The sequence below is a fragment of the Hylobates moloch genome, unplaced genomic scaffold, assembly GCF_009828535.3.
Source record: "Hylobates moloch isolate HMO894 unplaced genomic scaffold, HMol_V3 SCAFFOLD_5, whole genome shotgun sequence".
Classification (NCBI taxonomy): domain Eukaryota; kingdom Metazoa; phylum Chordata; class Mammalia; order Primates; family Hylobatidae; genus Hylobates; species Hylobates moloch.
The window spans coordinates 110735295-110879473 of NW_026652280.1; the positions used below are offsets into that span (position 1 = coordinate 110735295).

The following is a 144179-nucleotide window of genomic DNA, read 5'->3' on the forward strand; positions in this document are numbered from 1 at the left end:
CATCAGGTGTGGCTGGCCATTGGCAAACTTGCTTGCAATTCTTTCCTTCCTCCTCTGACACCACTCTCTCCAGGATTTTTCCTTACCCCTTTGGAAGTTCTTTCTCAGTCTGCTTCTCACTGGTTTCTCTTCTCCAGGCCACTTGAAATTATAATCTTCTCCAAGGTTCTGTCTTCAGCCCTTCTTTTCTCACCCTGCTGCATCTCATTCCCCATCTCTATATTGACAATCTCAAACAGATCTCCAACCCCAAGTTCTCCCTTAAGCTCCAGACCATCTAGCTGGTGTTGAGTATCTCCACTTGAAGGTTCCTCAGGAAACTCAAACTTGAGTCTAAAGCTGAAATCATTGTTTTCTGTTTTCACTGGTACTGTCCATCATGGCTGAATGCACCAGTATCAACCCAGGCCCATGGCTGGCCTCCATGCTTCACATCCAGTTATGAAATCCTATTGGTTCTCCTTAATATCTTTTTTGAATTAATTCTACCCGTTACCATCACAACTGAGAGCCTTGAGTTTTCATCTGGACTAACGCAGTCCCTTTGGTCTTCCAGCTTTGTCTCTCCCTGCTACTCGGCTGACAGAGTGATCTAAAATACAAACACAGCCATTAACTTTCCAAATTTTTCTTTCAGCGGCTCCAAAACATTTCTAGAGGATCAGGTCCAAACTTCTTGACATGATCTCTGTGAGGTGACCCTGGGGAACACTCTCACCACCCTATCCTTTAACTTTCAACCTTCAGGAATACAGAATCACTTATATTTCTCTGAATGTACCTTACCATTGTTTCTTTCTTTTGCAAATGCTATCCCCTTTGCTTAGAATCTTGTCCCATTACTACCTCATAAACGCCTATTCATTTAAAAATTTTAAAATTTGGGTTTGCATCTCTTATGTGAAAACTTTCTTAACATTTTGGATAGAAATCCAAAGAAAGCTTTGTGCTATGTCAGTGAATTTCTATAAGTTTACTTACTATATAGTAATAAAATGAATTATTTATACACCTCCCTATCTTGTAAGACCATGAATTTCATAAAGGAAGGAGCTAGTTCTTACTCATATTTCTATGTATGCAACAAATACTTAAATGCCTGGCATATTCAGGCACTGAGACTGGTGTAATGATTTAGAACATGCATAGACTGCGGAGTCAGAAAGATCTGGGTTCAAATCTTGAGCAAATCACTTGACTTCTTTATGTCTCAATTTCCTCATTCATAAAAATGGTAACAATAACAGTAGAAACTTTCTTATCTGACACAATTTGGGCTGTTAGTTGATCAATTAAGAGAACATGTCAGGTAAACATGGGAATCATAAAAAGACTTCCGTGGATCTTAGACATTTTATTTCTACCTCAACATATAAATGCACATTCATTCACCAATCTCTTGACACGGGCCCAAGCCTTCCTGTTGAATATGGGTCTGCTGCCTGGAGTCTCTTGCCACTTTCTTGCATAAACCAAACCTATAATGTCTTCTCTACAAATTTCAGGTTTGATTTTTTTAAAATGGAGTAAGAACTTAAGCATTTGTGAAGCCAATGGAGTGTAGAGTCCTCCCATGTTTCTGTTATCCTCCCCATCCCGCTCAATCTTTTACAGTTATTTTGCCCATACCTAAACTGATAGCATTTTTTTTAAAAAAAGCAATTTGCTTTTATTTTTTCCAGAGAATTCATGTTTTTATTGATGCCTCTTACTTTTTAAAATTGTGGTAAAAAGCATAACATTAAACTTACCATCTTAACCATTTTAAATGTACAGTTTAGAAAGTATATTCACATTGTTGGGCAATAGATCTCCAAAACTTTTTCATCTTGCAACTCTATACCCAGTATACACTAATTTCTCCTCCCCCCAGCTCTTGGCAACCTTACTTTTCTGCCTTCTGTGATACTTTATATGAGTGGAATCATACATATTTGTCCTTGTGACTGGCTTATTTCACTTATGTCCTCCAGGTTCATCCACACTGTAATGTATGACAGGATTTCCTTGTTAAAGGCTGCATGATATTCCATTGTAAGTACATACCACATTTTCTTTATCTATTCATCTGTTGCCATCAACAAAAGGTCAGTTACCTCTACCTCTTGGATACTGAGAATACTGTTGTGATGAATATGGGTATGCAGATACCTCTTTGAGATATTGCTTTGAATTCTTTTGGATATATACCCAGAAGTGGAACTGCTGGATCATTTGGTAATTCTATTTAGTTTTTTGAGGAACCTCCATGCTCTTCTCCTTTGCAGCAGCACCATCTTACCTCTCCACCAACAGAGCACAACAGTTCTAATTTCTCCACATTCTCAGTAACACTTGTTATTTCCTATTATTTTGATAGTGGTTACCCTAATGCACATCAATTGATATCTCCTTGTGGTTTTGATCAGTGCTTCTCCTATGATTAGCGATGCTGACCATCTTTTCATGTTTGCTTTCCATTTGTATATCTTCTTTGGAGAGTTGTTTATTCAAGTCCTTTGCCCATTTTGTTTTAAATTTTTACAGGTTTGTGGGGAACCGGTAGTGTTTGGTTACATGAATAGTTCTCTACTGGTGATTTCTGAGATTTTGGTGCACCCATCACCTTAGCAGTGGACACTGTACCCAGTGTGCAGTCTTTTATACCTCACCCCACTCCTACCCTTTCCCCAGAGTCCCCAAAGTCCATTGTATCCTTCTTACGTTTTTGTGTCCTCGTAGCTTAGCTCCCACTTATGAGTGAGAACATACGATGTTTGGTTTTCCATTCCTGAGTCACTTCACTCAGAATAATGGTCTCCAATTCCATCCAGGTTGTTGCAAATGCCATTATTTCATTCCTTTTTATGCTTTGCCCATTTTAAAATCAGGTTACTTTTTATTGTACAACTAAGTTACTTATATATTCTGGATATTAGCCCCTTATCAGATACATGATTTTTAAATATTTTCTTCCATTTTGAAGGTTGTCTTTTCACTCTGTTAGTTTTCTCCTTTGACATGCAGAAATTAAGTTTGTGTAGTCCCATTTGTCTATTTTTTTTTTTTTTATTTTGTTGCTTGAGCTTTTGGTGTCACACCCAAGATATTATTGCCAAATCCAAAGTATTACAGTTTTCCTCCTATGTTTTCTTCTAGGAGTTTAGTTTTAAGTCTTATGTTTAGGTCTTTAATTCATTTTGAGTTAATTTCTGTAGACGGTGTAAGGTAAGGGTCCAGCTTCATTCTTTTGTATGTGGACATCCAGTTTTACCAACAGCACTTTTGAACACCCCTTTGGCATTCATATTTCATTGGTTTACATACTATTCAACAAACTTATTATAATCATAGTAACCAGTACTGTTGGCACAAGTAGGTTGGAGAATGCACAGAACAGGGTGGGCTCAGGTGAGCATCACCTCTCTGGGTGGAGCTGAGCCACCCAGCTGTCTACAAGACTCAGTAGTCTACAAGCCCTAAGCAATGAGTGTGTGCGTTAATCACCCCTTTTTATTTTGTTTATTGATTTTTTAACATCTGGGTCTTGCTAATCCTGGAGAGACTGCCCCTGCCAGGGCTAGCCAATTCCTAGAGCTAGTTAAGGACTCTCCTGAGAGAAGCCTTTCATATGCAAATCAACCAATCCAGAGCCTACACTGCACAACCTCCTCCGCTGAATTCTTGCACTAAGGACCACTACTCCCTTTCCCTAATCACCCAGGATTAGGTACCAGATAACTAGGGACAACCTCTATGCCCTAGAGCTTGCTGAAATTATTCAACCTAGCCAATCCTAAGCCTGCCTACTCTGCCTCACCTATTCCTTCCTGCAAAAACCACAATAAAGCCCTGTGCCTATGTTTCCTCTGTGCCTTGACCCTGGTGCTTCCCTGCACAGCCTCCCATGGTGTGGTATGTCCCTCCTCTTGGGCTCTATGAATGTAACAAACTATCTTTTCTATGGCAATTGTCTCCTGATCTGTTGGCCCTGCCAAACCTAAATAATACTAAAGCTTTTATTTTAGAAGTGTGTCATGCACACTGGTCTGTGGGTTAGAGGAAATGAGTGGTATTTTTTGAATGATCCAGTTTTGTGAAGAACAGGCAAGAGTGCTTCTGCTGTAAATCCCTTCGGGTCACTTAAGATTGCAATCACATCTATGAGGTACTTGTCTTAGTGCATGGCACATTGTAGGAGTCCAATTCACAATTTGGTACTGAAGCCACAGCAACGAATGGTTCCTATCCTCCCATCATTTTCAGACTATCAGACCATCTGTCAAGGGACCTTCATTTTGCCTAGAGAAGGAGAAGATGACCCCTGGGTTCTGAAAGAGAAGTACAAGTTAGGAGGAAGAAGGCTGGATAGAAATAAGTTTCTAGGCAAGCAGACACTATGTGCCAAGGCCTACAGATAACTCAGCAGCAGTTGTGCTTAGCACAATGCCTGGGCACACAATAAGTATGCAGGTAAGTTCCTGTTTTGTTTTTAATTTAATTTAATGTTATTAATTTAAATTTAAAACTTAAATTTTAGGCAGGAATGGGTTCAGAAATAGGTGGAGGATTGCTAATGACCAGCTCTGACTGTGTCACCATTGTGACATGAGTGGAACCCTCCCGGTTTGCTAAGAAGCATGCAACGATGGCTCATTTCCTAGAGCAGAGCATTAACTGTGCATTTACAAAGTGCAAGTGCCTTCTACATGCCTGGAAGAGTGCCAGTCATTGGGTAATGTTAGTGACTGGGACACAGACCCAGCCCTTGAATAACTCCACAACATGAAGTTGGTCCCTGGGAAGGACACGAAAGACACAGAGAACACAAATGAGGCCAACAGGAGAGTGAATGGCGGAGGCCAGCCAAGGGCACACAGCTGTTCCAGGGGCCCGCAGGGAGCTGGGTTCTCGGTATTCACTCCTGCCCAGGCCTGCTGACGCCGGCGGCCTAGGGAAGAGGATTGTTTTTCTATTACAGGGGCTGCTACCTTCTGGACCGATTTGGCCCCAGACTGCATCATGAGTCAGAAAAACCACTCCGTTCCAGTCACGATATGGTCACAGAACTTTGGTGTTTCCTCAACTGCAGAGAGGAACAATATCTAACTTCTCTCTTTCCTGAGAGGAGTCCTGTAAGGTCATGGGAATTCCCTGAAAGAGCAGGAGGCCTTCCGTAAACAATAGGATCCTAGCCCTCACCTTTCCACCTGGTGGGAACTTCAACATTGATCCCATCAAATCCACTTCTTCTCTTATCATCAGTGAAAATCTGCAATGCTTTTACAGGATTCAAAGAGATCAGAAGGTGCTAAAGTTGCTGCTGGAATCCAGTCACAATCCCTCACACTGAAGATATGAAAGGATAACAGAGGCCAATATCAAGCTCCTCACGCAACTCCAATTTAAATTAAACTTCCTTTAATGAAATAAAAAACAAATGGTGCATTGCATAATATTTGTGGTCACAGTATAAAACAATACAATTAGTTCATATAACATTGGATATGGACAAAAATACACAAGATCCTTTCTTTGTCTACGGAAAATTCTGCAGATCCTTATGTGCCACACTTAAAAAGAAAGTCAACTTTTTTTCTTCTAGGGATCTGCACACATATTTATCACTGAGAATTTGGTCAAACAGTGGAGGAGAACTTACCCAAATCCCAGTTCCCTTCTTCCTCTGTTGTCATCGGTGAAGCTAAAAAAAAGTTTTCTGAAAGTAGCAAGTTGTGTAGTATTGCTTATTATTCCTGCCAAAAAGGCTCAGTCTTTGGCTCACAGATGTCAGTGACAAAATCATGGCTGCAGGCAGTCTGCAAAGCAAGAAGCAAGGGCCACTGGGGAAACAGACGAGGGTCTGGGCAGGAGGGGCCTCCTCTACCAAGATCTCAGGGAGCCCCTCAGATGGTGAGGGTGAGGGGGGGAAAGACACTCAAATAAATACACTTTTAAATTAAAATTTAGCCCAGTTGGTGAGTCAGAGTTCTACTGTCCCATGAAAAATCTAAACAGTTGTTAAAAAGTTGATTTGCATTTTTTTTCAAAGTGAAACGTGTATGTAAACATCATAAAGTAAACAATTTACAGGAATTTCGAGGCTTCTATCTGAACATAGCTTAGGCTCTTTCTGGGGCTATTTTTATGATTAGGAAAAAAAAAACCAAACTTTTATAAAGTTCCTTTTTGTTAAGAAGTGCAATTCCACCTGTGTGAGACGTGGCTGGGTCCCTCTTTCATTCACACCAGTGCTGCTGGTAGGAATCTCTTCTAGAAGAGCACTTGTCGCAGGGGTGGGGGGAGCCCTATTTGGTACAACGAAAGAGTGCATCTCACTACATTAAAAATACACATTCCTGGAAATTTATATCCCTAGAAGGAATTAGGTCCTTGGTACAATGCCTTGGGATTTCTCGCCCCTTCCTCCCAGCCCCCAGGTGACATGCAGCTTGGACAGCCCAATGGACATGGGGCAGGTGGGTGGAGGTCAATGCCTTAACAACTCCAGCCCTGAACTGCAGCATCAGTATGAAAGGAAAAGGTACAGTGTGTAAGCACCCATCACATTTACCACCATCGAGTGTCTGCTGTGACTCAGTCCATGGTTTTACACACACCCGGTCATATCCAAAGCTAAGCACCCTTTCTTCCTACTAAGAAGGGCCTGTGCCAAGAAAATCCTGAATCTCTTTTTAATAGATGCAAGGGCTGAAAGGGCACTGGCTGTTACTAATACAGCACCTGTTTAGATATTTGTTCTCTCTTTAATTCTCACTTGTACAATCACCTACAAGCTGCCTCTTCTGAAATAGCAGTTAGGATATGACATGCAGAAAATACCCAAATCTAATGCCAACAAGGCCTCGTCCTCTTCCTCTAGTCACTCAGGCCCTGGTGGGGTATACCTGTTGCCCGTCTTCCCACCACAGGCCCGGACCAAGGAAAGGCTACTGTTAATGCAGAATCTAATGTTTCTATCATGTGCATGGTCCCCTTGGTGGGGAAAACTCAATGGGAATCTGCCTCCAGGGGCGACTCGGTGATAAGTGCCGAACCGGCTGTGGGGGAGCAGGGAGAAATGGTGAGCCAGGAGGAGCACAACTCATCCGGCCCATGGTGACAAAGAGCTGCACATGAATGGCCATCATTTTGTATTAGTTTATTGCTGAAAACAAATGAATCTTTTTTTCCCTTTGGAAGAGAGAGCAGTGTTAGATCCTTCAAAGCCAAGATAAAAGCAGAGGATTGCAATTAGGGCATGAGTCACCAGCGAGCCTCAGAAAACCCTACTGGGATGCTTCTGAAAGGCCAGTGCTGTGCAGGGGGCGAGACACTTCAGGGAGCGGGAGGTTCCGAGGAGAGAGCTTTTAAAGCAGCAGCAGAAGCCCGGGATGTGGAAGATCTCTTTCTGTCTACTCTCCTATTCCTGACGGGAGCAGTCGGGCAAAGCAGACCATTCTTGACTCTGCTCTACAAGCCATTCGCATGACAACAAATTGCTGGGTTTCCTTCATGTCCCTATTAGGAAAGCAAAATAGACCACAAAGTATACCCTTTCTCACTAACCCCCTGCAGTGGACCTTAAAAAGACATGAAGGACTGAAAAGGTCATAGAAAAAACATGGTGCTTCTAGGTAATTTCTGATTCCTTGAAGTCAGTCAGTCTTGCAAGTAGCAATTTGCCTTCAGGTTAAGGAGCCCAAGCAGCGTGTGAAGGACATGGCCTATCTGTGGGTCCCCCTGCAAGACTCTTGGTGACCAATGCCTTTGCCCCCCACAAGGGGCAAGAGAGAGGAATAGTGGTGGCTTCTTTAGCCTAACTTGCACCTACCACTCTGACCCTCCCGGCTCCAGATGCATAAAAATAACTTTGCGGGATCCCTCTTCTGCTCTTCCTGGAGTCCCCTGAGGCACAGTGGCCTCACAACTACTGGAGCAGGTATCTGGTCCTTTCCTTGTCCCCAACCTCCCCTTCCTTGCAGCCCTTCTTACTGCCCTGGACAGAGGTGGCTGTGTATTTTTCTTCATATTCATTCTTAAGGCTAAGGTGGCAAGATAAGGTGCTCAGTGGAGAGCCAAATCCTAGATTCCAGGGCCGCCATTTCAGCACTCTCACAGAAAACAAATACAAAAGAAATGGAAAAGGGGCAGAGAAGCAAAAAAAAGCATTTGGGCTCAATAAGAAGTTATATACTCCAAGTTTGGATTTCAAATGTAGTCTAAACCCCTGAAAATAGGGGGTGGGGTAGGGTCATAAAAGCCACAAATTAGCCTTCGGCACAGGTCTGTGTTGTCTGTCAGCCAGGTAGAGGGTGGCGCTCAGCAGCTCTCTGAACACATGCCTCCAACGCGGAAGCTGGCTCTCAGGCGGGCAGGCACATTCTCACTGAAGATAAAGAACTCCGCATGCCATCACCCCTTCCTCACCACAACCCCGCGAAACAAAAGCTATAAACACACACAAGTCAGAGGATCTATAAACCAGTGGGAGAAAAAAAATTAGATGAAGGTTAACCATTAAAAAGCTGCAGTTGGGAAAACACACACTCGATTGTTACATCAGAAAGTGCCGTGGGAAGAAGAGCCGTGTGCTGGTAAACATGTCCGCGCTCAGAACTTGACATGCAGAAAAGAGAGAGCGCCAAGTCCCACCTGAGATTAGAGAGGACTGGTTTTTAGTGTAACGCACTTTGTTTTAAAATATCACTGTCCTCTTCTTGCCCCAATTGCTCCTAGAACGTCCCTCTGTCACTCCCCTCCCGGGCCAGCCTAGTCCATCTCCATCGACATGAGCCTGCGGCGCTCCCGCCGTGTCTCCTGAACCTCCTTCTTACAACACCAGTGGGAGCTGCAGTACCCGATGAGACAGGACAGGAGCCCGATGACCGTGGACAGACCGACGCCGATCAGCAAGGGATACTTGAAGGCGTTCAGCACTGGGAGGGAGAGATCAAAGGGGAAGCCGGTCAGTGCTGCGAGGGAGGCCGCTTTGGGGGCACCCTCGCCTCCCTTCCCCACTGGAGCAGGATCTCCCGAGAGATAATGTCTCATTCCTCCTGCATCTAGCACCTAGCACACCACTGGAGACAGAGAAGCTCAGCCTTATCAGTCACAAAAATGAGCAAATGTCTTCCCACCCAGCTCTGCGGGGAGAATAAAAACCACAAAGAAGATTTCACTCGATGCCTTTGAATGTCAACTTGCTTTTTAGGATTTTGGCAAAAGATTGATTTTTAAAAGTCAGTATAAGGGCACCACACATTCAGTAGCAGATGCATCCTTAAAAAAACCATGCATAAATCAATCCTATGCATCAAATAACTGAAGTGTACTAAGAGAGCTATTTTAAGTAACACTATAGTAAATTATCTAGCAACGTGAATCATCACTCCCCTGTTTGTTAAATCTGGGTTTTTATACGGAGTTACTTCAAGCAAGGAATTCCTAAGATGCAAAATATGGTACAGATGATTTAAGTGTCAGAAATGCACAAACACCATTTAGACTCCACCCTTGAAATCCCCCCTTCCCTTCCCCATAAGTACCCATGCTCCTCGGGTGGACGCTGCCACTGGGCTAGGGTTTAATTTTCAAAATAGCCCCATAGAAGACTATTATCCCATTTTACGAGAGAAAATGGATCAGAAAGGCTAAGTAGTCTGTGGAAGAGCTAGGCCTCCAATTTCCATCTGACCGATCACTAGGGAAACACTCAAAAGGCTTCTACTCATCCTCGGAGGCTCCTGGACTTTAATTCTCTTTATGGAGTTATTTCAACTAACATGCACTTTCTGAAATTTTCCACAAAGGTGACATGTTTTTTGTAAACCAAGGAACAACTGTCCCCACTCTGGGATGCTCAAGGAACAAAGCTCTGACTGTCTAGTTAGGTTGACCCTGGTGTTCATCGTGGGCCAATGAGGCTGGGAGTTCATCCTCCCATCTTGGGACTCTGTGAAGTACCCACTCTGTGCCAGTGACTCCAGGAGGAGTCTTTTTTTTTTTTTTTTTTTTTTTTTTGAGATGGAGTATCCCACTGTTGCCTGGACTGGAGTGCAATGGTGCGATCTCGGCTCACTGCAACCTCCACCTCCTGGGTTCAAGCAATTCTCCTGCTTCAGCCTCCGAGTAGCTGGGATTACAGGCACCCACCACCATGCCTGGCTAATTTTTTTTTCTTTTTTTGTATTTTTAGTAGAGACGGGGTTTCACTATGTTGGCCAGGCTGGTCTCGAACTCCTGACCTCATGATCCGCCCGCCTCAGCCTCCCAAAGTGCTGGGGTTACAGGCGTGAGCCACTGTGCCCGGCCATGAGTCTCTCTTCTTTAAGAAGCAAAAACCAGTGGTGGTGAGAGTAGCAGGTCCCTAAGCTATAGCCTCCCCTATTGACCTGAGCCCTCTCTCTCAAGGCTGCTCTCTGCCTGTGCCTAGCAGAATCCATGCCAACCCTCGGACACAGTAAAGCGAGTTTCTATAAATTTATGGAAGAGGCAAAGCCTTGAAAATTTTTCTAGTAAGTCTTGAAAATCATTTATCAATGGTGACACCAGCACATAATAGCAAAGCTGGGGAAACTGCAAGGGCTGCTGGTGCTCCTTCTGGGTGCAGGCTCAGGCCAGGTCTAGAAAGAAAGCAGGACGTGCTATGGCACATTCCTCAAAGTGTGGCCACCTGGGTTCTGTCAGCTACAGCCTGGCACAGAAAGAAGACATTCCCAAACACTGAGAAATTTGGGTGACATTCTTACCATCCATCTTCACAGTTATAAAAACGGGCTTGGAGTGGATCTCTGCCTCCTTCTGCCAGGAACCTGTTGGTGACTTCACCCATGGAGTCACGGAACAGTAGTAGTTGCCAAAGTCCTGGTCCTCGGAGCCATGCACTTGCAGCAAGAATTCCAGCACACTCACGCGCTCCAGGCTGAGGTCACTCTTCCAGTCCCTCTGGGAGGTGGTCACGATGCCCTTCCGATCCAGGGAAGACAGGAGCACAGGAGCCTTGTCCAGGCCAAAGGAGTGCACCGCAAACCAGGACACATCAAAGGCCATGTCATCTATGGATTACCAAGCCAAAACCCTGGGGTCAGTGCAATGGGCAGAAGTCATATGTATGGCCACTATCCATGTATGCAGCCCTTACTACATGCGGCAAGCACAGCACTACATGCCTTCGGTCTCACTGGATCCTCACAACAGCCCTATGATGAAGGCACTATCATACTTTTATTCTGCCATTATTGCCAGACTATATACCTGCTCAAGGTCATGTAGCCAGCAGGTAGCAGAGTGTGCAGCTTAACCCAGGGAGTACAGCTCCAGAGCCCAGCCTCTTAACCACTGCACTGCTGCCACCCAGACTAAGGGGCTACAGGAAGAAGAGTCAGGGCCAAAAACTGTCTCCCACAGAGAACACTGATCCGAAAGCTGGTATGCCAGGACACTGCAGGCTCTGTCTCCCAAAGAAAGCCAGCTCCTTTTGACATTTCAGGCAGAAGAACCCAAGACTGGAAGGACACTAAAGTCGTATGGAACAAAATGTACATAAAATGAATTGCACCAAATTTAGAGTTGTAAACAGTTTAGATTTTATTGTACACTATGGTTTTTCTTTCCTTGCAGAAGTGCTTAAGTTCAAAACAAGAGGAAAAAAACCGTCAAGCTGAGAAAATGGAACACAGTTTAACAGTCCCAGAGAGTAATGCTGAATCGTAAAGTACTCTGCAAAATTAAGGTTCTAACAGCCTCAAATAAATTAATATGGGCATAAGAGAAAGAAGACTTTGGCACAAGTGGTAATTCTCATGTAATGTGAAAACAGAGCACACATCATAAGCCCTTGACCTCTTCCCCTGACTGGTACCAACCATTATCAGCTGTGTCGGCTCTGAGATTCATACAGCAACAAAAGACAATAGCCACAACACTGTTTTGTCTTAAATCCACTTGAGAAAGCGTTTTATATAAATGTCAAATAACACAATTTTTTGCCGAACAAGAGATAACATTTATTCATTTAGTAAAAATACACTAATAGCCTCAAAAAGCACATAAGGCAAATAAATTATTTTCAGATGCTTACATATTAAAAAAGTAAGCAGAACTAAAAGCAAGAATTTCTATGAAATTATCCAAATGATAATTCTTTCTTAGCTCACTCTAAACATGTAATATCTTCTCTTTTTCTCCCATTGACCCACTGTGGCACTTAAGCATAATTTTTTTTTTTTTTTCGCTCCCAGTGTCTCTCCAAGGAAACCAGCTCCCTGGGGGCAGAGGGAGTGCCATAAACAGCCTCATGCTCTCACAGTGCCAAGGGCAGAGTGGACACCCGCATCACTCTTGTCTTCAGTGAAAACTCTTAACTCAGTGCTGCTGTCACCTGCAGGTGTTGGGTGGTTGCTGAAGGCAAAAAGCCTGACCGGGTTCCCAGACTCTAAGCCCTGATCCGCACTGTGCCTTATGATGTGGGAGCCGGGCTCCAGGGCCAGGCTGCCTGGGCTAGCATCCCAGCACCAGCACTAATGAACCATGTGACCTGGGTGAGTTCCCCAAGTTCACTGAGACTTAGTTTCCTCATCTGCAAAATGAAAATGATAGCACCCAGGGTTAAATTTACCACATTTATTAAAATGCTTAGAACAGCACCTGGAACACAGTAAGTGCTCAATAAAAGTTGGTCACCATGAACAACATTATCTCCACAGCTCAACACACATGCTGCTACACACAGACCTGCTAAGGGGAAGGGCATTACCAGCTGCAGCAAATGCAGCTGGTGGCCGGTCCGCCCCAGCTGGTGGGCTGAGCCTCTGGTCACTGCAGGTGCTGGCTGTTAAAACTCACACACCTGTACCCTCCCCCTCTCCAGAGGCCGGGCTTAGGCTGATGGAAGCCACCACCTGGAGGTTATGAACTGCTCTCGCTCCTTCGCCATTCAGCCTGTGGACAATGACTGACTAGTGAAGGGACAGAAAAGCCCAGTCCCCTTCCCTCCAGTGGGCCTACTCTGCAGTACACTCATGCTCCAGAACTCCCCGTGGGGAGGTGGACTTGCTCTGAATTCGCACCTTGACTTGCCTTCTTCTCCAGCTCTATCTCAAGTCCCTCCCTCCCTCAGTGTTCTCCTGAGAACACTCCCTCAATCCATCACTCGCATGCTTGTCTGTCTTTGCTTGCGGAGAACCTGACCTAAGATACTGCCTCAGAAGGGCCAAAGTCTGCTGTCCCCACCCCTGCTCAGCACATAGGATCTTGGTCCACAAATCACTTACGCAACGTGTCCTTCACAAAAGAGCATTCCCTCACAGCCCACAGCATGTGTGAGGAAAAACTAAATTACAATTTGTGTTTAATAATTCAGTATCTTCCATCCACACAGTCCAAGAGTGCAAAGTTCTGGAAAATTGTGATCTGAAAGATAACAGCTACCTATAGCTTTTGCAATTAATTACACTGGAGGAAAAGACTTTTATATTAAAGGCACAACTGGTGACCTATTAATTTACTGAGAAAGAGCATTTAAAGGATTTATTTTTGTGTGTATCATAAATGAACTTTAAGGGCAAACATGGTATCACATTTTTCCAACTTTTGAAAAGGATTTTCCTCCCTTTTCCCCAGTAGTCTCTTCTACTTTTACCATCACTTTCTCTTCGGAATCCTGCTTTCTGTCCTCAATCTTGCCCATCTCAGGTACAGGAGTGGCTTCTCATTCCTTTTCCCCTGTGAATGGAGCTAACCAACTCCATGGATGTGGGTGGGATTGTTTCTTTTCCTTTTCTAACATCTCCCACAAACTCTCCTTCTGTTTCCTACCTCTAAAGATCAGCCATGTTCAGCTTCCCTACTGGAGCCAATTTTGGTTCAATCAACTAGTCCAGGGGTCAGTAAACTACAGCCTGTAGGCCAAGTCCAGCCCACCACCTGTTTTTGTAAATAAAGTTTCACTGAACATAGCTATGCCCATTTGCTTACATTATTATCTACGGCTTCTTTCACACTACAATGGCAGTGCTGAATAGTTGCCACAAAGGCCACCTGGCCCACAGGGCCAAAATATTTCCCACCCAGGACCTTTACAGAAAATATTTGCTGACCTGAACATTCAACTGGGAGTCCTTCAGGAGACAGACATCCACCTGGATGGTGGCGGCACCCAGGCCTCTGCTTCCAGATGCTAGTGTTACCCAGTCCCCTGCTCAGGGGCTCACTGGATTCACTGCAGGTCACCGCCCTTTGCTTAGAGCTTGCCCCTTCATACAGAATGGAAAGCTGCTTTTAGTTTCTTTCCCAGGGACACACTTCTAGCAGTCTCCACATAGAAACTTGTGACCTCTGTACAATTTGGCCTTTTCAAGGTGCAGATTTCTGCCAGCAGCCATGGCTCTGCTTTGGGTAGTACACAGTGTCGAGGTCACTACCCCACAGATGGGGTGGGGTAGTACACAGTGTCGAGGTCAAAGCATGCAGGAGAAAAGGGAAGCCCATAGGGAATTAGGATCTTCATGAGTTCTTTAGGAAAAGGCAGAGGTGGGTACAGTCCTGCTCAGTAACAGAGATCACCTGAGTGCATTTAATGTTCTTTCAAGTCTTAAGGGTCAAACAGTGAGAGAGGGACATCAACTGGTCACTAAATGGGGCTAAGCAGAAAAGGAGTAAGACTGACGGGTCCCACAACTCTTAGGCATCCTGTTGGCAATGTAAATGCAAAGAAAAAATTTATAATGATTTCCTAAGAATTCTAACTACAATAGCACCCTCTGGTCACCAGCTACTCCTTTGCTCTGTATGTCTTCATAGCATTAATTGCTGTGATATTATAGAGCACTTTATTTCTTGCCCATGTCCTCATCTAGGTTGCCAAGCTCCATGAGGACAGACTTTGGGCATTTTTTTTTTATTATTATTATACTTTAAGTTCTAGGGTACATGTGCACAACGTGCAGGTTTGTTTCATATGTATACATGTGCCATGTTGGTGTGCTGCACCCATTAACTCGTCATTACATTTGGTATATCTCCTAATTCTATCCCTCCCCTCTCCCCCAACCCCACAACAGGCCCCGGTGTGTGATGTTCCCATTCCTGTGTCCAAGCGTTCTCATTGTTCAATTCCCACCTGTGAGTGAGAACATGCGGTGTTTGGTTTTTTGTCCTTGTAATAGTTTGCTGAGAATGATGGTTTCCAGCTTCATCCATGTCCCTACAAAGGACATGAAGTCATCCTTTTTTATGGCTGCATAGTATTCCATGGTATGTATGTGCCACATTTTCTTAATCCAGTCTATCACTGATGGACATTTGGGTTGGTTCCAACTCTTTGCTATTGTGAATAGTGCTGCAATAAATATACATGTGCATGTGTCTTTATAGCAGCATGATTTATAATCCTTTGACCCAGTAATGAGATGGCTGGGTCAAACGGTATTTCTAGTTCTAGATCCTTGAGGAATCGCCACACTGTCTTCCACAATGGTTGAACTAGTTTATAGTCCCACCAGCAGTGTAAAAGTGCTCCTATTTCTCCACATCCTCTCCAGCACCTGTTGTTTCCTGACTTTTTAATGATGGCCATTCTAACTGGTGTGAGATGGTGTCGCATTGTGGTTTTGATTTGCATTTCTCTGACGACCAGTGATGATGAACATTTTTTCATGTGTCTGTTGGCTGCATAACTTCTTTTGAGAAGTGTCTGTTCATATCCTTTGCCCACTTTTCGATGGGGTTATTTTTTTCTTATAAATTTGTTTGAGTTCTTTGTAGAGTCTGGATATTAGCCCTTTGTCAGATGAGTAGACTGCAAAAATTTTCTCCCATTCTGTAGGTTGCCTGTTCACTCTGATGGTAGTTTCTTTTGCTGTGCACAAGCTCTTGAGTTTAATTAGATCCCATTTGTCAATTTTGGCTTTTGTTGCCATTGCTTTTGGTGTTTTAAACATGAGGTCCTAGCCCATGCCTATGTCCTGAACGGTATTGCCTAGGTTTTCTTCTAGGGATTTTATGGTTTTAGGCCTAACATTTAAGTCTTTAATCCATCTTGAATTAATTTTTATAAGGTGTAAGGAAGGGATCCAGTTTCAGCTTTCTACATATGGCTAGCCAGTTTCCCCAGCACCATTTATTAAATAGGGAATCCTTTCCCCATTTCTTGTTTTTGTCAGGTTTGTCAAAGAACAGATAGTTGTAGACGTGTGGTGTTATTTCTGAGGGCTCTGTTCTGTTCCATTGGTCTATATCTCTGTTTTGGTACCAGTACCATGCTGTTTTGGTTACTGTAGCCTTGTAGTATAGTTTGAAGTCAGGCAGCGTGATGCCTCCAGCTTTGTTTTTTGGGCTTAGGATTGACTTGGCAATGCGGGCTCTTTTTTGGTTCCATATGAACTTTAAAGTAATTTTTTCCAATTCTGTGAAGAAAGTCATTGGTAGCTTGATGGGGATGGTATTGAATCTATAAATTACCTTGGGCAGTATGGCCATTTTCATGATATTGATTCTTCTTATCCATGAGCATGGAATGTTCTTCCATTTGTTTGTGTCCTCTTTTATTTTGTTGAGCAGTGGTTTGCAGTTCTCCTTGAAGAGGTCCTTCACATCCCTTGTAAGTTGGATTCCTAGGTATTTTATTCTCTTTGAAGCAATTGTGAATGGGAGTTCACTCATGATTTGGCTCTCTGTTTGTCTGTTATTGGTGTATAAGAATGCTTGTGATTTTTGCACATTGATTTTGTATCCTGAGACTTTGCTGAAGTTGCTTATCAGCTTAAGATTTTGGGCTGAGATGATGGGGTTTTCTAAATATACAATCATGTCATCTGCAAACAGGGACAATTTGACTTCCTCTTTTCCTAATTGAATACCCTTTATTTCTTTCTCCTACCTGATTGCCCTGGCCAGAACTTCCAACACTATGTTGAATAGGAGTGGTGAGAGAGGGCATCCCTGTCTTGTGCCAGTTTTCAAAGGGAACGCTTCCAGTTTTTGCCCATTCAGTATGATATTGGCTGTGGGTTTGTCATAAAAAGCTCTTATTATTTTGAGATACGTCCCATCAATACCCAATTTATTGAGAGTTTTTAGCATGAAGGACTGTTGAATTTTGTCAAGGCCTTTTCTGCATCTATTGAGATAATCATGTGGTTTTTGTCTTTGGTTCTGTTTATATGCTGGATTACATTTATTGATTTGCGTATGTTGAACCAGCCTTGCATCCCAGGGATGAAGCCCATTTGATCATGGTGGATAAGCTTTTTGATGTGCTGCTGAATTCGGTTTGCCAGTATTTTATTGAGGATTTTTGCATCGATGTTCAGCAGGGATATTGGTCTAAAATTCTCTTTTTTCGTTGTGTCTCTGCCAGGCTTTGGTATCAGGATGATGCTGGCCTCATAAAATGAGTTAGGGAGGAGTCCCTCCTTTTCTATTGACTGGAATAGTTTCAGAAGGAATGGTACCAGCTCCTCCTTGTAACTTGGTAGAATTCGGCTGTGAATCCGTCTGGTCCTGGACTTTTTTTGGTTGGTAGGCTATTAATTATTGCCTCAACTTCAGAGCCGTTATTGGTCTATTCAGGGATTCCACTTCTTCCTGGTTTAGTCTTGGGAGGGTGTATGTGTCCAGGAATTTATCCATTTCTTCTAGATTTTCTAGTTTATTTGCATAGAGGTATTTATAGTATTCTCTGATGGTAGTTTGTATTTCTGTGGGATCAGTGGTGATATCCCCTTTATCATTTTTTATTGTGTCTATTTGATTATTCTCTCTTTTCTTCTTTGTTAGTCTTGCTAGCGGTCTATCTATTTTGTTGATCTTTTCAAAAAACCAGCTCCTGGATTCACTGATTTTTTTGAAGGTTTTTTTGTGTCTCTATCTCCTTCAGTTCTGCTCTGATCTTAGCTATTTCTTGCCTTCTGCTAGCTTTTGAATTTATTTGCTCTTGCTTCCTAGTTCTTTTAATTGTGACATTAGGGTGTCAATTTTAGATCTTTCCTGCTTTCTCTTGTGGGCATTTAGTGCTATAAATTTCCCTCTACACACTGCTTTAAATGTGTCCCAGAGATTCTGGTATGTTGTGTCTTTGTTCTCCTTGGTTTCAAAGAACATCTTTATTTCTGCCTTCATTTCGTTATGTACCCAGTAGTCATTCAGGAGCAGGTTGTTCAGTTTCCATGTAGTTGAACGATTTTGAGTGAGTTTCTTAACCTAAGTTCTAGTTTGATTGCACTGTGGTCTGAGACAGTTTGTTATAATTTCTGTTCTTTTACACTTGCTGAGGAGTGCTTTACTTCCAACTATTTTGGAAGTAAATTTTGGAATAAGTGTGATGTGGTTACTTCCAACTATTTTGGAAGTAAATAGTTGGATGTAGTTACTTCCAACTATTTTGGAAGTAAATTTTGGAATAAGTGCGATGTGGTGCTGAGAAGAATGTATATTCTGTTGATTTGGGGTGGAGAGTTCTGTAGATGTCTATTAGGTCCACTTGGTGCAGAGCTGAGTTCAATTCCTGGATATCCTTGTTAACTTTCTGTCTCATGGATTTGTCTAATGTTGACAGTGGGGTGTTAAAGTCTCCCATTATTATTGTGTGGCGTCTAAGTCTCTTTGTAGGTCTCTAAGGACTTGTTTTATGAATCTGGGTGCTCCTGCATTGGGCGCATATATATTTAGGATAGTTAGTTCTTCTTGTTGAATTGATCCCTTTACCATTATGTAATGGCCTTCTTTGTCTCTTCTGATCTTTGTTGGTTTAAAGTCTGTTTTATCAGAGACTAGGATTGCAACCCCTGCCTTTTTTTGTTTTCCATTTCCTTGGTAGAACTTCCTCCATGCCTTTATTTTGAGCCGATGTGTGTCTCTGCACGCGAGATGGGTCTCCTGAATGTAGCACACTGATGGGTCTTGAGTCTTTATCCAATTTGCCAGTCTGTGTCTTTTAATTGGAGCATTTGGCCCATTTACATTTAAAGTTAATATTGTTATGTGGGAATTTGATCCTGTCATTATGATGTTAGCTGGTTATTTTGCTTGTTAGTTGATGCAGTTTCTTCCTAGCATCGATGGTCTTTACAATTTGGCATGTTTTTGCAGTGGCTGGTACCGGCTGTTCCTTTCCATGTTTAGTGCTTCCTTCAGGAGCTCTTGTAGGGCAGGCCTGGTGGTGACACAATCTCTCAGCATTTGCTTGTCTGTAAAGGATTTTATTTCTCCTTCACTTATGAAGCTTAGTTTGGCTGGATATGAAATTCTGGGTTGAAAATTCTCTTCTTTAAGAATGTTGAATATTGGCTTCAACTCTCCTCTGGCTTGTAGAGTTTCTGCCGAGAGATCCGCTGTTAGTCTGATGGGCTTCCCTTTGTGGGTAACCCAACCTTTCTCTCTGGCTGCCCTTAACATTTTTTCCTTCATTTCAACTTTGGTGAATCTGACAATTTTGTGTCCTGGAGTTGCTCTTCTCAAGGAGTATCTTTGTGGCATTCTCTGTATTTCTTCAGTTTGAATGTTGGCCTGCCTTGCTAGATTGGGGAAGTTCTCCTGGATAATATCCTGCAGAGTGTTTTCCAACTTGGTTCCATTCTCCCCATCACTTTCAGGTACACCAATCAGACACAGATTTAGTCTTTTCACATAGTCCCATATTTCTTGGAGGCTTTGTTCGTTTCTTTTTACTCTTTTTTCTCTAAACTTCTCTTCTCGCTTCATTTCATTCATTTGATCTTCAATCACTGATACCCTTTCTTCCAGTTGACCGAATCAGCTACTGAAGCTTGTGCATTTGTCAAGTAGTTCTCGTGCCATGGTTTTCAGCTCCATCAGGTCATTTAAGGACTTCTCTACACTGGTTATTCTAGTTAGCCATTCATCTAATCTTTTTTCAAGGTTTTTAGCTTCTTTGCAATGGGTTTGAACTTCCTCCTTTAGCTATCTGAAGCCTTCTTCTCACAACTCGTCAAAGTCATTCTCCGTCCAGCTTTGTTCCATTGCTGGTGAAGAGCTGTGTTCCTCTGTAGGGGGAGAGGCGCTCTGATTTTTAGAATTTTCAGCTTTTCTGCTCTGGTTTCTCCCCATCTTTGTGGTTGTATCTACCTTTGGTCTTTGATGGTGGTGACGCACAGATGGGGTTTTAGTGTGGATGTCCTTTCTGTTCGTTAGTTTTCCTTCTAACAGTCAGGACCCTCAGCTGCAGGTCTGCTGGAGTTTGCTGGAGGTCCACTCCAGACCCTGTTTGCCTGGGTATCAGCAGTGGAGGCTGCAGAACAGCGAATATTGCTGAGCAGCAAATGTTTCTGCCGATCGTTCCTCTGGAAGCTTCATCTCAGAGGGGTACCCGGCCATGTGAGGTGTCAGTCTGCCCCTACTGGGGGATGCCTCCCAGTTAGGCTATTCGGGGGTCAGGGACCCATTTGGGGAGGCAGTCTGTCCGTTTTCAGATCTCAAACTCCATGCTGGGAGAACCACTACTCTCTTCAAAGCTGCCAGACAAGGACATTTAAGTCTGCAGAGGTTTCTGCTGCCTTTTGTTCGGCTATGCCCTGCCCCCAGAGATGGAGCCTACAGAGGCAGGCAGGCCTCCTTGAGCTGCAGTGGGCTCCACCCAGTTGGAGCTTCCCTGCCGCTTTGTTTACCTACTTAAGCCTCAGCAATGGCGGGTGCCCCTCCCCCAGCCTCGCTGCCACCTGGCAGTTTGATACCAGACTGCTGTGCTAGCAATGAGCGAGGCTCTGTGGGTGTGGGACCCTCCGAGCCAGGTGCGGGATATAATCTCCTGGTGTGCCGTTTGCTAAGACCATAGGGAAAGCGCAGTATTAGGGTGGGAGTGACCCAATTTTCCAGGTGCCGTCTGTCACAGCTTCCCTTGGCTAGGGAAGGAAATTCCCTAACCCCTTGCGCTTCCCTGGTGAGGCAATGCCTCGCCCTGCTTCGGCTCACGCTCGGTGGGCTGCACCCACTGTCCTGCACCCACTGCCCGACAAGCCCCAGTGAGATGAACCTGGTACCTCAGTTGGAAATGCAGAAATCACCCGTCTTCTGCATCGCTCACGCTGGGAGCTGTAGACTGGAGCTGTTCCTATTCGGCCATCTTGGAACCGCCCCCTGACTTTGGGCATTTTGTTCACTCCTCTATTCCCAGTATCTAGAGCAGCACTTGTATACCAAAGGAACTCAATAAATATCTGAATGAATAAATGAATGAAAGACACAAGAGAAGGAGCTAGACTCTGCCAGTGGGTTTCATATCAGCCTGAAATAGGCCTGGAAGTGACCCCATTGACTGTCTTGACAGCCCAGATTCAAATGTCTGGATGTATTTCCAAACCATCTAGCAGATAGATGCATCCACTCAACATGTATTTATTAAACACTTAATGAGCACAAAGTACTGGGCTAGGCAGTTAGGGGGTAAATAGATAATCCTATTCCTAACCCACATCTGTGTAACACAGTGCGGATGATATGAGAAACAATTACAGAAAGCAACATGGTGAAGGGGTGAGGATGGAGTGAGGTACCTGGATCCAGTGCTGCTCCCTCGACAGTGATGATACAGAACAATTTGATCAGATCTCCCCGAATGACTGATGGTGTGTCTGAATGCACAGAAGCATTAAATATAGGACCTGGAAAAAAAGTAATGCCAGCCTCATTATTCTCTTTCATGCTTTTGTCAAATTCCATTCTTTGCACTCTAAGGGGCATCAAAATGTGGTTCTCTTCCCGGGAACTGGTCTAGAAACTCACAAAATAGGTGTTCCAAGGTTGCCTCTCTTCTATTCAGAGAGACATGGGCATTAGGCACATCCAAGTGAGCTTCATCTTAAGATTACAACCAAAATAGAACTCTTCTGAAAGAATTACTTTTGCTCTGGCTTTTCTTTCTGATGGCCACAGTGACCTCATTCGAAAGCTACCCTCCACCCTGGAACAGCCTGGGCTGGTTCTAGTTCAACATGGTTCACTTCTAGGCCAGGGTGGCTTAGGGATCAGAGGAACAGGGACTGAAGCAAGAATGCTTTTGATCCCAGTGGAGTGAGTAGTCTCACTGCACTGTGCTGGGTGCTGGGGAAAGGGGCCCTGTTACCAAGAGGCTGAAATCTGGTAAGGAGACAGACATGTCAACAATGATGTTTCTATGAGGTGTGGTGGGAGCACTCAAGGCACAGCTGCAGCATGCCAGGGAAAATGGAGGCAGCCTAGATATGCCTTTTTCCTTTTTTTTTTTTTTTTTTTTTTTGAGATAGAGTCTTGCTCTATCACCCAGGCTGGAGTGCAGTAGTGGGATCTCAGCTCACTGCAACCTCCACTTCCTGGGTTCAAGTGATTCTCCTGCTTCAGCCTCCTGGGTAGCTGGGATTACAGGCACATGCCACTACGCCCCGCAAATTTTTGTATTTTTAGTAGAGACAGGGTTTCACCATGTTGGCCAGCCTGGTCTCGAACCCCTGACCTCAAGTGATCTGCCCGCCTCCCAAAGTGCTGAGATTACAGGTGGATATGCCTTTAAAAGACTACTCAGGTTGGGGAGGCTGTATGTTGTGGGAGAGCTGGGAGTATATGGAAACTTTCAGTACTTTTTGCTCAAAAGCTGGGAACCTAAAACTGCTCTAAAAAATAAAGCCTGGGCTGGATGCAGTAACTCATGCCTGTAATCCCAGCTCTTTGGGAGGCCGAGGCAGGTAGGTCACTTGAGCCCAGGTGTTCAAGACTAACCTGGGGAACACGGCAAAATCCCGAAAATACAAAAATTAGCTGAGCACGGTGGTGCACACCTGCAGTCCCAGCTACTCAAGTGACTGAGGTAGGAGGAGGATTGCTTGAGCCTGGGAAGTTGGGGCTACAGTGAGTCAAGATCGTGCCACTGCACTTCAGCCTGGGTGATAGAGCAAAATCCTGTCTCAATAAATAAATAAATAAATAAAATTAAAATAAAGTCTGGTTAAAAAACAAAACAAAAAAACTCTACCCAAACTAGGTTTGTCTTACATGCCTCCCTGAGAACGCTGCAGGCAGAATTATTATTTTTAACTCACTTATGAATTCCTCTTAGGTGAGAACATTCCATAGCTTTCAGCTTAGCTAATCCTAAGAGTTCAATGTTTACTTTATCCCAACTCCTAAAATCTAGGAAAAGGCAAACCTAAAAGAAATTCACAGAACATCAATGCTATGGGACTCCCCTTGGGTTTCCTGGGAAGCAACGATTGAAGGCCCTAGGTGCTGACTGTAAAACTCATTAGAAGTTAAGAATATAGGTATTACTACTTCTTGTTCAGATTGCCAGAAAGAAACAAGTATCCTAAAGTACCTTATTTAAACTTGCAGAAGAAATGGCCATGACAGAGGGAGTAACATGATGAAAGGGCTATATTTTCATTTCGACATGATGACTAATAAGATGAATTCATCAGATTGCTTTCCTAACCAAGTATATAAATATTTTGTGTTTTCCTGGGAGAAAGGTGAAGGATGGTTATAGAATATTGAACCCTAGGGGGGTTAGGCAGCTCTGGGTGGGAACTGCTGACAGTTCTGATTATTCAGGGAACGGCAGGGGCGTACATAACTCTAGGGGGATAAAGAACTGACAGAATGGCTGTTCCAGGAAGCGGGGAAAGGGATGAAAGCAAAGACAAGGAAGCCTGACCTACTTCTGGACATCATCCCCTTCAATTAACTCAGCTCTCAGCCCTGGCTCCCTCAGGCCTTATACCCTGGACTTGCTCTGCCTGGAGCGGTGAGGTGGGGCAGGATTAGGCCAAACTGCCTGGAGTTGGCTCTGTGTGGTGACTGGGGACACTTATGCCATAGGCGGCCATCTGTCAGTGAGTACAGGTTAGCAGCAACCATGGTGAGCAAGGGCGGGCAGCGGGGGTCACATTTTTCTCAGATTAGAAATTTCATGGTAATACACAAAACTACACTGAGGGGCTTTTCTAGTGCTCAGGCCCCTTCTAAGAGAACATAAAATGACAAAACATTAAGAAATTCTCATGGATTTATCTCATGGATTATCTATTTAATTTGAAGCAGCAAAGAAGACTTACTTAATTCGAACAAATTTCACTTTTTCTTTATGTTCCCAAAGAAAACCCAAATACCTCCTAGGTCACGTTACAGTTCTCACTTCCCCTACTGGACGTGGGAATCAACGGAGCATTTGTGCTGCAGCTCACAAGGCAGACAAGGACTGGGGAAAAGGCCTGCATTGTGGTGAGCTATTCACAGGAGTGGATTTCCTCCTAACGAAATCAGCAGCTCACTGTTAATATGGGTCATTATCCCAGGCTTAGAAATATTTTCATTATGGTCAATTTCTGTGGTAATTCTGTTTTTGTGAGGGGATTTGTCTGGTTAACTTCACAGATGACAGGGTATGGTACAGAGAGTTTAAATGAACAACCAGAGTCACTAGGGGTCCCCCAATTCCTAGTCTGCAGAGAGTATAGGAACTACTTAACTTTTAAATACAAACATTGACATAAACCATGTTCCAACCTTGGCCTCTAAAAAAAGCTGTTAGTGGCAGTTTTTTTAATGAAAGCAAAAGTTACAGACCATCTGCATGTCCATCAGTAAGGTAATGGCTAAGCAAATTCAAGTACGTAAAGTCATTAAAAGTGGTATTAATGTTTACCTAGAATTGGTTACAATATGGAAAGTGCTGATCTTATAACACTAAAGGGAGAAAAGCAGGTCTTAAAATTGTATGTACAGCTTGATCTCAAAGTCATGAAGAAAACATACAAGAAAAACATTCTAGGAAGATGAACAACACAAATTAACAGTCTCTGGTAGGATGATGGATAAGTCTCTTTCCCTTCTTTCTACGTTACTATATTTTCAAATTTTCTATATAGTACGAAGAAAAAAATTTATTATTCTTCTTTTAAAAGGCCAAAGTCTACACTATCATATTTAAATACCATTTTCCTGTTGACACTTTGAATCAGTAAAACCCAGTACTCAGTAGGGTCCCTTGGTTTTCAATATCAAAAAGCAGGTGCCCTGAAATCAGGGGACAGGAAGGTGAACACTGGAAGAACCCCTTTGTTGCGTGTCTTAAGGTATGTCACTGATTTTTAGAAAGCAAAGGCTATTCAGTTTCAAATCAATGTTTGCTGGTGGCTATTCAGGGCTATAGTATTGTTCTGGGTGCTGAATTTGATGGCAGCTTCCCCTAATTAAAATGTGAACTGGCCATGACAACTCTGTGGATTTAATAAAATAAAACCTTAGGCAATCTATTCAACCTGGAAGCTACAGTGGTTTTATCTGTTATGCTGAGATTTAAAGAATTGAGGAATAGATTCAACATCCATTCCTCACCCAGAAATAGATACAAAATACTCTGTGTCTCCCCTTTTCCACATAGGAGTTTAAAAGAAAGATCAAATAACAAATGTAAAACAAGATGGAACAGATTCCTACAGACAACAAAACAAATACACAAATAAAGGACAAAAACCACATAATAATCTCAACAGACAGAGAAAAAGCGTCTGACCACATTCAACACCTTTCCATGACAAAAATACTCAACAAACTAGGAATGTAAAAAAAAAACTAAGAATGGAAGGAAACACACTAGGAGTGGAAGGAAACTTCCTCAATCTGATAAAGGGCATCTATGAAAATCCCACAGTGAACATGATACTTAAAGGTGAATGAGACTGAACACTTTCTTTCCCCCTATGATCCGAAACAAGACAAGAATGTCCACTTGTGCTACTTCTATTCAACATTGTATTGGAGGTTCTGGCTGGGCAATTACTCGAGAAAAAGAAATAGAAGATATTCAGCTTGGAAGGGAGAAGTAAAACTAGTTCTATTCACAGATGACATAATCTTGTATTTTAAAAATTGTAACGAGTCCCCCAAATTTAGAATTAATTAGAATTAATAAACAAGTTCAGCAAGGTCACAAGATACAAGATCAATATACAGAAGCCAGTTGTACTTCTATGAAACTGCAATGAATAAACAAGCCGAAAAGTAAATTCAGAAAGCAATTCTATTTACAATAGCATCAAAAATAATAAAATACTTAGGATAAATTTAACAAAAGAAACAAGATCTGTATACTGAAAACTACGAAACACCATGGAAAAAATGTAAATACCTAAACAAATGGAAAGATAGCCAATGTTTATGAACTGAAAAACAATATTGTTAAATGGCAATGCTTTCCAAATTGATCTACAGAGTTAACACAATCCCCATCAAAGTCCCAGATGCCTGGACTGTAGAAATTAACAGGCAGATCCTAAAAGTCACATGGAAGTGCAAGGTATCCAAAATAGCCAAAACAATCTTGAAAAAGAACAAAATTGGAAGTCTCCAACTTCTTGATTTCAAAACTAACTACAAAGCTACAGTAATCAAACCATGTGATACTGGTATAAGAACAGAAATCTAGGCCACTGAAATAGAATTGACAGTCTAGAAATAAACCTTACATTTATGATTAAATTATTTTTGACAGGGGTGCCAAAACAAGTCAATGGAGAAATAATACACTTTTCAATAAATGGTGCTAGGACAACTGGCTATCTCCATGCAAAATAATAAAGTTGGATCCCTTCTTCTTAACCACACACAAAAATTAACATGAATCATAGCCTAAAATGTAAGAGCTAAAACTATAAAACTCTTGGAAGAAAACATAGGTGTAAATCCTCACAGCCTTAGATTAGGCAGTGATTTCTTAGACATAGCAAAAACACAAGCAACGAAAGGAAAAAAAAAAAAAAACAGACAAACTGGACTTCATAAAAATTTAAAAATTTGACGTTTTGAGAGACATCATTAAGAAAGTGAAAGACAATACACAGAATGGGAGAAGATACTTTCAAATAATAATGTTTATGGCAGCACTATTCATAATAGCCAAAAAGTAAAAATAGTCTAAACGTCCATCAACAGATGAACAGATAAACAAATGTGGCATATCCATATAATGAAATATTATTCAGCCATAAAAAGGAATGAAGTACTGATACCTGCTACAACATGAATGGACCTTGAAAACATTACACTAAGTGAAAAAAAGCAAGTCACAAAAGTCCACATATAATATGATTCAATTCATATGAAACACCCAGAAGAGGCAAATCTACAGAGACAGAAAGTAAATTAGTGGTTGCCAGGGGCAAGGGCATGGGGGCATGGGAATGATTACTAATGAGAGTGGAGTTTCTTCTTGAGGTGATTAAAATGTTCTGGAATTAGATAGGAGTGATGGTTGCACAACTCTGTGAATATACTAGAAACCATTAAATTGTACACTCTATATAGTGAATTTTATAGTATGTGAGTTATATCTCAATAAAGCTGCTATTAAAAACAAACGGATACACAATAAAGGAGGCCTATGCTTTCTCCAAATCTAAGGGCTTAAATCAATATTTACCCTTTAATTTAAAGGTCAAGAGATGTTAGAAGATTATTTCACTATATACCATAAAAGGCTGTAATAGAAAATAATATTAATAGAAAACAAATGTTATTAGAGTCTAGCTTACCTTTAATATAAATGCTAATCATTTAATTCAACAAATATCTTACATTCATAATACTGATTCAATTGATACCTGAATTTTTACAGATGAGTATTAATTTATACATTCACAAATTTCTAACTAAAACCCAGGAACCCAGGGCAGAGTTAGTGAAAACATTTAGTATTAAACTCATAAATGATAATCCTTTGCATTGATATTCTAAATAAGATTGGGGTTTAAATACCTTTAAATCATCTTCCTACTGAAACACACACATACACAGACAGAGGATGTTAAAAATCTTCCACTTTTGGCAAGTCATTTAACACCTTGGGAGGCTCAATTCCCTCCTCTCTTTCTTTATACTCCACCATGTTCCCTAAAGTATCTGAAGTAGCTGAGCTTCAGCTCATTTTCTTAAAATGAAAGCAGAAATGAAAACATACATTCATCAAAAACTTGTACATGAATGTCCACAGCAGCATTATTTATAACAGTCAAGAACTGGAAACACCCAAATGTCCATCAATTGATGAATGGATAAACACAATGTGGCATATCCATACAATGGAATCTTATTCAGTCATAAAAATGAACAAAGCACTGATACATGCTACGATATGGATGACCCTTGAAAACATTTTGCTCCAAAAAAGAAGCCAGATACAAAGGCCACATATTATATTCCATTTATGTGAAATGTCCATAATAGGCAAAATGTATAGAGACAGAAAGTAGATCATGGTTGCTGCAGAATGGGAGGTGGGGAATGGAGTGTGAATGGAGGGTATTGGCTAAGGGGTCCAGGTTTCTTTTGGGGTCATGAAAATGTTCTAAAACTGGTTGTGGTGATGATCACACAACTTTGTGAATATATGAAAAGCCACTGAATTACACACTTTAAACAGGTACATTGTATGGCATACGAATTGCATCTTAACAAAGCTGTTTTAAAAAATGAGGGTATCCAATCAAAATCCTAGGGTCTCTTCTAGCTCCATCTATGATTCAACAGGGCTGACTGCTCACCTGAGGTTTGGAAGTCTATCTCAATAGGATTGGAGAGACTGGTTGCTGCTTCTCGCCAAAGGCTGCCCCTGACAGGAGACCAGGCTGTCACCATGCAGCGGTACAGCCCTGCGTCTGAGACCTGAGTCTGGTACATTCGATAGCGGAACTCATCCTCCTGCACTTTTTCTAAAACAACGCCATCCACCCGTGATGCATCCGTCCAATTCTCCAGCTTCACCACAGAATCCTGGTCCAGAGAGATGATGTACTTCGTTTCATTGGGACTGGAGAGGTCGCCGACAGGCTTCTCAGCCGTGATGAGAACCGAGTAGCGTGGCGACTTAATATTCTTGGAAGATACTTTGCAAGTCATCTCAAATGTATTTCCTGCAGCAAAGAAAGGCTTTGGCTGCCTCGCCTTCACCACAAGCACGGAATCTGGAATGAAGGACCAGAAGGATGTGATTTCCAACAAGATCAGTTAAAATAAAAATGCAACTAAAAGCAAAATAACCAAGAAATAGAAATTTGTTAGCAAATTGCCACACAAAAGCACCTATGAAAATCTGGAAACTCAGAAAGAAAATCATGTGTATTTATAAGCGGGCTAAAACCATCCCATTGGAAGTAATAGTCTGAAATGAATCAATGGGTGTCAGGAGAGAGGAAATTATGGTGAGAACTGGTTTTAAGGATTTTTAAGTCCTTAAGAAGTTTCACCAGGAAGAATTTGGGAACCTGCTATTGGTGCTCCAAAAGATGCAAGGCAGAGGGCACTCCTAGCAAGGTGGGAAAGACATGGTTGAACACAACACCATGACCTCCAAGCCAGGCTCCTGGCCATACCATTTGCTTCTCCTCCCCAGGGGTCTGCTAAATGCAGGGAAAGTGCCCCTAGCTAAGCCAGCCTGCAGGGAGAAATACAGCAAGGGAGAAATGAATTCTCCCTGTTTAATCATCTGATAGTGACATTACAGAACAGATATATTGCTAAAATGACTGTAGCGTATGTATTTGCAGATCTAATAATTTCCACTTGGTTTATACTTTAATTTCAGAAATGCTGTTTAAACATTTTGAGAGGTGTCTATGGCTACGCTAACTTTAGGTTTAAGTGGATTACTCCTTGCGTCTCTGTCAAAACAACAATGCCTACGCATGTACACATTAGAATTCATCTATTATAGTAGCACAACGTCAGGCACTTGGAAGGTGCTTAAATATTTGTTGAGTGGATGAATAAGTGAATTAGATATATTCTTTTTATCCTTTAATAAGATGATTAATCCTATAATCCATCCAGTTACAAGATGAGATTTTTATGTTAGATTTTTTGGAACACTTGTTCCACCAAACCGATTAGCAGAACATATAAATTATGAACTCTCTCCAGAACCACTGACTGCTGAGCTTCTACTGAGCCACCACATTCTTTCTTGATTTTCCTGTGAGTTCGGTCATTCATTCATCAATTTAAACATGTATTCGTTGACAGCCTTCCATACTGCAGGTACTGGAAACGTAACGGTGAATAAATAAATACAAAAATCCCTCCCTTTATATGCTAGTGAAGGAAGACAAATGAAATCAACAAGTAAAATATATGGTATGGTTATATGGTGATAAATGTTTAAGAGATAATAAGCAGCCAAGGAAGAGAAAAAGCATGGATTTGTATTTGGAAGGAAGGTGTGTGTGCCACAACTGTAAATAGAGTGATCAGGGACATCCTCACTGAGGAGGCAACATTTTAAAAAGAACCTGAGCTGGGAGTAGTGGCTCACGCCTGTAATCTCACTGATTAGAGAGGCTGAGGCGAGAGGATTGCATGAGGCCAGGAGTTTGGGATCAACCTGGACAATGCAGCAAGACTCCATGCCTCTAAAAATAAAATTAAATAATTAGCCAGGCACAGAGCATGTGCCTATAGTCCCAGCTACTTGGGAGGCTTGAGTCCAGGAGTTTGAGGCGACAATGAGTTATGATGGTGCCACTGCACTCCAGCCTGGGTGAGAGAGCCTGGGTGAGAGAACAAGACTGTGATTCTAAAAAAATAACATTAAAATTAAAAATTAAATAAAATAAATAGAAAGGACCTGAAGGAGGTGAGGGAGCAAGTCCTATCCATCTTGGGAAGAGCATTCTAGGCTGATGGAACAGCAGGCAGAAAGCTACAAGGCAGGAGCACACTTGGTGTATTTGAGGAGCCTGGAAGGGCAGAGTGGCTGTATGGAGTGGGTGCTGGGGAGGGTGCTACGTGAGGCCAGAAGATAACGGGACCAGTTGGTACAGAACATCTAAGACCACTTAGAGGACTCTGGGTTTTGCTCCGAGTGAGATGGGGAGGCTTTGAAGGTTTAGAGTGGAGGAGTTTCAGGACCTGACTTATGTTTAACAGGATTGTTCCAGCTGCCGTGTGCTAGGGCAGAGCAAGGAGACGATCTGGGAGGCCAGGGATGTAATCCAGGCAAGGGTGGTGCCATAAATGGCAGAGTGTGAAAAGTAGCCAGATTCTAAGTCAATTTGAAGAACAAGGAGTCAAGGATGAAGGTTTTGGGCTTAGCCACTAGAACAATGGTGCTGAAGAAGGCTGGGAGAAGAGAGCTGGCAGATGTGATGGGAAGCGTCCTTTTGAACAGAAGTTTGAGATGCCTGTTAGTCAAGTAGTGTCAAGGAGGCAATATAATATTGAGTCTGGAGTTCTGGAAAGAGGTCCGGGGTAAACACGTAAATCTGGAGTCACTGGTGTCTAGATGGTATTTAAATTCATGAGATTACAGACATCACCAAGAAGGTGAGGTTAAATAGAAAAGAAGTCCAAGTCCACGGACTATATCCAAAGACTATGTCCTGAGGTAGTCTAATGTTCCAGGGTCCAAAAAATGAACAGAAGCCAGCAAAGGAGGCTGAGAAATAGCTAATAAAGTTGGAAGAAAGCCCTGAGAAGGCAGTGTCCCACAAGCCAAGGGAAAAACCAAAGCATTCCTAGGTGGAGGGAATCACCTGTATTAAATTCTGCTAAGTCAAATAAAATAACTGACGATAGGATTTTCCAATATGATGATTACTGGCCATCTTACCACAAGCAGCTGAGGGGAAGGCCTGATTCGAGTAGGTACCAGAGAGAATGGAAGGAGAAAAACCAGACACACTGAGTATATATACATAAAATATTGTTATTATAAAAGGAAAAAGTAATAAGTAGACAAATGGGTGTGGGACACAGAAAGATGGATGAAGAAGCAAGATCAAGATTAGCATAAAAAAAAGGGTGGGGGGGCCTGGCATGGTGGCTCATGCCTGTAATCCTAGCAGTTTGGGCAGCCAAGGCAGGAGGATCGTTTGAGGTCAGGAGTTCAAGACCAGCCTGGACAACACAGTGAGACCCTGTCTCCACCAAAAAAAAAAATAGCCAGGCATGATGATAGAGGCCTATAGTGCCTCTAGTTCCAACTACTCGGGAGGCTGAGGTGGGAGGATAACTTTAACCTACCTAGGAGGCTGAAACTACATTAAGCCATGAACATGCCACTGCATGTCAGCCTGGTTAACAGAGCAAGACCCCATCTCAAAAAAAAAAAAAAAAATTAGCTGTATGTGGTGGTGAGCACCCTTAGTCCCAACCGCTTGGGAGGCTAAGGTGGGAGGATCACTGGAGCCCAGGAGGTCAAGGCTGCAGTGAGCTACCATCACACCACTGCACTCCAGCCTGGGCAACAGAGTGAGACCCTGTCTCTAAAAACAAAACAAAACTAAAACAACAACAAAAAATACCACAACCCTCACTCCCCACCCCCTCTAAAAAAACCCAAGGAAACCTGGATCTAACAGCACATTGACAGACCAATGGGAAAGGTCCAGAAGGGAGAGAATTACCAATGACATAACAGAGAGCAGCCATGGTCTAAGTAGTGAGAGGGGCTGGCCTCTGCCAGGACATAACGCCGCGTGACCTGGTCTCAGCCCTGGGGCAGCGTGAATGAGAATTCTCCTGATTATTTCTACTTTTAGGAGAATAGGAAGCAGGGCCAACAGCTGAGAGAGAAGCTGTGGGAGGAGGTTTGCAGAGACAGAAGGTGGTATGCAGTAATCACTTAGGAGAGTGGGGAAATAAACAGACTAAGGACATGCAGAATAATTCCCAGGCAGTGCCGAGAGCCCACTTGTCACAAGTGACCACTACTTTAAAGGGAGACCAGTCAACATGTTTGAATGTTTCTCTCCAACCACATTAGCTCTGTGTGCACAGGTAGGGAAGCTGCAGAAAGCTGCCTTTGAACTGGGTTGTAGTTTGGCCACAGTCTAATGCAAACCAAGAGGGGAAGGGAGCTAGGGGTGTATGCAAGGGAGTGATTAAAACTGACTGGGAATTTAGGCTAGGTAACAGTAGGTGACCACATAACTTACCCCTACCTCCCAGCCTTAGCTCTGAGAATGAAAGAAGGTGCTATCATAATGTACACCAGTCCAGGTGTACACTGGACTACAAATGGGCACCCTAGTGAGAGAGACGTGAAGACACAATGGGAGTGAAGGACGATGTCTGGTGGTAGGATTAACAGATTGTTGGCCCCAGTAGGGTTGGGGGATTGTTGCTGGAGTACTAGACGGAGTGGTATAGAAAGACAGGAGATATGTTTAGAGAACAGGATGCTTGAAATTGAGACTGTGGAGGGGTTTCAGTTATCAGAAGGGAGACGGTCTAATGTAACATACAAGCATGTGAGTGTAGGACCAAAATAGGATAGAGGACATGACGACTACAGAGAGGAGGACGAGCAACTGAGAATGACAGGATTAACTGTATTAGAGTTCGCCACCATGGCTGCACGTGAAAATCACTGTGGGAGCATTTAAAAATTCCAGTGCCCAGAATGCGTATATTTCAGACCAACTAAAATAGAATTTCTGGTGGGACCCGCCCGATCTCGTCTGATCTTGGAAGCTAAGCAGGGTCAGGCCTGGTTAGTATCTGGATGGGAGAATTTCTGGTGGGACAAAGCACCAGCATTTTTTTTAAGTTCCTAGGGTGCTTCCAATTGTGACCCAGTGCTCTACACAGATACTGAAGTTAGCAAGATGGGAGCAGTGTCAGACAGAATGGCCATGAAACAAACGCTAACATCTTCAAAGAATGAACGGAGGACCTAGGAGGCAACAGGCAATAGTAATGAGAAGAGGTGGTATGGTGTGATGATGACACGAGATTCGAAGCTAGATATTTTTAGGAGTGAGCGAAAACGGCCTGGAAGCTGCAGGGAGGATCAAGGAGGGCACCTGCCCCACTTCTAGGCCCAGTTATGAGAAGTGTGGGAAGAAAATGGGCACCACTTAGGTGGGCTCTGGGGGAAACTGTCCTCAGAGAGGTAACTGTTTCTCCAGGGGAAAGAGTGTCCTCAGAGTCATCATGTTTAACGTAAGAAAGAGAAATGGAACATTCAGAGCTAAAGTTCAGGAAACAAGAGACTTGGCTGATTGACAGTGAGTTGGAGAGGGACCTCTCTGGGGCTTGGGGACACAGGAGGGATGACAGTGAGTCCAAAGAGCACGTGCAATGGGTTGCATGGCGATCAATGTCCAGGACACACATTCCTAGTGTAAGGGATAACCTGCAGAGGGTGACTGTGCATCAACACACAGTGGCACGACTCAAGCAAAGACAAAACAAAAATGAATAACAAGAAAAAAGTTCCTACCTTCTAATGCCCAAAATATGTTAACAGGCTTGGAGAAGACATCCTTGCTTTTCACCCAGCTGTTGTTCCGCTGTTTGGTCCAGGCAGACACAACACAGTAATAATTGCCTCTGTCTTCCTCCGTAGTCCTTTGGATCCGGAAATTGAACGTGTCTGTATGTTCCTTAGAAAAAATAAAGTCTCCATCCTGGGCCCGCTGCTTGCTCCTCTCTCCATATTTTAGCGTCCAGTCCCCGTCCATAACTGCAAGCAGCTCGCTGGTCACCACATTGTCGCTGCGCCGGTTCATCCTGTAGTACCATGAAACCGTGAATCGGACATTCACCTCCCCACTCTTCGTGTCCACCACCCGGCATGCCAGCTCTGTGGGGTCATCCGCAAACCCGGGGACCTTGGAAGCATTCAGGTACACCTGGTACTCTGGTTCTGAACAAGAGAGACAGAAAGGCCAGGATAGGAAAATAATTAGAGTAACATGGCAAGAATTAGCAAAAGGAATGAGACAAGGACTGCTCTTGTTTTAACAATTAAATGCTTCTCCTGCTGGAGTAGAGAGACAGAAATCAGTCATTGCATTGGATAGGATCCTAGAAGAGTGTTTTTGCAAAACTTGTAAAACACTGCCTCTCACACCTCCCACCCCAAGAAAACCTCCCAAGGACAGAAGCCCAATGTCCTCGGCCAGAGTCTTGATCTTTCCATGGCACTGGGGTCTGCTGTCAGTTTCCCCAAGAGGTTAAGGTCTTCTGAGAAGAATCTCTTAAGACGCTCAGTGTCCACCCCCTACCAAGATTGCTCTGGAATGCCGAGCAAGCCCACAGACCTCCAACACCCCCACTGGAACAGTATTGGAAAACCCCACCCAACAGTGAATTCCAGAACTCGAGGCCCATCAGTGGCACAGTGGCTCAGTTTCCTGTCATCCTTGGCCACGCCCTAAATGCAAGGCCCTCAGGTGATCATTCCCCCTACATATTTCTGTCCTCACTTTACCGTTCCTCTTTTTCTGCGGAATCTGTGTTCAGTGGTCAATAAGCACTCCCATCCTCAAACTCTCCCACAGACATTCTCGCTACTGCCACATGTAACTCACCTGTGTCACTGTGAATCTGGCCCTAGTGAGCACCCCATGTCCCTGCAGAGAAGGGTGGGAGGGAAGCTAGCATTCTCCTAGCATCCCCTTGCCTCTGCCACAGTCCTGTTTTCACTGGGAGAAAAACCCCTCCTTCCTCTGGGGTTCACTGCATCAATTTAATCCATTTCTGCACCTCCATGGTTCTGTCCTCCTCAGCCCCAAGGCTTCCTCCATACCTGCCAAGGAGTTGATGTTGGAACCCTCTTGTGGCTTCCTCTCCTTTCCCCCAGCTCCTCTACACCTGATTACTCGAGGTTCTCCAGTCTCCACGGTGTCACGCCACTGTGATGATGTGAGATGCACTACAGACTTCCACTTATTCTTCAATGTCACCTGGTCCTGGGTCCCCAGAAGGGATACACTCCGTGCTCCCATAAGCCATCTATGCACTTTTGTATGCCAGTTAGCCCACTCCACAATGACTCTTTGCTTACAGTCTCATCCTCAAGCTCCAAATACACTGTCTTTTATGCAGTAGGCACTCAGTAAATGTTTACTGCCTTAATGTTCAGGCTTTTAGAAAAGGCTACATTTTTCTTCTTCTTCTTTTTTTTTTTTGGACAGTCTTACTGTGTCTCCCAAGTGGAGTGCAGTGGTGAGATCTCAGTTCACTGAAACTGCCTCCCAGGTTCAAGCGTTTCCCATGCCTCAGTCAACCAAATAGCTGGGAATTCAGGAACACACCACCACACCCAGCCCATTTTTGCATTTTTTTGGTAGAGACAGGGTTTTGCCATGTTGGACAGGCTGGTCTCAAACTCCTGACCTCAAGTGATCCGCCCACCTCAGCCTCCCAAAGTGCTGGGATTACAGGAACGAGCCGCCGTGCCCAGCCTATAAAGGGCTACGTTTTTCTTCCACAGCACTTTGCCTTCTGGGAGAAAAATACTACTACCTAAACAGAACTTTCCATTTATCAACACTATCTTTATCTGCATCACCTTGATCAAAGTTTAGTTTTATTTAACATTGTTTTCATTTATGACATACAGATTACAAACTGCTGAGGTCAAGGAACTTTTCTTGTGATTTACACTTCTAATGGAATTTATAACATTACGATTTCTCCAAGAATGATTCAGTGGGCCAGGAAATGGAAGAACTCAAAATCCTAATTCCTCAAATGTCATCTTCACAAGTATTTAATTGCTTGTGCCCATCCTGGGAGTACATCGTACTGTGATGTGGACACCGTAGAGAAATCCACAGGCTGTGGGACTGCCAGGGCTAGAGAGGAATCCACTGGCCATCCTGACTGCTCATTTTACAGGCTCATGTGCTGTCACACTGCTAGGGGATGTCCTGAACCTGGGCATGGTGCTAATACACCACACCACACATCACCCTAGCAAAAAGTGACTGAAGGACACACAGCACCCAACTGTGTTTACACCATCATATGCAAAAGATAAGGAATGCTCAAATTACTCCACATCTAAACTTTCATGTCGAATTCAGGATGCAGCAATGTGGGTGCAGAGCAGGACAACTAAGTCCATCTCATGTGGAAAGGGCAGATTTGCACCAGCTGTGCATAGAGCAAGACTGCCCCAGAACACTGAGCATCAACTATCTGTAGGCAGCAGCCAGCAGTGGCTGTTACATGGAGCCTCAAGTCCATTTCAAGCACAACACATAAGACCCTTCCTGTGTGGCATGAGACTGTGTGGGGACTGAAGAACCAGAACCCTGAACAGCGAACTGTGAGGCAGCAGAGAACAGTGGTGAGGAGCTGAGGTCTGGAGCCAGACTGTGTTCAATTCCTGGTTCTGCCATTTACTTGCTATTGACCTTGGGTAGATGACTCAGATCTCTGATGCCTCACCCATACATATGGGGATGACAGCAACTAGCGAATAATGTTATTGTGAGGGTTAAGGGTTAAAATATACTGTATTTAAAATGCCTAGACTGGAGTCTGGTGTGTGTGTGTATGCAGGTACACACGTATTCATATACACATACACGTGTATATATTTGTGATTACTATTCACAGTTCCCATTTCTGAGGGGGGAGAGCTTTAAATAAGTTAGTGACTTGGCCACACAGTTCAAAAGTGGCAGATGGGAATGGAGCCCTGTCTTCTACCACCTTTCAAGTGCATCCTTAGCTCACAGATGAACCAAACCTACTGTCTTCTAAACTTCGTATTTTCTAAGTTCCACTGACTGACATATGATTTTTAGGAACGCTGAGTGCAGTGCTGCCATGACACTAAGTTACTGCCACAGGGAATCTGACCCAGAAGACAGCTCCCTGCAGGCCCTCGCCTCAGCCTGACTGACCAGTGTGATCCAAAACACCATGAAGTTGCCTGTGGGGACTCCTCTTCTGTCTCCTCACAGGTGACAGACCCTTTGATCCTTAATAGTTTACTTCCACCCCCGTGCAGATTCTTTCAGAGTGGCACCTTTTCAAAGGCTGTCAAAATTATGATGAAAGACGGTAGATGTTCATTGCAGCATTATTCACAAGGGCCAAGATATGGAATCAACCCGTGTCCATCAACAGATGAATGTATTAAAACAATGTGCTATATATACACAATAGACTACTATTCAGCCATAAAAAAAAAAAAAAAGAACAAAATCCTGCCATTTGCAACAACATGGATGAACCTGGAGGACAGTGTTAAGTGAAACAAGCCAGGCACAGAAATGTCACTCGTATGTGGGAGTGTCAAGCCAGGCACATAATGTCACTCGTATGTGGGAGCTCAAAAAGCTGAGCTCATAGAAACAGAGAGTAAAGTGGTGATTACCAGAGGCTGGGGGATGGAGAGGGGAGAATGCTAGGCAAAGGACGCAAAATTTCAGTTAGACTGGAGGAGTAAGTTCCAGAAATCTATTGTACAACATTGTGACTATAGTTAATAACCATGTATTGTATACTTGGAAACTGCTAAGAGAACAGATCTTCAACATTCTCAGCACAAAAAATTCTAAGTATGTGAGGTAATGGATATGTTAATTAGCTTGATTTAGCCATTCAACAATGTATACATATTTCAAAACACCATGTGGTACACCATAAACATATATAATTTTAATCTGTCAATTAAAAAAAAACATGTTCGAGTGACTTGACTCACCTATTAGTGGTCAGATCACAGAACACACAGAAAAGGTGGTCAAAACTATCACCTGGGCAGCTCTCTCCTCCCACTCCCTGGCCTGCTCACACCCCAAAGCTCACTCCCCCAGACATGAAAACCCAGCTCTTCCTTAGCCTCCAGACCCAAACACTGGCCTGAGCTGAGGTCTGGGCATTCTGAATGGGCATCCATGGCATCTCTACTGCAGCACACTCACAGCCGAATTCACCTCACTCCACATCTGCCTCTGCAAACACACAAACACACACACACACACACACACACACACACAAACAGCCAGCAAGTGAGAGAGAGAGAGAGAGAAAGAGAGAGAGAGAGAGAGCGAGCTAAAACCTTGCTCCAAACACAGCCAGCCCCACCTCCAAACTTTTCAACAACCATTCCTGGTCACTCAGTGTCAAAGGTGTGCCATCTTCAACGCTCTCCCTTCCTTCCCTTCCACCTCTCCACTCTGAGGGTTCCTAAGTCTCGCACATTCTACCTCCTCAGTGTCTCTTCCATTTCTTTGTTCCCAGGCCTGATGCAGAGTAGACACTTTATGAATATTTGCAAGTAGAAGTGAAAACCTCATGAAGAACACCTTCACCCTGGCCCTCACTCCCTCTAGCCAAGACTATAATAACGACCTCCCAATGCCACCTGACATAACTGACATGACTGCTTGGGCATCTGCTCCATAAAACTCCCATGGCTTCTTCCTTCACCTACTGAGTTAAAAAAAATGCTCCCCAGCCTGGCATTCAAGGACCTCCACTGAGTGCACCCAGCCGCAGCACCCACTGCCTTCTCAACTCCACTCAGACGGCACCTCTCACCATTCCCTAGCTACTCCTATGCTTCCAGTTTCTCTGCCCTCCTTCCTGCTGTTCTGTCTGCCTCAGCACCTGGGCCACCTGCTCGGTAAGTAGTTTAAATAATGACTGAAGAGATTCTTTCATTCTACTCCATTCTCCACCCTGAAATGAAAATGTTTGAATCCTACGTACCCAAACACAGTGGAATGAGAGTACAGGGGACTTGCACAATGTGTGCATCTAGCTATAGGAATCCCGGCTTCGAAGGAAAGAAAAATCTCTTCATTGACCTCAACAGTTGGTCCCTTCATTCTCTCTTAAAACTAACCTTAGGCCTCAGAAAAGGAGGCCTCAGTTTTAATGCAAAGGCAAACAAAAACAAGTGGATTCTTGGCTTGTGAACTTATGGGGGGCAGGTTCATTTGAACTATCCACCAGCCTTGTAGCTCAACTTTAGACTTACACTCCTGGAGAAGATACGATTCCACCATGTCAGAATGGTAGGAGTAGGAGTGGGTTCTGATTTCTTTTTTGTTTTGGTGCATGGACAGGGATTGTCCTTTAACATTGTTTTACAATTTTAAAAATGGTTTGCAGAGATTGTGCCCTTCTTCAAGGCCTGTCTTGCACACACCTCTTCTGTATATCCTCTCCTACTCAACGGAGAATGCCTCCTTTGAACTCGCATGCCACACTCCTACTTTGTATTCAACAAATCCCACCACCTGCCAAGCTCCCTGCTCTCTAAGGGTTTTATGTGAATCCTGCCTTGAACTTTGGTTATTTGTATGTATGTCTTATGGGCTTTCCACAGGACTCTTCCCAGGGTCAGGGACTGCCACCTTGATTCTCTGTACGTGCTGTGCATGCAGTGCCTTGTACATAAAAAATACTAACATACTGGCTGAATTGAACTAAATTTAATATTTTGCATTAAAATGCTCATTTTGGGCACAGGCATTTCACCACTGATTACTGCTACATTCTGCTTGATCTCATCAAGAAATCAGCTAAGAATGCAATGGTGGTTATGTTTAAAAACTGCTTATCATTAAAGATGCATACTAAAGTGTTTAACAGTGAAATGACATGATGTCTGGGATATACTTTATACTCTTCTAGAAGAAAAAAGTGTGTGTTTGTGTGTGTGTGTGTCTGTGTATGTGTCTGGTGTCTGGAATAGGGAAGAGAGATAAAATAAGATCAGCAAAATATTGATTATTGTTGAAGTTGCTGGTTATTTCTTCAACTGTGAATATTTGTAAATTTCTATTTTTAAAAGTTAAAAACAAACAACAACACACACTGTAAGCCCTCTCACAGAATACTGAGGCCAGTCCAAGTGCGGCATCACTAACGTTCTGAGAAGCAGGGATCTGCTCCCTAATCTGGATGCCAGGAAGGTGTCTGCTCATGTCCACACCATCTCCCAAGCTACACACAGACTCCAAAAGAGTGGCCCTCCCCCAAAGAAAGGCTTTAAAAATAATGGCTCATTAGACTCCTTCGTCACAACTTTCAAAACAATGAAAAGCTTTCAGCATCACTGGCTAATTTGTAAAAACAAGTATTGTGGGCCTACTACGTGCAGGAGCCTGATCTAGAGATTTTCATACAAAATACCTCCTTTTACTCTCATGACAATTTTGTAAGGAAGGTATTATTATCCCCATTTTACAATAATAATGCTAAACAATGAGCATTTATCAAGGGCTTTCTATATGCCAGGCACCACGCTATGTACTTTCCTTGCATTTTCAGTTAATCTCCATAACAACCTTATAAGATTGGTACTATTTTCATGTACATTTCCAAATGAAAAACAAACAAAAAGCAAAAGTTAGAGGAGCTAAGTTAGAAGACTAAGGCATTGCAGAGTGTGTGAGAGTAGAATTATAGGACAGGCTTTGGCTCCGTGGCCTGGCTCCTACTATGATCAAATTGTGCAACCTCCTTACACACCCAATTTATTAATCTTTCTCAAAGCCTGCCACGTCCCGGAAGACAAGAGTGATGACAACAGCTGAAGCACTAATCCTGAACTGTGTACAACAGGACCATGTTCTAATACCCCCTCTGAAACTTAGTTAACTTGGCACAGCTAATTACATGAATGGCTGCATGCACCAGTTAGAAGAAACAGAAGGAGTACTCAGCCTCTGCTGATGACAGGGTTTTATTACTTTGAATTGGGTAGGTACTTTAGAGGCAGCTGAGCATATTGACCAATTGTCAAAATGACACCATGATCATCATTTGTATAACAATTAAATATTCGCCAACATTTAATGAGTGAAGACTACAAATAAGGAGCTATTGTTGTTGGGAGCGGGTGGCAGGGGAGACTCGTTACCTTACTTGGCAAAACCATTATGAGGATGGATGGAGCAGTAGCCATTTCAGAGCAATAAAAATAACATCATTTGAATGCAACATCTATGCCCTGCACCCAAAGAATACTCATGAAGGGTCAGGCACGGTGGCTCACACCTGTAATCCCAGCACTTTGGGAGGCCAAGATGGGCAGATCACCTGAAGTCAGGAATTTGAGACCAGCCTGGCCAACATGGCGAAACCCCATCTCTACTAAAAATACAAAAAAAAATCAGCCGGGCATGGTGGCAGGTGCCCTGTAGTCCCAGCTACTTGGGAGGCTAGGGCAGGAGAATCGCTTGAACCTGGGAGGTGGAGGTTGCAGTGAGCCAAGATCGCACCACTGCACTCCAGCCTGGGCGACAGAGCAAGACTCCATCTCAAAAAAAAAAAAAAAAAAGAAATACTCATGAAGTTTTTCTGTCTTCATCCTCATTTGCTCCTCCCAGAGAAGGAAAAGTGAATTACTAGCCTTGAGGGGGAGGAAAAGGGCTGGGTGTGGTCAGCTCAACCCCTTTCTCTAGCTCCTCTTAGGAGCAGCTGCTTTTAGGACATGCATGTTCCTAATTCCTCTACGCTGGGCTCCTCCATGCCCTAAGACAAACTCTTAGGTCTTAACTGGTTAAGAACTTGGGGGGGAAGACCCTCAAACACTAACAAATCATCATTGCCACCACCAAGAAAATGCAGTGAGCATTTAAGAGCCAGGCACTGTACTAAGCACTTTATATGTATTATCATATTAAACCAGGAAACCAAAACTTACTTGGAAATGTTCATCGACACACCTGAGGCAACATACCTAGAAGGAGGACTAACACATGTCTCCTGACTCCAACACTTGGCCACGTGCACTTCTGCCTTCCAGAATAATCTTGGACAGACAGCTGATAAAAGTTATCCTTAAAAAACCTACAGGTCTAAATCTTATCGCCTATAAATGGCCCAGAACTCTAAAGTTTCTACCAAGTACTTAGCAGATTAACAGCTCCTTTTAAAGAAAATAATTACCTTCCTTGCTGGCACACTGCTGAAGAGGGGCCAGTCCTTTAGTGGGGAGGAATGCAAATCAGGTTCTCAAGACTGAACAGCAGAACTCAACTCTGCCTCCTCCAGCTCTTATATCCAAAGCCTGTGGAACCCCTTCCAATTAACACCACAGAAGTCTGGTACTTCGGGCAGAGAGCTCAACCATGAACTGATTAGTATCCAACTCTTGCCAAAGGCTCATTTAAGACATCTGATAGCAGAAGGAGATGGCTTAATGTGCAGATTAACTAGCCATTCTGCTAGGTTCTCTGTTTTAGACATATACTAAATTGGATCAACACAAAGCATCATTTGTCCCCCATAGTAATTCAGCTTCTTACAGAAACCCTTCACACACTTAAGATTTATGTCCGCAGCTTTTATAGAGGGTGGATATAAGAAACATCCATTTAAACAATCATTTAGGGCCTTTTGTAAAAGAACAGTTGAAAGCCCTGTCCATTATGTTTTCCAATGCCCCAAAATGAAAAAGCACATGATAAATTCAGTGCCAAGAGAAAGTTTGTCTCGCTGAAAGAGTTTATGTTTTCCTTCCTCAGAGGAGAACTGTATAATTACATCTTTTTTTTGTCTCAACTCTTCAGAACTTCAGAGGCAAATTCAGTGCTCAAATATAATAACTAATTCATACCAATCACCTTGCAATATCTATTCTTCTTTTACCCTTTTGATCTTGATTTTATTTTTATGTCTCCTGCTTTAAATTGTACCTCATTTTGCAAGCCAACTTAAATCTTTTTTTTCTTTCCCTTCAAAGTAGGACATACATTCTAAGTAAAAGAGGTTTTTTCTCAACATCTAAAAAATTATCGTGATCCTCTCAACGGCTGCAAGTGCTCTGGACTTCCCATTCACGTCATCGCCCTGTCTTCCTGCTTAGCACAGTGGAACTCTAGAAGACCCCCATCAGCTTCAATCCCCTCACCTAGCTCAGTACACAAGCCCCAAGCAAATGAAGACAAGAACTACCCAGCTCTTAGGACTATGCTCTGGAGTTTCAGGAGTGAAGCTGAGTCCCCAGGCCAAAAATATTTTCACATTGAACATTTAATGCATATAAGGTCCTTAGTCCAGTGCCTGGCACACAGTAGATGCTCAATAAATGGTAATTGTTCATTTTAATCTGTCAAGTGGCAAAACTGAGTTTTGCATTTTACCTGTGTAGCAAACCAACTCTCTCGAAAACTTTTCTGTGGCAACATTCCAGTTACATGACCTAAGACCACCTATATAAACAGAGTGCTTGGCAGGTTGTCTGTCTATCTTTTTTGGTCACTTCTCGGTTACCTTATATTGGTCCCATGTTGTATGTGGTACGGTATCCATGAGCATATACATGCACGTTACATATCTAGAGACAACCATGGAGTGTCAGGCCAGGCTCACTGGCTTCTGGACAGAGTCCAGCGGGGAAGTCTTTGAGAAGGGTCTGCTGCTATGCTTATGCCCTACCCGCTCCTGACAAGTGTCCAAGCAGCTGTAATGGTCTGAGTCATAGGCACAGGGAAGGAGGAGAAGATTTAAGAGGAAGAAAAGAAAAGAATGCAATTGTTTTTCATACTACTCACTCTTTTGTTAGGTTTACTCAGGGGCAAATATCTCTGAATATCCTAGGAGTTGAACATTACTGCTTTCTTAGTAATTCTAGTTTTCCTACGCTCACATTTTAACAAAATCCATGTGTGGATACCGGTTTATTTACCCATTCAGCTAATATTTATTGAGTGCTTATTACGTGCAAAGCACCAGGGAAGGTGCAGGTTCTATATCTGTTAGCATCAGTCAGGAAAAGCATGCTGATGACTTTCACAATGGTAGTAGCACTCCAAAGGAAAACAAATGGCGGGATCCTTTGGATAATAACTGAGCCTTTTCCACAATTTAGTCTCTTTATTTCTTTTCACTCCCTGGAGAACACAGCTACCAACAAATCCCTTCCAGTTAAAGGAGCCCATTCCTCCTAGAGCTCCGCTCCTGTTGTCTGACAGTCCCTGCATCTCCCCCCGGGTATGCCGGGATCAATGCACAAGTACTTCAAAGAAGCCTCAAATTGGAGTGCAAGCAGCACTTTCAATAAAAAAAAAAAAGTCCTCGAGCTGGAATTCAGAAGTTGAAGGGGGAGCGGGTACGGAGAGCCAGTGTTGGGATTTGACAGCACCATACAATACACCAAGGATCAGAGCTGTGAGACAAATTCAGCTCCAGAGATGAAAAATCTTCTTTTGGTGCTGACAACATCTGTTTTATTTTGAAGGTTGCTAAGGAGAGTTCTAGCTGGGCCAACATTGTTCCAGTTCAGTACTTCATAGTGACTCTCTTGCACGGGGTTCAGACGGCAGGAATAAAAAGCTTGCCAGATAAACCCCGCTTCTTTTACTTTTCAGGTATCAAAGGATTACTTTGCTAACAGGGCTGACGAACACCCTGCCTCGTCTCCATCGGAATCGGATTGTCCCTTCTGTTTACTCTCATTGCTCTTCTTCTCCCCGCCCCCTCTGTCTCCACCGGCCAACTGCCTGTCTTTGCCAAATAAAGGCTTATTGGGGGGAAAAAAAAAAGAGAGTGAATATGCCACTAACCCAAGAGAAGATTTCCATGCAGAGATAAGGAATAGATAAGTATGAGTTAGAGGTCATCGCAGAAGAATCAGACAAAGGAGGAAATGGTTTCCTAGCCTTTAAAGATCTGTTTTGCCTGCTAATAATCAGAGCAATGCCAAATGCCTTCATCAGGGCTCAGGCACTCATGGACAGTAGAGAGATGAAAACAGGGGAGAATGTGATGGAAGGCCTGTCCCATCTCTGTAATAATGGAGGTGGGGAGCGAAGCTTTCCACACCCAGCTTGACCCCATCCCTCCTTTGATTACTTGCAATTACAAGACATAACAAAAATTAGGAAAAGTTAGTGTACATTTTGCCCAGAGGGCAAACATTTAGGGAAAAAAGAGGTAGGGGAAGAGGAGCTTAGTATAACATAAGAGGACATGCCAAAGATCTTCACATATACAGCAGGTTGTTATAAAACGGGTGGCAAGGTGGTCAACATTTGAGAGCTACTCTGCTCTTCCACTGCGGAAAGAGCAACCACAAAACAAGCCTATAGAAGCAGGCAGGCCCTTTAGTTGTAACTGGTATATACAGATATATTGTGGGATTCCAGGGTGTGATGTGAAAAAAAAAAAAAAAAAAACGCTTTCCAATAACTGGAGGAATTATCTTTCTGCATTGGGCTTTGGAAAAGCACCAGCTCCTGCCAGGGAGCACCTAGGAGTCTAAGAGAAACAAACGAAGAATGGCAGTGTTCTCCCTCCAACAAAGATTCATTTCAAAGAGCCATTCAGCAGTGCCCTGACCCTGCAAATGTCGACAACAAAAGGAAACTATATACTCTCAAACGAGGGTATTGAGACAACTGAGGCCACATTATCTAAACATTTCCCTTGCCTGCCAGATTCTATTTCATCCCCAGCTTGGGATCTATCTGGGCCAAAGTATGCATGAACCAATAGAAATAATGTCAAAGTAATGCAAAGCGCAGAGCCTCCTGAGATAACTCCTTCAGATAACTCCGAGGAGGGGTTAAGCTGGAGAGGTTATGAGTCATTCTCCAAACCACTCACCTAGCCAGGTCACACCCACACCAGCTGGGGAAGACACGGCCTCTGCCACTTTGTGCCAGCTCCTGTTGTGTCCGGGTGCCCACAGGGACACGTGGCAGAAATAGTAGCCAGAGTTTTCTTTGCTAACATCCCGAACCAGTAAATGGTAGGAGCGTGCATCCACATGACTCAAAGCAACATGAGGCGAGCTGTGCACCAGGGAATCACGGTCAAGCCGCGCCAACATGCGGGAGCCAGGTAGGGTGCTGTCAGGCATCCTGCTGAAGGACCATGTCACCTCGGGCCGGACATCATCCGCTCGGTCTGTTGTGATGTTACAGGTCAGGTCCAGTTCCTTTCCTTCAGCCACAGACACATTCTTGGGCACAGCTGCTCGCAGAACTTGAAAATTAAAAACAAATACATCTAGGTAATCTGATTATGTTTGCCCCTTCTATTCTCCACCCTCTTTAAAGCATCTCCTTTCAAGTTCTTATTTACAGCATTAAAGTTAGAAGGCTTTGTACAGTTGTAAGTGCTTGAGAAATATTTAATGAATAAATTAACAGAACATACCACATTTCTTTTTATTTTATAAAAACAACAATAGCCGCAAACATTTACATATACCTGCTATATATGCCAGGCAGTGTTCTGAGTGCTTTACATATAATAATCCTCAAAACAACCCTAAGAGGTAGGTACTACTATTAGCCTAATTTTACTGATGAGGAAATTGAAGCACAGAGAAGTTAAGTAACTTGCCCAAGGTCACACAGCTGATAGGTGGCAGAGATGGAATCCAAATCCAGGCTATCTGCCTTTAGAAACTCTGCTCTTCACTGTTATGCTATCTTTTAATAAGCAGTCTACTGAAGACTGTAAAACTAAAATTACACATTCTCCATGTGCATGATGAAACTTGGGTGATTTTACAGAAAAGGAAGGCTTGGTTCTGACTGGTACATATTGTTAGCTGGGGGCTAGGGAATAGGGCAGCAGAAGTGAGGGTGAAACTGTCTGAGGGATAAAAGGGAAAAATCCTAAACAGAAGGGCCAGGAGAGTGAAACCAGACAATTTTCCTTGAGTCAAGTCTTCAAAATGTAATGTACTGAGAGTATAATTTCTTTCTTAGACATTCCCACATAAAAGCCAATCATAAAACATATTCTAAAACTAAAACACGATGATTTTTGGATTATCTGCACTACTGTCCTTTCTCACTAGTGTGGATAATTAAAAGTAGACTATATTTAGATGAAGCACTGAAGTATTTGGTGTCACAGACTCAAGGCAGATCTAGTTCCAGCATTCATTCCCCTGTCAAAGCTTTCACGTGGAAACATTTTATTCTATTCAGAAGATTTTAAAAGAGCATCTGTAATCTGAGTAGAAAAACATCAACTTGTGAAATGTCCGGGAACAATTACTTAGATGACAAGTACCAAGCACTTCCCAGGGGATTCAAGCAGAGGCACAGCCCTAGCCTTCTAGCAAGTCGCTGGCATCAACAGCATGGCGCTGGCCCCAGTAAGCTCAGGGACCCAGTTCAGAAAAGACCAACTCCAAAGCCCGTGCTCCTTCGTGTAAATTACTTTCATATGAATATGTCCAAAGCCTGACAATATTTCAAGCAAATATTTCAAGTCAAGTTCAAGATCCAGCTAGACAGAAGACAGAAAATAAGGTGGGCACAGTATTAGAAAAGGGAATTTAAAAGTTTGATTTCTCCTTCCACCTAGTCTCCTAATTCTTTCTCTCCCTCACCTCTTTAAAAGGGCCAAAAGTAGCCTGAGGGTATCATCTGAGAGGACTAAGTATGGAAACTGCTGCCCTGAGCCAGGCTCTGCAGTTTGAACCATTCTACAGTCAAAGCTTGTGGCCAGAAACCCTGGAATCCTGCTGGAGTCACCTCTGCCAGGACTTCAGCTACTGGAAGTAAAAGACGACTCAGGAGGGAGTCGGGTCAGTGAAGAAGTACTTAACAAGCAGCTGTGGACTGTATGGATGGAGAAAACAGAGTCTCAGGTTCAGAAAATATTGGCAGGGATGTCTCTTCAGCTGTGTAGTTCACTTTGTAATTTTCTCTGTGCAAGTGGCTCAATATCTTGTCACATCACTAACCAGAGGTCCCACACATTCTGGATTTGGGAGTTTACTGCTGAGACAGGATGGAGTAGGCGAAAGGGAAAAAAAGGACCAGTTCTAAGTATTTGTAATGAAAGAAGGCACCTCAGACAAAGCCTGTGGTGGGGCAGGTTCTCTGCCCCTGAATATAACTAAATCCATAAATCAGACACAAAGTTTGCAGCAACCAGACCACTCCCGTGACAGGGAGGAGGGGCTGGGGAGGAGGCTCCCTGCCACATGGGTAGCACAGCTTCACTCTGTGCCATTTATCATAACAATGTGGTAAGAATATATAAGCAGCCAGCTATGGATAGTGCAGGTGTGGACAAGAAAAGAAGGACCATCAGCCTAGTGTGGCGGTTCTTAGCCTGGGGTCCACGAAGAGAATTTAGAGAGTCTGTGAACTTGGATGGGAAAAAAACTCCATCTTTATTTTTATTAATCTGTACCTGAAATATAGCATCTCCTCCCACTGTGAAAGTAAGCAACAAACCAGTGTAGTATTACCTGTGTCTGGGACTACCCCAAATAGAAATCACAGATACTTTCCTATCACATTACAGGTGCTGCAGATATCCTGAAATATCATGTATACTCATTACTATTCAGAAAGCATAGTTGTTAAGCCTGCCACTATCTTATTATCAATGCATTAATAAAGCAGCATAATATTACTACAAAACCAATTTGCTTTACAAGTATTTTGATAACGATTTCTATATAATTATTTTCCTTTGTCATCTTGCATACTGTATTTTAGGAATTAAAACATGTTAATTCTGAGAAAAGGTCTGTAGGTTTCAAAAGGCTGTCGAAAAGTCTCATGGCACAAAAAGATTATGAACCCTGCTCATCTGAGAGCCAGATATTACCTGCATAGTAAGTTCAGTGTTCAAGTCTCTTAGCTAGATATTATAGGTCTCATGGTGTGTTTGAAACAAAAAATGTCTTTACAATTCAAATTCTTCCATAAAAGTGTAACTTTCTACAAAGCTGTAACTCTTAAGAATTGTTTGATGCAAGTTTAATATCTAGAGGTTTCTTACGGCAGATTGCAGAGCGATCACTTCTGATCAGGAAGGTAACCTAAGTCCATCTGGAAAGCAATTTCTGCAGCCAGTGGAGCCCACACTGACTGGCAATGAGCAGCTCCTCTCCTCGATGGCCACAATCACTCAAGCACCTCAGACCTGCTTTTCCACCACCCACTTTTCCAAATCCAGGTTCTGTGCTGTGGTGTAAGCGCAGAGTAAAGAGCTCAGTACAATGCAGCTTCAGAGACAAAATATCCCCCCTGCGTGTTGTTTCCTGCTTTCCTTCCCATCTGAGCAACAGAGCCACCACATATTCACATTCATGCTCAGGAAATGAGTCCAACAACCAAGGTCTTCCCAGTTTAAAAAACAGAAGGCAGCAGCAACAGCAGCAAAGTACCCTGAGATCTGAAGATGTCAGACTCACAGAAAACCAAGGACATCCACTCATCCTGAGCAATGACACTGCCCTTCCTTGGTCTCTTTACACTGTCTCTGTGAAGCCTAAAGCTCCACAGGGCCTGAGAACAAGCCTCAAATACCTCTGACCCAAGGGCTCAGAACAGAGATGAGCACACAGTAGGTTCTCCATTGATGCTGGCTGGACAATGAGTCAACAAGAGCAGGTTTTCGTTTTATTTTTACGTGTTTTCTAAAATGCATTTTGTATTTTCTTAATTACCTCTATAATTGCAGTAGAGGGTTTGAAAAAAAAAAAAAAGCTGATTCACAGACGACAGGACAAAGGGCTTCTTGCATAGACCCCAGGACTGGATGCCCCTGTGGTCTGTATGATACAGGAAAGCAAGAAGCCGCCCTGCCCTAGAGAGCTCCTCCCCCTACCAGGAAAAGCACATCTGAGGGGACCGGAAGGCAGGCCTAGAGGATGCAAGTTAGATGAAAGGTTTTGGGATGAGCCAGGCACACACTCCAACAGCTGCAGAGAAAGGCAGTTCCAAGGACTCAGGAAACATCAAACCCGATAAAGTTTAGGGGGCAGGGTGTGGCACTTTCACCCCAAAGACCCACTGAACACCAAGCCCTACCTAATCTGGCTGAAGGACTACGGCACCTAAACTCTGAGTGAAAGACCTGCCTTTGTGTTATGTGCAGGCTGTGGCTTTCCATGGACATGAATTTAGATAAAAGCAGCTGCGAAGCAAAACGACGGGCATCCTCAGCCCAAAACAAATGTAACCCCGCCCACCTCCAACCTCTCAACACCCTACTCCCTTCACCCCTAAAAATAAGGCCTCACATGGGAAGCAGAAACAGTTCTTGTCAGAAGGCCATGGAGGTCCGTGGCCCAGTTCTTTATACCACTATCATTAGTCACAAAATAACATCACCTATAATGCATCGTTTCCAGCTCACCTGTCGGCTGGATCACCACGGTGGCAACTTCCACGGCCTTTTCTTGGATTTCCTGCCAGTTGCCCTGCTCGGCGATCCACTCGCTGACGATACACCTGTAGGAGCCCTGGTCGGCGGACAGAGCCCGGGACACTGAGAGGCGGTAGGCGTCGCTGCCCACGGTGTCTAGGCGCACGTCCCCACTGTGGTAGCGCTGCTCGTACCCCAGGCCCGGGTGGAACCTGCCCTCGTGGGTCAGGGCGAGGACGCTCCGCCTGGCCGGGCCGCGGTGCACCTCCCACAGCAGCGCCAGGTGCGTGTGCAGCGGCGAGGCGGAGGCGGCGGTGCAGCGCAGCTCGAAGGGCTCCCCCTCCCGCAGGCTCAGGCTCGGCGGGGGCCGCGCGCTGGGGCCCACGTGCAGGGAGTCGGCCAGCACTGCGGAGAGAGAAAGCTAGGTCAGCAGCCCTCCCACACCGACCCCAGCCGGCAAGGGCCAGTCCACCGCTGCAACCACAGACAATTTCCTCCTCCCTTCCCCATTCCAAAACCCGGATGGGCACGTTTTCCCATTTGGATTCATCTGTAATCTCAATTGACTTTCTGACTTGAAAAAGAAAAATAAAGGTACCAAAAAAACCCCATGCTAAAAGTGGGTGGTAAAAACTCCCTGTGGGAGTCGTGCCTTGGAGATGTGATGTGCTTCTGCTACCCTTAAGGCAAGTGACTTTACCCCCCTGTGCCTCAGTTTCCTAAAAGGGGGATGACAACTGGACCTTCGTCATAGAGTTGACATGAGAGTTAAGTTAAACAGGGCAAGTTCCCAGGACCGTGCCTGGCACTCAGCAGTCATGATAAATCACTGGGTATGACTGTCAAACATTTCTTTGGTTAGGACCAGGGCTAGGCTAGGGAGCCCACAGAATCTGCAGATAAGGTGACCTTCTAGACTTAAAGTAGCAAGATCCACAGGGGAGAAAGGATGGCATGAGCTGCCTGTGGCTTGCAGCCTGGGGAATGCCCAAGAATGTCTAGGGTGAACACAGCATATCCACATGATAGGAACCGGTCCAGGCACTTCTACAGAGTCTAGAAAAAGGGGGGCAGCGATCAAGGAAGTATGGGGTGGTGTATTCAGGAAAAAAGCAGTAAGTGATGGTTACTGCTATTCTGGTAACCAGAAAGGGGGCCACTACCAAGCAGCAGGGAAAAATCTATCAGGCTTGTCGATGAGCTGGCTAAGAGGACCCTCCAACACCACTATTCATCATCTCTTTGTTTTTTTTCCCCCAATTCCATATTCAGAAACTAATTCAGTGTCCTTGAGAAGGGGCTATTCTAGATAACATTTAAAAGCTGCTACATTTTTAGGAGGACACATCCCGAAGACCCATCTCTACTGCAAAATGAATATAATGACCTTCTAGTATATATATCAGTCTGTGAGTCTGGCTAATATGGCTCAGTTCTCAAGGCCAGCTCATCTCTCAGAGCACAGATGAATAGTTTCAAGACCCATGAAGCTGAAGGCCGGGCAGATCCTGGACCCCACACATGGCAACCATCAGAGGCTCCACCTGGGCAGCAGTCAGTCTCTCTCATGGTCATCCATTGCTTTCCTCACCTAAGAAAGGCCTCCTCTTGTGTCTCCTGCCTTCCAAAGACAGCAGAAGAGGCTGAAAGACACTGGAGGAAGCAAGGTGGGGGTGGGGGAATTCTCCCCTTACCCTCCCTCCCACTCAAGAGGAGACTCCAAGGGGATACAAGGGTGTGTCTGGCTTAATGAAAAGGTGGCATGTGGCATTATTTAGCTCCAATACAAGAGTGTCTTTTTCTAAAAAACATGTTCAGGATTTTCTATAGGAATAAAGAGGTAGATGGGGTGTTTCATTACATCCTTAATGGACACGGCAGTTTTATCCCCTGATGAGTCTAGTGAGGGAACAGTCTCTGAGCTATGGTAGGGTTCTACAAGTCATGAGGGAATGAATGCCTCAATCAACCCTCGCTTTTTATATCATCATGTGCATTTTCTACTTTCTGATAATTACATACATTCTGACCCAGACATAAATCCTTTTGGGAACAAGGCAGGGTACAAATAAATGCATAATTAAGTAACAATAATAACAATTATAATGTTTCTATTTTCTTAGCCCTAAATTAAAATGGTTTGTTCTTGCTCGTTTACTAATTAGCTGTGTGATTTTAGGCAAGTAATTAACCTATGCTCTTCCATTTCCTCATGTATGAATTAGGGAAATATTCTGCCCTATTTTGATCGGGTTCAGAGAATTGAATGTGTGAGTAAATCTAAAAGGACTTGGAAAATGAAACAAACAAACAAAACCCCCAAAACAAATTCCAAAACATTCCAGGTACATAAGGTGTAATATTTGCAAAGCTAGGTCAACAAGCTAGCAGAGACCACATTACGTATAACACATAAAACGTCTGGTACAAACAAGTACTTAAATCATGAAAGCCACAGAGAAAGACATGAACTTTGAAGTGCCTGTGATTCCCATAAACCTGAGCATCATTAACATGACCATCCCCTTCTTGTCACTAACCACTGAATGCTTACATGGCACTGCTCTAAGGCTTTACACCTGGTAACTCACCTGTCCTCACAACCTTTAAGGTTACAGAGGAGGAAGCTGAGGCATGTAACATGCCCACAGCCATGCAGCTGACAAGTAGTAGAGCCAGCAACTGGACTAAACAATCACAGGCAACCTGGCTCCAGAGCCAGCTCTCCACCACCGCATCATGCTGCCTCCACCTCACTGGGCATAGCGTGGCTCAGAACCATACTGGAGTGAAGAGAAAGGGCCCTCTGAGGTCATCTGGCCCATCCTCTGCCTTTAATCAGGTAAGACATGATTATTCCCCTGGACAGAGGAGGGAGCACAGCCTCAGAGAAATTAAGTCTCTTGACAAAGTCAACCACAGCCCAGGGGCAGAGAAAGGTCTGGCCCCTGGCATAACAAGCCCATGTGAGGACTGTACCTTTAACCTGCACTGTGTCCTCATAGTTTCCCTGGACAGTGGCATCTGTGCTGGGGGTTGAACATTTGTAGTGGCCTTGGTCTGAAGGCTGGACGTTCTTTATATGGAGCTCCACGGCGTCGTTGGCAGTCCGCCTTAACAGGATCTCGCCCCTCTGCAGCCGCTCCTGGTACAGCTGGGCTGGGAACCCCACCTCCCAGGTGCTTGCAAGCTCCACAAAGCTGCTCCCCAAAGATGAGAAGCTCCAGTCAAAGTTTTGCTCGCTGGGGCCATCATAGTCACTGACGTTGCAGGGGATGACCAGCTCAGTGCCCACCACTCGAACCAGGGTCCCTGTGGGGACTCTCACCACACGCCCTCGACAAAGAGCTGCAATGATAAAAGATGAAAGGCAGGTCTTTAATCACAGAAAGTCTTCCCAGGACAAATGTGGCAAACCTGTGGATGCTCCTGCTCACAGGCATGGCAGAAACGTGACAGCCAAACTACTAGGGAAAATGTGTCTATGCAGAAGGTTAAGCCTAACCCTTAAATAATGAGCCAGGAATGCAACCTCAAAATGAGCACCTCTCACACAACCAGTTTCCCAGGACTAACAGGGAGGAAGATAAGCATTAAAAGCAGGCTAACTGTAAACCTCAATAGCTTCTTCCCTCCAGTTACTATTTAACACACCCTAACCACTCAATGTGATGTAAAAATATTTTAGGTTTTGTGTGAAATAAAAGGGCACAGCAAGTCAAGTGTTTACATTTCTGCCCAGCCTATATCAGCCCTCATCCCTAGAGACCATTCCCTGGGGCTCCTGAGAACTGATTTACAATGACGGATGCCAATTTTTAAATCCTAGAGCAGCCTGCTGATAAAATGATTTAACTCCTGTTATCTGACATTGCCTATAAATTAATTTTAAAATATGATGATTTTACCAAGTATTAATTTTCTATTTTCTGGCTCATTTCCTTCTCTACTCTTTGTTCTGATCTAAATTCAGAATGAGGATGGGGAAGCACAAAGGGAGAGAGGCAGGTTGGTTGCTGGGTGTTCTTAGGAATGCAGCAGCTGGTTGCCGGGGATAAGCCCAGTGGACACAGGCAAGACTTCACTGGCTTTCCCTTCCCTAAGAGTGTGCAATTCCCAGCCCTCTCTGGTAGGGACCCTACAACTGGCACCTGTGAGTCCTTTAAGATGTCTTCATTGCAATGAACTTCAGCATGATTTTGCAGTGTATTTACTACCTGTTTAGCATTTCAGTTGCACCAGATAAACACATATGGCTCCTTCTTGATGTTGTTGCAATAACATATAAAAGAGAAAGCATGTCTGAAATCAAGGAGACCTAAGTTTCAATCTGAGAGACCTCTCTTACCTTTGACTTCTGCCACTGTGAATTGGGACAAGGCGGCTTCACTGAGTTAATGAAATAAAATGTCTAGGTGAGAGTCTACCATGTAATAAGGGCTCCAGGAAATGGGAAACTTTTATTAATTTTGTATTTTTATCATTTGTTATAGGTTGAATTATGTCCCCATCCAAAATTCCTATGTGGAAGTTCTAGCCCCCAGTACCCCAGAATGTGACCATATTTGGCAACAGGGTTGTCACAGATATAATCAGTTGTGATGAGGTCATACTGGAACAGGGTGAGCCCCTAATCCAATATGACTGTATCCTCAAAAAGTGGGTAATTTGGACACACACATACCCACAGGGAGAAAGCCACATGAAGATAAGGCAGAGATTAAGTGGATATGTCTACAAGCCAAGGACCTCCACAAATTGCCAGCAAGCCACCAGAAGCTAAGGGAGAAGCACGGAACAGATTCTCCCTCTCAGCCCTCTGCAGGAACCACTCCCCGACACCTTGATCTTAGACTTCTGGCCTCTGGCATTGTGAGGCAATAAATGTCTGTTTAAGCAACCTGGTTCATGGTACTTTGTTGCAGCAGCTCTAGCAAACTAATATACTACTACCACTGTTATTTCACTGGTTTACTTCATGTTTTCAAATTCTGGGTTCCCAGGAAAATGTGGGAAAGTTTGGAACTTCCTAGAGACTTGTGGAATGGCTTTGACCAAAAGCCTGATAACGATAAGGTCCCAGCTGAGGTGGTCTCAGATGGAGATGAGGAACTTGTTGGGAACTGGAGCAAAGGTGACTCTTGTTATGTTTTAGCAAAGAGAATGGCGGCATTTTGCCCCTGCCCTAGAGACCTGTGGAACTTTGAACTTGAGAGAGATGATTTAGGGTATCTGGTGGAAGAAATTTCTAAGCAGCAAAACATTCAAGAGATGACTTGGGTGCTTTTAAAGGCATTCAGTTTTATAAGGGAAGCAGAGCATAAAGGTTTGGAAAATTTGCCTGACAATGTAATAGAAAAGAAAAACCCATTTTCTGAGAAGAAATTCAAGCCGGCTGCAGAAATCTGCAATAAGTAACGAGGAACCTAATGTTAATCCCCAAGACAATGGGGAAAATGTCTCCAGGGCATGTCAGAGGTTTTCATGGCAGCCCCTCCCATTACAAGCCCGGGAGTGGAAAAAGTGGTTTCATGGGCCAGGTCCAGGGTCCCTTGTGCTGTGTGCAGCCTAGGGACTTGGTGCTGCTCCAGCCATGGCTGAAAGGGGCCAATGCAGAGCTTGGGCCATGGCTTCAGAGGGTGCAAGCCCCAAGCCTTGGCAGCTGCCACATGGTGTCAACCCTGTGAGTGCACAGAAGTCAAGAATTAGGGTTTGGGAACCTCCTCCTCAATTTCAGATGTATGGAAACACCTGGATGAAAGGCAGAAGTTTGCTGCAGGGGCGGGGCTCTCATGGAGAACCCCCGCTAGGGCAGTGAGGAAAAGGAAATGTGGGGTCAGGGCCCCCACGAAGAGCTCCTACTGGGGCATGGCCTAGTGGAGCTGTGAGAAGAGGGCCACCATCCTCCAGACCCCAGAACGGTAGATTCACCAACAGCTTGCACCATTCACCTGGAAAAGCCACTGACACTCGATGCCAGCCTGTGAAAGCAGCCGGGAGGTAGGCAGTACCCTGCAAAGCCTCAGGGGCGGAGCTGCCCAAGACCATGGGAACCCACCTCTTGCATTAGCGTGACCTGGATGTGAGACATGGAGTCAACGGAGATCATTCTGGAGCTTTAAGATTTGACTGCCCTGCTGGATTTTAGAGTTGCATGGGGCCTGTAGCCCCTTTGTTTTGGCCAAATTCTCCCATTTGGAATAGCTGTATTCACCGAATGCCTGTACCCACATTGTATCTAGGAAGTAACTAACCTACTTTTTATTTTACAGGCCCACAGGCAGAAAGAACTTGCCTTGTCTCAAATGAGACTTTGAACTGTGGACTTGTAAGTTAATGCTGAAATGAGTTAAGACTTTGGGGGACTGTTGGGAAGGCATGATTGGTTTTGAAAGTGAGGACATGAGATTTGGGAGGAGCCAGGGGCAGAATGATATGGTCTGGCTCTGTCCCCACTGAAATCTCATCTTTAATTCCCACATATTGTGGGAGGGAGCTGGTGGGAGGTAACTGAATTATGGGGGCAGGTCTTTCCCATGCTGTTCTCATGATAATGAGTAAGTCTCGTGAGATCTGATGGTTATAAAAAGGGGAGGTTCCCTGCACAAGTGCTCTTCTCTTTGCCTGCCGCCATCCACATAAGATGTCACTTGCCCCTCCTCGCCTTCCGCCATGATTGTGAGGTTTCCTCAGCCATGGGGAACAGTAAGTCCAATTAAACCTCTTTCTTTTGTAAATTGCCCAGTATCGGGTATGTCTTTATCAGCAGCATGAAAACGGACTAATATTCCTTGGCCTCCCAGAGTGCTGGGATTATAGCATTATAGCCACCATGCCCAGCCTACTTATGTTTCTTAAGGTAAAGGTAATTTCTGTCACTGGCAACTCAAAGAACGTTAAAATAATATATCATTACCCAGCAGTGACTAATTCTCTGAAGCCATCATTACCACAGTTCACAAAGAAATGAGGTGATCACTTTTTTACATTTAATTTTTGAGACAACCAGACAATTCTGAATCTTGCAAAGAGATCTTCTAGAAGAAAGCATTATGGTGGAGACTCTTTAGAGGCAAAACAGCCTTGTGCTTAACCCTCTTCTGCCTCAGTTTCCTCATGTGTGAAATAGAGACCATGGTTACCACACTCCCTGAGGGCTGTGGCAAGGATTAAATGAGGAAATGTACTTACAGCATTCACGATCCCTGGCCTATGGCAAGGGGCTGCGGTTATGTGCTGGGCAGGCCACCTCTAGGATAAACCTGATCATAATCATTCACCTTGCTTCCTTGGCTAGGTTTACAGAGGAATTTCCTAATGTGTTAATCTTTTCCATTCCTATCCCTTGTCAAGAAGCTGGCCAGGGTGGACAACCTACCCACAAGCATGAGACTGCATCCTTGTAAGGTCTCTATCTTTATCCTTAGTGATGAGAGCTTTTCCTTGTCTGAACTCTCCAATCCTTCCACAGGGCTGCCAAAATCATATTTTCCACATACAAATCAGATGTCACTTCACTGATCAAGTCTTTAACGGCTCCTTATCACCTATAGGGCAAAATCAACCCATCAGCCACCCCCAGTGCTGTCACCCCGGCCCAGGCCAGCACCCCTCTCATCTGCATTACTGCAATGTCCCTTACTGGTCTCCTGGCTTCCATTCTTGTTCTCTATTCTCAACAGAGCAAAGTGATCTTTGAAAAATTTAAGTTGGGTTATATCTTACTCTGTTCAAAGGTCTCCAATCACTTCCCATCTCATTCAGATGAAAGCTGAAATCCTTATAGAGGCAATCCTTACAGGACCTGGCCGTTTTTGTTTCTTGGACTTCCTGTCTGTTCCTCTTCCTCCACTATACTCCAGCCATGCTCTGCTCCCAAGGTTTCACCTACTGCAACCTCAGGGCCCTTGCACATTTCCTCAGCCCAGGACACTCTCAGACATTCATCCCACTGGTTCCTTCACCAGCTTCAGATCCGTATTCTAATGTCACCTTCTCAATGAGGCCTTTCCTGACCACCCTAAAGTGGCACATCCCCATTCTTGCTCCTGCCAAATTTTCTCCTTATCAATTATTACTAAAATACTTTATGAACACTTATGTTTTTACTATTATTTGTTTTCTTTTTCTTTTTTCCCCAGTAGAATGTAAGTTCCACATGAATAGTGATTTTTGTTTTGTCCATTGCTGAATGACAGTGCCTAGAACAGGACCTGGTAAAATAGTAGTTGTTCAATAAATATTTGTTAAATGAATGAATGAATGAATAAAAGACATACAAGACCATTCATGATCTGGCTCATGGCTACCACTTTAGCTTCATCTCCAATTGTTCCCCCACTCTCTGATGCTTCTATCCCACAAAACAAACATCTCTTCACTTTCTGGAAATGCCATGCTCTCTAGTGCTTCATGGCCTCTGCTTTCATGCCTTCATCACCTGGAATACCCTCTCATCCATCTCTTCACCCTCTTGTAAGAGGCAGCTGCAGCACCACCTCCTCTGTGAAGCCTTCCCCAACTCCCCTAGGATCACTTAGGTACTCCTTCCTTCATGATCCAAGTCAACCTGCAAAAGTACCTTCAACATCAGCTATATGATAGCGCCACTGGGAAAAGTAAAGCAGATATGAACAGATGCTTGAAAGATCAAATTCTAATCTGAAAAGATATAAACCTGAGCACTGTCTTGTATGTAGAACTAGGATGTCCCCTCATCCATGCAAATCAAGATTTTAAATTTTGGTAACAGAATTTCAAATTGCCACCAAGCAATCTGGTATGTAGCACAGATTTCTTGTAATATTGTTAAATAACAGCTAATGATATTTAAAAATAAATATAACTTAGAAAAAATAGAGCATATGGCTCTTTTCAAATCAAAAAGAATATCTACATAGCCACATGTTGCCAATTTTTGTCAAAACCTTCTGTAACAGTTGATAACTGAGGGAAAAAGAGGAAAAGAAAGTTTTCCTCTATTTTTCCAAGTTCTACCAGTGTTTCAAACTGAAGGTCCCAAACACCTGAACTGTATTAGTTTAGTTCCCCATAAAAATGTCATTACTAAGTAACAATCCTGAATTATGGCTTCGTTGGTTTTCAGTAGTCAATATAAGAAACCTTCATACGAAAAACATTTATCAGCCTTAAAAGTCCTATTGAGGACACTACTGGGTTGTTCAATGACACAAAAATCCACATAATAAAATTCCATTAAAATTTAATACCAGAGGCCGGGCACGGTGGCTCACACTTGTAATCCCAGCACTTTGGGAGGCCGAGGCGGGCGGATCACGAGGTCAGGAGATCGAGACCACGATGAAACCCCGTCTCTACTAAAAATACAAAAAATTAGCTGGGCGTGGTAGCGGGCGCCTGTAGTCCCAGCTACTCGGAGAGGCTGAGGCAGGAGAATGGCGTGAACCCGGGAGGCGGAGCTTGCAGTGAGCCAAGATTGCGCCACTGCACTCCAGCCTGGGTGACAGAGCGAAGACTCCGTCTCAAAAAAAATAAAAAAATAAAAAAAATAAAAAATAAAATTTAATACCAGAAAAAAAAAATACCTGTTGATGGATCATTGTACATTCTTTCCCAAAAAACAAGAACTACAGAGGTTTCTCTTACCTCTTGGGGCAGTTACCACAGCCTCAGAGTACCTTTGATACCCAAGACAAAATAAGAGCACTTTAACTATCACCTTCATGCAGTGTTTATGTATATGTATGTGTATTTCATTGGAAGTTGACTCAAATATTTGGGGGTGGTAAGCAGAGTTTAAATTTCAAAAGACCAATAATTGAGATTTCTACTTTTAGATTTTTCCTTTTTGCTATGATAGAGTAGCTAATATCAGATCACTCCCCATCCCCTGCCCCCACCCTCACTCCCACTACAGAAACTGTAAAAGACAGACAAAAGCTAACTGAATGCAGTGGTGAGCAATCAAGGCAGCCAGGCTCAAGGGTCCAAGATCACAGAAAGATACTGCGGTGGACTCAACAATACCCACTGCCTCTTCTCTTCAGATATTTGCTATTTTTAAGTGGTGCAGGCTAGAAAGCAAGTAGAAGTAAGTAACTCAGAGCTTCCAGCACCTTGTGGGGCCAAGAAGACAACTGAAGTTCAGGGATACTAAGAAGGTCAGAGTTTGAGGAGCAAGATCCTAGGAAAAAAAGGCAACAACAGAGAAGTGAGCTTGACATACTACATTGCTTTACCCTCAAGGTAACTGACATTATGAAAGACACATTGAAGGGTATGGGGAGGTGGTAAGTGGCTGAGAAGCTAAGCAGAAAATAAATACTAGGGGGCTAAAAGGTTAAGAAAAATTTTTGACCATTTCACAATATGGGGAAACAAAAACTAGAATTCTGAGTCTACAAAGGAAGGTGGTAAACACTCAGATTTTCAGTTACAACCCTGGAAGGGCTATGCTCTTGGAATAAGAGCAAAGCAGAAAAAGCAACTAGCTCTCATCAAGACTGAAAGACAGTCTCAAAGCATCTCAATTCCTCATTGGATAAAGATGAGCTTCTCTTACTCTACTGGCCTGTTAGGAAAAAAGTAAATCTTCTCAGATAGAAGATGACATCATACAGAGCCACTACAATTTTTCAGTGTTCAATCAAAACTTACCAGGTATTCCAGAAGACAGAACCAAATAAACAAAAACAAAAGAGAAACAACAGACAATAGAAACAGACCTGCAGGGATCCAGATATTGGTTTTATCAAACATAGATTGTAAACTAACTATAATTAACTTACTAAAGAAATAGAAAACAGGATTTCACCCAAACTGAAATATATTGAAACAATCAAATTGAAATTTTAGAACTAAAAAAAAATATACAATATCTGAAATGAAGAGGTCAATAAACAGGTTGGGCAGCAGATTAGATGCAGCACAAAAGAAGTCAACAGCCAGGCACAGTGGTTCTCGCTTATAATCCCAGCACACTGGGAGGCTGAGACAGGAGGACTGCTTGAGCCCAGGGGTTCAAGATCAGCCTGGGCAACATAGTGAGACCCTGTCTCTAACAACAACAAAAAAAATTAGCCAAGTGTGGTGGCACAGATCTGTAGTTCCAGCTACTCAGGAGGCTGAGGTGGGAGGACTGCTTGAGTCCAGGAAATGGAGGCTGCAGTGAGCCATGACTGTGCCACCACACTCCTGCCTGGGCAACAGAGTAAGACCCTGTCTCAAAAACACAAAACAATCACAAAAACAAAACAAAACAAAAGTCAATAAAGATTATCCAAACTGAAGCCCAGGGTATAAAAAAGAACTAAAAAAGCCAGACAAGAATCTATGAGACATGGTAAAAAGGCCAAACATACGTGTCATAGAGGCCCAGAAGGACAGGGAGAGACTGTAGTAGAATTAGGCGTAATTTTTGAAGAGATAATGGCTAAGATTTTTCTTAAACCAACAAAAGACATCATGCCACAGATTCAAGATAAGATATGTATCATAAACAGAATAAATACAAAGAAAACCACACCTAGGTAAATCATAGCAAAACTACTGAAAGGCAGAGAAAGGAACAGGAATACAACTGATGGCTAACTTTCAACAGAAATGATGCTCATGAGAAGACCACAGAATGACATCTTTCAAGTGATGAAAGGAAGTAACTGCCAACCTAGGATTCTATACAGAGAAAAAAAAATCCTCAAATAGGAAGGCAACATAAGCATGCTTTCAACCAATTCTCAACAAGGGAAAAAGAATTAATTGCACCAAAAATAAATACTAAAGGGGGTTCTTCAAATAGAGGGAACATAATCCCACTTGAAATCATGGAAATGTGAGAAGGCAAAATGAGCAACAGCAAGAATAACTATGTGGGTAAACCTACTGAATAGTGACTATAAATACAATATTAATAATGTCTTCTGGAATTCAAAATATATACATAATTAAAACATATGACATCAATAGCAGAAAAAGTGAGGGGTGGAATACATTGGAGCTTAAATGTTGTAAGGTCTTTCATTATCCTGGAAGTGGTAAAAGGATCACTAGTAAACACTAACAGATCACTGATGCGTGTTCTAATCTCTAGCGTAACCACATAAATGAAAGACTGAATAACAAGCTAATTGGTGGGGGAGGGGGGAAGGTAGAATAAAAAATACTTGATTAATCAAAGACCCCATAATTTCAGCTAAAATCATATAAGCATTTCTCATAGTATTTATTTCATGATGTATTCAGTTTGATTTACTATCAAGTCTCCCAGTCTCTCTCCACAACAATATTAGAATCGAGTAAGAGGAAGAATAATAATGTACAGTGTTTCTTACATGACATGCACTGACTGACTGAGCCAGGCACTATCCACAAATTGTCTTAATCCACAGAAGACAACCATAAGGTAGCTATTACCGCCCCTATCATAGATATGAGGAAATTGAGAATCAAAGAAGTTGAATAACCCCCGAAGGTCATAACAGCTATAACGTGAGGGACTCAAACCCAAACTTGATAGTGCAGCATAAGCCAAAGATAGGTTGGATTTGGTTTGCCTTCAAATGCATTATACATTATTACCCTCTGTTGATTTTTTGTCTTTAATCTGAGTAGGAAGAAGAAACAGCTTAAAATTCCCTATATTTCATATTCTCCATGGGCAATGGAACCAAGATAGGCAGCAAAGTAACACAGAAATGAGTCATTGAAAGAAGAAATATTGCCGGGCGCGGTGGCTCAAGCCTGTAATCCCAGCACTTTGGGGAGGCCGAGGTGGGCGGATCACGAGGTCAGGAGATCGAGACCATCCTGGCTAACATGGTGAAACCCCGTCTCTACTAAAAATACAAAAAATTAGCCGGGCGTGTTGGCGGGCGCCTGTAGTCCCAGCTACTCGGGAGGCTGAGGCAGGAGAATGGCATGAACCCGGGAGGCGGAGCTTGCAGTGAGCCAAGATTACGCCACTGCACTCCAGCCTGGGGGACAGAGCAAGACTCCGTCTCAAAAAAAAAAAAAAGAAAAGAAAGAAGAAATATTATATATTTTCAATATGAAGTAGACAGATGAGAGAAATGAGAAACTGGATTGTTAAAAATTTCTTCAAAAATTTTTCTGATGTACTACCTTTGTTATTTTAAGTGATACCAACTTTAACATCACACATATTTATACTCAAAAATGGTGCAGAGAACTTTATTCCAAAATCATACAAGAGGGACTTTTTGAAGCCCTCTGCTCTGACTTCTCAGCAGTAGAAAATTAACAACCAAGAGTTAATTGTTTCCAGATTACCATTTCTCTACCTCTGGAATACTCAAGAAAGTAATTAAATGCCTTTGACTTTCTTCTATCAGGTGGAATCAATGGGGACAGGCAGAAAAAGGCAAGTCATTCAAGGTAAACAACTACTCCTGCAATGTTTATTTAAATAAGTGCTATTGGCAAACCATGAGGAATCATTAAGAAAGACAAGGCAATGAAGACTACACTTCATTTATCTATGCTTTTCCACCTCCTCCTGATATCCATGGGAAATGGATTTTATTTCTCAGGTTATTATCAACATTATTCTAAATCAAGACCTGCAGAGTGTAGCATATTTGCTAAAAATTCTTGCAATTGTTTCTATTTCTGCTCAAATTTTATTATTTCACTGAGCTGCCTAGAAGCAAACAATCTGACTTTCCAATCTGAACCATTTGTAAGATAAGTATCAGCAGTTATTGAATCCAGTGGTACAGGTGAGTTGAAATGCTGAAACTAAAGAGGTTATGGTTTTCAGCATGCCTTGTAAATGGGTACCTAATTCCCACTTCCCGAGTCCTTACAAGGCTTTTAGGAGAGACTCGGGGCCTATGGATTGCCACATGGAGTTCCCAGTCCACATGTGAGCTAGAAATGAATGCACAGAAAGTCAAACTTATAAAACCTTATAGTGCCTTTATTGGAGTACCTGACTCAACAAATGAAAAACCTTTGTCTCCTCAAGTCTGCCACTGAGAGGTCTGACAGGAAAGGATCATGCCAACTTTCATATAGACAGTCCCTAAGTCATGAAAATGCAGCAAGGCACATTAAATAAGCTATAGCCAGCAGAGAATGTGTAATAAAGTCACATATGGCAGAACTTCAAAACCCCATCCAGAAGCAAATAAGGTTCTACTAGAACAGTGCTTATAATCATTAAAAAAAAAAAAAAAAAGAAAAAGTTCAGCTAAGACCTCACTGAGATACACTAGACAAATGTAAGATAAGATAACTCATTCAACATACAGCTATTGAGCAAGAAGTCCCTGTGCTAGGTGATAAGTGAGAGTGAAAGGTTAGTCAGCTTGTGGATCTTCTTTTAAGGCACATATGGTATGCTAAGAGTCAGGAGGTGTGTAACAGTGCAAACTGTCATACAGACTGTATATCCTTTATTCAAAATGTTTGGGACCAGAAGTGTTTGGGATTTCAGATTTTCAAATATTTGCATTCTTACCAGTTAAGGATTCCCAATCTGAAAATCCAAAATCCAAAGTGCTCCAACGAGCATTTCCTTTGAGCATGACCTCTGAGCAACGTTATCAGTGCTCAAAAAGTTTCAGATTCTGGAGCATTTCCAATTTTGGATTTTTGAATTAAGGATGCTCAACCTGTATAAGGAAGGATATAAATAATCAAAGAGAGGCACTAACAGGTGCCTCACGGGTCAAAAGAGAATGAGGACATTTCCATCCAAAGGGATTCATAAAAAGCTTCATGCAGTGTCAATATTCGAATTGGGCCTTTGAAAAATGGTTGGATGAGGGGGAGGTTTAACAGAAGACATGAAGGAGGAAAGTGACCAGAGATAAGGGGTGTAGCATAAGCAAAGACCTAAAGGGGCCACGGGGCACACAGGCAGGTAGTGGTGAAGATAGGGTGACTAAAACAGTGTATCAAGAGCAGACTGGAGAGGAGACATGGAGGCCCAGAGATCATTCAGGGGCCCTCTACCAATGGTGGGGAGAGGTAATAAGAATGAAAACAAGGGCAATGACGGGAATCAAAAGGCAGCAGCTCTGAGAGCCACAACAGAGGAAGGGTCAACTGGCAGACCTGTGAGGGGAGACAGAAGCCAAAGGGAAGCTAATCACTGGTGAAATCTGTTTTCTTATAGTAAGATTTTGACCAGTAGAAATGTCCACCGGGCAGTTGGAATGGAAACCCCTAGAAGATATTTGAGCCTAACATCAATGTGGAGTCACAAGCATGGAGGGAGGGGGAGTAAAAAGGAAATCTGCCCAGCAGTGAAGATGTGGGAGTCGATGACACCACCAGGAGACAGATTACTGTACAGAAAAGAGGGAATGGGACAAAACCACACCAAAGTCCTATGTTTCAGGCACGAGCAGAAGAAAAAGAGTCAGCACAGAAAAAAGAAATAGTAGCCAGTTAGGAAGAAAACCAGGAAAGGCTTTGCCCTAGCAGCCAAGGGATGCAAGAATTTCAAGAAAGGGTTTGAAGTAATACTTACTGTTTCTTTATGAACATACTCATCTACTTGCTCCTGGCAGACTGCAAGCTCCTTTAAAGCAGGAGCTGTTTCCTACCCATATCTGCATCCTGCACAATATCTACAGCAGACTCCTACTATACGCCTTTGTTCGAAAAAAATGAACAACAGTGTCAAACATGCAGAAAAGTCAAGGAAGGTGGGTGTTGAGAAAAGAGAAATGAACTGATGGCTAAGTAATCACTGGCAACCTCCAGGAGAGTGCATTTTCAATGACAGGTATGGGATCTGGAAAGTAACAGCCAGGAGAGAAGTAACAAAGATGTACGGAAGAGAAGGCACAACCATGAAAAAGGCACTGAAGCAGCAAGCAGGGGGTTCATCCTGCAAAGTAGCCAGTCAGTCCCCCAAAGCACCTTCTAGGCACTGGGGACACATGGCCACCAGTCCCTGCCTGCAAGAAAACTGTGTTCTAGGAAAGAGACAGTGATGAAGTAGACCCACTGACAAATGCTATTCAGTTAAAATATGGCAATATGAGGTGTGGTCAGGAAAGGCCTCTCTGAGAGGGTCATGTCTGAGTTTAGACCAGAATGACAAAGAGACAGTGATTGAAGCTCTGGGGCAAAACTCTCCAGACACAGAACAGCAAATATAAAAGCACTGTGACGGAGCAAGCTTGGGTGTTCAAAGTACAGAAAAAAAAGATCACTGTGACCGATTCAATGAATGAGGGGGCAGGGGCCCTGGATTCTGGTTGAAATGGGAAGCACATAAACGAGAAAATGATAGAGCCTACTTTCTTTGTAGAAATTTCAGTCTGGCTGCTGTGGGAAAGATAGATTATATGGGGCCAATTTGGAAGCAAGGACACCAGCATGGGGGAAGTTTCTGTAGACCAAGCAAAAGCTGATGAACACCGGCCTTGGTTGACAGTGGTGGTGACTCTCAGGAGTAGTCAGATTCAGGACTTAACTTGTATATAAATGAAAAGACAAACTGACTTTTTGAATGTGGGGAATGAAGAACAGAGCAATCAAGAATGATCTAGGCTTCTGGCTTGAGCATCTGGCATACAGGGTGATGCCACTTACTGAGACAGCAAAGTAATTAGAGAGAATCAAATCTGTACCAAAGAAAGCAAGAGATATCTTCTGGTCATTTTAAATGTGAGGTCCCTATCAGACACCAAGTGGAAGTGCAGTGGAGTAGGCAGCTGGATGTTTAAGTCTGGAGCTCAGTGGGGAGGTCCAAGCTGGAGATACTCACTAGAGAGTCATCAGCACATAGAGTATTTAAAGCCACAGGTTGCCTGGGGTCACTTAGGGAAAGAATACACACAGAGAGGAAAAAGAGCCAAAGATAGAGCCCTTACTTTTTTTCAGGTTAGACAGAGAAAAGGATGAGTAAAATTATTAAAAAGTTTTGGGGCAAAAGCTTGAGGTTTCTTTGCTTGGTCTCTATTGTCTCAGTAAAATAGTAGAAAGGAGTTCAGATGCTAAAGATCCTGACAAAGGTTTAGAATAAGCATCAGAAGAAATATAATAGGAAACCATCACAAAAGGAACACAAAGGAGAGCTGAGCTGCGGTAAAGATGCCAGGACTTTGTTGGAATCTCAGATGGGCAGGCTTTGAGATTTTCCCCAGCAAGATCATAATGTTCAGGCTTACAAACTACGATTGGTGTGAATTACTGAAATATAATACAATGTGAGGTCTGGCAAAGAAATATGACGGAGGGTCCCAGGTTGTTAACAAGCTCACTGCTGAAATGCTGACCGCCAGAGTCTACCCTGGATTCGGAGCCAAGTAAAGTGAGAATGGCCTGATGGACTGAAAACGAAGAATGTTCAAGATCAGGGAATCACAATTAGATGAAGAATAGGTGCAACAGATAGGAGGGAATCTGAAAGGAGTAAAGCAAGGAGGTTGTGGTCACAGAGGGAAATATCAGAGTTGACAATCAAAAAGGTGAAAGAATACTAAGTGATGACAAGGCCCAGGTGTGGCCATTAAATCTCACAAAGTCTGTTATTTTTTCCAGGGGCTAAAATTATCATAGCAGGCACTCTCTGAGTCCTTGTTAGCCTGTGCCTGGCTACAGAAACATGAGGAAGGGGCAGTGTGACCAACAGGCCACAGGGGGTAAGAAGGGTGGTCCAGAGACTTAAATCTTGTTTCTAATTGACATTTACATGACAGTTCTGGCTCTAATGTTATCTATCCTGCCATTTATATCTGGAAACCTTCTTTCAGCCTTCATACACATGTTCTCCAAATCAAACAAGATTAGAAAGGAGGCGACAAAGACTTTGCATTTCATCAGTACTGACAGGCTCTTCACAGTCAATGCAACTTTTCTTAGTTTTTGCTGCCAAGACAACCATTACCTCCTGCATCACACCTGTAATGCCAGCACTTTGGAAGGCTGAGGTGGGAAGATGGCTTGAAGCCAATAGTGAGAGACCAGCCTGGGCAACATAGTCAGATCTCGTCTCTATATAAAAAAAAAAAAAAAAAAAAAAAAAATTAAATTAGCTGGGCATGGTGGCATGTGCCTATGGTCCTAGCTATTTGGGAGGCTGAGGCAGGAAGATGGCTTGAGCCTGGGAAGCAAAGGTTACAGTGAGTCATGACTGCACCACTGCACTCCAGCCTGGGCAACAGGGAATAGGGCGAGACCCTGTCTCAAAAAAAAAAAAAAAAAAAAAAAAGAATGGTAAACAAGGCAGAAAGACATACAGTGCTACCAACAAGTGAGGAACAAAAATGCACGGTACTTCTTCAAGACTGGATCATTAACTGAATTCCTTCTTACTAGTGAAGCACTAGATCATATAACTATGACATTGCTTCCAGTTTTGTGGCCTTTGAGAGATCCTGGGAGGCCAGAACCATGTCAAACCTTTAATTCTACATTATGAAATTGTGAGGTTTTGTCACCTGGCTAAGCTTGAACTACATATCCCAGAATCCTCTTATCTGTGTAGTTCTGGGTTAGGGTTGGACAAAATAGAACTTCATGTGAGATTTGGGAGATGGAAGTCAAGCGGCAGCCATTACACTTTGGTATATGGCTCGTGGTTAAAGGCGGTGTGGGACAGATGTGAAGGTGCTAGTGGGCACCCATTTGTCCTTACTCTTTCTGCTCCTGTTTTCTTCCCAAATGCTATTCTTATGGACCAACATGACCCCAAGACCACTAGATGCTTGGCTGCAATCTCAGAGCCAAGTGATTACCCTTCTTCAGAACCCTAAACCAGCCCACTCTGCCTGGCTTCCAGATTCCTCTTCATGCTTCAACTTGTCCACCTGCCAGTGCTTCAAGACAGCTGACTAGTAACTTTTCCCTGATACTTTAACTCTCCTTTTTAGGCCTTCACTTCTCCAACTCCTTCCATAATTGTGTAAGGTCTAATTCCTCTGATAAATGTGTTATTCCACAATATTTATAAGGGTTCTGCTTCCCTAATGGAATCCTAACACAGTAAACCAAATATTGAGTAGAAAATTTGCCCTTAAAGACTCCGTAATTGGCAAAAAAAAAAAAAAAAAGACACCTTACATGCACAGAATTGCTTTATAGTTTGCAAATCCTGTTCATATGATTTAATATTCAACCTTGAGAGTATTAAATAAGGAAACTGAGGTTCCGAGAAGATATGTGACCAAGCGATAATAAAAAAAAAAGATGCAAAAACCACTTAGAGGCAATCTGTACTGATGATTAACCAAAATAACTCAATAAACATGATATGATTTAAACAATTCTCTGTCCAAGGACCAGAGATAGAAAAGGCTGAGGCAAGATCTATCCACAAGGTTTATTTTAGCGCATTCTATAAAATTAACAGCTGCTAGAGGCCCAAGCACCGCTCAGCATCCCTCCCTGCTCAGCCATTTTCAATCCTCTCCATGTTCAAACTGGCCAACATCATCTGCCAAGTTCTGTGTGAACACCTGGTCCTCTTTTTAGCCTCTAGTTTAAGAGAATGGGAGATTCATATTGTGTTTAAACTTGCATATGCGCATAAAAGGCACCTGAGATAACTGGGGAAACTCCCCACCAACCCGACTCCCTTCCTTGGGCAGCTCTGTCCTCTCTCCCCTTATTTGACTGTTCCCTAGATCCATTGTCTGCTCCTCCTTTGCCTCATCCATCCCTCCTCCCCAACGACATTTTAAGCCTGCCCTTCTCATTTGTAGACACAGTGCCAGAAGCCATGGGTGATGAGGGGTTTATGCCGAGCTTCCCTGATGAGGCTCAGTAAGGAGTACAGTGTTATTTAACAGTTTGGCTTGCAGGGAATTAAATTAAAAAAGACTCTGGGTTCACATGCCCTCTAAGGAACACTTTAACTACAATCTGATACTTCATTCCTTCATTCAGTATTTTTTTGCTGCACGCCTACTGTGTGCAGAACCACATCATCACGTAAAGTTGATGAGCTAACACCTGGCCAAGCGTCAGAGTCGACAAAGATGGAACAGTATGTTGACTTACAGAAAAGTTGGAAGGAGATGAGTCCCCAGTAAGATGAGGACCTTTTAAAATATCAAGTAAATGAAGGAAAGGAGGGACCTCCAGCTTTTTAGGGAAGGCAGAATCAGGAAAAAACAGACAAATTCATCTATGATGTTAGGCTTAAGCTCCTTCAGGTGACACACAGGCTCTTTACACTCAGGACTTTCTCTCCAGTCTCAATCCTTTCCCTCTAAATGACCCTACAACTCAACCCTCCACACTAGCTGCAAAAAGTTTTCCTCATTTATTAAAAACCAATATCCTCTTATGAATGGTTTTATCTTTTTTTTTCTTTTTTTTTTTGAGAGGGAGTCTCTCTCTGTCACCCAGGCTGGAGTGCAGTGGCACAATCTCAGCTCACTGCAACCTCTGCCTCCTGGGTTCAAGCAATTCTCATGCCTCAACCTCCATGTAGCTAGGAGTAAAGGTATGTGCCACCATGCCCGGCTAATTTTTGTATTTTTAATGAAGGCAGGGTTTCACCATGTTGGCTGGGGTGGTCTCAAGCTCCCGGCCTCAAGCGATCCGCCCGCCTCAGCCTCCCAAAGTGCTGGAATTACAGGTGTGAGCCACTGCGCCAGCCGGTTTATCGCTTTCTCTGTGCTCTTCCCTCTGCCTAAAGTAAACTACCCACCCCTTCTCTGCCAGACAAAAACCTACTGATCATCAAGACTTAACGAGTTCAAATGAGTCCAGCTTGCTGAAGGCTTTCCTGATCCTTCCCTGATCCTTCCCCACCTCAGCCCCCAGCTCAGGCAGAGTTTAGAAGGTGCCCGCTGAGGGTCTGCTTGCCACCACGATCACCTGGCGCCGACTGCCTGTCAGCCTCCCTGTGAGGCTCTGGAGGGACTGCTCATCACCACACCCCCAGCCCAGCAGCATGCCTGCTGATGCAGTGACCGTGATCACTCCCATCTCAATGAGCTTCTGGAATGTTACGGCCAGAATTGATCTTTGGATCATCATCCAGGGGCTTAACAAAAAGTACATAATCTCATTAATTTCACAAACAGCCCTTCATCGATGAATTTTCAAAAACATCCCTTCACCAGGCTCATTACAGAAAGCACAGAGCATGTGGCTGGGGCAAGTGTGACACACAGCGTCAATCAAGGGACCAGTTCTCAGCATCTTGGGAAGTGACACAATCTCAGGATTCTAAACCCCAAAACTCACCACATCAATTTTATTTACACTCTCCTTTGAGGATAGTAAAAACCAACTATCTGGGTGCTTTGGATCCTTACAAAAGTCCTCAATCCAGACATGGCACTAATGCCTTTAAAACTACATGCAGGTCGGGTGTGGTGGCTCATGCCTGTAATCCCAGCCCTTTGGGAGGCTGAGGCAGGTAGATCACGAGGTCAGGAGTTCAAGACCAGCCTGGCCAAGACGGTGAAACCCCATCTCTACTAGAAATACAAAAATTAGCCAGGCGTGGTGGCAGCCGCCTGTAATCCCAGCTACTCAGGAGGCTGAGGCAGAGAACTGCTAGAACCTGGGAGGCAGAGGTTGCAGTGAGCCGAGCTTGTGCCATTGCACTCCAGTCTAGGCAACAGAGTGAGACTCTGTCTCAAAAAAAAAATACATGCACAGGTAGAGATGAGACATAGGTAGTGATATAAACAGGTACAGAGGATCATACTTACCTTTTCTGCAAAAGCACCTCTGCCTAAAGTACTCCCAGAATGCTCTCCCTTTTCTTTAATGTTCAGTTTCCCCTTTGTTTAACAATCCTTGGATGACACTTCGTCTATGCCGCCTCTCTTCCTGTGTGTGTGTCATGCCTCCACATTTAGACTGGTTGCTGGAGGAGTCAAAGGACTGTGTCGATCTATGTTTTTAGGTGCCCCCAGATACAGAATAATGCTTGACATGGGGCAGATAATAAATAGTGGTTATTAACTAGGCAGTGAGACCAGGCCCGCGCTACAGGCGGCAGTACTACCCTTTGCTCAGATGTGGCTCAGTGTGGGCTGCTCCCTAGAACAGTGATGACAAGCAGACGGTCCATGGTTTGAATGAACCCAGCCACAAAGCACTTGACGCATACACTGGGACTGAAGAAGTCTGCTTCTCTAGACTATGACCAACCAGGATGAAGCCCAAGAAGGGAGCCTATGCCATTCTGGGGTGGAAAAGGTTGTATCAACCCTGCAAAGGGAAGGGGTGGAGGCAGTGGAGAGACAATAATGAGAACTCATGAGTCATCTGTCTTCCACCCAAGCTGCCAAGGAAAAAAACAAGAAAATCCACAGGAGGAAGAATGGAGACTTTTCTCACCCCTTCTTTTTCATGTATAGATTTCATTTTCTCCTACTCTACCACAAAAACCTGTCTTAGAAATGAAGTCACACGCAATTCTTTCCAAACAAAAGAAGATAAATAAGCACACATAAGAAAGATAGTAAAAAGGACACATAGATAACTTCTGCCCCCGTTATAACTTAACGTCCACAATTTTAAATATATATAATATATACATCTTATAGGCATTTTTCTAAGCGCATACATTAATTCGATTATTCAAAGATTCAAGTTCCTACATGCTGGGGTAAGCAAAAACAGACACGATCCCGCTTTCGAGCTGCTTACGGTTGGGTGAGACACACAAACGCTCATCCTAATAAATAGATCATCACAAACCGATGGCTGCACTCTGAAGTAAGGTGGCTGAGTGACAGCCCATCACCAAGAGCTGGCGCAGGCTGGCCCATGCTGTAGGCGGCACCACTCCTGGGTCCAAACATGTCCTCATTTCTCTGAGGAAATGAAGCTTTACTTGAAATCCAAAGAATCAAATAACTGGAAATAATTCCAAGACAAATATATAAACCAAACAAGGTGTTGTGTGCATCTATCTTCCAGTCGTTTCTAAGGACTGGAGGGAGGGGTACTTTGGAAAACCTCAAGAGGGGTCACCAACACTTGATTATGTGTTCAGTTTCCACGCTTCTTTGTCCTGAGGCCCAAATGCCTTAAATGAACATACTGGACAGAAAGCAGAGCTTGCCTCATCACTGCTGTTTTCTAATGACCCAAACTCACATCCTACTGCATGATAACTACCTTTCAGCCTGTGGTGCAAGCTAACTCGGTGCTGGAATGTGGGGTCCCTGAGGGTACCACTGGGCAGCATATGCCACCTTGCTACCTCTGTGGCCCTCCCTAGATGGGCTAACAAAGGTACCTTCTCCAATTATTTATGAGCCATGTACGACACTAGGCTTCCTGGGATTCATACTACTGTTTCCACTGAAACTTGTTTGTGGGATAAATGGTAATGAAAGTGGGACTCCGATGAATAGATCACATGATTGCATAAACCTTGTTTCCATAGAAAACCAACTAAAATTCCCCAACATTGCTCTAAAACTTATGTGTCTCTTATCAGGTCATAGTCCTTTGAAGAAATGCTCTGATAAACTGTCTGGAGGGAACATCAGTAATTGTTTTGTGAGTTGTTTTCCTCATAAGAAACAACCAAAAATAGGATTATGGCCTGACTTATCACCTTAATTTAGCAGGCTAGCTTCCTGTAAGCTCCAGCAGACCTCTCCAGCCTCACACATGCCGGCTCTTAGCTGTTCTGTGGGCGCTGGTGATGCTGCCAACATCTTTCAGGGTGACTTTGTTCACATTCTTCTTCTCCACCAACCTCCCTTCCCCAGAGTTTAATATCCACATCCCCTAAGGTCTCTATTACTTTTCCAGCTGAAGTTAGCTAATCCCCAAATGGGACACCAACCTGTACACATTTATCTACTCCCACCTCTGAGAAACTGTACTGCCCACTTTCATACCTGAAATGCATTTCCTGCTCCTGGCTCCTGACTCTCCAGCCCCACCTGCTCCATGGAACTTTTCAATAACAGCCCCTGGCCTCAGTTTCATCTCTATAATTCTGACAGCCCCATGTGCACAGTGATCTAATAACTCATTCACCCACGCCTTTAAAAAACACCTATGATCCATTCTGCCATTCACTTATAACTGGTTCCATTCCATTTTGGACTTTGTAATCTTGCACAATGTCAGAAACACAGTCAATATTCCCTTAATGCTGCTGAAGTACTAAAAAAAAAAAAAAAGATTACAAAGAAAAGCAACAATGTCCTGTATTGAAGAGTAAAGTTGGACACAAATAATTTACTCCTTCAAGGGTCATAACTGTTTTTACTTTGACTAATGTGACTCAGTATCCTGTGCTGTGCCATGCCGTGAGTTACACACTATGGTCTTAACTTGGAACTTACTGTAAGGATTTCTCAATCAAAGATGATGGACTGTAATGTCTTCTAATAAATAAGAAAACATTTCAATGTGCCAGCTTTCAGAAAACGGGAAACCGAATAGTTGTGCCAAAAATGTGTGTGTTTTTTTTAACTCCTCACTGCAACAGAAGCAAAGTAGTGTACACTGGACAGACACCAAATCAGCTAATATTCTCTTCTCAGTACATCCTAAAGGGATAAGCCTCAAAAATATCTGCATCCAAAACCACTGAGATGAAATCACTGGGCTTAGCAGCAGCATCAACAGTAGCACCTCAAAGTAGCCAGGGAGGGCCAGGCAGCAGCCAAGATGCAGTAAGGACTGAGCTCATACACATAAGTTTCTTCTATAACATGTAGACTTTCTAGAATGTATCATTTTAGTAGGTGGTATTTATCCAGCATCATTTTGAACCTTTCTTGTTCAGACCAAAGCAATGAAAAGGAAGAAATTCCCCGAATACTAGGGGCACATTTTTTAGCCAGCTGAGTCTATTGGTTGGAGATGTCAGAATTTCAACTCTTCGGCTGGGCGTGGTAGCTCACACCTGTAATCCCAGCACTTTGGGAGGCTGAGGCAGGCGGATCACTTGAGGCCAGGAGTTCGAGACCAGCCTAGCCAACGTGGCGAAGCCCCGTCTCTACTAAAAATACAAAAATTAGCCCAGTGTAGTGGCACATCTCTGTAATTTCAGCTACTTGGGTGGCCGAGGCATGAGAATTGCTTGAACCCGGGAGGCAGTGGTTACAATGAGCCAAGATTGTACCACTGCACTCCAGCCTGGGCAACAGAGCAAGACCCTGCTTCAAAAAAACAAAAATATTTCAACTCTCCTACCTTTCAGGAAGGGTGTAAAATCCAAAGTAGTAGCAATATTTATACACATCTCAAGATGTCTGTGTCTCTTCTCACTGTGGTCTGGGGCATACTGGGAAAAGGGCAACCTGTGGAACATCTTCCAGGCTCTTCCCTAGGCTGAAGGGAGAAGACACAAGTCACATTTGTGAGGGCTGAGGCTTGATTAGTCAGCCCCAGCTTACTCATGGCTGATATCCTCAATCAAAACTTGCACACATTAAAAAAAAATCGGTAATGGTAAGAAACAGTCTGTCATCTAGAAATGGCTTATTGGTTTTACTGTTTCTGTGACTTCCCCCAGGGGTCTGCCTGAAAGCCCAGTTAGCCTGGTGGTGGGGACACCTCTGTACCCTAGAGAACCACAGGGAAAGATCCTTAGTGTGCAGAAAATGGGCTGGAATTAGGCAGCAGTCACCTACACAAGGACTGAACAATTTCCAGAGCCCTCAGAGGCACCAACCCACTGTTGTGAAGAGGCACCAGGCAGGTGAGAGACAACAGGCACAGGCTGCAGAATCATAAAGAGTACTGGGAAGATGGGCAGGAAGCCAGGGCTGGGCCAAGAGGCCACATGGCCAACAGCAGGGGTCAGCGTGAACTCAAAGAATTCTGGAGATGGAAGGGGAGACCTTTGGGATCAGCTAGCCCAACCCTTATTTTACAGGGGCTGAGAGCTATTCAGCAACTTGTCCAAGGTCACAAAACTAGTGAGTAGAAGGACGAGGGCCAAAATCCAAGCCTCCTGTCTTGAAAGACAAGGAAACAAATGTTATCACAATTTAGCTAATTATATCAATTCCTTTCAGTGTTTTCAAAGATATATTTTGACTAACATGGAAAGACAGACTAGTGTACTGTGGTTATGAATCCACACTCTGGAGCCAGACTACCTGGTTTGAATCCCAGGTCTGCCACTTACACTGTGACCCTGAGCAAGTGACTTTACCTCTTTGACTCAGTTTGCTCATCTATTAAATAAGGGTAACAACCGTGCCTACTCTCATGGGACTACGAAGCCTCCTAAATAAGTTCATCTATGGAAAGTGCACTAGCTGGTTCCAGCTGCTGGGGAGGCTGAGGTGGGAGGATTACTTGAGCCTGGGAGGTTGAGGCTGCAGTGGGCTATGACTGCAACATTACACTCCAGTCTGGGTGACAGAGACCCCATCTCTTTAAAAAAAAGAAAAGAAACAAAGCGTAGTGCCTGGCACAAAATAAATGCTACAAAAAAGGTAGACAGGAATTTATTGTAAAGGAAAGAACCCTCATATTGGTTTCTCTTGCATCACACCTGGTCCCCAACCCCCAATTCATCTTAGTCACAGGTTACTGCCTTTTCCCCACAACGCCTGGGGCTAATGCTTCTAAGTCACACCCCTCTCTCCTAATCCATTCAGGCCCAACCCAGTCAGATATTAGCTCAACCAGCCAAAATGGTGAAGAGGCAAAAACTCTGAATAAACGCTTATGTCACTACTAGCCATCCAGCCTATCTCCCTTTAGATCTCTGCTGCCAAAACCCTGAACTCAGAAGTTACCTCTCTTGATCCTCATCTCCTACTTTCCTAGACTACCCACTCCCTTGCACCTCAGAATCTGCTTTTATGCCGTCATCATGCCCTCCAGGCCCTCAAACCTTCTGCAGGTGCGTCAGGCCTGGAAGCCCCACTTACCTGCCTATCCCACGTGTACTCCTTGGTTAATCTTTCCTGTGATGTTCTCATCAGTTCCCTCAGTTCCTTTATCCCTCATCCTTCCACCTTCATTCCATGGAGAGACCACATGATGCTGTCCCTCCTAGGCTGCCAAACTTGGTGGGATAAAGCCACGAAACTGGGCCCACTGCCTCTACTACAGACCTATGCTGTCCTCCATCCTTCATTGCTAACTGAATGACTGTCACATTCCCATGGGGTCCAGCCCCAGCCCACTCTCCTCCAGCTCAGACTCTGACCATGGCTTTGCCTCAGTCCCACTGAGAAAGCCCAGACTACCAAGTAATTTGTGTGCCAAACCTCCTCCAGACATGCTTCTCAAACTATTCCCTGTGCTAGAGATTCTGCCTAACAGCCAAAGACCTAAAAGCTATCAGAGAGTAAGTTAATTCCACCAATCAACACAGAAGAAGACATCCAGAGGGACACAGATTAAACTTTATATGTGTGCAGATAAAGAAACGGAACATACAGGCTGGGCGCAGTGGCTCACAATATTTTGGGAGGCTGAGGCAGGAGCATCACTTGAGGCCAGGAGTTTGAGACCAGTCCGAGAAACATAGCAAGACCCTGCCTCTAGAAAAAAGATAAAAAATTAGCCAGGCCTGGTTGTGCAGTCCTAGCTACTCAGGAGGCTGAGGTGGGAGGATTGCTTGAGCTCAAGAGTTCCATGCTGCAATGAGCCGTGATCGCACCACTGTAATCCAGCCAGGGTGATAGCGTGAGACCCTGTCCTAAAAAGAAAGAGACAGGGAACAAGGGAACATATAGAAAACCTCTAACTAGCATGTCTGGGGAAGCTTTGGGGCTACTCTTAGGGCTGAAAAGTCTGAGATCACTGCAGAGACTGCATGCCATACCACACTGCTCTCTCCATGCTCTCCTCTCCCTCTCCCTTCCCTCCGCTCTGGCTCTGCGAGGCTAGGGCTTCTATTTGCACCCTAACCCCCCTGTGCCACCTTCTCTGGAGTCCACACCCAATAGTCATGCCTGCTCACTGCTCTTCAGCCTGTCCTTTGCCACCAGAGTCTCCCAGCTGGCCTGTGGGCCCACTTAGAGATGCTTGGATCCTGTTTAAGTTGATCTGGTTCTGCTGTGCCCTGAGCCACTACCCTCACAGTGGTCTTCTGCTCCACACCACTTGAAAAGGTGGGCGATCGTTTCTGACTCAGAGTTCCTTCCCCGCCCCACCCACTTCTCAAGTTCTGTGATTTCCCTTCCTCCTTCACTGTTTGGGCAGACTTCACAGTGCCCATATCCAAGGGCTTCTCTGTCTTTATCCTTCCAGTTCTGTAGCAGCATGTGACCAATCCCTCTTTAACAACTCCACTCACACCCATCTCTGCTTGGCTTCCGCAAGCGTGCTCTCCCAGTACTTCTCCCGTTCCCTGACTACTCCTAGAACTCTCCCTTTCATTTCCTGTCTCCTCACTGCAGGCATTTCCAAGAACCTGCCCTTGACCCTCATCTCAATCATCCACTTTCTGACATCTAGTGCATTTTGTCCAACCCTTTGAGGGCAGATCTGAGTCTGCTCTGCTCATACAGCAATCCTCAGAACAATGCCCGGAGTGTAATAGTAGGCGCTTGCTCAATATTTGCTGAATAAATGAGCTGCTAGCCTGTTACTGAGCTTCTCACCTTGCATCTTCAAACAGCTCATTCCAAAGCTAGGGCTAAAGGGCTGTAGTTCACCAAGTGAAGGAGAGAACTGTCGTCTTTCGTCACATCATAGCACACAGAGGAAATGACAATATCTGTATAGGTCTCTGGGTAAGCAGGCCTTTGGATTTAGAGGCAGCCCCTGCCCTGTGGGTATCAGTATCATGACAACCCACCTGAAATCCATGTGGGTCCCTTACTGCGGCCCATAAGCTGGGGATTTCTGTCTAGTCCAGCTCTAAAGAAGAGCAAGGAAGAGCCATTATCAGAATATTCTTGGCTTGGAGTCACTTTTAAGCTCCAAGAAGTTAACTCATCTGTCTGCCCACTATCTCTATTTCATTAGAATTCCAAGGTAGCACCCACTCTGAAATGTGCCCAGAACCCTTAGGCACAATTCCACTCTTCACTATTCTAAGCCAAATTCATCCTAGACAGATCAACAGTAGCCATGGGTTCTTCTCCACTGCTATGAAATACCCCAAGTGATGTAAATATTTTCACATTCCAACTGCTTGTAAAGGTGTGAAACAGGATGCAATTAAGGTCCCAGAACATTTTACTTAAACTTGAATCATGCTGCTTAGTGACTCCATAATCCACCACAAACACTTATGGAGTATTATGGAGAAATCAGCCTTCAAAGAACACAAGCGAATGCACAGAGCCATGATCTCCAGCCTACTGGAAACACATATTGCTGGGACACGACAGTGTTAACTACGGGGTCTAATTCTGTTGCTTCCCAAAGACTACAGTTGGTGTGGGGAGAAATAGTCCAAGATCGAAAAAACCACTGACTGTGCCAACTGCAGCACTTCGCCTTTTCCAGAAGATAAATTATGAAGAATTTTTGCCAGTTCAAGTTATTTTCCCAAAGCAGAGTCAAATGACCCTTGCGACCCTGCCTTTAAGAAAGCAATGCAATTAAACAAAACAGCTATGAACTGCCTGGACAGCATCCTTCCAACTTCATTTGATAAAGTGAGATGCAGACACACATCGACAGACAAGCACACACCTTATTTAACTGCCAAACGCAGTGCCAATATGAAACTGTACATTCAATCTATGGGGGGAAGATCAGCTCAGCAGCTCATCGCTAAAACAAAATAGCCACATAAATGCCGACTAGCCTGCTGCCTTGTAAGGAATGATCACTGACAACTAGAGTTCCTATTCAGCAGGCTAATAAGAATAATTATAGCCAGGGCAGGCATTAGTCAGCTTGGCAGATACAGGAATTCTGTTAACAAGGCTAAAATGAGTGCCAAGGAATCTCTGAAGGCCACAGCACTTCAAAGACTGTTAAAGCTGGATAGATTCACTAGGGTTCCTCTCACTGGCCTTCCTCCTCCTTCAGTGCTTTCCAGAGGCAGTTGCATTTCGGCCCGTCCTCAGAGCCGGCATGGCCACCTGCTAGGGTTGCAGAGATGCCACACCTCTGAGGTGCATGCTGGCACTGCCCTTCCCTTCAGGAAGTGTGCCTGGGCTGCACTAATCCTGGATCCTCCTATTTTTAAATGCACCTTCACTTTCAAACCACTATCATCCTTCTTCGCCTAAGCTAATCTCAAGCAATACGCAGCATAAGGTTTAGTGAACATTAGTCAACTTTTCCTTAGCAGAGACAGAATGGGGTCCTGAGATCAGATCCTAGGTCTGCTAAGAAGTATCTGTATGACTCTAGACAAGTTAACTAACTTTTCTGGGAATCAGTTTCCTTATCTGTAATAAAGACAAAATAATAGTGACTTTCTCAAAGTATTGCTGTGAGGAATAAATACCAGAATGTATGTCAGAGCTTGACACTTGATATGCAATCTAGAAATAGTAGCTATTATTAGTCTATGCCTATTAGGTGCAGAGCCTTGTACAGAAGCTATGAGGAAAAAAAACAAACAAAATACTCAGTATGCAGAGACACACACACGTTAGACAGGAGTGGCTGTGCCTGGGCAGGAGGGTGGACACATTTTTTTCCTTTTTTTTTTTTTTTGAGACAGGGTCTCACTTTGTTGCCCAAGCTGGAGTGCAGTGGTGCGATCACGGTCCCCTACAGCCTTGACCTCCCAGACTCAAGTGATCCTCCCCACTCAGCCTCCCAAGTAGCTGGAACCACAGGCACATGCCACCATACCCGGCTAACTTTTTTTATTTTTTAGTAGAGATGGGGGTCTCACTATGTTGCACAGGCTGGTCTCGACCTCCTGATCTCAAGCAATCCTCCCGCCTTGGCCTCCCAAAGTGCTGGGATTGCAGGCATGAGCTGACGTGTTTAGCCCAGATTTTTCTTTTGACCTTATATCCTTTATAAGTAACACAGAGACTGTTAGCTGTTCCCTCAAAATCTGTCTTTCCCTTCTTCCATAGTAACTGGCACATGGCTTCCCAGCTTTCCTTACAGCTAGTGTGGCATGGGCCCAAAGTCTCTCCAATAGAACGTGTGCAGAAATGATGTGTGCTACTTTCAAGTCTGACCCACAAAGACTCCAAATATTCTACTCCACGTTCTTTCCTCCTTTGTAGGGGCTGGAATGGTGATGACAACTACCAAAGAAACTGTGAGTTGAAGAGAGCAGAACTGCCACCAGCCGGGGAGCCAGAATGAACCCTTTCCTCTGAAGCATCTCCCTCACATTGTTATATAAGACACATCTATTGTCTGAACCACTATGCTTTGAGTTTGTTAGAGCAGTTTAGCCTACCTGATTAATACAAAGTCCTTTTATAGTATTTGAATTTTAAAATACAGATGTAATGCTTCTGACACTTAAAAAAGTATCTCAATAGATTTGCAAAAATAAAGACGTAAATAAAGAGAATGTGTTAATCCCACCCTTCAATCTCCATGCCTTCTACTCTCCAATTTATGTTGCACTAGTTGAGGGTTTATCCTCCGCAACACATTACCCTGTCCTGCTAATCTCGCCCTACAAACTTTTAATGGCTACCCATTCCCACAGATAAAATGACACATATATTTATAAGTATTCAGTCAGCCAATATGTATCAAACAACCAGTATGAGTTATACATCCTATTAGTAATAGGGACATTCTAGTGAACAAAACCAACGTGGCCCCTGCCCCCAGGGGAAACAATCAGAGTAGAGGACAGACAATTACATACAATGAAGGAAATATATGCTCTGATGACAGGGCACAGACTGCCTGGCAGCACCCAGAGCACCAACAAATCTACCCCTCCCAGTCCAGACTCCTCAGCACAGCATGCAAAACCTACAGGATCTATCCCAAACCCACCTTTCCTCCCCCATTATTTCCTCCTCCCCCAAATAATTGCACCCCCATTATTTCCTCCTCCTCCCAGCTCCAGCTACATGGAACTTACGTGCCATTTCTGAATGAGCCGTGTACTCTCACTCATCCACACTTCAGGCTTTTCCCCAGAGCCCAGAATGCTCTTCCATCCTTTCTTTCAAAATTCTAATTATCCTCAAGGCTCAACTCAAATGTCACCTCTTCAGCAAAACCAGCCCCAACCCCCAAGTCAAAATTAATCATCCCCTTCCTTGTTTCCCACAATTGGTTTCCACGTCAGGTATTTCATTCAGTCCTGTGGTTAGCTATTTTATTCTCTGTCTACTCACACCCACCAGACGCTCAGGGAGATGCTGTGTCTTGGTCATTTGTCTGGGACTCCCAGTATTGAACACACGGTTGCACACAGAGTGGCCACTCAAGAAATGCCACATTGAGTGGACGGGCAAGACAGGTCAGACACAGGCAATGGATGTGAAACCTGCTCTATGCGGCTGGGTGGGTTCTGGTGTGATCATGATAAGTAGGCTTAGGAAGGCTTCATGGAGAAAGTGAGTTTTAAGGGAAAAAGGAAATATTAATACACAGGCAAGAGGTGAGAAGTAGAAGGGGCCAGAAGGTTTAATATAGTCTACATAAAGGAGAGCAAACAGGTTAGCTGGAACGAAGTGTCTGAGCCAGAGAAGACCAGAGGGGAGGGACACAAGGGGCAACATCTCCTTGGAGGAAAGTCATAAGGACCCAGTGAGAAGAGGTGGGAGCCCCAAAAATGATCGTTTAGGAAAAGGATGAGCTTAAAAGGGAGGCTGGAGGAAATAATCAACCAGGAAGACACCAACTGTGTGGGAAACAATCGGGACCTGGGCTAAGATAGCAGCCTTGTAGAAACAGGAAGGAAAGAAAGAAGCTGGAGTCTGTGGTACAGGGAGAGCCACGAATTGAGAGACTATGTGAATGTGAAGGTCAAAAAGAGCAGCGATGCCAAGATTATACCCAGGTTACACCCCAGGAGGAAAGATGATCTTGCTTATCAACATATTACATTTCAGGGATCAGTACAGTGCCAGAGCAGTGTAACACAGCGAGACCTTCCCAGAGGTCAGGCTGAAGCCACACAGAGCGAGATTCTGTGGCAGCAGAGTTATCAGGAGGATCATCAATGGTTCAGAGAACTGTTAGGTGAAAAGGCACTGGCTGGTGACACCACAGAAATTCCCTGTGTAATTCATAGGAGGCAACCAACCAGGACAGGATATGCTGGGGTACAATCAAGATTTCCCCAAGCTGTGCTTTCCCCACTTCTATTTTGCTTTTGTCAGTCTCTCTTTGCCCCCTCCCCTCTTCCCCCTTCATTATGATTACTCAAGGGCATTGTTTTCAAAGTTCTACCTCATCCCACCCTCATAACTGGTACCCAGGTTTTTCAGAGAACTGCACAACTCTAGGGGGAGTCATTCACACAGACTACAAAGTGAACAGCAGCTCCCGAAGTTGCACAGTGCACAATCTGTGCAAACCTAGGCCATGGCCCTGCTTGACCCAGACACATAAAGTCAATTAATGTGTGTGGACTATAACAGCAGTGCACCACTAACATACAACTTCCAAGGGTCCCAGAGTGAAAAGTAAAGATTAAAAGCACTACCACCGGGTGTGGTGGAGCATGCCTGTAATCCCAGCACTTCAGGAGGCTGAGGTGGAAGAATCACTTGAGCCCAGGAGTTTGAGGCTTCAGTGAGCTATGGCTGTGCCACTGCACTCCAGACTGGGTGAAAGACTGAGGCTTTGTTTCAAAAATAAAAATAAAGCACTAGGATCAGGGACTACAGAAAAGATGCCATAAAACTAAGTGGAAGATCTGGAAGCTTTCTGCACACGGGCTGAAGTTGAAGCAATGTGGCGGGACGAGCTCTCTGAGGGAGTCAGTTCAGAAAATCCCTTCAAGGTGAAGGAAGAAAACACAACAGCCAGCAAGGCTGGTTCACCAGCAGCAGGAATCACGGAGGTTAGAGCAGTGTGGGCCTCGGTGTCCCCAGCAGGGGAGTGGCTGTAGAAGGCCTCCTCTGGAACCCTCTGACCATAAGTGCAGAGTAGTCATTTGCCCTGTGTGCAGCTGGGACCTGGATGGCACGGACACCGCACACCATGCGCTCTGTGAAAGACTCAGAGCTGCCTTCTCTAGGGGCTTGGAAGAGAACCCCAAGCCAGGTCACAGGAATCATCTTGTCCTGATTGACACTGATCACAAGGATCCAAGAATATCAAAGCATTTAAGAGTAGGCCCAGGGGTACCATGGTGGGCACTTAATAAACATATTTCCGTGGCTGGATAGGATTACCATGTGGATCTACGTGAAGATGGTGTCTGTGTATGGAGTGAATGGAAAATGGAGAGGGAAAAAACCCACAAAAGATTCCTTGGGTGGGGGGAGGGCGCTAGGCCAAAACCTCACGGGGCACCCAGGGTTTCCGGAGGGTGGAAGACGAGGGCATAGTAAGGGACAAAAAGTAACAGGTAGAAAAAGTTGGAGAAGCCAGGCTCTTAGGTCTTTGTGTATAAATACGCAGCTAGGCAGCTTCAAGAAAAGCCAAAAGAAAAGACTGAGGCAGAAGATCTAGCCACGACGAAAATGACGGCAGGACTCGCCCGCCGATTTCCATTGTAACGCTCCGGGCCACCCTGTGACCTTCGTGGAAGGAAGTTGGAGGATTCTCTCGCTTCCCTGGAAAGGCAACTCCGCGCGGGTTGGGTGAAGAGCGACCCGGCCGGCGGCGGCTATGGCGGGGCATATCAAAGGCTCACATTTCCGCTCTCGAGCCGAGGACCCGGGCCGGGACCGCAGCACCTTCCGGGCCGGGAGTTCAAGGTGAGCCGGGCTCCCGGCAGCCAACAGGTAGGGAGACCTGGGGAAAGCCGGCCCCGGGCCACTCCCCCCGGCACATGTGCGGGGCGAGGCTCGGCCTGGCGGAGCGGCCACTTGCACCCCGCGCGCCGGGCCCGGGCGGATTCGCGCCAGGCTCCGGGCGGCCCGCGGCCGCTCCCCGCCGGGCCGAGCAGCCCGCGCACCCCGGCCGGGTTTCCCGGGAGCAGCCCGGGCACCCTCGGCGCCTCAGGCCGCGCGCTGCAGCCGCGCCCCGCCGAGCCCTCCAGGGCCCCGCCAGTCCCCCTGTGCCCCGCTGAGCCCCGCGCACACTCACCCAACGACAGGAGCGCCAGCAGCAGCGGCCTCGAGGCCAGGCGCCCCATGCTCGCCCGGCGGGAGCGACTCTCCCCCTCCTCCTCCTCCTTCCCCGCCGCCTCTCCTCCTCCTCCTCCTCCAGCTCCGGCTGCTCCAGAGTCGGCGCTCCTCCGCCTGGGCCGCGCGCCTGCTCCACTCTCCTCGCGAGCCGATAAATCCCAGCGCTGGGGCGTACGTGCGCCCCTGGCTCCGCTCGCTCCCTCCCGCCTCCTTGCCTCCCTCCTCCAGCCGGCCGGGCCCGGGAGCCGGCCCCGCCGATCCGAGTGTGCAGCCCCGACCGCTTCCCGAAAGCAGAAGGGAAGAACCGCAGCGCCCGCCCGCCCGCGCCTCCCATCCGGCGCTTTGCCAGCAACAAACACAAACTTTCCCAAGCCCCTCCCCGCTCCAGGTAACGGAGGAGAGCCGGGGCCACCCGCTTAAAGGCGAGGAGGCGTCGGAGCCCACCCTGCCTTCCCCTCTGGGCCCCCACCCCACGAGAAACTTTCCTCCGACCTTTAAAAGTTGGCCTGGGAAAGACTCGTCTGGAAATCCCATCGCTTTAGCCCTATCCCGGGACACCCCGCGTTCTGTCACGCTGGAGTCACCCACGCGTGTCTAGTCTATCCTTAGCCAACTCCCCGCTCGTTCGGCCTGTCGTCCTGAGCTAAACACCCCACCAACCAGCCGCTTGGCCTATGCCAAAAATTATGCAGATAGGAGAGAAGGAGCTGAAAGGACTTTTAAAGGCCACGGATTCCAACCTCTACCATACAGAGGCCTTAAGTGTTTCGGTGAGGTGCCCAAGGATTCACACGCAAGGGGCAAAATCAGAACCCCGCTCTCCTGACTCTGCCCACTCCCCGGTGGCTAGGGTGGGCCTGCCTCCTCCTTACCTAGCTCCCTCCCTCTCCTCGGCGCCTGTGGCACTGATTAGAACAGCACCCCACAAAGACATCCATTTAAAAAACAAACAAAACCCAAGTGTATTAATAGCTATAGTACTTCATATAGAATGTACTCTTAAGACTTCATATTTATTGCTCTAAGTGGACACCACTGGTTGCCAATAAAGACTCATTTTTCCCCCTACAATAGAGTTTTGTGCTTTTGATTTGAATACAAAAGGCCCGACGGGTATCGGGAGAAATGGAGCATTCCTTGCTTGAAACTTAGCAAGCATGATTCAAACACGCAAGGAGCAGCACTGGTGCCCACTGCCCGTCACTGGGCTTTCATTCACATGCGAAACGGATCGCAGATGCTTATGCGGAAACTGCCCACACTGGGGAAGAACACTGCTTTTACTCTCATGCATCTGTCTTTCAACCAACAAATATTTCTTATTTCCCCACTATCAAATGTGTGATTAGCCAGGTGTCTTTGGAAAGAGACTTAAAAATTCATTCCTGGTAGTGCAACGTTATTGTACTTAATGCCACTGAATGGTACACTTAGAAATGTTTAAAATTGCCAGGCCTGGTAACTGGTACCTGTAATGCTAGCTACTCAGAAGGCTGAGGTTGGGGAGGCAGGGGGAGGCGGGGGCGGGGTTGGTGTTGCTTGAGGCCAGGAGTTTTTATTTGTTTTGTCTTCTTTCTTTCTTTCATTTTTGAGACAGGGTCTCAAAATGAGGTTCTGTCACCTAGGCTGGAGTGCAGTGGTGCGATCAGGGATCACTGCTGCCTTGACCTCCCAGGCTCAAGCAATCCTTCCACCTCCACCTCTCAAGTAGCTGGGGTCACAGATGTGTGCCACCACACTCTAGCTAATTGTTTTTATTTTTTGTAGACACTGGAGTCTCCCTATGTTGGCCAGGCAGGTCTTGAACTCCTGGGCTCAAGCGATTCTCCCGCCTCAGCCTCCCAAAAGACTGGGATTACAGGTCTGAGCCACTGGGCCGGCACTTTGTCTTCTTTTTCTTTTTTTTTTTTTTTTTTTCTTTTTATTTGAGGCTAGAAGTTTGAGACCACTTGGGCAACACTGTGAGACACCGTCCCTAAAAAAAAAAAAAATTTTAAGGTTAAAATGGTAAATTTTGTGTTATGTACATTTTACACAATAATTTTTTTTAATTTATTTCTGCCACCAAGCCTTTCCTGGTTCTGTTCATACACACTGTAATTCCTTTCTCTTCCCCATCCCAATTCTTCCCTAGAATTTCGCAGGGAAGTTTTCCAATTTCATTCAATCAACCTTGAATGCAAGCCTAATGTTAGGCCTTGGAAGATAGTGGAGCTTCAGAGAAATGTGAGGCCTGGCACCTTCAGAAGCTCAGATTTCAGCTCATCCTCCATCTTTCCTTTACTTAACCACCCAGAACGCTTAATGTTTGAACCACACATTGTGGCACTTGGTCACATTCAGTTTAGCAAAACGTATACACTACCCCCATCTCTGTCTAATAATGCATGGGCCTAAGAGGCTGTCACATTTTCACCTTGTATCCCACCTTATGGTAGAGTAGATGTTTTAAAAATTCTTTTGTTTAATAAACAATGTGTGTCAGGGACTGTGCCTAGCACATGGTAGGTCCCAATGTATATTTATAGAGTGAATTAATGGCAGACATTGGGCTAGATCCTGGGGGTACAGGGATGAAGCAGACAGTTCCTGCCCTTGAGGAGTCGACATTTTGTGCATTGTGATTGCATATGCAAGGTAGAGTTGTGACACCACAAGGGAGCGGCCAGTCCAGGAGGAGGCTGTCAGAGAAAGCTTCACAGAGGGGATGACTATGCAATGAGTCTTGAAAAATTGGTAGGTCTTGAGCTGTGGAGCGTAAGGATAAGCTTACAGTAGATGTTGTGTATTTAATATGATAGAGATTCTTCTCACCTCACCCACCCCCAGGTGTTATTAAATTAATGGTGTATCTTACAATCATGGAAATAACAGTGGTTAACCGTTAAAATGATGAGAATAAATAAAATTGTCTAGGTAAGGCAGGTAGAATGAGGACAGAAGTGGGTAGCCTGCTGGTGGCTGGCAGTTAACTGTCATGGGAGTTAACCAAAGAGCCACTTTTGTAGCAAAAAATAAGCATAAATTAGTAACTCTAGACTGTTGGTTATAACCACCACACCCTTTGCACCTTCCTGACTACCAATGGATAAAGGAAGAAACACTCACAGCAGACTGGCACAATTTATTAATTCATGACTCTGGAATCTGATGATGCTTTTACTATGAAAGATATTTACTTACCAGAGTGAGTAACCTTCTATACAGGTAAGGCTTTTGCCCCAACCAGTTGTTCTCCTATCTTAGTCTACAGGCTTGCCTGGGGCAGGAAGACTCACTCTCCAGCAATTCTAATTGATTCACGCCCACCCCCAAGGAGAGTGCCGACATGGGTTTCTTTTCTCCAATCATAGTGCCCCCAAGGGGCACTGGTCACAGCAGTCAGACATTATGGTCTTTTGGTTACACATGTCTTTCTGCAGGTGGTACCCCTAAAACCTCACAAGAGTCGTCATACTAGGTTACGCCAAACAAGTTTTCCCTGCTGAGATTAGGCAAAAACATCATCATATTATTTAACTTTGTGAATGAAAATGTTAAAAGGTTCCCAGTGAATGAAATTGCTGATTGTTCTAAGATTCATCTAGACTTGGGGTTGTTGGCCCTGCCACGTCTGGCAGCCTGTACACGCACACAGTCTCAAAATGACCCTGACCCCTACCTACTTCAGCAGGGGCTCAGGGGAAGGAGTATGTTCCATGGCAACATTTCATTCCACTAATCATTTTCACTCACAGTCTTCCTTGTTCTGTGTCCAGATGTATATTTTCCCCAGTTAAAGTTAAACAGAGATTACTAAGCAAAAAGAAATTTAGGATTATATTATAGAATTAGAAAATGAAATTAAAAGTTAAAAAGGGAGGGGTGGGGAGAGGAGTCCTTTATTTCCCCACAAGTGAGAGTCCTGAAATACCGGTGAGATTAGTGGGGAAGCTGTAGAATGCTCATGTGACAAGTTTGAAAACAGAAAGGGACCTCATCTGTTTGGTGTGGGCTAAGCAGGGTCCTCCCTGAGGGCTGGTCCTGCTCGTCACCACCCAACTATCAATCCTCCCCATCTTTTCTTCAGCCCTAAAAGACTGAAGTGGGACATGGTGGAGAAAGTGTCCTTAAATGACTTAGAACTGTTCCAGATTCCACCTCCACCAGGCCAAAAGTGTCTCCCTGGGAACCTACCCCACATAGCATCACGCCTGCAGGAACACTGGGGTGGAGAAGTGTGAGGAGAAAATAAGGAATTGGATGGAGGTGAGGCTTTGGCAATAAAAGCTCTCCCCAAGACTGAGGCTATTTCCTGTGTTACGAGCAGACAGGGCCCTTGCCCTGGAGGGGCTTATCATCTAATTTAATGCATGAAAAACCTGGAATACAGTGAAGGGCGGGGAGGAGATGGAAACCACAAGAGCAAAGGAATTGAAAGAAAGGTAAATGGATAAGAGAGGCACAAGCCATTATGTGTTGTATTCTGCAAATATGCTATCATCTGGGCTGAAAGTGTCTCTTCAAATGAATGGGGACAGCAGTCCCTTGTGCAAAAGAGGGGCTAACACATTAGAAATAGCTGCAGGCGCTATGGATGTTGGAGTAAGTTCTTTACCTAAGGCCAGGGCTGCCAAGTAGGATGGTGCCCAAGGGTGCCCCATGAGCCAACATTGTGCCCTGTCTCTGACCTGCTATGCCCAGGAGAGGCCTTTATCCCCTCACAGGAAGGGAGTTTATCCCAGTCTTCACACATAAATTGGGAGGGGGAGGGAGGGAGAGGAGGAGGAAGATGTCCTCTTCCTTTCACCATTTCCCCACTTGCCTTTCTCACCCCACGTGAGCTGCACTTCTGTGTTCAACTAGAATATTATCTTAAGTTCTAGGCATTATATTTTAAAAACAACATTTACAAACTAAAATGCATCCAGAGTAGAGAGGGTTGCTAGCCAAAATACAAAATGCCCAGTAAAATTGGAATTTCAGATAAATAAGAAATATATTTTTAGTATAAGTATGTCCCAAATATTACACAGAGCATACTTAACACTAAAAATATATTCATTGTTTATCTGAAACTCAAATTCAACCGGGCATTCTATATTTTTATCTGTGAAATCAGACAACCCTCATCAGGAGAAGAGTTACCTTATATGGAAAGAGGTTCTTCTGGAAGACTTGGAGAAGATAACAGGGAGCTCTGAGGAGTTGTCTTCAGTTGTTTTTGAAGTGTTGCACTTTAAGGGAGGAGTAGACTTTGATTTAAAGTCTTACTCTGAGTCACTGTGTAAAAATTGCTAAGAGACAAAATTGGCCTAGTTTGTGATAACCACTTAGCTCAATGATGAGGGGAGTTACGTTATACAGTGGTATCCTCTTCTCTCTAAAAAGCATCCAGCCCGAGGTTAAATGTTTACCTCCAAGGCATTAAGGCCCCTCTAAGGGGACATTAGGTGGAGCCATGGACAAACTGACCTTGGAGGAAATCCTTTCCAATCTCAAGATTTCGAGATTTACCTAAATCCAGCCAATTCTCTTTTCTAGTCCATCTTCTAAATTTCAGTCTTTGTCCTTGCTGCACTTCTCTTTCTCTAACTTAGGGCTGAGCCGTAGGTGTGCTCTGCAGCACTAGAGAACAGACAAACTCATAGACAGATGACATGGTTTTATTATGAAAAACTGGGATTACAACTCCTGTTCCCTATGTACTTTCCACTGGAGAGGACTCACTGATCGATTATTCTAAAACGGAGCCATCATTTTGGTAGACATGGCTCCATTTTTTATCTACTTTATAACTCATAATCCCCTTCAGCCAGTCACTTGTTGCCCGGACACACTTTGCAACATTTTGCAACTTTGTCTATCTTGGAAGGTGTACATGGAATGGCATTTTGCACAGTCAGCCATGTCATGGGTACTTTAATGAATGGTTGTTCATCCACCTGTAGCAGAAGCAGGTTTGTTGCACCTGCTTTAATATTTTTTCCAGCTTAAAATTATTGTATCCATGCTTTATGATATAAACTTTATGAGGTTTCGATCACCCATTGACCTCTGGGTTGGAAGGCAAAGTTACTTTCTAAGGAGAATCTTGGGCGCCCTCCCCATGAAAACACTGAAGGTCCACTTCTGAGTCACAGCTGGCTGTCCTGATGTGGCCCCACCTAGAACAGTCATCATCTAGATGAGGATTTCAAACATACTGCCCCTCAATATTTTTTAAATGCTCAGCTGGGAAAAAAACAGTATTTATGGAAGATTATTGAAGTAAATGCAGTCTGTACATTTTTCTAGACACCCAAAGATCTACCCCTAAATTATGAATTAAGTAGAACATCAGTAAGCTTAGTACCTGGATATACCATATTGGCACCCTCATAAAGTTGCTTTTACTGAATTGCATTTTGTCATGATACCATCAGCCTATATTGAGGGATGTCCTAAGAAACAGCTTTGTGCACTTTGTCATTTTGTTTCCCAGAAGGACAGGTTTACAGATGCTCTTCATTAAATCAGGCAGCAGCCTCTCTGCTTAGGATGCAACGAGGAATTTTACTCTCATCTCAGTACCACAAATAGTTGTGCTTTTCCTTAGTGACTAGTTCTTTTTTTCCTATGGAGTCTGTAAATATTGTAACTGATAGTATTTTCCTTTTCATGGTAGTGATTGGGAAGGTTATGTTCAATTCTGTGACCTCCCTCTAGCAAACGAATAAAACTTTTTTTTTTTTCGAGACAGAGTCTTGTACTGTCACCCAAGCTGGACTGGAGTACAGTAGTATGATCACAGCTCACTGCAGCCTCGACCTCCTGGGCTCAAGCAATCTTCCCACCTTAGCCTCCCAAGTAGCTAAGACTACAGACATGCACCACCACGCTCAGTTAATTAAAAAAATTTTTTTTTTTGTAGAGACAGGGTCTCCCTGTATCGCCCAGGCTGGTCTTGAACTCGGGCTTCAAGCAATTCTTCTGCCTCAGCCTCCCAAAGTGTTGTGATTACAGGCATGAGCCACAGTGCCAAGCCTTGAAGAGGACTTATAGCATGAGTTTTGCATAACCTCTAGCATAACCTTCTAGCTCCTAGTTTTGCATAACTCTAGTTTTGCATAACCTTCTAGCTCCTCCTTACCTTGCCCTCATTATTTTCCCTTTCCCTTATTTACTATTTTTTCATTTTCATTTCTTTTATTATGTTCATGCAGTTGCACAATGCAGCAACTCCTTCCTACTGTAAAATTCTAGTCCACACCTCCTGCCCTTCAACAGACATTTTAAATTCTAACTCCTCATTTGCCGATTAAATGCAATGAGGTAATAATCACAATGAGCTCTGCTTCCAGGGAAAGACTGGAATGTGATGAGGCTGTGTCAGCCGCCCTAGAACTTAAGGCAGAGTGTGATGAGAAAGGGCACTGCCATCCACTAGAGTCACAGGAGCTCCTGAAAGGATGTTGTTTCCAAGAGCAGCAGACAGTTGACTCTCCTAACCCTAGAAAACTGCACTGCTCATCTGTCTACACTGGGTTAGCAAATATTAGGGTTCGTTTGCTTTCTCTAAGTACACAGTGGTTGAGGGCTGGAGTGGCCTGCGTGTCCAGGGCAGATGAATGGGAGTGTGCCCGATTCTATGCAGTCAACAGCTCAGGTGGTATGGTCCAGCCAGCACCAAGCCGCTTATGGCTCCTGTGTACTCTGCCATCTCCTGCTGTCCCCTCCCTCAGAAATGCCTTTCACATGTCACATGGCTACTCCTGTAGGTTAGGTTCCCTTGAAAGCAAAGCATGAGACACTGATTTGGCTGTGAGTTCTTTATCTGGGAAGTGATCTCTAAAAGCAGTGTTGAGGGAATGGGAGAGCAAGTCAAGGAACAAGAGAAAGTCAATAAATATGTGTTATTGAGGTAAGCACAGCTGTGACCAAACTGTGTAGAATGTGCCTTTGAACTGTCCCTCAGGGGACAAGAGGCTCAGGTATTTACTCCTCCTGATTCTCCTGCCTCAACAGCCGAGCTTGGCCCCTATGGCATTCACTCCTCCTTGTCTCCCGTCTGTACCTGTCTGAGTCTAGAGCCCTGAAGCAGACAAGTGGAGAGACAGATGTGTGTGAGGTGGGCCACCCCAGCATACTCTGAACTGTCCACATGGCTGCATGGAAACCCCAAGAGGGGCCAAGGGATACAGCTACTCATTACTCCCCAAGCGTTCTCCCTGTTTCCCTAGCTGCTGTCTCCACCATGTCCATGTCACCAGTTCTGCATCTGATGCTTGTTTCCGGGTTGTGTATCTGTCCTAGTTTATGTGTCTGTCTCCTCTACTAGAATGAAAGTAGAGGCTGTGTTCCCCTCAGCTTTGTTTCCCAGGCACCTAGCACAATGTTCGAAACATAGTAGGTCTGCTTAATAAATGCTTCAGCTATACTTAGAATACTTCTGCTTTGATCTCTTTTATATATTGGAGTGCCACATAAAATTTTGTTTGAGGAAAAAGTCATCCAAAACCACTGATCTAGCCCAACCCCCTCATTTTACGGATGAGGCATCTGAGGCTCAGAGAACCTAAGTAACTTCTCCAATATTACACAGTATATTAAAGTGATTATGGAATATTAAAATGATTTCACAAAGTACATCAAATGCAGACAAGGGAGCCTACTGGAGTTACAATGTGAATTATTAGCACTTCAAATGGAGGGTATGACCACCTCTGTGCTAGATTTTCACCAGGAAATTGCTTAAAATAAAATAGCCTGGAAAGCTCCTGAGCTCTGATTAAAGAAGTGAATGGCTTGAGTGAGGCTTTCTCTTCTAGGGGAAGATATTCACCCGCTGTAAACACATTTTCAGGTAATGTACCAAGAACTTTGAATCAGAATGGACTCATTTTGCATTCTCTTCCTCCAACCTGTTCATCTAAGATGGCGGCTATAGGGATAGTAGCATTTTCATTTGTAATTTAAAAATGAAGTCTGGCATGTACTACCATCTCAATAAATTGTGTTAGGTTGGTTGCCATTATTTTTAATGGCAAAAACCACACTTACTTTTGCTCTGACCTAACAAAAGTCCTCTCCCAGACCTGCCCCTTTCCTGTGCTGCCTTCCTGCCCCTAGCCCGTCCTCGTGCTGCAGCGTTTGGCTCATGTGTGGCATACAGAATGCCAGGGACAGCCAAAGCTTATGATGAAAACCGAGAAAAACAGAAGTGTACCACTTCTCACTGTGTGATAGTATTAAAAAAAAAAAGGTGAAATTTTTGATATTGGGGTGGGGGGTGGTGTCCTGTGAGTCGTGGGAACTAGTCATTCCTTCCCAGTGAGAAAGTTAGGATTTATTTGAACAGACATACTCATACGAAGCCTTTCTTATTTGCCCAGACATGGGTCAACATTGCTCCAGAAAAGAGGGGCTGGTGTAATGTTTCCATGATCCTTGATGCCGTGATGAAAAAGCACTTGGTGAGTGTGAGGCAGACACCTGTTCCTCATCTGTGTGGCCCATTCTCAAAGTGTTCCTTCTGACATTCACCTGAGCCAAATGATGAAGAGCGACGCGGTGAAGTTTTTCATCAAGCAATGTAGAATAAAGGTTGAGAGAAGCAGATGTGGCATCACAGACTCTGGGGGAACATCCCGGCTCTGCCAGTTACAAAAGCTGCTGACCTTGGGCAAGTTATTTAACCTTTCTGTGTGCAGTTTCCCCATCTATAAAATGGAAACAATAATAATGTTTATGGCAAAGGATTGTTCTGGGGATAACTGAGAAAGGATTTTAAAAAGTATTTATGTAGGCCAGGCACGGCGGCACATACTTGTAATCCCAGCACTTTGGGAGGCTGAGGCACGCAGATTATTTAAGCCCAGGAGTTCAAGACCAGCCTGGGCAACATGGCAAAACCCAGTCTCTACTAAATATACAAAAAATTAGCCAGGTATGGTGGCATGTGCCTATAGTCCCAGCTACATGGGGGCTGAGGCAGGAGAATTGCTTGAGCCTGGGAGGAGACTACAGTGAGCTCTGATCATGCCACCTCACTGTCGCCTGGGCGACAGAGTGAAATCCTGTCTCAAAATAAAATAAAATAAGTATTTATGTAATAGAAGCTGTTGGGTTGTCTCTCAAAATTGCTTCCACCTCTACCTCCATCTTGGCAGACAACCAACTGTCTACCAGAATACCAATGTGTCCCATTCCACAGTGTGGTGATATCAAAGGAATCGGCTCTCCTGCTAGGGGCTATATTTCCAGCTCCCTTTCCATCTAGATGTGGCTGCATGGTTGGTTCTTGACAGTGATTGTGAGGAGAAATTATATGTGTACTTGGATAGCAGGCAGGTTGAGAAGTAGTTGTGTGGCTTCTCCATACTTTCTTTCTTGGCCTGCTAGTTAGAAGCAGAGGCCTAAGACAACCGAGCCACAAGATGGAAGAGAAATAAGAGTCCCTGAATCTCCACATGGAAGAAAGCTGCCCCCAAACAGGAACATCTGCATTGTTCTGTTACGGCAGGGAGAGGTGAGTTTTGATGCTGTTAAGGCACTGAAATGTGGGGGCTTACTTGTTACATCTGCTACAGCTACCCTAAGTAATACACTTCCCTTCCTCTTTTCTTTGAATTTTTTCCTTTTTTTTTTCTTTTTTTTTTTAGAGAGACAGGATCTTGCTATGTTGCACTGGCTGGTCTTCAACTCCTGGACTCAAGTGATCCTCCCACCTTAGCGTCCCAATGTGCCGGGATTATATGCCTGAACCACTGTACCTGACCACCTCTCCTGTTTCCTAACAGAACCTCAATGTTATTGAGGGGTCCACCCAACCTCTGTTGAGCTATCTGCCTCAGGGGTGACTGGCTGAATCCCTAGTCTGAGTGGGTGATTCCTGAGTGCCCTATGCCTGAGCACTATAGGGTTCTAAACTTCAATTCTTCCAAATTTTATTCCTTGTCAGTGATCAGCTTACGCATGAATATATGGGGAAATTCTGGCTAATGAGATGTGAGGAAAAGTCTTCTGGGAAGGATTTGTAGAAAGGTCTTCTTTTTCTCTTTCCTTTTTTTTTTCTTTTCTTTTCCTTTCCTTTCTTTTCTTTTCTTTTCCTTTCTTTTCTTTTCTTTTGAGACAGAGTCTAGCTCTGTCGCCCAGGCTGGAGTGCAGTGGCGTGATCTCAGTTCACTGCAACCTCCACCTCCCAGGTTCAAGAGATTCTCCTGCCTCAGCCTCCTGGGTAGCTGGGATTACAGGTGCCCACCACCACATCCAGCTAATTTTTGTATTTTTAGTAGAGACGGGATTTCACTGTGTTGGCCAGGCTGGTCTTGAATTCCTGATCTTGTGATCTGCCCGCCTTAGCCTCCCAAAGTGCTGGAATGCAAGCATGAGCCACCGCACCCGGCCAGGTCTTCTTTTTCTTATATTAATATAGCTACTCTAGCTTTCTTATGATTATCACTTTTTAAAAAATTGTTTTTGTTTTTTATTTTTAGCTTTATTTAGGTATAATTTACATATGATAAAATTTACCAATTTAAGCATACCGTTTGATGAGTTTTGACAAATGTAGACCGTCATATAACCACCACCACAATTACAATAAGGAATATTTCTATTTCCCCAAAAGTTCTCTGTGCTATTCTGTAGTCAATTTCCTCCCTCCATACCCAGTCCCTGGCAACATCTGATCTGCTTATGATAATTTTGCCTCTTCTAAAATTTCATATGAAATGGATCCTCCAGATATATGGCTTTTTTCACACAGCATAATGCTCTTGAGATTCACCTGCATGGTTGCCTGTGTCAGTGAATTGTTCCTTTCTGGTGCTGAATAGTATTCCATTGTGTAGTTATAACACATTTGTTTATCCACTCACCAGTTGAGGCATGTTTGTGTTATTTCCAGTTTAGCCTATTATAAATAAATGTATTATGAACACTTATGAGCAAGTTTTTGTGCAGACATATATTTTCATTTCTCTTAGGAGTAAACCTGGGAGTGGAATTGTTGAATCATAGGTCAGGTTTATGTATAAGTTTCCAAGAAACCACCCAACTATTTTCTAATAGTTTGGACTATATTGTTTGGCATTTCCACTACAAACATATGAGAGTTTCAGTTCTTCTGCAACCTTGTCAATACTTGGTATTGTCAGACATTTTAAATTTAAGCTATCCTATTGAGTGTATAATTACGGTTTTTATTTGCGTTTCCCTAGTGACTAATTATGTGGAACATCTTTTCATGTGTCTTTTTGCCATCTATATATCTTCTTTGGTGAAATATCTATTAATATATATTGCCTATTTTTAAATTGGATTGCTCTTATTAATGAGTTATATGAATTCATTATATATTTTAAATATAAATCTCATCATATACATGTTTTGCAGATTTTTTTCAGATTCGTGTCTGTATAGTATTTTTTTTTTATTCTTTTACCTTTACCTATCTGTGACTTTATCTTTAAAATGCAGTTTTAGTAGACAATAGACAATATATAGTTGGGTTTTGCTTTCTTTTTTTTTTTTTGAGACATAGTCTCGTTCTGTTGCCCAGGCTGGAGTGCAGTGGCCCCATCTCGACTCACTGCAAGCTCTGTCTCCCGGGTTCACACCATTCTCCTGCCTCAGCCTCCCAAGTAGCTGGGACTACAGGCGCCTACCACCATGCTCGGCTAATTTTTTGTAGAGACGGGGTTTCACCGTGTTAGCCAGGATGGTCTGGATCTCCTGACCTCGTGATCCGCCCACCTCGGCCTCCCAAAGTGCTGGGATTACAGGCATGAGCCACCACGCCTGGCTGGGTTTTGCTTTCTTACCCTTCCTGACAATCTCTGACTTACAGTTGAGGCATTTGAAACAGTTACATTTAATGTAATTTCTTTTCTTTCTTTCTTTCTTTTTTGTTTTTTGTTTTTTGTTTTTTTTTTTTGTAGAGACGGATTTTTGCCATGATGACCAGGTTGGTCTCAAACTCCTGGCCTCAAGTGATCTGCCTGCCTCAGCCTCTCAAAGTTCTGGGATTACGAGCATGAGCCATCGCATTCAGCCTAATGTAATTTCAATATGGTTGAGTGTTTAGGTCTATGATACTAATTTTTTTTTTTTTTTTTTTTTGAGATGGAGTCTCCCTCTGTAGCCCAGGCTGGAGTGCAGTGGTGCGATCTTGACTCACTGCAACCTCCACCTCCCAGGTTCAAGTGATTCTCCTGCCTCAGCCTCCCAAGTAGCTGGGAATACAGGTATGAGCCACAATGCCCAGCTAATTTTTTTTTGTATTTTTACCAGTAACGGGTTTTCACCATGGTGGCCAGGCTGGTCTCGAACTCCTGACCTCAAGGGATCCACCCACCTCGACCTCCCAAAGTGCTAGGATTACAGGCATGAGCCACTGCACCCAGCCGATACTGATATTTTTAAAGTTTATTTTAATTTTATTTACTTTATTTTTATTTGTTTTTACAGACAAGGTCTTGCCCTGTCACCAAGGCTGGAGTGCAGTGGTGCAATCATAGATCACTGTGGCCTGGAATTCCTGGTCTCAAATGATCTTCCCACCTCAGCCTCCTGAATAGCTGGGACTACAGGCACACACCACTGTACCCAGCTAATTTTTAAATTTTTTGTAGAGGCAAGGTTTTGCCGTGTTTCCCAAGCTGATCTCAAACTCCTGGGCTCAAGCAATGCTCCTGCCTCAGCCTCCTAAAGTTGTGGAATGAGCCACTATGTCCAGCTGATCCTACTATTTGTCTTATTTCTTTTTTCTTTTTCTGCCTTTTTTTGGATTGTGTTGTTTTGTTTTTTAGTGTTTCATTTTATCTCTTATTTTAGCTTTTAGCTATATTTCTTTGCTATTCTTTCTAAAAATGGGTTCTAGGCCAGGCACGGTGGCTCATATCTGTAATCCCAGTACTCTGAGATGCTGAGGCAGGCAGATCACTTGAGACCAGGAGTTCGAGACCATCCTGGCCAACATGGCAAAACCCCATCTCAACTAAAAATACAAAAAATTAACCGGGCATGTTGGCACATGCCTGTTATCCAAGATACTTGGGTGGCTGAGGCAGGAGAATCACTTGAACCCAGGAGGCAGAGGTTGCAGTGAGCTGAGATCATGCCACTGAACTCCAATCTGGGTAACAGAGCAAGACTCTGTCTCAAAAAAAAAAAAAAAAAAAAGTGGGTTCTATGCTTACAATCTGCATCTTTAACTCTTTAACTTGTGGTCTACCTGCACATCATATTATACCAGGTCATGTATAATGTGAGAGCCTTTCTTTTTTTTTTTTTTTTTGAGATGGAGTCTCACTCTGTCGCTCAGGCTGGAGTGCAGTGGTGCAATCTCGGCTCAATGCAACCTCTGCCTCCCAGGTTCAAGCGATTCTCCTGCCTTAGCTTCCTGAGTATCTGGGACTATAGGTATGCACCACCACACCCGGCTAATATTTGTATTTTTAAATTAGAGACAGGGTTTCACTATATTGGCCAGGCTAATCTCGAACTCCTGACCTCGTGATCAGCCTGACTTGGCCTCCCAAAGTGCTGGGATTACAGGCGTAAGCCACCATGCCTCGCAAACATTCTACTTTCATTTCTTCTTCCCCTCCTTTGTTGCTGTTGTTTTCATTCATTTTTCTTCTACAGATGTTGTAAATATCAGAATACATTAGTGTTATTTTTGTTTTAAATAGTCATTTCTCTTTTTTAAAAATTTCAAAATAAGAAAATAATGTCTGTTATATAAATCCACATGCTTACATTTTGAGAGCCCTTTATTTCTTTGTATAGTTCCCAAATTTCACCTGGTGCTGTTTTCCTTCCACCTGAAGGACTTCCTGAACATTTCTTGTAGTGCATTTGCTGGTGATAAATTCTCTCAGCTATTATTTACCTGAACATATCTTTATTTTGTCTTTATTTTTGAAGGATACATTTCCCCTGGATATATAATTCTAGTTTATAAGGTTTACTTTTCTTCCAGCACTTTGTAGATGTCATTTCCATTGTCTTCTGGCTTACAGTGTTTTTGACAGGAAGTCAGCCATCGCTACTATCTTTGTTCTCCTCTATACAAGGTGTCCCTTTCTCTAGGTACTTTAAAGATTTCCTCCTTATTGCTGGTTTTCAGCAATTTTATTATGATGCATTTGGCTGTGATTTTATTTGTGTGTATCCTGTCTGGGGTTTATTAAAAACTCAAGAACTGTGGTATGAAATTTTCATCAAATTTTGAAAAAATTGGCAATTACTTCTTCAAAAAAAAATTTTTTTGCCTCCACTATCCCTTTTTCTTCCTGAGACATCAATTATATGTATGTAAGTCACTTGATATTATCCCATAGGTTACTGTGGTTCTGTTCATTGTTTTTCAGACTGTTTTCTGTTTGTGCTTCACTTTGGATAGGTGTTATTTCTATGTCTTTGAGTTCATTGATCTTTTATTCTGCAGTGTTGATTATGCTATTAAGTCCATCAGTGAATTTTTCATTTCAGATATTGTATTGTCAGAACTAGAGGTTCCATTTCATTATTTTTACAGTTTCCATTTATGTCTCTCTCATCCTTATATTTTAACTTGAACTCTTAAACATATTTATAATAGCTGTTTAAATTATTTTTTAGAAAATTCCATCATGACTGTCACTTTTAAGTCTGTTTCCATTGATTTTTCTTCTCATATGGGTCACATTTTTTCTGCTTCTTTACATATTTTGGTATCTATTGTATGCTAGGCATTATGACTGTTATACTATTGAGTATCTAGATTTTGCTGTCTTCCATTAAAGAGTGATGAGCTTTGCATGGATAGTTACCTTCATATCAGCTTAATTATTTTGAGGGTTGTTTTTAAGCTTTGTTAAGGGAGATAGCCTTTACTCTAGGGCTGGTATAATCTTACTACTAAGGCATGATCTTTCTGGGGACTCTACCGAATGCCCAGGTGTTCAGTGATAACTCTCTACCTTAGCTGACTGGAATACTAAGTTATCATTCCGGTGTGAACACTGGGAATTGTTCAGTTTACAGATCTTCAATGATTATTTTATTGCCAGTCCTTGTGCAGTTTTAATCCGAGTCTATGCAACTTAGTATTCATCTTTATGCATATTTCCGGGGGTTCTTTCCCTGTGTAGCTTTCTCCTTTCCAGTATCCTCCCCACAACATTCCAACCTCTACCTCCCTGAACTCAGATCTCAATCTCCCAAACTCAGAGAGCCTGCCATTCTCTGCTTGGGATGCCCTAGTGCTCTGTGGTCCAGAAAGTACCTCCAGGAAGGGAGTTGGGCAAATATAGGGCTCATCTAATCTGTTTCCCTTCTCTCAGGGATTACCCTGTAATGCCTGTTTACGATGTTGGAAAACAGTTGTTTCATAAGTTTTTTCCAGTTTTCTAGTTGCTTTGGCAGGAAGGCAAGTTTGATACCAGCTACTCTTTCATGGTCAGAAATGGATGAGTCTTTTTTTTTTGAAATGGAGTTTTGCTCTTATTGCCCAAGCTGGAGTGCAGTGGTGTGATCTCGGCTCACCGCAACCTCCGCCTCCCGGGTTCAAGCGATTCTCCTGCCTCAGCCTCCCAAGTAGCTGGGATAGTTCAATCCCAGGCTCCCCCTGACTTCAAAATTACACTGTTATTTAGTCTTCCTAATGTAGATGGTCTGTGGATTTAATCTAGATTATAGGTTTTTTTTACTTAAAAGAACCCATTGATCAATGAAAAAAGTACCTTATAGGACACCTGAATGTTTGCCCAGACTTAGGGAAAAAAAAGTTATAATCTGAATCCTGCATCGTAACTTTCTGCCTGCCTATTTCCAAGAAGAAAGATGTGTGTGCTGCCTGCTAGGGTAGCTAGCTTAATCATAATAAAGAATACCTGAACGGGAAAGCTAAGCAAGCAACTGAGAGTTAGAGTTAGGTCTCCAGAAATATCAGAAGTGCAGCAAGGTCAAAATATACAGCCTGGGAGTGTCACCGGGGCCACCTGAGCTGAAGGAAGTTTTCAAGTCAGCGTCAGTGACACAGGAGATGAGAAACAACAGTGGCTGAGGAGAAGCCCCCAAGGCCCATGTCATGATCCTATTATGGTCAAGAACCTGAAGGTTGTTAGTTTAGAGATGCTAGAAAGAGCCCATGGTCTCTAAATCTTACCCTGTCTCTACTAGGAATGCCAAGACAAGAGCAAAACTCTGTCTCAAAAAAAAAAAAAGGAATGCCAAAGTCAGGTTTTTTTTGAGACAGAGTCTGTCTGTGTCACCCAGACTGGAATGCAGTGGCACAATCTCAGCTCACTGCAACTTCTGCCTCCTGGGTTCAAGTGATTCTCCCACCTCAGCCTCCTTAGTAGTTGGGATTACAGGTGCCCGCCACCACATCCAGCTAATTTTTATATTTTTAGTAGAGACGGGATTTCACCGTGTAGGCCAGGCTGGTCTCGAACTCCTGACCTCATCCACACACCTCGGCCTCCCAAAGTGCTGGGATTACAGGTGTGAGCCACCACGCCTGGCCCAAAGTTATAGTTTTAAGACTTGGGAAGATATAAAAAATGGAACACATTGTGGTGGCATACAAATACAATAAATCTCCTAGTAAATTCTTACTCTAGCCACTTAGTGTAAGTGAAGTTTCTGAGGGCTATTATCAGTGGGGAGGAAAGGAGAGAGGGAACTCGGGAGCAGGGAAAGAAGACGGGGACTGCTGAGGTGAGCAAAATGCCCAGCGCTGGAGCTCTATGAGGCAAACATCACCACTGCATCCTTTTGCAATGTTCAACTCTAGAGAAGGCATAAGGCTAAAAGGGCACGTTTCTATTCCTAACTGGCACCTTTCCCATAGAAGTTAGACAATAACTGGAGTGAGTGATAAGTGAAAATATTACCAACCAAGAAGAGGGCACCTGGAGGGTGTGTGTGTGTGTGTGTGTGTGTGTGTGTGTGTGTTGAAGGGGTGGTGAGAAGGTAGGAGACTCACCCTTCTCTCCTTCAATCCCAGAAACCTGAAAATGACAATAAATTGGGTAGAACCACCTTCAGAAGTAGGAGTAGACAAGAGAAATCTAGGCATGACTGATGCGTAAAAAGAGCAACAAAAAGTGCATTAGCCATAAATGACAACATGGAAAAATGGAAACAGTGAATTTGTGTGGGGGGAAGGGGAGAGGATTATAGATGATTTTTTAAAAGTCTGTTATTTCAATAAATAGCTTTAAAAAAAAAGACATCCTGTGTTTGAAAGTCAGGATTCTGTCTGGATATTCCTGAGTCTCCCATTCCAGGAATGTAACTCCCTGCCCTACAGGATGGCAGCACTTTAAATTAATCCTAAGAACAAAGAAGGGAGACTTTGCCACATTTTAATGGCCTCCAGCTGCAGACCAGCCCCTCCCCAGCCTTGGCCTTAGCCGCACCCTCTGAGTGTTCTGCTTTGGTGCTCCCCGAGGTTTGGCTGCCTCTGAGATCAACCCCCTGGAAAATGTTACGGCCTGTGTCACCATTTGCAGAAACCATCCAGCCTCTGGTATGAGGAGTCTTGCTGGCTTTCCTCTTCCCAGGTTCTCCTATGATGAGAAACCCACGCAGCTTTGATTCAGGGACATCTCTCTTCTCAGCAGCTGCAGGGTCAGCAGAGAGACTTTGCTGAGAGAGACTCTGCTAAGTTATGACCTGGGCTGGTTGGTCCAGAAATCTGAAGGCCTGACAGTCCCATCCACTGGCCCATCCAGCACAGATGAAATGATGCAACATACAGCTCCCTCCAGCTTCACTTTCACAACATCTCACAGGGAAGGTGCAGCCAGCAGAACCCATTTCATAAATCACCAGATTCAAAGGTCACTCTCATGTTCTCCCAGCAAGGAGAATCTAGATTCTTACATTATTTCCTGTATTACAAATGATTAAGTTTTTAAATTTAAAAAATTAAATGAAATGGTATGGTGGTTCTTCAAAAAATTAAAATAAAATTACCCTATTATCTAGTAATTCCATTCTGTTTTATTTACATCATATTTACATTGTATAATTCCACTTCTGGATCTATACCTGAAAGATTTGAAATTGAAAGCAGGTACTTATACAGATATTTGTATTCCCATGTCACAGCATTACAATAGTTAAAAGATGAGAACAACTCAAGTATCCATCAATGGATGAATAAACAAAATGTGATATATATACACACACACACAATGGAATATTATTCAGCCTTAAAAGGGAATGAAATTCTGACACATGCTACAACATGGATGAACCTTAAAGACATGCTACATGAAATAAACCAAACACAAAAGGACAAATACTGTATGATTTTACTTCTATGAGGTACCTAGAACAGTTGAATGTATAGGGACAGAAAGTAAATAGTGGCTACCAGGGGCTGGGGAGAGCAGGAGGATCAGGGAGTTAGAGTGTCAGTTTAGGATGATGAAAAAGTTCAGCCGGGTACAGTGGCTCAAGCCTGTAATCCCAGCACTTTGGGAGGCCGAGGCGGGCAGATCATGAGGTCAGGAGATTGAGACCATCCTGGCTAACACGGTGAAAGCCCGTCTCTACTAAAAATATAAAAAATTAGCCAGGTGTGGTGGCGGGCGCCTGTAGTTCCAGCTACTCGGGAGGCTGAGGCAGGAGAACGGCGTGAACCCAGGAGGTGGAGCTTGCAGTGAGCCGAGATCGCACCACTGCACTCCAGCCTGGGCGGCAGAGCAAGACTCCATCTCAAAAAAAAAAAAAGTTCTAGCAATAGGTATGGTGTTGGTTGCACAACTGCATGAATGTACTGAATGTCACTAAGTTGTCCACTTAAAAATTGTTAAAATGGTAAGTTTATGTTATGCATATTTTACCATAATAAAAAATGAAATGTAATAAGTAACTAACTCATTCTGTCTGCAAGTATTTATGGAGAATTTATTCGCCAGCACTGAACTAGACAGAACACAAAAGAGAGTAAACAATCTGACTGCCCCAGGGAGGTTGCCATCCAAGGTGCTAAATATACAATCTTGCCAAACTGCCCTCATTTCTTCCTAGACCCTGTCAAGAGAATCCATGGATAAAAAATCCATTGATTTCTGCAAGATTTATTTTTAGCCTTGGTCCCCTCTACTCAGTCCCTTTTCCCATGCTTACACACATCTATATGTACCCATATGAACACTTGCAACACTGTGATATAGTCACTGGCCCGTATATTCATCTCCTCTTCTTGACTCTGTTCTTCCTAATTCACCTGTCCCTAGACTCTAACACCGTAAATGCTGTGCTCCTGAGTCAGGTGGAGAATGCGGGATGGAGCTTGCCACTCGAAGTGTGGTTTGAGGACCAGCAGCAGCAGCGTCCCTCGGGAGCTTATTAGCAATGCTGACTTTGACCCACTCCAGACTTATTTAATCAAGGTCTGCACGCTAAATGGATCCCCAGCTGACCTGTATGCACATTCTGATTTCAAAGCCTTGGGTTAGAGGCTAATACAGGTAGATGGTGAGCTTGTGTTTGGGCGTGTGAGTTCACACATGCTTTTTATGGAATCTGACCTCCCCAAGAGGAGGCCCTAAATGGTATCCTCTGAAAACATCCTCTCTTATCACTCACTCTGGCTCTAGGCTCGCCCACAGCTTTCTTCCAAAACGGTGGCTAAACTGGGCTTATGTAAGAAGTAGAGGAAAATGAGCCACAGTAAAGAGAGGATCCCAGCCTGCCTGGGTGGGGCAATGGAACCGTTGCTACTTCCTCAGATCGAATCTTATTACCACAGCAATATTTTCATGGCAAAATCCCTTGCAGAGTAGATTTCTAAATTCCAGCTTACTTCTTCTTTCAAAAAATAACGTCAAAGATTCATATGATTTTGAAGGCACGCAGTTAACAAACATTTGTTAAGCTTCTACTTTAATTCCTTTCACAGAAAAGCAAGCCAAAGGCCGAGTGAGGTTGGAGATGCCTGCTGCGATTTGCCCTCTAGGATCAGGGCTAGACCAAAACTGTGAGCATCCTGGAAGGCTAACAAGTTGGTGCCCCTTAAAATGGATTTTTTTTTTTTTTGTGAGACACAGTCTCCCTCTGTCGCCCAGGCTGGAGTGCAGTGGGGTGATCTCAGCTCACAGCAACCTCTGCGTTCTTTGTTCAAGCAATCCTCCTGCCTCAGCCTCCCGAGTAGCTGGGACTATAGGCATATGCCATGATTCTCAGCTAATTTTCATATTTTTAGTAGAAATGGGGTCTCTCTATGTTGGCCAGGATGATCTTGAACTCCTGAGATCAAGTGATCCACCCGCCTTGGCCTCCCAAAGTGCTGAGATTAGAGGCGTGAGCCACTGCGCTCAGCCTCAAATGGATATTTTTGAAATATTTGTTCAACATGTATTTAGTGACTTCAGAAATAAACTGATTTTCTATTAATAAAAGTTCTATGTTGAAACAGATTATTAATTTATTCCCAGCAGCCAAAACAGAGTCCGGGTACTGATGAAACTTGGCAAAATATTTTTCCCTTTTCTGATGTTCTTATTCTTGCTTCAGCTTTCCTTTGCAATTTTCTAAACAAGGCAACTTCATGATAGGAGTACGAAAGGACTTAAAATGTAAGTAAAAATAATTAGATTACTTGATCTCAGTAAGTAGCACTATTAGGGTTCAAAACCCTATTAGGTTTCAAAACTTATGCAATTGTGATTTCCAGTTTCAGGGTATGGTTGCATCAAGCCACTCACACATGGACATGGTACATCTGCATGTATTCCACAGGAATAGATCAACTCTGGAAGAGTGTTTTTAAATTGACCACTTACAGGTGCTGTGTTCTGGGAGAGAAACCAATGTTCACATGACTGGGGGGAATTAAGTGGAGTCATTCAGATTTATATCCATGGTGTTCTGGCACCCTGGGCAGTTGTTTGTCTGGATCCTCTTAATCCAGCTTGGACTGAAATTCAGATGCATCAAGGTATATCTGGAGAATTAAAGGGGCAGGCCACCAGAGACTATTTACATGGAGGGCCAAGAAGAGTTGCAGAGAAGGCTATTGGAAAAGGAGTCATCCTAAAGAAAGAGTCAGACACAGAAACTTGTCTCAGTACCTCCTGTACTCTAATGAAAGTTCTTCCTGCCCTAGGACAACAGTAGGGGCTGCTGGAACATTTCCTGACCCCCTCCCCTTCCCCTTATCCCTGCAGAACATTTGAGTTGACCCAAAATGGTGGCTGTGGCACTGAGCACTAGTTCCATCTTCCTGGTTGCAGGCACCAGCAGTAAGTCATCATGGGACTGATGGAAACCAGAGAAGGAGCGGTGGGGAAAGGAGGACCACAGGGCAGCTGAAAGGGCTTGTTCATGAGCATGCACAAATCTTCCTCAGGTCTTAAAAATAAGTAGGAGAGATTGAGGCTGACTTGGGCGCCAGCAACAGTGGTCTGAGGGTGATTCTGTTTATACTCTAAAGCTTGTTTGTTCTGATAGAATAAGCAATAAACTAGGAGTCATGACCTCTGCTCTTTCCTAGTTGGGTGACTGTTGGCAAGCCAGTGACCTCTGAGCATTTGTTTCTTCATTTATAAAACGGAGCATTAATAACTGCCTAACCTCCCTGTATTCAGCCATTCTTGCATCGCTATAAAGAAATACCTGAGACTGGATAACTTTTAAAGAAAAGAGGTTTAATGGCTCATGTCACGGTTCTGCAGCCTGTACAGAAAGCCCTGGGGCATCTGCTTCTGGGGAGGCCTCAGGTAGCTTTTACTCATGGCAGAAGGAAGCTAGTGTGACTTGTAGCCAAAGCAGGAGCAAGAGAGAGAGTTGAGGGGAGGTGCCACACACTCTCTAACAGCCAGATTTCACGTGAACTGAGTGAGAGCTCATTTGTCACCAAGCGGATGGCCGAAACCATTCATGAGAAATCCACCCCCATGACCCACTTTCCACCAGGCCCCACCTCCAACATTGGGGATTACATTTCAACATGGGATTTGAGTGGGGACAAATATCCAAATTACATCATGAGAGTATTGAGTTTCATGTGATATAAAGTATTTGAAAGTGTTTTGTTAACTGTAAGTGAAAGTAAGGTGTTATTATTTTAGCCTGAAGAAATGTCAACTCCCAAGGTCAGAGCCTAGGCGAAAGGGGCTGTAGACCAAGATGAGAGTGACAACTAGGAAGCTCCTATTAGAGATTTTACATTTGTTCCAAGAGAGCTAATAAACAATGTGGGACAGCCGGCAACAGGTGATTTGCACAGCAGCATGAGTGAACGGTGCCCCCCTGGAGCTGTGAAACATGGCAGCTCAGGTTCTTTGGACCCCAAGTTTCTTCATATTGTACTAAAACTTGATTGTGTGTTTGAATCACCTATACTAGACCACACTGTGTGGGACTATCAGTGGGGGTATCTGTTGTGGAGAAAGAATCTAAGGAAGGCTTAGAAATGATGGGCATAGTCTGTGAGTAGATACATCCACCTCCATATTACCCTGAGTGGTGGCAGAAAAAAATTTAACCTAAGCTCTCCCAGACCATCATCATGTCATACCCTGTCTAGAAGGGGGCTTTCCCAGGCAGGGAGGAAACCCACTCAGCATTCTGAAGTTTATTGCCATGATGTCATAGTCTTGGGATTTTCAATAATAGACAAGCAACTCACCAAGAAACACAGGTTATGGCATGCAGTGCTCCAACAGGTTCTGGCCACGCAAACCAAAGTGGAACCTTGGGTGTCAGAAAGTCCTCTGTGGGAAATTAAAATGGCCTTGGTTATGTTAGAAACTGCTGTTAGCCTCACCCTGGTGGATCCTATCACAGTGGAAATTTGGGATGTTTTCCCAGCCTAAATGTGGTGTGCTTTCCTTGGAAAGGAATACTACAGAATGCTGTGCTAATCACATTTAGACAAAAAGCATTGCAGATATTTCCTTGTTCCATACAGAAAGCCTTAGCAGTTAAATCTGAAAATGCAGTCTTGGCAGGCACTGCTGGGGTTCCTGGAAAGCCATTCAGTGCAGACACCTGGGACCAGATCCTAGGAGTAGCAGCGAGGTATTCCCTTCTTCTGCTGGCCAGTGACAGCTGCTTTGTGGTTCATCCCCCAGGGTCCTAAATGGTTCAGTTTTAATCAAACAATCCTCAGTCATCAAAGTTCCTTTAAGCCCTACATTTCTGAGTCTGTCATCAAATATTCATTGAGCAACTAAGTAATCAAGGCACAATCCTTAGTACTGTAGAATGGATATGATTCCTTCTTCCCATCCCCCTGTCATCCCCAGAGCTTATCTGTTTGAAAGGTCAGTGAAAAACCTAGGTAACTATATTCTCATTTATTTACCATCTTCTGTTAACACATTGCAAGCACACTATTTTTCCAGTTAACTGAAGTTTATTCCATGAAGTGCCAAGATTTTATTTGAAACTGTTTTGATGGAAATATTTTCAAAATGTACGAAACAGCTGTTTTCTTCCAGTGATGGTACAGAACATTGTTACCTTGAATGTTCTAGGGTTACTATTTATTTGCAACAATTTATTCAAAAAGTATTTGTTGAGTGACTGTTATTGGTTGGGCACTCCTAACTACTAGGAATACAGTGGTGAAGATTATATAAATCCTGCCTTCCAGGAGCTTCCAGGTAATGAAGGAGACAGAGAAATTAGCAGGCAATTGCCCTATGGCGAACCACTGCCATGATAGGGTAAACAGAGAGGAACATTTTCTATAAAACCTCCAGGTCAGAAAATGACTCCAAAGGGATGCCCTGCAGGATGAGGACTGGAGTACCAGTAAAAATTAGTTGAAAGGGGAATGAGGAAGTTGAAGGGAATACTCTGGAAAGAGGGAATTGTAAAAGCAGACATCAGCAGGCAACATGGAGCTTGAGGGAAAATGCAGAGAAGACTAGGGCAGGGTACAGGGTCGGGGGTGTCCTGTGGCGGTTTGTGCAGGGCAGTTGGTGCAGACACGGCTTGGGGAAGGTGACATTAACAGAGCATGGACATGAAGAGCCTTCTGTGCCATTGGATACAAATTGGATCTTCATCTTCTTTTCCACCTGTGTACAGTGCAATTTAATTAATCAATGAACAAATATTAATTGGCCACCTACCAAATGCCACATGATAATAATTGCTAACATTGAGGGCTTACTATATGCTAGGCATTATACTAGGCACTTGCATGGATAAATTTATGTAATCCTTGTGAAGTAGGGATTAATCTTCTCCCTATTCTATGAAAGAGGAAATTGAGGCTCCAAGAACTTAGGCAGCTTGCCCACAGTCACACAGCTCACCTGGGGCATATTATGCTATGTGGCACAGGTGATGAGTATGTGAGTGAGATCCTTGTAGAAGTACATGGCATTTTTATGGCCTAGCCTCAGAAATCACAAACCATAATTTCTGCCATACTCTATTGGTCAAAGAAATCACAAAGACCCACTCAAGTTTACAAGGAGAGGTCATTTGACCTCACCACTCCACAGGAGAAGTGTCAATGTCACATTGTCAGAAGAGCTTGAGGGATGGGAGATATTGTGGCTGCCATCTTTGGAAAATGCAATCTGCCTTAGGACACCTTAAGAAAAGTCCCTGGATTGAGAGCCACTGTGCCATGTACAAACTGCAGAAACATGCAGCACCCTTGCTACCAGCAGTTTGGCTTTGGGAAATCCCTGGCTGAGTAAATTATAGAGATAGAGGGTGTTTTCTGGATCCTCATACTGTACTTCCTGGAATCATTTTTCCTTTGTATTGCTAAGGTCTTAGCACCAACACTGGTGTGGCAGGGTACACAGTATTAATTCCAATGATGTTGATGCTCTTTAGTCTACCAAGCAGTGGGGATAGCTGCCAGTGGGGGTGGCAGTAGTTGTAATGTTTGTTCATGAAAGTTGAAAACATCTGGCCAGGCATGGTGGCTCATGCCTGTAATCCTAGCACTTTGGGAGGCCAAGGTGGGCAGATCACCTGAGGTCAGGAGTTCGACACCAGCCTGGCCAATATGGTGAAATCCCATCTCTACTAAAAATACAAAAATTAGCCAGGCGTGGTGGCGGGCACCTGTAATCCCAGCTACTGGGGAGGCTGAGGCAGGAGAATCACTTGAACCTGGGAGGCAAAGGTTGCAGTGAGCTGAGATTGCACCATTGTACTCCAGCCTTGGTGACAAGAGCGAAACTCCATCTCAAAAAATAAAGAAAGAAAGAAAGTTGAATAAATCTGAGCCACCACTTCTCTCTGGCAAACAGCAGTAGGTTGTTTCACTGAGAATTATGAACAAGATATTTATCCCTGGAGAGCTTATCTAGGAAGGGGTATCCTGGACAGGGCTGAAATTTCTGCTAGTAAAATGATTGTAGGCTCAATGTATCCAAGAGACTTCATTAGCTCTCCTTATTTGCTAGTATTCCACCAGACAAGATACAGAGAGAGGAAGCTTAAAAAAAAACCAGGAATTACTGGATGACCAGATCCATTTTATTACAGTGGGTAGTATAGGGATGAAATAGCAGGAGGGGAGGTTGAATAAGCAAGTTGCAGAGGGCCCAGAACATCAGGCTAAGGAGTTTCTTTTTGTTTTGTTTTTTGAGACAGGGTCTCACTCTGTCACCCACGCTGGAGTGCAGTGGTGCAATTATGGTTCACTGCAGCCTTGACTTCCCAGGCTTGAGTGATCCTCCTGCTTTAGCCTCCTGAGTAGCTGAGACCACAGATGTGTGCCACAATATCCGGCTAATTTTTAAATTTTTTATAGAGACTGGGTCCCACTGTGTATAGAGACTGGGTCCCATTGTGTTGCCCAGGCTAGTCTTGAACTCCTGGCCTCAAGCAATCCTCCCACTTCAGCCCCACAAAGTGCTGGAATTATAGATGTGAGCCATGGCGCCCAGTTAGGAGTTTCTTGCTTAGTGACTTCCAAGTTTTTTTTTTTTGAGATGGATTCCCTCTGTTGCCCAAGCTGGAGTGCAGTGGTGTGATCTTGGCTCACTGCAACCTCCGCCTCTTGGGTTCAAGTGATCCTCATGCCTCAGCCTCCCGAGTAGCTGGGATTACAGGCTCATGCCACCAGAGCAGACTAATTTTTGTATTTTTAGTAGAGATGAGGTTTCGCCATGTTGGCTGGCTGGTCTTAAAGTCCTGACTTCAGGTATCCACCTGCCTCCGCCTCCCAGAGTGCTAGGATTACAGGAAGGAGGAACCACGCCTGGCCTTCTTCCAAGCATCTTTGATCATGTGACCCATTAGTATGAATTTTTTTTAGCATTTTCTGTCAAAATGAATACTTATCACTGCTGTACTAATATATGATGTACATCCTAAAACCTATTCAAGAATAGAAATTTAGCCAGATGAAGACAAATAATTATTAAATATAATTCTTCTTTTTGGTACCCCAATAGATTTGTGTGCACACACCTGTGTTGGCAGCCACTGACTCAGACAACAGAAAAGGAGAGCTGTGGTCTCAGAATAGGTGTGCTTAAGGTGGCATAGAAGGAACTCTAAGCCGGCAGAGTTTCAATGGAGTTCTTGATAGCTCTAGATCTGGGCAAGCACTGGCTCTCTCTGTGGTTTTATTACCAAGAGAATCTATTATTCAAGTGTGAACTCACCTGGCTCCCTCCTCATTTTTCACATCTTTCTCCTTTCCCAGCTGTTCAGGGTTGGAATACTCATTGCATTGTTCCATATACTGAACAAATTGCACTGAGATCCGTAGACCTGCAACACTTCAAATAAAGGAAAATCATGTCTCATTCTGTCAAAGCTTTTTCTTGATCCAGCCTGAAAAGATATCCAGTTTGTCTTCTTCTTTTACCATGTGCTACAGTTTCTCTCTCATCACCAAAATCTTGATAGCTCCCTCTCTCTGGTGGCTTGTGTTGGAACCTCATGAATCACCCGATGGGCCAATACTGCTGCTCTGCGTAGGAGAACGTCTGAGAATATTGTGTAATACGCATTCAGCAGTGTGAATACGCACAGCTGTTGAACGTTAATTCTCTCGGCAGGCTTAAAAACACAAGTGCCAGCGCGTATTGAAGTTATGGTTCTGGCTGTCTGGTCCTTTTCTTTGTCCACAGTTGGTTGGAGAACATGGGCTTCCACTTTCCACCTGGTCCTGTGAAGGTTATCAGCCTATGCCCTTCTACTACTGCTACCTTAGTGGATGTGGCCCATTTCTTCACCTGCCAAGGTCAAGGACCTAGATTCAACTAGTTATTCTAAGCCTAACAGGGGCAGGGGGTTGATAAGGACAGCAATGACTAAGCCAGAGCTTTGCTGCGACATTAGGGCAAGGCCAGCAGGGTGAGCAAGTGAGATGCTCAGGGCCCAAAACGTAAGGAGGCCCTCATTCTCAGGGTCACACAAGTGCAGGGCCGGCACCTGCAAGTGATGCCTCCTTCAATTTTGCCCACTAGGCACCTCACTTTTCTCTCCCTAGTCCTGGCTTTGTTTAAACCCCTTTGCCTGTCTGGACTGACTTAGCACCCAAGATTGAGCTTTCAGGATACAGGGAGAATGATAATTATTACCAGGGTTTAAGCTAAATCTCATCTAGTCTAAGCATACCCTAGATACTGAGGTTTTCTCATTAGTTTGGAAGAGCTGAGTCCAGATGGAGTTTGGAATGCAGTCAGTGGTGATTCAGAGTTTTAGAAGTCTCGGCCAGGTGCGGTGGCTCACGCCTGTAACACCAGGACTCTGGAATGCCGAGGTGGGTGGATCACCTGAGGTCAGGAGTTCGAGATAAGCCTGACCAACGTAATGAAACCCCATCTCTACTAAAAATACAAAATTAGCTGGGTGTGGTGACAGGTGCCTGTAATCCCAGCTACTTGGGAGGCTGAGGCAGGAGAATCGCTTGAACCCAGGAGGCCGAGGTTGCAGTGAGCCAGGATCTCACCACTGCACTCCAGCCTGGGCAACAAGAACGGAACGCTTTTTTAAAAAAAAAAAAAAAAAAAGCAGTCTCTATCTGAGGCTAGGAAAATGAAATATCGAGGTTAGGGGAAGATAAATAATTCCCGTCTCTTGCATATTCACACATGTCACCACAGCCCTTGGCGAGTGGATAGTAGCAGTACCTCTGGTGACTGAGAACATTTGAATCATATACCTGGGTCCTGTTGGTTTAAGGAGCCCCAGCCTTTTGAACTCTGACCAGTGGGCCATCTGTTACCAAGTTAAAAATGTTGACTCTGCAAGTCTGCTGCTCAGCCTCCTTGGCCTGTGTCTGTTACATACACCATCCTAGCACCTTGGCAGCAATACTTGGAGCGCAATTCCATTCACCATTTCATTCCTTCCAAGTCCTTCAGCAATGAATAGTACAGAATGAAATTCTTCCAGCTCATACACTTTTAACCTTTGCATAAACCTTAAGGATAAGCTAAAGGTTATCAAAATAGCTTCAATTGCACAGGTTAAACATCTCTCCTGCGTCTGGACAGAGTCAAGGCATTTGATAAAAGGAAAAAATGAGAGCAAAGAGTTTGTTTATTTTTCAAATTTTTAAGTGGAAACAATCTAAATGTTCAAAATAGGGAACTAGCTAAGTCAATTATGGTACATCAAGTTGAAGGAATGCTACCCAGCAATTAAAATGTCAGAAAATAACCTTATGAAAATACACTTATAATACAATGTTATAACATCAGGAAATAATCATAACACAGAATTATATTTCACTATATAGAACATGCGAGTGCAAGGATCAAAAAAGCATGCATATATAAAACCAGTTGCTTTGGGGTGGTAAGTTTAGTAGTGACTTCTTTTTCTCATTTGAACATGCTTTTAATGATGTTATTTACATAATGGTTATATAATGAATTTTTGATGTTTAAAGAATTCCTAAGCAATTTGGAAAAAATCAGATAATCTGATGAAGACTGGAGATTTGTTGTTGTCCAGTGACTGAGTAGATGCCAGTCTGAGAGGCCAGCACATGGGCTCTGGGTTCAAACTGCCTGATTTGAGACCATAGCTTTGCCACTTTCTAGCTATATTTTTACTTTTTATTTATTTATTTTTAAATTTTTGTAGAGATGAGGTCTTACTATGTTGCCCAGGCTGGTCCCACACTCCTGGGCTCCAGAAATCCACTTGTCTCGGCCTCCCAAAGTGCTGAGATTACAGGCGTCAGCCACCGCACCCTGGCCACTGCCACTTTCTAGCCATATAACCTTGAGAATATTCTTACCTCCTCTGTCAAATGGAGATAAGAATGACATCTGTTTCACAGGCTCTTGTAAGTCTAAGTGAGTTGGTAAATGCTTAGAAGAATTCCTGGCCCAGAGTGAGGACTTGGTAAATATTGGTTCTCATGATTATACTGTGGATAAGCCACGTGCCCTAAGCCACATCAACCTGGGCAAAAAAACACTAAAGTCAGAGGAATTTCTCTGGCTTGACAGTGACCCATGCTTGTGGGTCTTCCCTGACTTTTTCCAGAACACTTCAGGGTATCTGGCAAGCAAGGGTGCTGGCTGCCTCAGTTGGCTGCAAGAAGGAAAGGCTCGCTCAAGGCCCACTGTCCAGGTGGAGAGGCCGGTTATCCCTTCCAAGGACACGGAGGTGCCTGCTGCTGAAGCGGCAGGGCTGGCAGTCGAGGTGGTGGCTACTGCAGATGCCACAGCTGGCGCTGTCTCCTGCTGGTGCCCACAGTCACACGCCAGCTGCCCTGTGCCAATCGACTCTCGATCCTGCCACCCTGTTGTGGGTAAAAGCACATCTTTGACTTTCCTTGTGCTTGCAGCCCACCACACTCAGTCCACCAGGACAGAAGACACGAGTCTGGGTGACAGGCTCCGATTTGCTCTTCATGCTCTTCCTCCCTCTTGTCGCTGAAACATCACACAGTTGGAGCTCGTGTTAAACTAACTCTCCCCTCTGTCCCAGGAGGGCCCACAGGCTTCCTGCCACCGCTTCCTCCTTGTCAGAGGGACAAGTCCAGACCTGTCCGAATGCTCATGCTCATGTGAGGGCAATTCTGCTCCAGCTGAGACCCCTGCAGCACAATGCCAGACTGACAGCCAACCTGGAGAAAATGTTTGGATGCAGGAATGAGGAACAGACGCCCAGATAGCCGAGGGCAGGGATGGCCAAAGAGGAGGGAGAGGGAGGCGCCTGAGCTGCTGCTGACTGGACACTAAAGGTGGGGGAAGGAGGAGGGAGGGCAGGCAGCTGCTGGAAAGGGGGAAGGGAGGTCCCTGGCAGATGCTAAAAAAACCCTGAAGCTCATTTGCCCAAATCAGCTTCAACCTCCCCAGAGTGTCTTCCTCACCACTCCATGCCCCCGTATTCTTCTCTGGCTTCTAATCTATACAAAAAAGGATTTTTGAGGTTGTGAGGTGGGGTTGTTCACCAGTGTGATTGACTCATATGCCTCACCCCAGAGGCAGACCTATTATCTCAAATAATGCTTTCTTTCTCCCTCACCTGAGCGGGATTAGAAATGGGGACAACGTTCATTAGTAAAGGGGGGAGTGTCTGAGGAAAACTGGATGTTGTGGAAAGGGAAGATGCAAAGTAAAAAGCCCTGGTGGAAATAAAGTGCTCAACCGGTCCTGTATCCATTAAAGTAATAACATCGTTGCATGGCAGGTTTATCACTCCCTTGCAGCTCCTCAGCGTGGGAGCTGTGGCTCTTTTTAAAAATGAGAACAGAGTCGCGTGCTGCTGCTCCAGTGTGGAAGGGCAGGTCTCCCTATCCCTCCCCCAGCGCTCCTCTCTTTACCTTGCCCCCAAGTCATGGACTTCTCCCAGCTTCTGGAATCAGCGCTAAAATTCATTTCACTCTTTAATTAGATTTCATGGAGTAAGGGATTGGGAGGGGTGCTGGGAAAGGCGTTCATGTGCCCTCTTTCCGTGGAGAGGGGTAATGCTGTTGATAGGAGAGGTGGGACAATGGTTGCCATGGAGACATATTCCCAGACATACAGACACACACTCATTTTAATGCGTTTCTTTTTTTTCTTTTTCCAGCAGGGGAAGGATCCGGTGCCCTATTTTTAGTGTCAGATTTCAGCAAAACAATTCACTTTCATTTCATCACACACACACACACACACACACACACACACACACACACACACTCTGCTGGGTTTTAAAGTAGGTCACATTTCCTAACTGTATCAAGAGCTCAGATCTGTCTTGCTTGAGTAGTGCAAGCTTCCGCAGAAGATTTTACTGATTGAGATGAAGATCTCAGACTTGCCTTGGTACAGCTTTCTTTCATTTTGGTTTGACAGGCATTAGAATAGGCAGAATGAATAGCTGTAGGTAAATTTACATTTTAAAGACTAAGGCAAAATGTCTTGGCAGTGATAATAGGAAGGGGAGGTACAGAAATTAAAATGACAAACTCATCTGTTATTTCATTATCAGATTATCACTGATTTTTTTTTTTTTTTAATATTTCTTGAGTGCCCATACTGCAGAGCCTTTTAGGGAAGACATAAGTCCTGACTGGTAGCTGTTCAGTTTAAATATTTGATTCTTGTTCCAGATAAACTGGGTATGTCAGAACATGTGAATCCAGAATTTGGGGTTTTACTTCTGCTCTATCCCAAGCTGCAATTTTTGAGTGTTTCTGTCTGCATTTCTTGCTTTGTGATCTTTGCCAAATCTCACAGTCCTTCTGTGACTAGAATATCCTATTGACTGGAATCAGTACTAGATGTTCTCCTAGCAGAACTAGCCCACGGTGAGACTGTAAATTGGTCAAGTGTCTTCAGCAGCCCCAGACTCACACACATCCCCAGATCTTCCCAGCCCTTCCTATTCCTACAGGGTTTCATTCCTCTTTCCAAGATGGCAGCAAATCTAGCCTAATTTAGGAAGGGCTATTATTTCTTCACTTGAAGCTCTCTATTATTAACTGGAGCCTTTTGGTTTTAATGGGGAGGTTATTTTTACACTGGTAGGGACTTCTGGCTTCCCTTTCATAACACAAAGTGGGGAACTCCCTGTGTATAGAACCAAAGGGAACTCCACAGTCCATAGCTTTAAAAACAATAGCCTAATAAAAAAAGAAAGGCTGGAGTGAAGCCCTCAAGATATAACATTGACAATGTCTTCCAGGTAGTGGATGTTCAGTAGGTTTTTATTTTCTCCTTCATAACCTTTGATATTTTTCAAAATTAGTTGAGCATACAATGCCTTCTTAATCTGAAAAGAAAGTAATAAAAATAAAAACAAGAACTGAAGCCTTATATTGAATGACTGTTTGTGTTAATTACTATACTAGGAGTCTTTTGTGTATAATCTTTATAACCACACTCAGAGATAGGTATTATGATCCCTATTTAACAGATGAGGAACCTAATAAGGAAAGAGTTGCCCAGGCCATACATACAACTAGCAAGAATGAGGATCCAAACACAGATCTGTCCAAATTCAAACACACGTTGTGATATCATAACCATGTGCTCCTCAAATAAGTATAGCTACCATTTATTCAACACTTAGTAAATGCCAAACTTATATATCTATTTGATATATATTATATCAAATCAAATCTACACATTGGGTAGGTTTGTTTTAATATCTGCATTCGAAGTTTCAGAAAGATTAAGTAATTTGCCCAAAGTCACATATGTAGTAAGTAATAGGAATTGGGATATTTGAATCCAGGTTTGTGCAAAGCTTATAATAGCCCCACAGCATTATGGGTTCAGATTGGGCAATTAAGAGAGCCTTAAATGGGCATTCTCTAATACAGATGCCCTATTGTCACATACATTAAATTCTATTGGCTGAAAATTCTGAGTTTTGACTAACCAGCAGAATTTACTTTCTTATTGCAGATCTATACCTCTTAATAGGAAAATGTCTAAGATAGGACATTTAGTCAGATTATTCACTAACATGAGTCCTTTGCTTACAAAGACATAGACTCATGTAGTCTGGGTCCCTGAATCTCTGGAGCACCTATCCTGGACAGTTGCATGCGTGGTGGCTCATGCCTATAATCCCAGCACTTTGGGAGACTGAGGCAGGTGGATCACCTGAGGTCAGGAGTTCAAGACTAGCCTGACCAACATGGCGAAACCCCATCTCTACTAAAAATAAAAAAAATTAGCCAGGCGTGGTGGTGGGTGCCTGTAATCCCAGCTACTGGGGAGGCTGAGGCAGGAGAATCGCTTGAGCCTGGTAGGCGGAGGTTGCAGTGAGCCAAGATTGTGCCCCTGCACTCCAGCCTGAGCGACAGAGCAAGACTCCTCTGCCTCAAAAAAAAAAAAAGAAGGGGAAATGTACTTTTTGTATTAGAGTGATTAAATTCTTAGGTCTACTACTGGTAGCCATTTAGCCTACCCTAACTAAACCATAAATTTGTACTGAAACAGGAGTGCTGGGAAAGGAAAAGCATGGTCCCTTTAAATGATATAGAATGGGGGAAGGGAAGTGCTGGGTAGAGGACGGTGTGATCCCTGGCTAGGGCTCCACCCACACAGACCTAGGTGAGACAGGCATTTTTGTTTTTCTTCCCAAGTGTTGCATTTCCTAAGACCACCCTGGCCTGCCACACCCCCATCCTGTGCCTATAAAAACCCCACAGACCCTAGCAGGCAGACACATAGGCAGCTGGACGGCGAGAGGGGCCCATCAGCAGAGGAATACACAGGTGGCTGGAGGTGGAGAGGAACACACCGACAGGCACCGGCACGCCAGCAGGCCACCAACAGGTAGAACGACACGGAGTTGGGCTGGGGCAGTTAGAGGAGAGCCTGGTCCGTCGTCAAGCAGCTCGACTCCAGGGGAAAACCATTTCCCTTCTGGCTCACCCATCTGCTGAAAGCTACTTCCACTCAATAAAAAACCTTGCACCCATTCCCCAAGCCCGCGTGCGATCCGATTCTTCCAGTACACCAAGGCAAGAACCTCGGGATACAGAAAGCCTTCTGTCCTTGCAACAAGGTAGAGGGTCTAATTGAGCTGGTTAACACAAGCTGCCTATAGACGGCAAAACTAAAAGAGCACCCTGTAACACACACCCACTGGGGCTTCAGGAGCTGTAAACATCCACCCCTAGACACTGCCGTGGGGTCGGAGCCCCATAGCTTGCCCCTCTGCATGCTCCCCTAGAGGTGTGAACAGCAGCGCCCTGAAGAAGCAAGTTGCATCCCCATCGCACGCCCTGCAAGGGGGCAAGGGAACTTTTCTCATTTCAGTACCAAGAGTGGGGCTGGGGACTGGTGGTTATTGTTGCAAAATCCTCAATTCCATGAGCAGCAGAAGTGTAGAAAACTACAGCTAAATCTGTCCAACTGTTAAGATATTAGGGAAGTGGTACAGGCTATGCTCTCTGCCTTTGGCCTGCCATCTAAATTGACTAACCTAGCCTGGGCAACACAGCAAGACTGTTAAAAAATTTTTTTTTTTGATTAGCCAGATGTAGTGGTGTGTGCCTATAGTCCCAGCTACCCAGGACAACATAGTGAAACCCCATCTCTACTAAAAATACAACAATTAGCCAGGCGTGGTGGTGAATGCCTGTAGTCCCAGCTACTCGGGAGGCTGAGGCAGGAGAATGGCTTGATCCTGGGAGGTGGAGGTTGCAGTGAGCTGAGATCATGCCATTGCACTCCAGCCTGGGCAACAGAGACAGACTCCATCTCAAAAAAAAAATTAATAATAAAAATAAAATGCTATTAAAAACTGTCCGCTAGACAATGGGTGACAACTTAGCTGTTACTATCCAATTAAAGCTGTTGCTTTCCTTCCAAAACTCAACTAGCTGCCATTAAACTGGGGCCAAGGGTGGGCAGAGGACAAAGGTCTGAAAGATCTGAGTCTTTCAGTTTAAAAACCATTTTTAGACAAGATATTTGGCTATTGTTACTCACACATGGAACTGATAGAAGGCAAATGGAAAAGATGCCTACTTAGTTTTTGAGGGAATTGTACTGCCAAACATCCAAGCCTAATCTGCCAAAGCCTGTGACTATTCAATGCCTAAAGCAACCTTTGTGTCTCCAACTATGTATTAACAAGAAACAGGCCATGAAAGCTGTGCAGCAGTCCTCCCACCCCAAAGGGCAAACTCATCACTTCCTGCCTCAGACACAACCACGGGGGATAATGGACACAGAAGCACCTCCCACAGGACAGACGGCTGACTCCTGATGTTTAAGAAGAGAGTCCCCTCTGTTCTTGCTCAGCAGAATTTGATAATTACTATAGATTGACTTCTGGGACTTTCACATTTTCTGACTGGTAGTTTTAATTGTGGTTTTCTTGTTCTTACTACATCACTGCATATGCAGTGGGTTATGGGGAAGATAACTAATCTTTTAGTTTATGGTTTGTGCTATGGTTTGAATATGGCTCCTCCAAAATTCATTTTGAAACTTAATCCCCAATGTCATCTTAGTAAGGGGTCGGGGGGGTGGTCTTTAGCAGGTGATGACATCACGAATGAAATTAGTACCCTTATAAGAGGGCTTGAAGGGAGTCTGGCCCTTTTTTGCCCTCCCACCATGTGACGATTCAGCAAGAGGTGCCATCTTCGAGGCAGAGAGCCCTCACCAGACACTAAATTTGCTGGTGCCTTAATCTTCGACTTCCTAACCCCCAGAATTGTGAGAAATAAATTTATATTATTTATAAAGTACACAGTCTAAGGTATTTTGTTATCGCAACCTGAACAGACTAAAACAGCTTGCAAGATTATGTAACATCATATCTGGATTTGAAGATGGAAACTACACTTCACTCAGAGATCATGACTTTGAGCTGGAGGCAGTCCCTGGGTTTCTTCCCCTTAAGGAGGGATTGTGTCCTAAGTGGGGAAAGAGGGATGCCAATATATTTGGGGAGGTCAAAGGGATAAACTGTAGCAGAGAGACTAATTGTCTCACAACATTTGTTTTCTTCTATTTTAAAGTATTAGGACCTTAAATGTTTAGCTAGGTACCTGCTGCTAGAAAGACTTCTTCCCAGTCTTCTGGATTCTCTCCCGGTCATGGGATTAACGTTTGGTTAGTTAGATGTAAGTAGAAGTAGTGTGAGCAACTTCTGGAAAGTGTTCTTAAAGGCAGGGAACTTTTCCTGCTCTCTACCTTTTTCTTCTTTCTCCTGGATGGAATGGGATATGCGGGATGGAGCTCAAGCATTCATTTTGGACCATAGGATGATTTAGGAAGTGGAGATTATGCAGTTAAGGCAGAAAAATAAAAATAAAAGAAATCTGATTCCCTGCAGTGTGGAGCCCTTTACAATCTGTGAACTACCTATTCAGGCTTATATGAAAGAGAAATAAACTTTCATGTTGTTTAAGCCACTGTTTTTGTTGTTGTTGTTGTTGTTGTTGTTGTTTAAGGGAGGTGAAGGTGTTGGGGAGTAGGGAGAGTTCAATATCCTGCTGCCAAACCTAATCCTAACTAATTCATGAAAAGTTACTTTTTTGAGTTACTCCAATTTCCCTAAAATGGGCAGATCTGGGGGCCAAAGACCAAAAGTGGTTTAGAGAGACCGCAAATTGAAGTAAACATGATGCCATCTTATTCTATGACACATCAGTTAGAGGAGAATTCCAAGCTCAGGGAATTTGCATTCTGTTATACCACAATTTATATCATCATCAGTATCTCTAGGAAAAAGGGTTACCTATCTCTCTTTGTACTGAGACACTGGAACTTTAGAAACCCAAATTCATTTATTCCTCTGGGTTTTAGCCAAGGAACTTGCCTGCAAAGCTTCCTGATTAGACAACCGTCTGCCAGGTTGGTTTGGGAAAAAGTGCTCAACTGGCACAGAATATCTATGGCTCTGGAAAATGACTAAACTATTCCAAACGGTTTTAAAAGCAAATCCATTTTTAATATCTCAACAACTGCTTCAATTTTGTTCTACCTAGTTTGGTATAATTCTATTTTTAATTTCTAGCTCCTTACAGCCTCAATTGACTTCAGTTTTTATGTGGAAATTTTTATATCTTATTTCTTCCAAATTCTACTTCATTAATTTGATGCAGTTGTAGCCTGCCTCTGATTCCACATAATTACTTAATCATTTCACTATAATATTGACTCAAAATTTTGTTATTGGTTACCTAAATATTACTAGTTCCCTTCTGTTTCCTCTCTTGCACAATGACAGTGCTTGTTTATAAAACTGCTTTGAAATCACCAAGGGTAAGGAGCAACATCAAGATAAAGTACTGTGTTGTTCTTTCCTTGGAAATATGCCTTGGCTCAAATTTGAACTTGGGGTATAAATTGTAGAAGATTCTGCCAAGAGAGCTTCAGTTCTGAAATGTGGCGTTAGTTGAATTTCTGCTTCCAAGCAGGTTATTATGCAACTTGGGGAAGATGGGAGAGAAGGGCCAGGCAGGAAAGGATGGATTTTATTCCCAGGCTATAATACTGTCATCATATTCAGAAATCCACATCTCCTTTTCTCCTTCCTTTTCTTCTGTCTCCTTTCCTTCCTCATTTTCTTCTTTGTAAATTTTCCAGTTACTTCCCTCCCACCATCTCCCCTCCCTTTCTGCCTTCCTTCATCCCACAAATATTCACTGAATACCGTGGTAGTTAATCTTTAAAGATGGTGCCTCGCCAGGCGCCGTGGCTCACACCTGTAATCCCAGCACTTTGGGAGGCCGAGGTGGGTGGATCATGAGGTCAGGGGTTTGAGACCAGCCTGGCCAACGTAGTGAGACCCCATCTCTACTAAAAATACAAAAAATTAGCCGGGTGTCATGGCGAGTGCCTGTAATCCCAGCTACTCGGGAGGCTGAGGAAGGAGACTTGGTTGAATCCGGGAGGTGGAGGTTGCAGTGAACCGAGATCACGCCACTGCACTCCAGCCTGGTGACGGAAAGAGACTCTGTCTCAAAAAAAAAAAAGGAGAAAAAGCAAAAAGTTGGTGCCCCCAGTGAACTTGGAGGGGTCACATGTAGGCACTCCAGACAGTGGGCGGAGCTGAACTCCTAGCCAGTAGCCAGCATCCTGTGGCAGCCAAGTCTATCAGATGACTCCCGTCCCAGCTGCCATTTGACTCCAACCACATGAGAGATTCCCAAGGAAGAATCACCCAGTTGAGCCCAGTCAGCCTATGAGATTGTGAGATTCTAATAAACTGTTGTTTCAAGTCCCTGTATTTTAGAATGGCTTATGATGCAGCAATAGATCATTGAAATGAGCATTTACTATGAGCCAGGCACTGTTCTAGAATCTGGAGAGTAAACAAAACAAAAAATCTGTGCCCTCATATACCCATATACTGAGAGATAGTCAATAAAAAAGATAAATATACAAAGGGCAATAAAAGCCAAGGAGAAAAAAAACAAACAAAGGGAATATGAAGCATGGAGATGGTGGAGATGTTTTGGTTAGGTAGCCAGGAAAGGACTCACTCAGAAGATGAATTCTGAGTACAGAACTAAGTGGGGTATCAGGCATGTGGTTATCTGGGGGAAGAGTGTCTTGGGGGAGCAAATAGTAACTGCAAAGTTCCTGGTGTGGGCATCTGTCTGGTATATAGTCAAGGAACAGCACAGAGGCCAGTGTAGATGGGGCAGAGTGAACAAGGGGGAGGTAGTTGGCAATGAGGTTGAGGAGGCTGGGGGTGCAGATCAGTAGGGCCCCACAGGACAGAGGAAGGGCTTTGGCCTTCATTCTGGATGAGAAGAGAGCCTCTGGAAGACTTTGAGCTGAGAAGTGATGTCATTTGGCTCATGATTTAACAAGATCACTCTGGTTGTTCTGTTGAAACAAGAGAAAGCCAGGGCAGAAACGGGCCCATTAGCAGCGTTTGTGATCATGCAGGAGAGAGACGATGGTGACTGAGATCTGGGAGTGGCAGGGGTAAATGGTGAGGGAAAGGGTACATTCTAGGTTTATTTTGAAAGTATGGTTGATAAACGTCTGGGCGCAGTGGCTCACGCCTGTAATCCCAGCACTTTGGGAAGCCAAGGCAGGCAGATCGCTTGAGCTCAGGAGTTTGAGATCAGCCTGGCCAACATGGCAAAATCCTGTCTCTATTAAAAATACAAAAATTAGACAGGCATGGTGGTGCATGCCAGTAGTCCCAGCTACACAGGAGGCTGAGATAAGAGAATTGCTTGAGCCCAGGAGGCAGAGGTTGCATTGAGCTGAGGTTGACCCACTACACTCCAGACTGGGCAACAGAGAGAGACTCTAAAAAAAAAAAAAAAAAAAAGAGAGAACGTATAGTTGATAATAGATTAAATTTCGGTTGTGAGAGAAAGAAGTCAAAAATGAAGATCTGAGAAACTAGAAAATGAAGATCACATTAACTGAGTCGGAGAACGCAGCAGAAGGGGCAGTCTGAGGCAGAATAGCTGGGGTTTGTTCTTCATTGTCTAATCTGTGCCATTCCTTCTCTTTCCTTCTTCCTTTCCTTTCTTCTCCTCCTCCCCCTCCTCCTTCTCCTCCTCCTCTTCCTCCTTCCTCCTCTTCCTCTTCTCCTTCCTTTTCATCTCCTTCTTTTTCTTTATCTTTTTTTTTTTAAGATGGAGTCTCACTCTGTCACCCAGGCTGAAGTGCAGTGGCATGATTTCGGCTCACTGCAACCTCTGCCCCCCGTGTTCAAGCGATTCTCTTGCCTCAGCCTCCCAAGTATTTTTGTATTTTTAGAAGAGATGGGGTTTCACCATGTTGGCCAGGCTGCTCTTGAACTCCTGACCTTGTGATCCACCTGCTTTGGCCTCCGAAAGTGCTGAAATTACAGGCATGAGCCACCATGCCCAGCCTTTTCATCTTGTTCTGTTTCGTTGAACTGGGATGTCTCTCCACCCAGTTTGAGATGCAAATAATGTACCCAATCATTTCCCAGAGCACATTATTCAAGACCTCCCCATGTTAGTAATTGCAGGAAGTCCGAAAGGGGAAGCTAGCCTTTCCCCCTCCAAATCCATAGCCACTATTTTAGGTCCAGGGAAACTTGAGTGCAAAATGTCCAGTCCTGTTTGGTCTTACCTTAGTGTACTCACCGGGCAGAGAGATACTTGGCCAACATGGGTCATGTTCCAAACAAGGCAGTTGGGTATTCTCCTCCTCTTGTAACAGCCACTGAGATTTAGGATAACGTGCCTCACCTTGGCAGCAGCATCTTTCTAAGAACTGATCCATTCTCCAGAGTTATGCTAGTGACCTACTCACAACCCAATCTCTAGGACTGCTCAGGAGAAGGATACTTCGGTTCCCTCATTCTGTTGCTTTCTCAAGCAGAGTTAGGCATCTCATGGACACACAACAGCAGAAATCTGGGCTGAGGAGCAATATAGCCACAAATGATTTAGAATCTTGGTAGAAGAAGAGGTAGGTTAGAAAATTCATAGTGGTTGAGCCTTTCTGGTGGAAGGTAAGAATTTCAGGAGGTTGAAACAATTCAGAATCATCAAGTCTGGAAATAGAAGGAATACCTGAGCCCCATGCTCCACCTGCCTTATGGTGGATCTTTGAGGAAAGGTGCTCTTCATATGCTCAGTCATGAGGACCTTATACCGTAGCTGATCTTAGCCAGTAAATACCGAATAGTGAGTAAGTCTTAAGGATTGCAATCAGGAGTGTGCTGCTAAATGTTTAACCACTGGCTTCCCTGGAGGATGCAGGGAGGAAACCCTTACCGATAGAGCTGGCCAATTTTCTTGGTGTAAATACACCCATCATGACTGATTTCAAGCTACTAATGTGACGTCACTCAATGTGAAGTTGGAAATGCGTAGTAGCTCACCATTATGTATAAAATTTTTCCAGTTGCAATAGATATTGTCACACACGTCCGTGTGAAGAGACCGCCAAACAAGTTTTGTGTGAGCAGCAAGGCTGTTTATTTCACCTGGGTGCAGGCGGGCTGAGTCTGAAAAGAGAATCAGCGAAGGGAGATGGGGTGGGGCCATTTTATAGGATTTGGGTAGGTAATGGAAAATTACACTCAAAGGGGGTTGTTCTCTGGTGGGCAGGGACGGGGGTCACAAGATGCGCAGTGAGGGGGCTTCTGAGCCAGGAGAAGGAATTTCACAAGGTAATGTCATCAGTTAAGGCAAGAACAGGCCATCTGGATGTATACATGCAGGTCACAGGGGATATGATAGCTTAGCTTGGGCTCAGAGGCCTGACATTCCTGTCTTCTTATATTAATAAGAAAAACAAAACAAAATAGTGGTGAAGTGTCGGGGTGGTGAAAATTTTTGGGGGTGGTATGGATAGATAATGGGCGATGTTTCTTAGGGCTGCTTCGAGCAGGATTAGGGGCAGCATGGGAACCCATGGTGGGAGAGATTAAACTGAAGGAAGATTTTGTGGTAAGGGGTGATGTTGTGGGGTTGTTAGAAGGAGCATTTGTTGTATAGAATTATTGGTGATGGCCTGGATGCAGTTTTGTATGAATTAAGAAACTAAATGAAAGATGCAAAGTCCGAACAAGAGAAGGAGAAAACCAGGTATTAAAGGACTAAGAATTGGGAGGACCTAGGACATCCAATTAGAGAGTGCCCAAGAGGGTTCAGTGTAATTACTTGCTTGGTTTGCGAGTTTTTGGGCTCTATCCTTGGCAGAGTCCTCCTTTTTAAGTTGAAGGCTGAGCTTGGTGAGGTGTGTTTTTAAAAGACCATTAGTCCGTTCTACATTTCCTGAAGATTGAGGATGGTAAGGGTTATGAAGGTTCCACTGAATACCAAGAGCCTGAGAAACTGCTTGGGTGATTTGACTAACAAAGGCCGGTCTGTTATTGGACTGTATAGAGGTAGGAAGGCCAAACCCAGGAATTATGTCTGACAGAAGGGAAGAAATGACTGTGGTGGCCTCCTCAGACCCTGTGGGAAAGGCCTCTACCCATCCAGTGAAAGTGTCTACCTAGACTAAGAGATATTTTAGTTTCCTGGCTAGGGGCATGTGAGTAAAGTCAATTTGCCAGTCCTGGGCAGGGGCAAATCCCTGAGCTTGATGTGTAGGGAAGTGAGGGGGCCTGAAGAATCCCTGAGGAGTAGTAGAATAGCAGATGGAACACTGAGAAATGATTTCCTTGAGGATAGATTTCCATGATGGAAAGGAAACGAGAGGTTCTAAGAGGTGGGCTAGCGGCTTGTAACCTACAAGGAAGAGGTTATGAAATGACGACAGAATAGAATGGGCCTGTGAGGCTGGAAGGAGATATTTTCCTTGGTCCAAGAACCATTTGCCTTGTGTGGGAAGAGATTGATAGGTGGAAGTTTCAGTGGGGGAGTAGGTGGGAATGACCGATGAGAAGGAGAAAAATTGCCATGAGGGATATAAGTTGGAATGCTAGCTGCTTTTTTAGCTACTTTATCAGCATAAGCACTGCCCTGACAGATGGGATCTGATGCCTTTTGATGGCTCTTGCAATGAATGACTCTAGTTTTTTTTGGAAGTAAAGCGACCTTGAGAAGAGTTTTTATTAAAGAGGCATTAATGATGGAGGACCCTTGTGTAGTGAGGAAACCTCTTTTTGCCCATGTAACAGCATGGTGGTGCAGGATATGGAAGGCATATTTAGAGTCAGTATAAATACTGACGCATAGTTCCTTTGCAAGGGTGAGGGCTCGAGTTAAGGCAATGAGTTCGGCTTGCTGAGAGGTAGTGGAGGGCGGCAGAGCAGTAGCCTCAATGATAGATGTGGAAGATACTATAGCATAGCCTGCCTTTGCTGGTGTGTGGTGATTAGGCCTGGTGGAACTGCCATCAATAAACCAGGTGTGATCAGGGTGAGGAACAGGAAAGAAAGAAATATGGGGAAATGGAGTGAATGCCAGGTGTGTCAGAGAGATACAGTCATGGGGGTCAGGTGTGGTATCAGGAATAATGTGGGAGGCTGGATTGAAGTCCGGGCCAGGAACAATGGTAACTGTGGGAGACTCAACAAAGAGTGAATACAGTTGAAGGAGCCAGGGAGCAGAAAGTATATGTGTCAGGTGTGAGGAAAAAATAGATTTTGGAAGTTATGAGAACTGTAGAGAGTGAGTTGACCATAGTTTGTGATTTTTGAGGGCCTCTAAAAGTATTAGGGAGGCAGTGGCCACTGCACAGAGATATGATGGCCAGCCTAAAACAGTAAGGTCAAGTTGTTTGGACAAAAAGGCTACAGGGTGCAGTCCTTGTCCTTGTGTAAGAATTCCAACTTCACAGCCCTGCACTTCGGCTGTGTATAATGAAAAGGGTTGGGATGAGTCAGGGAGAGCTAGTGTGGGAGCAGTCTCTAAAGCGGTCTTCAAGGAACAGAAAGAGGAGTGGCGAAAGGATTTAGGATCTGTGGGGTCAGCTAGGTTTCCTTTTGTGAGTTTATATAATGGTTTTGTTAGGATGGCAAAACCAGGTATCCAAAGGTGAAAGTATCCAACTATGCCCAGGAAGGAAAGGAGTTGTTGTTTTGTAGAAGGGATCGGGGTTAGAGAGATCAGTCGGACACGACTGACAGGGAGAGCACATGTGTTTTTGTGAAGAATTATGCCAAGGTAGGTAACGGATGGAGAAGAAATTTGAGCTTTGGAGAGGGATATCCAATATCCCTTGGAGAATAAATGTTGAAGGAGCAGGAGGGTGTCTTATTAAGAAGATTCAAACGAGGGGCTACAAAGTAGAAGGTTATCAATATATTGAATAAGGTGAGAAGCAGAGGGGTGGAAAGAAAGTAAATCATGAGAAAGAGCTTGGCTGAAGTAATGGGGGCTGTCCTTGAAGCCTTGTGGCACTACAGCCCAGGTAAGCTGCTGGGACTGATGGATGTCAGGGTCAGTCCAAGTGAAAGTGAAGAGAGGCTGGGATGAAGGGTGCAAAGGAATAGTAAAGAAAGTATGTTTGAGATCAAGAAAGGAATAATGGGTTATGGAGGGGTCGTGGAGGGAGGTATTAAGGATAGGAGAGTATATGGGTTTGGCACCACGGGGTGGATAGGCAAGACAATTTGGTTGATAAGGCGCAGAACTAACCTGTAAGGCTTGTCTGGTTTTTGGACAGGTAAAATGGGGGAATTGTAAGGAGAGTTTATAGGCTTTAAAAGACCATGCTGTAACAGGTGAGCGATAACGGGCTTTAATCCTTTTAAAGCGTGCTGTGGGATGGGATATTGGTGTTGAGCAGGGTAAGGGTGATTAGGTTTTCATAGGTTAGTAATGGGAGTGTGATCGGTTGCCAGGGAGGGAGTAGAGGTGTCCTATACCTGTAGGTTAAAGTGGGGGGATATGAGAGGAAGATGAGAAGGAGGCTGGGGAAAAGGGTGGCAATGAGGTATGGCTGTAGCCTAGGAATAGTTAGGGAAGCAGATAATTTAGTTAAAATGCCTCTACCTAATAAGGGAACTGGGCAAGTGGAGATAACTAAAAAGGAGTGCATAAAAGAACATTGTCCAAATTGGCATTAGAGTTGGGAAGTTTTAAGAGGTTAAGAAGCCTGGCCGTCAATATCCACAACAGTTACGGAGGCAAGGGAAACAGGCCCTTGAAAAGAAGGTAATGTGGAGTTGGTAGCCTCCGTATTGATTAAGAAGGGGATGGACTTACTCTCCACTGTAAGAGTTACTCAAAGCGTCTGTGATGGTCTTTTAGGCTTTTGGGGCGATCGGGCAGTGTCAGTCTTCAGCCGCTAAGCCGAGAAGATCCGGGAAGGAGTCAGTCAGAGAGCCTTGGGCCAGAGTTCCAGGGGCTCTGGGAGTGGCTGCTGGGTTGGACAGTCCGATTTCCTGTGGGGCCCTACACAAATGGGACATGGCTTAGGAGGAACCCTGGGCTTCTGGCACTTGAAGCAAGATCCTCGGGTAGATGGTCCTGGAGGAATGCCTGGCCACTGCAGTTCGGGTGTTTGGAAGTTCTTGTGTGCTGGAGATGTGGCTGGGGTTTGTCTCACAGTGGAGGCAAGGAATTGCAACTTAGAAATACGTTGCTACTTGGCTGCCTCTACTTTATTATTGTACACCTTGAAGGCGAGGTTAATTAAGTCCTGTTGTGGGGTTTGAGAGCCAGAATCTCATTTTTGGAGCTTTTTTTAATGTTGGGAGTGGGTTGGGTAATAAAATGCATGTTGAGAATAAGACGGCCTTCCTCTGGGGTCTAGGACAGTAAAGCGTCTAAGGGTTGTTGCCAAACGGGACATGAACTGGGCTGGGTTTTTATATTCGATGAAAAAGAGCCTAAATGCTAACTGATTTGGGAGAGGTCGGATAAAGAAAAAAGGATCATTAACCTTGACTATGCCTTTAGCTCCAGCCACCTCTTTAAGAGGAAATTGTTGGGCAGGTGGGGGAGGGCTAGTAGCGGAATGAAACTGTAAGCCAGACCGGGTGTGAGGAGCGGAGGTGACAGAAAGATTATACGGTGGGGGAGCAGAGGCTGAGGAAGAATTGGGACTTGGCTCAACCTGGCAAGGAGCACCCTGGGGAGAAGGGGAGAGGTCAGATGAGTCTGTAGAAAAGAAGGATTCGAAGGACTCAGAGCTTGTGGTGGAGACTGAAGGAACAGACAGGAGAGAAAGAAGAAAGATTTGGGATGACTCACATTGAGAGCAGAGACTAGGGAGGGAACAATGTGTAAAAGAATGCCTGGACGTCAGGCATCTCAGACCATTTGCCCATTTTTCAACAAAAATTATCTAGATCTTGTAGGATAGACAAATCAAAAGTGCCATTCTCTGGCCACTTGGAACTACTGTCGAGTTTGTAGTGGGGCCAAGCGGTATTGCAGGAGAAAATAAGGCATTTAAGTTTTAGGTCAGGTGTGAGTTGAAGAGGTTTTAAGTTCTTGAGAACACAGGCTAAGGGAGAAGAAGTGGGAATGGAGGGCAGAAGTTTGCCCACAGTGAAGGAGGTAAGTTTAAAGAGAAAGGTAGAGACACGGAGAAGGGGGTGGGTGAGCAGCCCTGGGCTGCAATGTGGGTGAGCAGCCAAAGCAGGCATCCCCACAATTGACTTGCCACCAAGGGAATGTGGGTGAATGACCAAGGCAGGCGACCCCGTGGTGATCAGACACCAATGGAGTGTGGGTGAATAATCAGGCAGGCGTCCCCATGGTGATTAAACACCAGGGGAAGACTGTCTTCCCGACTCCATGACCAGGGCCGGAGTTTTGGGTCCACGGATAAAATGTGTTTCCTTTGTCTCTACTAGAGAGGAAAGAGAACTGGAATTGGAAGGACAGGGAGATTGAAGGGTAGCGAAAGAGGGAGATCGAAGGGTAGCAGGAGAGGCTGGAAAAGAGTGAAAAGACTGCCTACCCGATCTGAAATTGGTGAGATGTTCCTTGGGCTGGTTGATCTGAGGACCTGAGGTCATAGGTGGATCTCTTCATGGAGTGAGGGTGAGGACAGGGGACTGGTCTCCCGAAGGAGTCCCTCTGACCCGGGTTTTCGGCACCAAATATCACGCACGTTTGTGTGAAGAGACCACCAAACAGGATTTGTGTGAGCAACAAGGCTGTTTATTTCACTTGGGTGCAGGCGGGCCAAGTCCGAAAAAAGAGTCAACAAAGGGTGGTGGGATTATCATTAGTTCTTACAGGTTTTGGGATAGGCGGTGAAGTTAGGAGCAATGTTTTGTGGGCAGGAGGTGGATCTCACAAAGTACATTCTCAAGGGTGGGGAGAATTACAAAGAAACTTCTTAAGGGTGGGGGAGATTACAAAGTACATTGATCAGTTAGGGTGGGGCAGAAACAAATCACAATGGTGGAATGTCATCAGTTAAGGCTATTTTCACTTCTTTTGTGAATCTTCAGTTGCTTCAGGCCATCTAGATGTATACGTGCAGGTCACAGGGCATATGATGGCTTAGCTTGGGCTCAGAGGCCTGACAGATATAAATAACCTCAAAAGCGTAGATAATAGGAAAATATATGGTAAAATAATGCTGTTTTGAGTAATTATTACATTTGTTTTAAATATAATGATTTTATTGAAAGTTGATATAATTTAATATTTATCATATTATTTACATGTATCAGAATATTCCATGTATGATGTGCTTATTTCATATGGCATGTCCGTATCAAAACATCTCATGTATCCCCATAAATATATACCTAATGTGGACCCACAAAAAATTAAAAAATAAAAAATTTTAGGCTGGGCGCAGTGGCTCACGCCTGTAATCCCAGCACTTTGGGAGGCTGAGGCGGGTGGATCACGGGGTCAGGAGATCGAGACCATCCTGGCTAACATGGTGAAACCCCGTCTCTACTAAAAAAAGTACAAAAAATTAGCCAGGCATGGTGGCAGGCACCCGTAGTCCCAGCTACTCGAGAGGCTGAGGCAGGAGAATGGCATGAACCTGGGAGGCAGAGCTTGCAGTGAGTCGAGATGGGGCCACTGGACTCTCAGCCTGGGCAATAGTGCAAGACTCCGTCTCAAAAACAAAAAAAAAATTAAAAAAAATATACCTCCTGGCCGGGCACGGTGGCTCAAGCCTGTAATCCCAGCACTTTGGGAGGCCGAGGCAGGTGGATCACGAGGTCAGGAGATCGAGACCATCCTGGCTAACACGGTGAAACCCCGTCTCTACTAAAAATACAAAAAGTTAGCCGGGCGTGGTGGCGGGCGCATGTAGTCCCAGCTACTCGGGAGGCTGAGGCAGGAGAATGGCGTGAACCCAGGAGGCGGAGCTTGCAGTGAGCCGAGATCGCGCCACTGCACTCCAGCCTGGGGGACAGAGAAAGACTCCGTCCCCCCAAAAAAAAAAAAATTATACCTCCCAAATATGTACAACTATGATATAATAAAAAGTTTAAAAACATATATTTATTAATGGCTGTATCTAACAACCAGCTTGCAACATTCCTGAAAATTTAACAATCAGTTCTTGCAAGTCAGTTTAAGCCAGCTCCAGAATACCACTAGTTTCCTGCTCTTAGTAGCCAACTCTTTTGTTTACACACACAGCCACTTCCCTGGTCTCAGGCTGGCCCAACATGGTGGGTTCAGGACAGATGCCAACCTTTGCCACCCATTGGACCCATCTGACCTAAAGAGAATTCAATCTGGTTCAGTTGCTTCCAGCCTCAAGGGAACTGTATTGCCTAGACCTTGGGCCATGCCACAGTGCCATATACTGCTACTTCAGAACCTCAGGGAGCAGGGACTTGAACTTTAATCCCTTTCCTCCTAGGGGGCACTGGGCTTCCAGGCAAACAGTCCTCCACTTACATGCAGATCTGCATGTGAAAGAAGGGAAGGTTTCTACCCTGAACAAGTGAGAGAGAAAGGGAAAAAAATTCTTTTACAACTTCTCCCAGGATAAAGGGCCTATTTGTCCTACATTTATATAACTAAAAGAGACTGTGAGTGATTTGTCACTGAAAAAAGAATATCTGCTTCAGGACGATTTACCCTTCTACAGGACAATGGGTCCAACCTACTACATAATGTAAGCAACTATAGGAAGCCACTTAAGAGGTTCTTCACAAAGAAAGGAAGACACACTTCAAAGTGATTTTCTGCCCTTGACTGTAGAGAGCAACAACTCCCAATATGGAAAAGAAAAATATAAGTTTATTCTATGGTGTGTGCCTCTGGAGAAGCCTCTGGTCCCCCTCCCTCAGTCTTCTAGTTTTTCCTCCCCACCCTAACTGTCGTTGTTCCTTCCCTAAACATTTATATAGCACCTTCCTTAAAATATGCTACCAAAGTGCTAGGAATGCCGAGATGAGTAAGAGGAGAATACACTCTTGCTTCCCTTCAATTCTTTCTTTACAAATCTGCCACAGTGTTCTTTTAAAAATGCAAATCAATATATAACCCAACCCTCCCGCTTCTCCCTTCCCTTCCTTTTTATTCCCTTTTGTTCTCTTTCTGTCTTAAATATATGTATTTGCTTCGGTCAGGCCTCTGAGCCTAAGCTAAGCCATCATATCCCCTGTGACCTGCACCTATACATCCAGATGGCCTGAAGTAACTCAAGAATCACAAAAGAAGTTATATTTAAATGGCCCGTTCCTGCCTTAACTGATGACATTCCACCACAAAAGAAGTGAAAATGGCCGGTCCTTGCCTTAACTGGTGACATTACCTTGTGAAATTCCTTCTCCTCATCCTGGCTCAAAAAGCTCCCCCACTGAGGACCTTGTGACCCCCCACTCCTGCTCGCCAGAGAACAACCCCCTTTTGACTGTAATTTTCCTTTACCTACCCAAATCTTATAAAACGGCCCCACCCTTGTCTCCCTTCGCTGACTCTCTTTTTGGACTCATCCCACCTGCACCCAGGTGAAATAAACAGCCTTGTTGCTCACTGCTCACACAAAGCCTATTTGGTGGTCTCTTCACACGGACACGAGTGAAAGCTTCTTGGTTTTTTTTCCTTCATCCAAAGAAAAAAAAAAAAAGCAATAATCTGAATGAGGTAGGTAGCCAGTTCAGAGGATGCAGGCTCAGGAGGGGTGAGCTGGGTGGGGCATGAATTGAGAGATTGGCTACATATAGGTAAATTGAGATAATGGGAGCCAGGCTTCCACTGTTGGAGAAGGGAAACACTGATGTGGAAAGGGGGAAACCAAAATGATCTTCATGGTATTACCACTGTGTAAATTGTGCTTTAGATAGGCAGGCAGGTAGGCTGGTAGGTAGATAGATATGTTACCAGAAAGGGGTCCCGATCCAGACCCCAAGAGAAGTTCTTGGATCTCACCCAAGAAAGAATTCAGGAGGGCGAGTCCATAAAGTGAAAGCAAGTTCATTAAAGAAGTGAAGGAGGCCAGGTGCGGTGGCTCACGCCTGTAATCTCAGCACTTTGGGAGGCTGAGGTGGGCTGATCACGAGGTCAGGAGATGGAGACCATCCTGGCTAACATGGTGAAACCCTGTCTCTACTAAAAATACAAAAACAAAACTAGCCGGGCGCAGTGGCGGGTGCCTATAGTCCCAGCTACTCCGGAGGCTGAGGCAGGAGAATGGCGTGAACCCGGGAGGCGGCGCTTGCAGTGAGCCGAGATCGCACGATTGCATTCCAGCCTGGGTGACAGAGTGAAAGTAAAGGAAAAAAAAAGATATAAAAGGCCTGGTTGCCTATTTTAGGTTATTCTTGATGTTATCTAGATTATTCATACTCCCTTTTAGACCATTAGGTAATCTGACATTCCATGGCATTGTAAAAGACATGGCCTGGTGGGACAATGAGGAAGACCAATTCCTTCCCCACTTGGTTTTGGGGTTTTGGCTGGTTTCTTTATGAATTTCACCATCTTGTGCCAACCTTCTATCTCATCCTGTGACTTAGAATGCCTTAACCTCCTGGGAATGCAGCCCAACAGGTCTCAGCCTCATTTCACTCAGGCCCTATTCAAGATGGAGTTGCTGTCTCAAATGCCTCTGACAGATAGATAGATAGAGATAACTATAAATAGATAAAGAAATAATGAAAAGAGATGTAAGTTTCTCTCTCTGTGTGTGTGCGCGCGCGTGTGTGTGTAGGACTGACATCCCAGTAACAATAGCCCTGAGTACTGAGTAAACATAGTGCTCAGATCTTAGTTCCCAGAAGCATTTTCCACTACAAGTAACTATGGTTTCCTTGGACAAATAGCTGATTCCAGGGCTGTGGCAGGGAAAGAACAACATAAGCCTGGGATATCTTATTCAAAGGCACTTCTCCAAGAATGATGAGGGTGTGTCAAAAAGATACCAAAACCAGCTTCAAAGGGCCTCTACTGACCAAACCTGGGACAATATGAGAATCAAAATAAATAATTATAATCCATCGAATAAAATAGAAGTTTCTGTGTTCACACAGATACAGATATATAAATGAACAAATGAAAAGGAAGAAAATTATTTCTTACAGTAAAAAGCCAACTATTAAATACAGAATAATCTGTTGAGCCTAGGAGGTTGAGGCTGCAGTGAGCTGTGATTGTGCCACTGCACTCCAGTCTGGGTGACAGAACAAGATCCTGTGTCAAATAATAATAAACAGAATGAATAAATAAATAAATAAATAAATAAATAAATAAATAAATAAATGGTGAGAAAATCACTATTTGACAGTCATCAGTGTAAGAATTAATTCAGGCAAGAAACATCAATGGATGATGGTGAATGTGGGCCAGTGTGGGTGAGGGCAGAGCCCAGGCGCACCCACTCCATCTCTTGGCATTTCCAGATCAGTGTGGCGGGAATGCTCAGGCAGATGTCCCTCGGAATTGTACCTGCATCGATATGGCTGGCCTGGGTGCACAACTCTGTCCGTCTCTCGCACTCTGTCTCCTTCTTTACCGCTTGTGATCTAATTCATGAGCTTGAACACAATTTTATAAAAGGTTTTCAAGCTGTTCCTGGAATTAAGCATATAATATCTTCTAACGGAATAATGATATAATAACAGCTAACATTGGCTAGGCACAGTGGATCATACCCATAATCCCAGCACTCTGGGAAGCTGAAGAGGGAGAATTACTTGAGGCCGGCAGCTACAGACCAGCCTGGACAACATAGTGAGATCCCATCTCTACAATAAAATAAAAAATTAGCCAGGCATGGTGGCACATGCCTGTAGTCCCCAGCTACTTGGGAGGCCGAGATGGGAGGATTGTTTGAGCCCAGGGGTTCAAGACCAGCCTGGGCAGCATTAAGGAGACCTCGTCTCTATTAAAAATAACTAAATAAAATAAAGTAAAAAATAACAGCCGTCTGAGTTTGGTGGTTCGCATATATTGGGAGGCTGACGCAGAAAGATTGCTTGAGGCCAGGAGTTCAAGACCAGCCTGACAGCATAGTGAGACTATGTTGCTACAAAATAAAATAAAACAAAAGCAAATATTTGAGTGCTTTCCACATGCCACATGGTTTTACATGTATTCTCTAATTTAATCCTCACAATATTTCTTCCAGGAAAGATACTCTTATCCACACTCTACCTATGAGAACACTTAGGCCCAAAGACATTAAATAATAACTTAGTAAGAAAAGGAGCTGGCTTATAAATGCTGATAATGTGACTTAAGGACCTGCTAGTGTCACCAAGAGACTGTGCTGTCCCTGGAATATAAATCTGCTCCTAACAGGACTAGCCTGTGTGCATCAGGAGAATGTCTCAGATAAGACCCAAAAGGACAATGTCTAAGTAACTATAATTGGCATTAATCAGCTAATGGAACACATGCCCAGGCAGCTATGGGCACTTGTCTTCTGGTGACATTTACGTCTTCAAATGTAGTTTTCTTTTTTCCTGCACATACTCAGATTGCCTATGATGATGTAAACTGGGAGGAGTGATTGGAAGCAGTGGAGACAGTGGGAGAAGTCAGACCAGGTTCAGATAATAAGGAGTGCGTTAGTCTGTACAGGGCTTTAAAATAATAAAACTGGCCAGGTGTGGTGGCTCATGCCTGTAATCCCAGCACTTTGGGAGGCCGAGGTGGGCAAATACCCTGAGGTCAGGAGTTTAAGACCAGCCTGTCCAACATGGTGAAACCCTGTCTCTACAAAAAAAAAAAAAAAAAAAAAAAAATTAGCCGGGCATGATGGCGGGTGCCTGTAATCCCAGCTACTGAGGAGGCTGAGGCGGGAGAATTGCCTGAACCTGGGAGGCGGAGGTTGCAGTGAGCCAAGATCACACCATTGTACTCCAGCCTGGGCAACAGCGAGACTCTGTCTCAAAATAAATAAATAAAATAATAATAATAATAAAACCAACTAAATGCCATCTGGTTTGTATAATCACATGAACCATGGCAATTCCAAACAATGTAAGTGACAAAATGCTCTTCCCAGCCAAGGGCTAACTCTTCTACCCTTGGAATGCTGCTGATTGAAAGAGAACCATCTTAGTAGATTCTGAGCTTTATTCAGCTTTGAATTCCCAGAATGTGCTATGTGTTGGATATAATAGATGCTCAAGAAACGTTAAGTTGAAAATAACAAAATTGAGCTCAGATATATCCTCAGCCCTTTAAAATCTGGGCTGGAGATCCCCGAAAGTCTTTGTCATCTCTCACAAAGTCTGGTGTCATCTCTCACAAGAAAACTTGCAGCCACACAGGCCCCCTCTGTTAAAACACAGGAAAATTGAGGTAGCTGCCCAAGAAATGTAGGCAAAGTTGGAGCTTTGCTGGAATGCTACAGACTTGATTTCTCCCTCTGCACTTGCAGTGGTTACCAGGCATGCCACCAAGTGACTTTATTTATACATTTTATTTCCTTTTTTTGGAAAACCATTACAAATCCCCTCAGAATTCAGAATATTAAAGCATCTATTAGTTCTAGTTGGGCTTGGGAAGCTGAGTGCTTAGAAAATACTCCTCCTACTGCACAGGCACCCTCCACACTCTCAAATTACCCAAACCAGCTCATAATTGGGACCAGCTGGCAGGAGGAGAGAAGGAGGCCCCTGTGCTGAGCTAGGAATCATGTTACAAATTTCATCCCTAGAAAGAGGCTAGCCTTCATCCATTAAGGGTTAAGATATGAGAGGTCAAAGGAATAGTGCTTAGGAGCTGGAATTTAAATTGGCTAAATAGAACCTGAAAATGAAGAGTGTTCACATTAGCAACTGCAGCTCCTCGCTTTGTCTAGAACAAAGTATGTATGGAATAACTGAGTGGACTGCACAGGGCTACAGCATCAGCTGGATTTTGCTTTATTTTTTGTCTTTCCAAAACTGGCATAACTGACCTGTATCCCACTCAATATCTTTCCTTTCCCCAAAATTATCCCACTTAGTTTGGAAGCACAGATTTCCCTATCTGTGCACCAGGAAAGGACAGGTTTAAAATGAGTAGTGTCTGTGACACCTGGTGCTCTCTCATTGCCAGTAATTCTCGAGATCCACTTTCTCCTGCATTCATGCTAGGTCTTCTCAGCACTGAAGCTTGTTCCCCCGCCCTGCTTTGGTCTGAGCCAGAACAACAGCTCTGCTCTTGGAGGGCAACTCATGAGGCCAGCCTTCCCAGCCTTGGCTGTGGGCTTGCCAGACTGGATAGGGAATCTGGAGGAAATGAAGCAGGCCCTTAGAGCCAGCGAACCATTATTCAGGAGAGCCTGGGTGCAGTGGTAGCTGTTAGTGGCTGGTGGCCGTGGTGCTGGTGGCACTGTCCCAGACATGTGGTTTTCAGTGGTGTGACCTTGGCTGTCTTTTCTGGTGCCAACACCTTTGGTTCTTGCCTGTTTACTGAGCCAGATTCTCTAGGCTTCCTGTGGATTCTGTGAACTACTTGATTGCTCTGCAATAAATATTTTCTGCTTAACAGAGTCAATTTCTGGTGTCAGAAACCAAGAACTCTGACTGGTACAGCATCTGTCCCTACAAGATTCAGGGAACCAAGTCCAGTGCTCAAGAGGGAGAAGAGATTAAACAAAACAGAAGTAGAATATAGAAAGGAAATAAAAAAGCAGAAAAAGGGTGCGGCGTTGTGGAAGCGTAGGGAGAAGGAAGGAGTGTGGGGGAAGAAAGTAGAGGAATTGGCAGGTGAGACAGAGCAGCTTGGAAGGGGTCATTCACCTTGTTAATGCTTGTAATAGGAGCCCTGAAGAAAACTGCCAAAGTGGCCTCCCTGAGGTATTTCTGCATTTCTATTTCTGGTGGACAATGTGGTTTAAATGATTTTATGTGACTGTTTCAGGAACAACAGATCCTTGATTTGGACTTGCTTTTGGAGATAAAAGAAGGTGTTAGCTTTTACTTTTTGCATTTATCAAATGTGCTGCATGCTTGGAAGCACACAGATATACGGACATGCATATGCATAGTGTGATAATGATAAATCTATGCATGAGATATGTGGGTCTTGGGCTAGTTATGTAGGTGAGGAAATATTATGTAACAAGCCTATTCAATATCTCAAAGGGAAAATGTTACTTACTGTGCCATATTAGCATATCATTTGCTTTATTGGGAAGACAGAATGAAAAATATTTGACAATTAGTAGAAATCATAGGAAAAATTATGATTAAGTGCCATCTGCTGGCTTCTGTAAGTTTTATTTTTACGCAGCCTCAAGCCTGTCCTCATAATTATTGAATGTCTCTCTTTTGCTGAGGATAAACTTGCTTGTTCCGTATTTGGCCTATTAATGAGTGCTGCATTTTATGGGTGTGTGTGTGTGTGTGTGTGTACATGTGTGTGAATGGAACTACTTTGGGAGAGCAAATTCACCTTACAGAAATCCATTTTCTTCTAGATTCTGATTTGAGAGAGTAGACTGGGGTTTATTTTAAAATTCTGTTTTCGTAGCAGATTGCAAAAGCTCTGTGTGCTTAGCATGTGTATGGAAGGGGGAAGGCAGGGGGATGGTGCTTTGAAAGTGACTTCTCTCTTTGGTTTCAATCCTCTCCTCTGAGAGTGTATACGGTTTGCATCTCAAAAGCTCTGTCTAGCTTATGGCAGGTGAGGAATTTCCATGTCTCATTTTGATGACATTGCAACAAGGGAGCCTCTGATCACTCAGAAGTTGGTGGGAGAAAAAAAAAAAAAAAAAAAAACAGGTTTCATGTGGACATATTTGACCCCTTCCTCTGCGTCTAGCTCTGGAGCTCAGACTGGAAGTGCTCAGCAGGAAACAGGTCTTGCTGCTAGTAAATTACCATGACTGTGTTTACATGGTGAGTCAACAGGCATAGGTCAGCTCTCCTTGTCTCCAAGTAGACCCTTGAGCTGATGATTTATCTGGGTAAATCACATTCCAAATCAATTTTATTTTTGGCTGTGATTAATGAAATTGGTTTTCAGTAGTTCCCAGATAATGATAATAGTTACCATTTAGTAAGTGCCCGTGACATACTAGAAACTATGATAGACTATTTCAAAATTTTTTCTTAGCACTGATTTATTTATGTGTTTGAAATATCTCTTGGGATTTCAACATCTAGTGTTAAATAAGTGTCCTTTTTATTATTTTAATGTTACATTTGATACATAGAAAGAATATAGGTCACATATTTGTATTATAAAGGGTAATAATAAAATGAGTAAAACGAACTGTGGTAGCTTTGTTTCATCACCAGTTCTGTTGCATTGTGGTAGATTCTTTGCATGCATTTGTTCCATTTTTCATACTCTTATGAGACAGATGTTATTCTTCCTATTTTAAAAATTAGTAAATTGAGGCTCGGAAAGATAAAGCAACTTCTCAATCTCAGCCAGCCAGTAGGCAGGAGAAGTACTGTGGCCGACCTTATCAGAACTCAGCAATATTTGTTTCCCCTTCCTTCCCTGAGGGCAAGGTAGACTTTTCTACATTACAGTGATGTGGCTAGCTAGCTCTGCCCCTGCTTGTGTGAATGTGTCACCCCTGGGCTGAGGCAGCATAACATTCCTGAGAGACTCTTCGGGCTCCCTCCTCCTGCTGGGGCAGACTTCATTAGTGCTCTGCTCACATCCCCTTGGTGCTCACAGTTTGTGTTCATGTCAATGGCTTCTTACTGCAGTCACCTGCCATGCTTTGTTCAAGATAGAAAGGTAGGTGGGAACTGCCAGTGGGTTAGTCTGTCCAGGAGTGGCTGTGAGTAATGACACACAGGATTTGGTGGATAAATACCACCCCATCTTTGCCCATTGAGTGGAACAACTCTGGGACATGTTCTATTCTGATTTGCAGGGGCCCCCAGCAGTTACCTGTTCATTAAAGTACTCTCCATTGATTTCCTTTCCTTTCCCATCTCACTTCCATACTCCCAGATAAATGGCTTGTGCTCATATCCCAGGCTCAGTCGGCCTCTGGAAGAACCAAAGTTGAGATACTTTGGCATGTGTCCCCAGGGTGCAGCAACTATATGATGAGGATCCTCCACATGTGAGCTGTCTCCCCTTCAGTAAAAGATGCACGGCCCCAGGGGCTGGGAATGCTGTCTACGGCAGCCTTCCGTTGTCAATGTCTGCAGGGCTGCCTCAGCTGCGGGGAGTCACCCCACCCAAGGTTCACCCCCGATTAACACAGAGGTATCAGGGTCCAGCCATCTTGGCCCAATTCAGGACATCTCTAAAGGGTTATTGAAGCTCCAGAGACCCCGTGGGTTAGTTGAAGGCTGGTGCTGGGCCTGCACTGCAGCTCAACTCCTCCCTCTGCACAGTCTTGTTTCTTTCTGCTCTTTTTCGCAGGTGTCAATCGTAAGGGTACCCCTTAACAAACATCCTGCATGTTAATCTCCTTTCAGAGTCTGCTTTCCAGGGACCCTGACTCCGTCAATATGGGCCCCTGAGGCCTGATTAGAGCAGGAGCCACATTCCTGTGGTGGACATTCCCACATTCACCCTTTGTTGTGTCAAATCAACGACACTTCAGAGTTAGTCTGTTATAACAGAATAACAGTGCATTTAAATGCGCCTGACTCCAAAGCCTGCATTCTTTCCAAGTGTTCGTCCATTCCCTAAAAATGATCATTCTTCCCCTGGTTTTGGCTAGCAACTTAACATCCACTTGCATCTAGACTGCATTTTGGCTACTTACATGTTATTTCCTTTGCCCTTAATTGCCCAGGAGGTGTCTGAGGCCCACTTTGCAGGTTGAAAAGTGAGGTTCA

General features: G+C 44.0%; 1 protein-coding gene across 1 annotated transcript; it reads right to left on the bottom strand.

Moving 5' to 3' along the window:
• Positions 1–5380: 5380 nt before the first annotated feature.
• On the bottom strand, positions 5381–86113 carry PTGFRN (prostaglandin F2 receptor inhibitor). The gene is made up of 9 exons (XM_032154881.2): positions 85774–86113; positions 53779–54147; positions 50791–51204; positions 46273–46653; positions 34184–34609; positions 28506–28925; positions 21489–21596; positions 10731–11036; positions 5381–8918 (listed from the first exon to the last, which is right to left on the bottom strand). Exons 1-9 carry the CDS (start codon positions 85820–85822, stop codon positions 8752–8754), a joined length of 2640 nt encoding a protein of 879 aa, XP_032010772.1. The 5' UTR covers positions 85823–86113; the 3' UTR covers positions 5381–8751.
• Between the last annotated feature and the right edge of the window lie 58066 nt (positions 86114–144179).

Excerpts from the sequence above, each read along its gene's own strand:
- PTGFRN (XM_032154881.2), bottom strand. The coding sequence starts at position 85,822 with ATGGGGCGCCTGGCCTCGAGGCCGCTGCTGCTGGCGCTCCTGTCGTTG. Across the intron at positions 46,654-50,790 it reads CGTGGTGATCCAGCCGACAG|TTCTGCGAGCAGCTGTGCCC; the intron begins GTGAGCTGGAAA and ends TTAATTTTCAAG. Across the intron at positions 28,926-34,183 it reads CATATTTTGGGCATTAGAAG|ATTCCGTGCTTGTGGTGAAG; the intron begins GTAGGAACTTTT and ends CCTTCATTCCAG.